We start from the raw sequence: 144179 nt of genomic DNA, 5'->3' as shown, positions 1-144179 counted from the left end.
TGAATTTCTTTGATTAATAAAGTTTACATACTCTTTGCATATATCCCGTCTTGCTTTTGAAATTTATAACTTAACTTTTTGGGATGTAAATTTTTTGGTGCCTTTATGGCTTATATATTTTTTGGACCCTCTTTTGTTGGTCAAATTTTAGCCACAAATGTAACCATAAATTTTGAGGGCGAAAATCTAAAATTTGTTCCACATTTAAGTGTTATAGACCATTCTGAGATACTTTTACAAACTAATAAGGAAAGAGGGCATACTAATAATAATCCATATATAGCGCCATCAAATTCCATAACGCTTTACATGATTTCACAGAAAGGCGGGTGTGCCCTAATGTGGGCCACAATTTGAGACAAAATTTTTGTCTCATTATTTTAGCATGGACTAAGCCAACAGAAGGTGCAAAAGAAAACCGCTTTGAGGCAGAAGACATTCCACCACATTACAGCAAATATTAGTCAGTGCTACTTGGTTTGTACCGTGAGAGGTGCTACTTGGTTTTGTACCGTGAGAGGTGTTGTCAGAGGTGGTGTCACGGATGCCCATGCTGTGTCCCTGGTGCCCGGCTGCAGCTTTACTCCTCGCTCCAGTGGCGGTCCCAATGCTCTTGTGCGTGCATCCCTGCCTCCTAGTGTGTGAATGCCCGGCTTACAAAGATTTAAAGTACCAGGTCTGTCCTCCTTGTTAAATATCCGGTCCCTTCCTGTGTCCCCTATCAGATCTTTGTGCTCTATGCCTCTGAGAAAGCGTTCCCATTCTGCCTGTGTGATTCCCGTTGTGACCTCCTGCTACGTTCCTGATTCCAATCCTTTGCCGCCTGCCCTGATCTTCTGCTACGTCCCCAACTCTGATCCCGTGCTGCCTGTCCTGACTTCATGCCTGTTCACCACCACATTTCTGCTCTGATCCACCACCCCTGATCCTGACAGGTGGATTGAGGCTGTGTTCCCATTTTTGAGTTTTCTATAAAAACAGTTTTGAAAATATAACTGAGATGTGCTACTATGTCTTTCTACTTCATGCAACTCCTGATTTGGACATAAAAAACTATGTAAAAAAACCTGGACGTGGAACGCAGCCTGAAGTTCAACGCTTTAAGTTCAGCAGGTGGCGAGAAGATTTGTAAATTCCATCCACCAGGCTGTCACTTTACATCACCGCAGGTTAGCCACAGCCAATACACATGAGGATGTCATTGTATGGAATACAGAGATGTATACTCATGTTACTGATATGTCAATGCTGATTACAATGGTGGCTTCTAAACCTGACTAGAGAATATTAACAGTATAGTGACATATTGGAGCAATACAGTGACTTGTTAGCTTTTAGCTTTGTGTTGGCTTTCATGTTACAGCCCAAATAAAGCATAATTGGATTGGCAGTAGACAAGAGAGTGTAAATGCATTAAACCCAAAGCTAATAAGAAGCTACTTATTAAAAGAGCTGCTGGTGTCCTCCCAGTGTTCTGTAGTTGTTCCAGAAGATTCTCAGAACGTAACACAAAGTAGCGATCATAGCTACATTCTAACCCTTTTACAGGACTTGCACAAGGCTGTGCGTTTATGATCAACCCAGATCCAGTCCAGGCAGCAATACTCATAATGCAATTTTTTTAGGTGGGTGTATGCATTACAAGATATTATACATATTTAGTTGTTCCACATGGTCTGGGTCGGTCCCAGGTTTTAGTAGGCCCCTGGGCGACAGAGCCTCAGTGGGCTCCTTTGCAGTGAACTCACATGGTGACATTAAAATCTTAGAAACTGAAACAGTCTCCTGTTCTCTAAAATATTCCTTAGTTTATCATCCAAAAAAACTGCCCCATCATGGTTATTTTATATAAAGCCTTTCTCGCCCCCCTATAGATTCATTAGATACAGCTCCCCTCACCCCCATGGATTTCTTATGTACAGCCTTATGTAGGGCCCACAGCAGCTCTGGACCCCAGCACTTGCCCAGCATGCCCAGTGTTGGCGCCGGCCCTGCAGATGGTAAACATAAGCAAAAGGCAAAAACAGAGACAGTTAAAGGACATCTACCACCAGGATGAAAGGCTGTATGCAAATGAGCCTGAGGGGCTCCAGGCTCCATTAACAACTATGAAGCCTGGAGCCCCACAGGCTCATTTGCATATACTCTTTCATTCTGGTGGTAGATGTCCTTTAATAAAATAGTATTATATTTGTTTTTTTTTTGTACCCCAAAAGGGGGGTATTGAGAAGTTCAGCCTTAATGGGTCAGGCCTGGGTGGTTTAACAAAGCATTAGTCTAGAGAGTATGGTCCTTATGCTTTGGGAGTCAGGATGGATGTGATGCATCAATTTTTTTGTAAGAAAGCAATGTGTTCAAGGACCTTCTTCGGGCAAGGAAACCCCCTAAAAGTTGAACCTGTCCAGCAAAAATGTAATCCACATATAGCTCTGTCAATGGAAAAATGAAACTAATTGGTTGTAAAGATGTCAAATTCGTGACACCATATCAATTCCAAAGCATAGAACCTAATTTATGCACATGTGGTTCTTATCTCTGTATAGCGTTGTATGTCATATTCTGCAGAAGCATCTGATAATAATGGGGAGAGCAATGTGCTAAGTCTCCCCCCCCCCAGTTCAGTTTTGACTCTGATGGAAATAGTCTGTTTAACCTGCAGTTTTCTAGTTCATGTCCCCCCATGTGAGGCCCTCACACCACATTGTCATTACACATTTCTGCCGTATGTTAATGACTTTTCGGGGCTGAGCTGTAGTTGTGACTTCACAGTTGTCACACAATTTCCAAGGCAAATATTACATCTTGCTGTCTTCTGTTAAACACGCTCCTGGCACAGAACACGTTTGTTTTTACTTTGTTCCACGCTGAGGGTCCGAGTGCAAAATTCTGCGGCTGTGAAGATAAAGAATGACGGGTCATAAGCCACTAAGGACTAGAATAAAGGAAATAAATGCATAGCAGTAAATCAGAAGAGCTGTTTAGAGAAGTCTGTAGGCATTCAGGAACTAAGTGCTAGGTCGGAAAACTTTCTCCCAGTTTCCTAATTTAGAATATATGTTCAGTGTGAGTATAAGTATGTACAACGCAGGGAGGAGAGACAAATGGCTGCTCGGACATCGGACAACCCGACTGATTCGGACAAACCGTGCAATTTAAAAAGCAAATTGTGTTGCAAGATCAGCATTCAGATGCACTGGGAAGAAGAAGGTGAACTCCGGCGGACCTGGGTGGGGAAGCGACACATGCAGGAAATTGGACGCATGATTTTAGTGAATCGCGGTAGACCCGAAACCTCGTCGGACAACGCACAGCGGGCATCACGACGGGATGGGTAAGTAAATGTGCCCCGCGGTCTTCATGAATCTGGAGCCCCCTGCACTGGAATTGTTTCTTAGTGCACCTTTAACATGGGGTGTGCGACACTATTCGGACACTGCTTGATAAATTGGGTGCATGGTCCCACTGTGCACCGTAACGCCCATTTCAGAGCAGAATTTTGTGTCCCGTTGGGTATAGTGCAGCTGTGACACTTTGTAAATACATATGCAAGCAGTTTGCACCGAAAAGAAATGAAAATGCAAATGAAATGTCCTTTAAAGAATTCCCTCTTTTGTGTCAGATCTTGCTGTCTACCGAAAAAAAAATCTCCCCCATAGTCATGTGAAAATGAGTCATATTTGTCTGAGATGAATCACTTTTAGAGGTTGCAGGGGGGTGGACATTTCAGATGGCCCACCTTTGGTTCTGTAATACCTAAAAACATGCTTTTGATGTCATATTAAAGATAGGAATCTCCTCTTTCAGATTACAAATTTGTGGATCTGTTATCAATAGAACTCGAGATACAGGCAGTTAAAGACATAGAAGGAAATCCGAGCTGCAGACAAGAATCTAGGATGATATTCTTATCTTTAATATGACACTAAAAACATGTTTCTACGTCCAATAGAACAGAACATATGACACTACCCCTGCAGCCTCTAAACTTGACTCATCTTTAGCAAATTTTACATGACTTTGGAGAAGATTTTTATAGTTGAAGGGATGGGACATAAAAGAGGAAATTCTAGAAAGGAGGGGAGTGTAATGGGGTCAAATCTGGTGGCAAGTTACATCTGCAGTGGGATGAATTGCGATTGCAGAAATCCATGATCCTGATGGCAAAACCTTTTAATTTCAGATGTATGGAATTGATTGTTATTTCCTGCAACAGATTTGTCATGTGTGAATTCACACATCAAATGACTCATTTTGCACATTACAATTTGAGCTGCCATAAGGTGTCTTAACATCATATCATATCCAATGTAGAAGAGGATAAAGAAAAGAAGTAGGAAGCACAGAAATGTTATTCATTGACAACTATGGATGTCGTTCTTTATGTAATAACCTTGTGTATTGGCTTGGTTCAGTACCCCCAAAAAACGAATTCTTAAAGATAAACTATAAAGATATTAGTCAACTATTAAAAAATTGTGTAAAAAAAATCTATTTACACAGTATTTGACACATAATAAAGAACAATTAAAGCCTGCAAATCTTTACAAATAAATATATGCATAAATACATATATCAGTATATAGCAATGGAAAATGAGTAAACGTATCTTGAAATTGCTTATATATAGTATATATCATTGACATTGCGCCATTGTGTTATTCCTTAAAGGGGTTTTTCTCATCCTCCTGCGTGATCTACCCTTTGCAATATATCTACAAAGAATAAAGTCATAACAACTAAGAAGTTAAAGGGGTTGTCCTGGAGTAGAAAACCATGGCTGCTTTCTTCCAAAAACAGCTCCACACCTGTGTTGATATTGCGGCTCGGCTGTATAGTAATGAATGGAGCTTAGGCTAAAAACTAATGACTGTCATCAATCAATCCGTAAAATCGGGCCAGGGCCCAGTCTGTGGTACATGGGCAGACCGTGGTCATGTGTTTTGGCCATAATTGCAATACCATGGTCACGAGAGGAAAAAAAAACAGCAATGTCTTTAAAATCCTGGACAACCCCTTTAATTGCCATCAATAGAACATTTTTATCCCTTGATATTAATTCAAGTTCTAATATTGAAACATACAGACACTTTGGGGCTTATTTGGCCGATCGCACTTTCGTTGGACTGTTCACGGTTTTTGGGATTTGCGCAGCTGTGATATTAATTTTAACTTGATATTTTTGTGTGGTCATTTCTACCACCTAAGTATTGCCTTACCTCACTGATTCATTTTTTGTTGTGTGTGTATTCACATAGAGGCAGATTTATCAAGCAAGTCAGAGTATTCTTAGTTTCCCATGGCATCCAATCACAGCTCTCCTTTAAAATATTCATGGTAAAATGAAAGCTGAGCTGTAATTGGCTTCCATGGGTAACTAAGAATATTCTGACTTGTAGACAGCTTGATAAATCTGCCCTATTAGGCTCCTTCTTGTGCAGTAGTGAAGCAATATCATGGTAAAAACCTGCAATTTTGTGTACCCGCTGTACCTTTTCAAGAAAAGCTTCACAAATTGCATAACAATTGTACGTTTATATATATTCATGCATTAAACAGAAGCGTAGTCAAGGCTAAGTCAAGGCTAAAGTACTTATTAGGTTTGGAGAAACATCATGCTCTGGCAATTCTCTCTTAAATGAACATTTTCAGAAATGATTGACCCCTCCGCTCCACCCTTTTCCCTTAATTAAGCAAATTAAATACTGCTTAGCAACAGGTTTTATTAGTTATCCAAGGAACAAGCAGTGATCACAAACAGCTGTTATTTTAAGCCTCCGTGTAGAAATGTGTCAGCTGACTGTATAGATGACATAACCACTAGCTCAAAGCTGATGAAGTTGGCTGTTACTTTACTCAATTCGCCTTTTTCACACATTCTGCTCAAAAAGTCGCATTTTTGGTGGGGTAACTCAGCTATAGATAAGATCCATCACATAAGGCATGTACATGATAACTGTATTACTAGCCGATATTGCTTCGTGTGCAGCTTCACTTCCTTTTAAAACACTTGAGTTCCCCCTGCAAATTAAGTTAGCCAATTTGTAGATTGTGAGGGGTTTTTAAGGCACCTTTCTCCATAGGTTGGTGCCTTAGCAAAGGGGTTCCTAGTGTCTCAGTCCCAGTTATGTGTGTTCTCAAAAAGTTTGTTTTTATACTTTTATTCGGACACTTGCTGGTACAGGCAGTCTCCGGATTACATGCAATATAGGTTCTATAGGTTTGTCCCTAAGTTGAATTTGTATGTAAGTCGAAACTGTATATTTTATAATTTTTTTTGTGTCAGTGATTTTCAAAATTTTGTTGTCATTGGGACAAGGATTATCAATAAAACTTAATTACAGATACCTTACAGCCGATCATTGCTTTTTGCTTTTGCTTTTCAAAGCTCATGTAACCATGTTTTTGGTCATGTGTAAGTCAGGTGTCCTTAAAGAGAACCCGTCATGCAAAATAACCCCCCTAAACTAAATATATTTTCATAAACTGCCATTAGAGAGCATTGCCTCTATCCCTTCATTGTCCCTTTACATGCCTGTAAACCTAAGCAATGAGGTCCTAAAGCTGTATGCAAATGACCTGTGAAATGTCCAATGAAGCATTAGCATATTCAAGCTGTCCGCTCTATTCATGAGTGGGAGGCACAGCCACACCCCCAGTGCTTGACTGACAGCCTGTATAATGATGTGAGGCTGTATAATGATGTGCTTCCTGCTGCTAGTGGCCACACCCCCTGCAGCCTGTGTGTGCATGTGTGTTTGTGTATAGGAGAGATACAGCAGCTCCAGGCAGCCATGTTACAGCAGAACATGTCAGATTCATGTGTAGCTGATGTCTGTGTCTCTCACCTGTATATTAGGAGGATGCAGCATGTCAGCAGATGCAGCACACACTAGCAATGCTTTACTATACATTACACACAGACCTGAGCAGGGGGAGGAGAGGGGAGGGGGAACAGGGGTGACATCACTGCCTCTGACCATGTGACCAGCCTCATTTACATAATAAAGAAAAGATGATTTTACAATGATTAATGTATGAAATAACTAGATAAAGGCTGGGATGGGATCCTTGTGAGCTGCTCCAACAGGTAGAGGTGACAGGACTAGTGACACAGACCTGATGACAGGTGTCCTTTAAAGGGTTTTTTTTTATACAATTTTCCAATCTACTTCCTGTATCAATTCCTCACAGTTTTCTAGATCTCTGCTTGCTGTGATTCCATAGAAAGCTTCTATGTTTACTTCTAGTGGAGAGAAATCTGACTCTGGTCACACATGTGCACGGCTAGTTATAACCCACAGCTCTTATTACTCACTGTGATATAACGAGCCGTGCACCTGTGTGACCATGGTCAGATGTCTGTCCACTGGAAGTAAACATAGAAGCTTCCTATAGAATCACAGCAAGCAGAGATCTAGAAAACCGTGAGGAATTGAAGTACACTGTAAATTTGTATAACTTTTCATTATTCAAACAATATCAATTATGTGCTGAAATTTGACAACCCATTTAAGTAGGAGACCTTGTTGGATTCCTCCCTCTTAAACTCTTTACAGAAACATTTCCACCACCTGTACGAGAAAACATCCCCAGATGTCCGCGGGGCCGTATGCAAGCGTATCTTGAGTGTTGTGGTTCATATTTCACTAAACTGAGACTAATTCTGAGGTAGTGTCAAAGTCCAGATCATTGTATGGGGGTTAAAGAGAACCTCTCACCAGGTTTTACCCCACTAAAATACTAACTAGAATATGAAATGTAATTTCTAGAATTCTCTCTTTAATGTGAAAACTTACCTGTTTTCCTTGGAAAAACCTCCCCCAAAGTGAAACAATTATGACTCCTCTTATTCCATTTTCACGTGAGTCAACTGAAGCGGTTGCTGGGGTAGTTTAACTTCAGAAGGCTGTATCTTTAGTACTGTAGCACCTAGAAAGTCTTTCTGTGTCATATAAAAGATAAGAATGTCATCTTTCAGATCATGATTACGTTTCTGTGAGCTACAGGACTGGCTTGCATTTCCAACTATTTAGCTCTCTGTATCTGTATCTGCAGCTTACAAAGCCACAGGCCTGATTTGATCTGAAAGATCTTTGTGGGAGATTTATCAGTGCTTCTACGCCAGTTTTTTGCAATTATTCTTGTGACTACACCACTTCCATGCCAGGCATAGAGGGGGGTCACGGCCACCAGCAGAGTGGGCTGACATGGCGTTCCTGCCCCATGTCTGCGCACTTGCTAAAGCTTGTGAACATTCGCCGATGAATGTTTGCAGGTTTTTACACAAAAATTCTGGACAACTCCTTTAACTGCACTGGCAGCCGAGGAGGAGGTCTAAGCCTCTTGATGTCTCCACCGTGACGGATGGGGCCTTTATCATGCGTCGTCGTATGGAGCGCTGGCTTAAATAAATGTCCCCCTTTATCTTTATATAAACAGTATAACACATCATGTTTCTATGTACTGTAGAACACAAGATAGGGTGTCTGAAGTGACACTACTCTTGCAGCCAATAAACTTGACTCATCTAATATGAAAATGAGGTGAAAAAAGTCATGTTTGTCTTACTTTAGGGGAGATATTCCATAGGTAAATGTGTAAGATTTCACATAGAAGAGGGAATCCTAGAAAGGACATTTTATACCCTACCTGAGGGGACTAGTAGTTTAGTGGGGTAAAACCTGGTGACAGGTTAAATGATGAAAACCAAGAGACTCCCTTTGCACCACCGTTGGGAGTATCCCCAAGACATAGCATCAACAGATTTTATGCATATAGTATACAAAAATGTAGTCTCCATCTTTAGCAATCTGGTTAGTGTCGAACTGATGTTACATGTTAGTCTCACCTTAGATGTAACGGAGAAGCCTAGAATAAAGGCTATCTTATGGAATTCAAGACATCCAATTTATGATAGCCCAAAGTTATGTTTATGCCCCTTATTCCTCAATGGTGATAGTCAGGGGGGAAAGAGAGGATGACTGACCTGATCTAATCCTAAAGGGTGTCCAAGCCAAATACTATTGATCGACAGAATCCAGAATTATAGATTTGTGTATAAGTAAGAAATATACCACATAGGACACCTTGTAAATATATGAAATCATATTCTATCTATAATTTTGTGTAGTTATTATTACATTGGTTCAGGCATCTGGACTACTTGCCAGGGGCGACACAGCTGTTCTGCGCTAATATCATTTTTTTTTTTTTTCAGATATGACCCAAAGGTTGATGTTTGAGGGAATTCTAGGCCCGTGACCCATTTCTTTCTGCTTCATAAAATCTACAACTCTGCCGAAAAAGTACATTTTCCACACATCCTCTGACTCAGCTGTAGGGGTTTAGAAGAAGGAGAAATTGGACCCAAAAGCTTAAAGGGGTTGTCCAAGACTAACTAAAAATAAACAGGTGGCCAGGGGTGGGCTGCATAAAAAAATTAACTAGTACTTACCTCGGTGGGTACTCCCGGTGTCCTGCACCACGCTCTCTCTGTGCCATGCCCCGTTTGTCTACAAGGGCTTGGAAGCTCCGCTCTGACCAGTTTCGAGCCGGCCGGGCATGGCAATATGCCTATATATGGCCGATATAAGGTGTCAGTAAATGTAATGATTACTGGCTCAGTTTTCTAGATCTCTGCTTGCCGCTATCTAACAGGAAGCTTTATTGTTTACTTCCTGTGGATCAAAAAAATGGTCCATGGTCATGTGATGTCACACAGGTGCACGGCTCAGAGCTGTGCACCTGTGTGACATCACATAACCAGGGATATAATGAGCCAGGCACCTGTGTGACATCACATGACTAGGGATATAACGAGCTGTGCACTTGTTTGACATCACATAACCAGGGACATAACGAGCCGTGCACCTGTATGACCTCACATGAAAAGGGATGAGCCATACACCTGTGAGACATCACATGACCAGGAATATAACAAGCCATGCACCTGTGTGACATCACATGACTAGAGACCGTTTTTTAAACACAGGAAGTAAACAATGAAGCTTCTCGTGGAATGTCCTAGTGTTTTCCTGCAAAGTCCAAATCCCACTACAAGGGGCTACAGGATGAAAACTACCGGACCACATAGATGATGCCCTCAGCAGAAGTCCAAAGTTAAATGAGTTTAGCTTAATGTGTTTAACACACTGAATACACAGCATCTGTATTACCCTGGTGAAATAAAACCCTAATTTTAAATAGGCTATGATTTGATGTATTTGGTTATGCTCAGATTATTAGAATTCTGTTGCCTTTAGATAATTTTCTCTTTCCCCTGAATGAATATTAACATGTTCTGTGCTATTTTTCTGCTTCATGTACCTTGATACATCACTGAGCACTCAGATCTTCCATTGAAGACAATTAATAACCAAATGAAAGCCCTGAACTAGGAAGAGCCCTTTAGTAATTCACAGCAGAATGTCCTCCTCACTCTGTCCTTCACTACAAGTAGATTTCCCCAGGCCAGTATTCTCTAATTTATACTGAATATTCCCATGTGACACAATATCAAAGGCTTTGGTACAGTCAAGCTGTTTCCTAGGATTCCTATCTTAAGAATCTGCTTACAGAATAAACATGTAACACCCAGGCTACATCCTTGTAGTGGGAGCACCACTTTATATACAATGTCTGATTGCATATATCTACAGTATATATAGGGTCTCATTGGAGTAGTAGTTGATCTTCTGGGGCTTATGTGTAAATCCAAATGTACCCTACAATGTACTAACAAGATGCAATGACATGGAAACAAGGCTGTCTACAGGTGGGCGTCTATTCCTTTTGGTAAAGACTTACTAGTTTGGCAATTATTCCATATCACTTGACATTTAAAGGAAATCTACCACCAGGATAAAGGATTGTAAACCAAGCACACTGACATACTGGATCTGGGGGACGCTGTGGATGTTGTATATCTGGACTTCTCAAAGGCATTTGACACCGTGCCACATAAAAGGTTGGTATATAAAACGAGACTGCTGGGAATAGGAGAAAATCTGTGTATTTGGGTAAGTAATTGGCTTAGTGATAGAAAACAGAGGGTGGTCATTAATGGCACATTCTCAGATTGGGTTGATGTTACCAATGGAGTGCCACAGGGGTCAGTATTGGGGCCACTTCTTTTTAATATTTTTATTAATGACATTGTAGTGGGTTTACACAGTGAAGTTTAAATATTTGCAGATGATACTAAGCTGTGTAAAGTAATAAATACTGAGGTCGATAGTTTAGCATTACAGAGGGATTTGTGGAAGCTTGAGGGATGGGCAGAGAAATGGTTGATGAGGTTTAATGTAGATAAATGTAAAGTTATGCACTTGGGCCATGGAAACAAAAAGTATAATTATGTTTTAAACGGTCAATTACTTAGTAAAACTGAAGCTGAAAAGGACTTGGGGGTATTGGTGGATGGTAAACTTAATTTTAGTGACCAGAGCCAGGCGGCTGCTGCTAAAGCAAATAAAATAATGGGATGAATCAAGAGAGGAATAGATTCTCATGATAAGGACATAGTTTTGCCCTTATACAAATCCCTGGTCAGACCACACATGGAATATTGTGGACAGTTTTGGGCACCAGTGTATAAAAAGGATATAGTAGAGCTGGAACGGGTGCAGAGGAGAGCAACCAGGATTATTAGGGGAATGGGGGGATTAGAATAAACTGACAGATTACAAAATTTGGGATTATTCAGTTTAGAAAAAAGACGACTGAGGGGAGACCTCATTACAATGTACAAATACCTGAACGGGCAGTACAAGGATCTCTCCAAAGATCTATTTATACCTCGGCCTGTGACCAGGACAAGGGGGCATCCTCTACGCCTAGAGGAGAGGCGATTCTACCATCACCATAGACAAAGGTTCTTTACTGTAAGAGCAGTGAGACTGTGGAACTCTCTGCCGCAGGAGGATGTTATGGCGGACTCTATGTACATGTTCAAGAGAGGCCTGGATGACTTTCTGGAGAGAAAAAATATCACGGGTTATGGGGATAAAACATTTATTTAATTCTTAAAGGTTGGACTTGATGGACTTGCGTCTCCTTCCAGCCTTATATACTATGATACTATGATACTATGATACTGGTGTGTGCCCCCTTTGGCAGGATCTGTTCTTCTTTTAGCTATGTATGCCCTTGTTTTTTTTTTTACAAAAAAGGCTTTCCTTATGCAAATGAGCCTGGGGGGCTCTATGGAGCCTAGAACCCCTCAGGATCATTTGCGAAAAACATTTTTGAAAACAACAGCATAAGAAGCTAAAAGAAAAGCAGATCCTGTCTGCGGGAGCACACACCTGCATGTCAGCGTGCTTGGTTTACCCCTCAACGATGCGTGACATATAGCTATGTCACACGTCAGCTGCGGGTATTGGGAGACGGCCCACGTGCTGAGCCTCTTCATACCCGGAAAGTGTTTGCTGCATATAGTAGCAAACACCCACCGGTAACACCGACAATCGGTGCTAGCACCGATTGCAAGTGTTAACCCTACGATTGCTGCCAGAAAGGCGCCATATTTGCTTTGATCGGTACTCGCCATGCTGTTAACGAGGAGCAACGATCTGTGTCCATGACAGCCTTGGGTCTTTGTAAGATTTCTGGCCATTTGTTACAATGTGCCTGTGGCCAATTGTAATAAATGAGTAGTAAAATACACTGTATGGTAGTATATGGTAGGATCAATCAGATAACCAATCAGGGTTAAAGTGAAGTAGGAGGTCTGAAAAATAGTAAAAAATGAATGAATTAATTAAAAAAACCCTAAAAATTCAAATCCCCCCCCTTTCCCTAGAACTGATATAAACAAACAGTAAAAACCATAAACATATTGGGGGGGGGGATTTACTAATTCTGGCGCAAGCACGACTGTCGGCATTGGAGATCAGTCTCCGGAAAGCACAGCCCAATGTTTTAAAGTGCCCCCCATTGGGTATCACCACTTCCCAAAATGTCCGATCTATCAAAATATAATAACGGTTATTCTCCGCATTTAACACTGTAGGGGAAAATAGCACCCAAAGTTGCAAATTCCACTTTTTGGCCATTTTACCAGATATAAAAAATGTAATAAATAGTGATCAAAAGGTCGTACACTCCACAAAATGGCAGCATTGAAAACGTCACCTCAAGTCACAAAAAATGACACCACGCACAGCTCCGTACACCAAAGTATGAAAAAGTTATTAGCGCCAGAAGATGGCAAAATATAATTTTTGTAAATTCATGAAAACATTATAAAACTTATATTAATTTGGTATCCCCATGATCCCCGTGATCGTACTGACCCAAAGTATAAAGTAGACATGTCATTTGGGGCGGACAGTGAAAGCCATAGAATCCAAGCCCATAAGAACATGCTGCAAATGTGTTTTTTCACCAATTTCAATGCATTTGGAATTTTTTTCCTGCTTCCCAGTACACGGCATGGAATATTAAATACCGTCACTATAAAGTGCAATTTCTTACACAGAAAACAAGCTGTCACACAGCTCTTTAAATGGAAAAATAAGAAATTTATAGTCGTTAAGGAGTTAACAATCCTTGATCCTATTTCTAGATGTCCTTTAAGCTTCTTTTTTTCCATCAATACCTTCTACAAACTATAAAAATGGTATTTTCCGGTCACCATAACTGTATGGGGTCTTGTTTTTTTGGGGACAAGATGTAGTTTCTATCACAATTAACACAATTTTTGGTTTCATATATTCTACTGTTGAACTTTTATAAACCCTTTATGTGCAGTATGTTTAAAAAGGAATATATAAAGTTAAACATATAAATATCATTTGTGTGATGAATGACTAAAAAATGTCAGTATAGGCATTGTTTTTGCTTTATTTTTATTTTGGGATAAATACTCTTATGGATTTTTAGCCTGGGTTGGTATGTGTGTGAAATTACTAAATTTGTGTGCTTTACATTTTTTTTCTTAAGGAACTCTACCATAGGGAATCTACTTTTAGAAAGATTTCCCATGGTAGATTCCTCATCCGGGCATCAGCTGCATCCCGTTTTTTACTGATCCTTGAATAAAGCTGCTACCAAAATAAAGTTTAAATGTCAAATATACAAATTAATTTCTACTGGGGGTGTGGAGTAGCTTGAGACAGTTTCAGGAGCGAAGGTTTGGCCATCCCTCCAGTAGCCACTATAGACCTGCCTCTACGCACTACGGGCTGTTCTTCTTTCATGCTCTATCTTTTCCCAAGTGTGCGGCCGTGCGCTGCTATTTTCCTATGAAGGGGGCCATGTGAATGCCCCCTTAGATTCTACACACCTACATGGTGACCTTAATTGGCAGTCTCAGTAAGGAGAACCAGGGGTGTAACTTGAGGGGGTGCAGAGGTTGTGGACGCACCTGGGCCCAAGAGGTTAAGGGGGCCCTTAAGGTGTCACTTTCCCATATGAGAAGACCATTACTATAAACCATACATTATAGTCGGGGGGCTTTGCACTGGGGCCCATCAGCTTCTAGTTACACCACTGAGGAGAACTCTTACTTCCTGACCCTAGTACAGACTGCACTGTATGAAGAATAATTTGCCCTAGTATCTTATCTTGTATCCAGGCTAGAGGCAGCCGGACAGGGTTTCCTAGAGCCGCCTTACTATTGTACAATAATCTCCTCTTTTTGTTCTAATATCGTAATCACTTCCATAAATCATCATTACAGTCACACATAGAAAGATTCAATAGATCTCAAAAACTCCTTCTGGGTGTGTTATTTTTTGTTAACAATTTCATTAAAATGTATCCTAAAACAAGCTACTTAGATACATGATACCATTTTTTTTAATGTTTCTAAATACTTTCTTACATAAAACGTATATATGTATGTTCACTACCTATATAAGCTTCTATTTTGTACGTGCTATAAAGTTGCGCTGACTGATTTCTCGCTGGGATAATGTATTGTCTTACTTTATTACCATCAAGCAAGCGCCCTAATCCTCCCGCCTGTACCATTAAGCACTGGCACACACGGTGACACAGCTCCAGCCAGTGACAAGAAATCAATTCCTTCAGGAAGATGAGTTGACTACTTGCATGAAATACATCCCTGACTGTCTAGGAGTGTCAGTAGTTGTCATTTGTCAGTAAATGGTCAGACCTTTCCTATAGGTAGTATACACAAGATAAAAGTGTGTCTGTATCTTATCATATATTTAAGGAAATCTTTCTCTAAGAATGTGCCGCTTTATCTAAGGGCAACATTAGCTAGTGAAAAACACAATGGGGCTTATTTACTAAGGGTCCACAGATACACTTTCGTCGATCTTCCCAACATTTTTTTCAGGTTTTGGCGGCTGTGACTGATATTTAACAGGGGATTGTGTCGCACGCGATAAATTTTTTGGCGCAGCTGCTCTGGCTTTCATGCAACAGAAATCAGGGGATGATCCGACTGATTCGAACCGAGCGCGGGATTTAACTTTTAAATTGTGTTGCAAGACAATGCACTTACATGCACCAGGAAGAAGATGGTGAAACTGTTGGACCTGAGTGGGGAAGCGACGCATGCAGGATATCGGGCGCACAATCTTAGTGAATCGCGGCCGAGTGCACGATCGCCGGACAATGCACTTTCCTTGAGCTCCTCCGGACGGGTAAGTAAATGAGCCCCAATGTGGCAGATTTACCCAAGATCCTTAGGAGGCCCATAAGGTGACTTTTCACTATATTTAAGAGACAAACTATGAATAATATAATCAAGTTATGATAGATTTTGCTTTGGGGCCCAAATTACTCCTTCCTTGTACATGCAGTTGGATCTCACATTGTTCTATGACAGCCATGGGAGTCTCAGAGAGGCTTACTTCTGTCATATCAAAATATCATTACTCTCCAATGATGCCCTGGGGGCAGGGGGGGGACTATCCCAGGCAAAATGGCAGCTAACAAATACCTCCTGCAGGCGGATTTGCTTGAGCCACTTAAAAGGTTAAGGAAATCTACTATTTGTTTTTATGCATTGTGAACCAAACATACCTTGAGAATGCTGTAGCGACACTGATGCATAAACATATCTTGTTTAATACCTGATCCAAGTGGTTTTGGTAAAAAAAATGATAAAATTCAGGACATTGGGAAAGCTGGGTTTAGTCCAGACAGGACTAATCAACCGGAGCTGGATGACTCATATACAGCAACAGGGGGATGGTGCAGCTATTGATTACTTCTGCCTGCCAGGGACAACACAGAGAATACATATTCTCAGTTTATGCTGGGCAGGACAGGGCTGGAGCACTGCATAATTAGGGTGAGAGGAGAAGCTCCTGGGCAGCCACAGGAGAGACAGAGTCTCATTATCATAATTTTATAACAGCAAAAAACAGCAAAACCCCTCAATTCAGAGATTAAACAAGATATGTTTCATGCATCAGTGTCGCTACAGCATTCTCAAGGTATGTTTGGTTCACAATGCATGAAAACAACTGGCAGATTTCCTTTAAAGGAAACCTAACACTTGAAGTGGTAGGTGTAAGAAGGAAATACCGAGCACCAGCTCAGGGTGAGCTGGTGCCGGAGGTTATCTTTGTTAATGTTTTAAACCGCTGTATCGCGGTTTAACACACTTTTTAAACTTTATAGCCGAAGCTGCTTCGGCGCACCAAGCGCGCGACCGTGTGCGCGGCTACATATGAAGTGAAGGAGAGACCAGTGTATGGTGCGCAGAGTGCGTACCTCCGTGCGCCAAGCAGCTTCGGCTATAAAGTTTAAAAAGTGTTTTAAAACACTAACAAAGATAACCTCCGGCACCAGCTCACCCTGAGCTGGTGCTCGGTATATCCTTCTTACACCTACCACTTCAAGTGTTAGGTTTCCTTTAAATCGGTACTGGATGTAAACAGCGGGTGTCTGTTGTATAGTGCAGCAAGCACCCGCTTTGTGTGGAGACAGCTCAGCCTGTGAGGGTTTTCCACATGACTAACGTATTAAGCCTTTGGAAAGGGACTCGTATGCTGGTCTGATCCCATGGACTGAAAACGTTGAACATGACGCTGGAACTGTGAGAACTGTTAGTGTCAGTGCTGCAGTTAGAGCAGCAGACAGGGAGTCATTGCATCATATTTCTGTATAATGCAAGGACTCCCATCCTGTGCAATATCTTCATTCAGTGGGAATGGACCAACATACAGGTCTGTTTCCATGGGCTTAACACACTTGTCTGCATCTGGCCTAAACAAGACTGTGACTTGCTATCCTGTACTATTAAGGTGTTTATGCCGTAGCTTGTGGTCAGATCTGGGGCTGCTCCAAACAATTGTGTTGGTTGCTATATATGGGTAAACAAGTCACATTCAGAGATCTGTTTTCCCACATGACTTTGATTTTAATATTCTGTTAGAACACGGAAAGTAAAAGTCTTGATTATTGGATGATTTTATGAAATTTACATCTCTTTCAAGTCACTGCTTTCATTTTCAGGAATTATAATCGCATTTTGCATTCTAATTTGATTTACGCTAATGAAGGATTTGTGCACAGGTTATAGTAAATGTGATTATGATCTGATCGTGTTACATGCAGATTATGTCACACCATGAAATCTGAGACATAGCTGTATCAACCCAAACTATGTTATTTGTGAAAGCCTGTTATACAGCTTATAATATGTACTGATAATGTAACAAAATATCCACGTAGCCACAATGAAACAATATAACCCCTTCACCAATGTCATTGTCACAGATAGGAATATCTAACAAATATCTAACACAATGGCTGGTCAACAACTACTGGAGAAAATAGGATACAATAGGAAAAGTAACAATGCAGGTTTATTGAAATTGTTCAAAAATAAAATCATTTGTTGCATTTCTATGGTAACAAGAGCATCAGGTAATAAATAAAGTATGAAAAAAGGTATAAAATGCAAGTTGTAAGCCAAGGCAAAAATAAAATTCAATAGAGAAACCTTGAGAGTTGACAAGATGATGAGCTGCTCCGTTATTTAAAGGGGACCTGTCACCAGGTTTTACCCCATTAAACTACCAGACCCCCTCCCCCAGGTAGGGGTTGAAATGTCCTTACTAGAATTCTCTAGATTATGTGAAAACTTAATTGTTTTTAACTATAAATAATCTCCTCCATAGTTATATGCAAATCAACAAAGAGGTGTCATGTTTGCTGAGATGAGTTAAGTTTAGCGCATGCAGGGGGATGGCTATTTAGACGCCACTATCTTTGGTTCTATAGTAGCTAGAACCAAGCTGGTATAATATGAAAGATAAGCATCTCATCTTTCAGATCACATCAGACTTGTGCTTCTGTGATCTACAGAACTGGAGATACAAAAAGTAAAAAAAAAACGATGAAACTGATGAAATCTGAAAAATAACATATGTGTTTTTAAAATGACACCATGGGGGTCATTTACTAAGGGCCTGATTCGCGTTTTCCCGTCGTGTTACCCGAATATTTCCGATTTGCGCCGATTTTCCCTGTATTGCCCCGGGATTTTGGCGCATGCGATCGGATTGTGGCGCATTGGCGCCGGCATGCATGCGATGGAAATCGGGGGCGTGGCTGAGCGTAAACCCGACGGATTCGGAAAAAACGCCGCATTTAAAACAAAAAAAGTGTTGCTTGGGACGCGCTTACCTTCACTTCACTTCACTCGGTGAATTTCAGTGCGTTCCGATGCTTTTCAGCGCAGCAGCGCCACCTGGTGGACGTCGGAGGAACTACCTTAGTGAATCCTGGCCGGACCCGAATCCACCGCAGAGAACGCGCCTCTGGATCGCGAACGGACCGGGTAAGTAAATCTGTCCCCATGTTTCTGGGTGCTATAGAACCAAAGATAGGGGTGACTGAAGTGACACTCCCCCTGCAGCCTCCAAACAGAACTCATCTTATGTAAAATATATCTCTTCACTGCTCATTTTCACATGACATTGAGGAGATTTTTCTTTATAAGTAAGCAAGTGAGATTTCACAAAAAAAAGGGAATTCTAGAAAGGACATTTTATACCCTACCTGAAGGGATTGCTAGTTTAGCGGGGTAAAATCTAGTGACAATGTCCCTTTAGAGGAATTTTGCAACTTCAAGATATTGAAGATGTGCTTTTAGGATAATTATTATTATTTTGGGATCTAACACCTGGCACACCCAGTGATCTGTTCTCAACCTCTGCCAAACAAACACATGATACAGAACTGGAAGCACAGTGCCATTCATTGTGTAGTGGTCAATCATGGATACTGCACCTCAGATCTTAGTCCAAAGACCAGAACAGTCTAACAGTAGTGTTATGTGTTCACTAACAACCATGCACTCTTCTCATTCATCAAAGATATTCTACACTGTAAAATGCAGTGTGTCCTCACTTGTAAATTTACCCCAAAGCTGCTGTATAGTCAAAAATGCTCAATGTTTATTGTAATAGGTGAAACAATGTAACAGAAATTGCATCAACCACTAGTGTAATCCATTGTAATGTGTTATAATTATTATTAAATTATAATATAATAATTCTCAGATGCAGTCGGTTACAAGTGGCTCCGGCCTTTTGATGTATCCGTCGGGTGGCTGTGCCGCGTTTTATTTCTATGCCAGGTAGGACCAGCACTGTTTAGATTGTGAGCCCCAATTTGACAAGCTTTGTTCAGTGCTGCGTAATCTGTGTGCGCTATATAAATAAAGAATTATTATTATTATTACACATAGATGGAATGGTGGAATCTTTATTTTTAAACACTGGAGTTCAGAAAATTGGGTGCAGATTGATTGTTAATAATAGGGTTTGAGACAATTTCTCTTTTGATGGACTATCCCAGTGGTGGCTAGCCTATGACCCTGGTGCCAGAGGTGGCAATCAGAGGCCTCTCTGTGGGCTGACTGCCAGGCATAGAGCTTGCAAGACATGGCATCTTCCTGTAGCCCTAGGCAGTCCAGGTAGTGCCGCACTATACCAAAGTCACCCATCTTGGGCTGTAGGAATAGCGAGGAGGTGTGGACAGGGTTAGTTTGGAGCTTTGTAGAACTTGCTTGAGGCCACGTAGTTCCTTCTGTTCAAAGGGGTAATTTCTTCTTTCAATGGTATTGGGATCCTCGGGACACTGATACTATTACGAGCTGTGGCAGAGCAGGGAGAAAGTTAAATTACTGTTTAGATTGCCATGTTGACACTTTACGAAAAGTTAGTGGGTTTTGTGTCACATTTTGGACATTTTTTTTTTAAACCAAACTTGTTTTTATTGATTTTATAACAAAAAACAGACACATACAATAACGTATCATTATAGTGGGTCAATTATACAATAAAAGGAGACATGTACAAAATCAGCCAGGCATGGCCTGCAGTATCCCCCAATCTTTAACTCCAGCAGAACTCATCATCATCCAAACACATTTTGGACATTTGGACACTCTCTAAAATGTTCACCTTTCTGGATAGATCATGAATCATGAATGTTCTGGATAGATCATGAATATCTGATACTGGGACTGTTTGGGACCGCTGACAGACCCTGTACTATACAGTGAAAGGAGATGGAAACAGATGGCTCTGTTGACTGTTGAGTGGTAGTGTGCAATTTTACAGTAGATTGGATTTGCATTAACTTCAATAGGAGTTGAGCATAACACCGCATACTACTTCACACTGGACAAAGCCATCTGCTTCCAGCTCCATCTACATTATAGTGTTTATACAGCTGATCAAATATTGATGACCTTTTCTGATCAATAATTTGTCCATGTTAATGTGATACATTGTTGCTTCACACTCATCAATTAACAATAGATTGTAGATTATTTTTACTTCTTGTACATCTCCACGTCAGGGCACCCTTACACAAAATGAGAGGAGTACATCTAATGTTTACATTTACTAAAACCATCAAAGACGTCAAATCAAAAGAAATCCTGCGGTTCTTAACCTCTAATACATCTTGGTGTGGATACATTGATGATTGTATATTATTAGTAATTTCTTCCATAGCCAAGTTCTCTATGGAAATGGAGATTATAAAGTCAACAGATGATTGTGTCTTCCTCAACACAATGGATGGATAAAGTTCTCTATTTGTTAGAACACTGGCTGCGGTAAGAAACTCTTTGTATATGAAATAAATCTCCAAGATTTTTTATGAGTAAAGTTCCTTGTCAAATGGATAGAGGAAAAAACTAGAGCAAAAGAAAAGTGGTGTTTGCTTTAGACTTCTGGTGGCAGTCCCCTACTTAAGAACACCCAACTTACATACAACCCCTAGTTACAGACGGAACTCTGGATGTTGGTAATTTACTGTACTTTAGCCCTAAGCTACAATAACAGCTATAACAGTTATCAAATGTGTCTGCAATTAAACTGTGTTGTTAATTTTGGTTCTTATGATAATCCAACATTTTTAAAATTCAATTGTCACAGAGAAAAAAAAAAATTGGCTGGGGTTACAGTTGTAAAATATACAGTTCCGACTTAGATACAAAATCAACTTAAGAACAAACCTACAGAACCGATCTTGTATGTAACCCAGGGACCGTCTGTATCTATGAGAAGGGTGAAAACAAGGCCAAGGTATCTGTCGATGAAAACAATACATAATAAAACTTATTCTATACATAATAAAACAGTATTCATTTATAAAAAATGTAGGAAAATAGTAAGACTCAGTTTAAACGCAAGCAACACAGTATCGTATTTTTGAGGCAGATGGAAATTAGATAAACAGCAAAAACTCCTCTTGTTTTCCCAAAAATAAATTGTATTAAGAAATAATTGTATAAAGAAAGTATAATATTGACTAAAATAATGCAAACCAATTAGTAATAAAAAGGATACAGCGTCAAGTCTAGTGGGACTTAAAGAAAACACTTAAAAAATTTCACAGTTAAAAAAAAAAACATTTCAGTAAACTTTTTAAAAAAAGGAATCAAATCTTTTTTGCTTAATACAAATAACTAGTGGAAACAAACACACATTCATATTGACTCCTACCAAATATATTTTATATTGTACTATTGAAATGAGAAATTCTATATAAAAAATAAACATCTTCTATAGGTATTGTTTATCCAGAATTCAGCCATTCTTAGAATCCCTATGATAAATTCCATGTCATTGATCCCACATGGCGAACACATGTCACAGGCGAGACAATGTCAGGATTGCTATTTTTTCCATGTTACTAAAAAAGGAATAAAAATATCTGACATGACCAAAAATGGTATACAAAACTATAGCTTATGCTAATGCCTGGCCCAAATGTGACTTTACAAGTCACTTGCTTGGAGGCACAGAATCCTGACAGAACTCCTTGGAGACAGTGGGAATACTGAAATACTGATTACCCCACCCAAAAAATTAGAAATTTAGTGATTAAAATCCACAAAATGATTTTTTTTTCAGATTTCAAATCCACAAAGAAGAGCAGATTCCTTGCAAATACCTAAGGCATCATTTTTTAGCCCATGGAAAAAGTCTATAAAAATTCATATGAAATATCATCCACAAAGCCCTGCATAATGTTACGCCTCCCTACCTCTCCGCTCTCATCTTAGTCTATCGCCCAGCCTGTGCTCTTCAATCTGCCAGTGATCTTAGATTATTCCCTTAATTCAAATCTTTCATGCATGTTTCCAGGATTTCTCTAGAGCTGCACCAATTATCTAGAATGCCCTACCCCAAACTATATGACTAATGCCCAACCTTCAAAGCTTCAGAGCTAAACCCCATCTTTTTAGGATGGCCTATCACACCCTAACGACATGAAACTCCAACTCTCTTTAATAACCCATCCTGTGTCCTCCTCCCAGCAGTCCCTTTACCCTGGACTTTGTATATAGGATGGTGGCTGGTGACAGGTTCAAGTGTCACCCCCTCATCTGTTAGACTGTAAGCTCTTGTGTCACCCCCTCATCTGTTAGACTGCAAGCTCTTGTGTCACCCCCTCATCCTCATAGACTGTAAGCTCTTGTGTCACCTCCTCATCCTCATAGACTGTAAGCTCTTGTGTCACCCCCTCATCTGTTAGACTGTAAGCTCTTGTGACACCCCCTCATCCTCATAGACTGTAAGCTCTTGTGTCACCCCCTCACCCTCATAGACTGTAAGCTTTTGTGTCACCCCCTCATCCTCATAGACTGTAAGCTTTTGTGTCACCCCCTCATCCTCATAGAATATAAGCACTTGTGTCACCCCCTTATCCTCATAGACTGTAAACTCTTATGTCACCCCCTTATCCTCATAGACTGTAAGCTCTTGTGTCACCCCCTTATCCTCATGGACTGTAAGCTCTTGTGTCACCCCTTTCTCCTCATAGACTGTAAGCTCTTGTGTCCCCCTCATCCTCACAGACTGTAAGCTCTTGTGTCACCTCCTCATCCTCATAGACTGTAAGCTCTTGTGTCACCCCCTTATCCTCATAGACTGTAAGCTCTTGTGTCACCCCTTATCCTCATGGACTGTAAGCTCTTGTGTCACCCCCTCATCCTCATAGACTCTAAGCTCTTGTGATCAGGGCCCTCACTCCTGTTGTTCCATATGACTATGTTGTAATTTGTAAAGTACTACAGTACAGAATATGATGGTTCTATGTAAATAAAGACTATTATTATTATAATCTCTGGACATGCTCTTCTGTATCATAGTTATATATTAATAATAAACTTTTTCGTCTTCTATAACTTTTGTAATTTTGCTTGTGTATAATTTTATGTAATATAATTCCAACATTTTGCAAAAAATCCCTAGAACGGTTATTCTTTTTTTCTTCCTGTCTTTCAGTGTTGTTACCTATGGGTATGTGCTGAGTGTGATGTGGGGTGGCACATATTTCCATGTGACTGGCAGGGTGGACATTAGGACCCTGAGGAGGTTGTACTCTCTCTGCAGGACTGAGCTAAAACAAACAGCTGAGTGAGAGCAGAGAGAAGGGAGGGAGATAGAGAGAGAGAGTGAGGCAGACAGAGGGATATAGGGGAGAGGGGAGGCAGCAGCAGGAGAGGAGGACATCACTGGGGGTAGATCCACCACCGGCTGGGGGAGAATGTAAAGGAGCTTGTAGCCTCTCACCTCCCCCATTCATACAAATCTCTATCATCCTGCCTGCAGTAAGCATGAGAAGGATCAGGGCTAATGCCATCGCCATCCTGACTGTAGCCTGGATCCTGGGCACCTTCTACTACCTATGGCAGGACAACAAACCCCATCCTGCAACATCCAGCAGATCACCGGGCAAAAGCCGGGCAGCAGTGAGGCAGGAGGGGCACCGGGAGGACAGGACCAGCCCTGGGGCTGTAAGTATCAGCACCTTATCATGTATACCCATCAAGGGGGAGGGGGGTGACGACTGGTCCCTAGGTTTCTCTGAACAAAGATTTCTTTACTGAATCGCTGGAACAGACTCATTCCCTGTAAGGTTTCTAAAACTGTAACATCTTATCCGCTGGAACAGTCAAGCAGATGTGTAGCTTCATCTTTCATATGTGGTACATAAAGTCTCCTCCCCGGTGTAACTTCTCGCTGCATTCCAGGCATCCAGGATTAGAAATCCTTATCCCCAAAACTTATTGCCTGTACTCCTTCCCATATTCTATACGGAATGCCTGATAATGAGTTTGGGGTATTCCCCCGACAATAAATCATCTATGTTCTGTCGATTCTTGCTCTTAAAATAGATTGTCTTCTATTTTTATCCTGAGTTCATTCATTGTAATGACCTGTAAGTATCCCTCCATTGATAACTCGATGGATACAATAAGGAGGACTCGAACCGGTGGCTTTCCAAATGTTGCCAAAATTACAAATCCCAAAATGTACAATAAGAGTTGTAGTCACAGCATGAAGAGAACCACAGGTCCAACACAGGTGACGTAATGTAGTATAGATAGAATTGGCATTACAGCCAGTCCCCGGGTTGCGTACAAGATAGGTTCTGTAAGTTTGTTCTTAAGTTAAATTTGTATGTAAGTCGGAACTGTATATTTTATAATTGTAACTTCAGCCAAAATTTTCTTTGGTCTCTGTAACAATTGGATTTTTAAAATGTTGGATTGTCATAAGAACCAGGATTAACCATAAAGCTTAATTGCAGACACATTTAATAACTGTTATAGCTGATTATTGTAGCATAAGGATAAAGTACAGTAAATTACCAACATCTAGGGGTCCGTTTGTAACTGGGCGTCGTCTGTAAGTCGGGTGTTCTTAAGTCGGGGACCACCTGTAATTTTTGTAGTCGAGGACTGCCTGTAATTTTTGTATTTTTGCTGCTTTTACATGTGTGCATTCTGTAAGTTTTTTTGATATTTATACTGTAAGTAATCCACAAGTGTGATGAAGCATCTAGAAATGTGTGATTCAAGTTAGTAAAAATCTTCTGCTGCTCGTATTGATGCTAGTGGAGGCAAAACAAATTTACACTGTAATATATGGACACTCATTATGCAAATGTCATATTTCTCACCACCATATAGAGAATGAACTTACAACAGTGATGCTATAATGGTAATAAAAAAGCTGTTTAAAGGAGGTGTTCAACCAAAAATCTCTATTACAGATCAATATTGATTAAGGATGCAACTTTTTGTCAATGCTCCGGGACTTTTTTCTTCCTAGAAATCGATAGATCCAACCTATCAGGTAGCACTTCTATTGAATCAATTCCATCCTATTGCAAGGACAGCAGATCAAACTGCACTGAATAGGGTATTTGTATGCTATAGAATACACCATCAATTTTGCTTTGAGAGTCACTGTTAAAGATACATTATACATATTTACAGTGGTATGAGAATACAGGGGCCTGGACTGTACCCATGAGGGTTTAAAAGAGACAGGTCAGTCTCAGTATTATGGCCAGGAGGGACCCATGTGTCCGAATCACAGACGGTTAGCCACAGTGATATCCTTGGTTGCTAACTCCATGTAGTGGATGAGATTTAGAGGGGTAATCTGGGACCTGCACTCTCAGCACTTCCTACCAACCACAGCCACTGTACTACGTCACTGAGACTAAGCTGGACAGAGGCCATGCGATGACTGTATGTGACCTCACTGACCTGTGAAACAGAAGGGGCCCTCACAGGAGTGCCATGACACCTTCCAGCAGTCTATTGGTGGGTTAACCAGGTGTTGGATCCCTACCAATCGGATATTGAACACCTGTCCTAAATTTATAATATATGATATGCAATCGTCCAACAAATGACTAATGTCTGCTCGTCGCTCATAGAAAAAACATCTAACTAAACTTGTTACTGATCATAGGTCCTTGTATAGGGGCCTTACATGTGTCATCCAATAACATAATAAAATATAAAGGATACCTAGTATCTCCCACTTCCCTACTGTTGTGATTCCGTCACTCCCCTTCCCTGTTAGACTGCACTTCATGGGTGTCTCCCAGCACTACAGGAAGTACTAGATGAGGCCAATCACTTGCTCAGGTAGATCACTGCTACTTTCCTTGCTTTTCCTGCAGCGTCGGGAGACACTCCAGAAATCCAGGGTGAGGCCAATCACTGGCTAAGGCAGATCGCTGTGCCAGATACCCATTGGCTTAGCAACCTCTCCTAGTGTTTCCAGTGGAGTCGGGAGACATTCGGGAAGTGTAGGATGAGGTCAATCACTGGCTAAGACAGATCACTGTATCAATCTCTGTTGACTATTGTTTCCTGTGGAGTTAGGTGACATTCAGGAAGTGTAGGTTAAAGTCAATAACTGGCTAAGGCAGATCACTGCTCCAGACACCCTTGGATAGTGTTTCCTGTGGAGTCGGGAGACATACAGGAAGTATAGTTGAGGTCAGTCACTGGCTAAGGCGGATCACTGCTCCAGACACCGTTGGTTAGTGTTTCCTGTGGAGTCGGGAGACATTCAAGAAGTGTAGGGTAAGGCCAATCGCTGGCTAAGGCAGATCACTGCTCCAGATACTGTTGGCTAGTGTTTCCTAAGGAGTCGGGAGACATTCAGGAAGTGTAGGGTGAGGCCAATCACTGGCTAAGGCAGATCACTGCTCCAGACACCGTTGGCTAGAGTTTCCTATGGAGTCGGGAGACATTCAGGAAGTATAGGGTGAGGCCAATCACTGGCTAAGACAGATGACTGGTCCAGACACCGTTGGCTAGTGTTTCCTGTGGAGTCGGAAGACATTCAGGAAGTGTAGGTTGAAGCCAATCCCTGGCTAAGGCGGATCACTGCTCCAGAAACCATTGGCTAGTGTTTCCTGTGGAGTCGGGAGACATTCAGGAAGTGTAGGGTGAGGCCAATCACTGGCTAAGGTGGATCACTACTCCAGACTTCATTGACTAGTGTTTCCTGTGGAGTCTGGAGACATTCAGGAAGTGTAGGGTGAGGCCAATCTCTGGCTAAGGTGGATCACTACTCCAGACTTCATTGACTAGTGTTTCCTGTGGAGTCCGGAGAAACCCCGGAAGTACAAGGCGGCAGTAGAGAGCATTGGAGAAATAGGAAGCGATAAATACCATTTTATTTGGTTACTTCTTCCTTAGAGATCACATTAAATTATATTTTTTATCCAATAGAAAACATCATTGATTTTTTTCTGTTTTTGCTAATTTTTCTGACCTCTAACATGTAGGAGAAACTATTAACCAGAAATAGTATTGTGTTCATGTATTTGGCCTGTCACGCCATTCACTAGCATTTTCAAATGATGGTCGTTACTTTGGTTTGCGTATAATTCCTGAATAATTATCAACCCAAATCTTTAAATTAGGATGCCATTGGATGACGTTTATGTATATGTGGATGGTGGATATGTGTAGGGTTACATCCCTACCACTAGATGCTTTGAGTGTATGGACTGCTTTCTTACGCCTATCACGTAGTAAATCTACACTTTACATGCTAGGAAAGAGAAATCGTGTTACTTGGGAATTGTATCCTCTCCCCATTGGTACAGGTGGCAGGCTTGGGTCATTCTGAAGATGTGTGGGGGTGGATAGTTTTTAATCTCTATGTGTACATGCTGATATTATGTGTTCTGGTATCCATGGCAGCTAGTGTTCAAGAAATGTGATTGTACGTCTCCTGGCTTTTTATGAAATCTGCTGCGGACTTTGTAGCTGAAAGCAGACAGACACTTGGGAACCATGAGAATTACGCTTAACCTGAATTGTCAAGTCTATTTTTCATGGCTGACCCCTGAAACGTTATTAATATATACCCAGGAAATCATATGTGACAAACGTTTCTGTAGGAAGCTTTAGATCCTTCCGTTAATCCTTAGCCGGATCTTATACTATGTTACCTTGTAGCCTGGTCTTTTGATTAAACCTTGACATCTAAAATGTTCCCAGATAAATGGCTTTTTGTCTGTGTAGCACAATGGAAACGGTGACCTGCATGTTCAGGCAGCGGAAAATATATACTATTAGACTGATGTTAAAAAAAGGCCTTAAGATTTGATTGATTTATTGATGCGCTGTGTCGTCATAATGCCCATAGGGTTCATGAACATGCATGAGAAAATTCCAGGAATTACATTGATTCCCCATTTAAATGTGCATATTATTATAACTGGAAGGACATCAATGATTTTGTTTTTCATTAGCAAAATGTTCATTTTCGAGTATTTATAGAATACATGCGGAATACAGCTGGATACAACTGTATTGATCTAGATGTGCTTGACTGTACATAGGATGACTGCTATAAGAACAGCCTTAAGACATACGTAATACTGGATTCACATTGGTTCTGTTATATAGCCTGATTCATGACACAAACCAATTGTGTACCTCTTTGACTTACATATAATGGATCTGTTAGTTTCCTCTTACAAACTGCTTCCTAATTTGAAATCCAAATAACCTGGATGTTCATATGAAGGATTTTGTGTTGCAAAAATTCCATTGTGGAACAGCATCAGCTGGACCGTCAGATTTGTGTGATAGGTTTGCAGCTTGACATGTTGTGATTCCATAGCGAATGTGGCCTCGAGCCAGGGCTGGCGCTAGCATCAGGAATACCTGGGCAAGTGCCAGGGCCCAGAGCTAATGGGGGGCCCATTCAGTTATTTTAGTTTGTTTCTAAATTTTTAATGCTGCTGCATGTGTTTGCTGCAAAGGGGCCCACAGAGGCGTTTTTACCCAGGGCCCAACTGCCTCAAGCTACGTGTAAATTTTAGATTTCATTACTTTATTTTTCTGCAGCACAGATTTCAGATCAATGGCAGAAAAATAACTTCCTGTATAAATGACTGTATGGATTTTACAATGAAATGAATAAGATCCACTTCATAAAAAGGATTTTTGGAAGAATCAGTGGGAAAATCACTCTATGTGAACGTGTCCAATTTGACATGATAAACATTGCTGGAGATTATGCAGAATATGCCCACATCTGTATTGATCTGACTGAACCCTCACTAAATCAAATTATTTAACAATTAATCATTAAATGGCAAGTCATATTTAACAAACTTTTCATAAAAATGAGACCGAAGGGATGAGAGTTGATAGAAAATAAAGATTATAAGGCACATAATGACTGGAAACAGTGTTATTCCTATATACACATAAATACAAAGTCTAAATGGGTTGTCCATAGAAAACTTTAACAGGGTAAATATAAGATCTTAATAGGGTCATCCATATTATGCTTACCGTGATAAACTTCCCCAATGCCTCATGTCATGTGACTCCAACGCATCAGGACTTGGGACTTCCTACAATGTCTGGGTCCTGCTGTAGTGGATGAAGGAGGCCTTGTAATCATTACTGTTTATAACCGCTCTCATATAAGAGGTTGAAGAGGTCTACTGATATCTTTTTACCTGGATAAAGTTTTGTATAAATAGCCACCCCTTATAAAGGGAACCAGGGACCTCATTTTCACTAAAGACAGTTACAGAAGCCCATTACAGCTGCATTGTAAGTATTTATTTTTGCCTTTTCTAAGCATTTGCATTACAATATAATTGTGTGTTAAAAATTACCTTGCACCCTGACAGAATCCTCTGTGTAGTCCTAGGGGTTGGGCTTTGGTTTGGATGCATTTCAAAAAACAACATATGACTTGTCTGTGATGCAGACTCCTCAGCTAATGGTCCCCACCTTTGTGTTCCTGTACAGCTCCTCCCTCCTGCTCCTTTACCGAGCTCACAGCCTGGTGAACTGACATCAGTGGGGGAGGGAGGAGCTGTACGAGAGAACAAAGGTGGGGGGCCAAGCTCAACCCCTAGGACTAAACAGAGGATTCTGATACAATTATATTGTAATGTAAATGCTTAGAGAAAGCAGAAAGACATATTTACACTGCAAGTGTAATTGGCTTCTGTAACCTGTCTTTTGTGAGAATGAGGTCCCTGGTGACAGGTTCCTTTTAAGGCTAGGGATGCAGCTGGACTTTTTGCATGCAATATTTCCCATTGCGATCATGCATGTGACTTTTCTATCTTGGGGAGTAGCCTTCCAGACTAAAAATTTTTTAGACTAATGTGGTGACAGGACCCCAAATGGGACTTCATAGTTTCCAGTCTTCTATGGACCGTTAGTAGCTGAGACCAGATTGCCAGATGAACAATTTTATTTTTTTATTTTTGCTACATCATTTTTTGCGTTTATTCCAGTTTTCAAATTAGTCACACAACTTCTTTAATATGGTGGGGTTTATTTTCAACTTATGTTTTATTGAAATATATTTTTTTACATTAATACAGTAAAGACTAAAGACATACATATCCAAATATAACTAAACAAACACACAGGACCATCAATTGGATGACACAGTCGTGACATTACACAGTAAAGGGTAGAGTCCAAATAATGCAAAAAAAGTATATGAATAATATGGGGGTTTTGATGCTTTTTTGTGTCTTCTCTTGGCAGTAGGCCAAGCTGCATAAAACGATGCATGCTGCAATTTATTCTCAGCGCCATTGCGCAAAAAAACTTTTGTGTGTCTCTCTATGATCATATAGAAGCATTAGATGCAAGGTTATAATGAATCTCAATTTGGTCTGCTTTGATCTTTGCAAATCTCTTATAAGTGGAAAGGTAAGAACATAATAAAAGGGGTTTAAGGTAGAGCACTATCATTATTTAAAGGGATTTTACTGACTAATTACAGCTTTAATCGTTAAACTTAAAGGGGTTTTCCCATGAAAGAAAGTTCTCAAATTTTAATCCCCTGGTGATTTTTATACAATAAAGATCATTTTAACACCTTACTTTACAATTTTACTCAGTTTTAGCTGCTTTTAGTCTTATCACTCACTAGACAGGTCAGTGTAAGATTCCAGAGTGTGGGCGGGGACTCTCTAAGCAGACACTTCACGATTCCTCTAGGGCCGTGAGATACAGTGTGCTGATAATGTGCTTAGATTATCACGGTACAGGTTTATCTACACTTTTATGTAGCTTCTAAACATTCTACTAGTATCTGACACAGCAAGATCAGAGAGGATGAGATCCCTGAAATGAATATAAATCACAATGACACTCTCAGCTCTGCTAATTAACCTAATCAATAAAACACACAGTCAGCCCTGCTGTAAAGACTTTATCTGTCTGTAGCGTGTAAGCCTCTGCACACTGTTACTTGGTGGCAGGAAGTGTCTGTGTATGAACTGGTTTTGTAATGCAGGGGGGGGGAAGGGGCATGAGGCAAAGAGCACTGTAGTGTGCAGACAAGAGAAGCTATACGTGGGAAGAATCCAACCATAGTCAGAAGATTTTTGGTCATATCCAGGGGCAGCCAAGATTTTACACACCAGAGACAAGTTGGAATTATATCTAAGAAATGCTGCTTCGTTAATAACAGTGAATTAGAGAATGTGTTATCTTGTTATTATGAGTATATATAAGAGTCTTGTCTTTGTGGCAATAACCCTTTAAGGACTAACTCATCTTAAAATATAAAATACATATTACATCATGTACTCTGTTTAATGAACTACATACAACAGCAATGAGAACCCCCCATAATAACAACATCTATATTTTTGCCAAGTCTCTTCAGTCGTTGGGCAGTGTGGGTGGATGTATACAGCTGGGTTGTGGGCAGGAACAGCATTGGCGCTGACTTCACTTTCAAAATCATTTGGTTGTTTTCACTTTACATCATCTGTGAACTTTTTTTTGCACATAAATTTCACCCTAATGTATTTGCTTATTAGATGTCTGATAATATGTTTCCATGCAAATGGAGGAGATTTATCAAAAGTGTCTAAGGCAGTGATGGCTAACCTATGGCACGGGTGCCAGAGGTGGCACTCAGAGCCCTTTCTGTGGGCACTCAGGCCATCACCAGAGATGACTCCAGGCATCTTCCTGCAGTCCCAGACAGCCCAGGACTTGCTGTGCACATAGCTATTTTAAAGTGACAGGACTACCTGGGACTATTTTCTGGTGAATATAGGACTACCTGGTGTCCTCTGGGTGATGGTATCAATGGAAACTGACAGAGAAGGGAGTATAAATCACAAATTAAATTTATGTGTTGGCACTTTGCGATACATAAGCGGGTCTTTGTTGTAGTTTGGGCACTCGGCCTCTAAAAGGTTCGCCATCACTGGTCTAAGGTAATAATGTACTAGTTATCAATGGAAACCTATCAGGGCTCAGCTGTATGAACAGATTTCGGAAAATTAAAGTTAAGCTCTGATTGGACAAATCTGTAGTACAGATTGATAAAATGCCTAATTATCTATGCTTTAGACTGTCATTTGTCCTGGGCCTTATGAATATAATAGCCGCTACAAGTCCAGAAATCACTTACCACTTATGGTTATAGAAAAAAGCTTCTTGGGGAATGGAGGATGTGTCCATTCTACCTGCTTTCAATCTAAGGTTTTAGGACCTTCAAAAGTCCTGAAATGGCTACTGTGTATCGAGAACATGAATAGATGTATGAGGATTTCATGGTTAAAGGTCCTTCTCAGTTTACAGTTTGGTGGCCATGGACCCCATAGAAGGCTTGGGACCGATATTGTAATCCCCCTGCAATATAATTCCAGCAATTTTCATCTCTCCAGCCTGAATTGGTAATTTGCAGTTTTTGCAAGTCTGCTGAAAGAAACCTAGATGCTGTGGCTCTCAGAGTGGAAAACAGTATTGGTGGAGCTAAGCAATGGAAAGAAGTTCAACGTTTCTTGTATTAATTTTGTTTTACTATAAATTTATTTTAAAAAGCTTTTTTAAAATATAGTGTCCTTTTAATGAAAAAAAAAACCCAAACCCTTTGATACGGAACAGCACCCATTTATATAGATTGATGACCCTAGTAGCAACCCCCACCTAAGTACTAGTCCCTTCAGGTAGGGTATGAAATGTCCTTTCTAGAATTCCCTTTTTTAATGTGAAATCGCACATGAAAAGTCTCCCCCCAAAGTCTGGCAAATATGACTCTTCTTTTTCACATGAGATGAGTCAAGTTTAGTGGTTGGTTGCAGCGGGAGTGTCCCATCAGGCTTATGACTTTGTGAACTACAGAACCAGAGATACGGGCAGCTAAAGACATAGTTGGAAATACAAGCTGCAGATAAAGATCTGTTTTCCACCTATTTTAATTGCCTGTGTGTCCAGTTCTGTAGCTCACAGAACCATACGCCTCATGTGATCTGAAAGATGGAATTCTTATCTTTAATATGATACCAGGAGCATGTTTCTTGGTACTGTAAACTCATCTCATGTGAAAATGAGGTGAGAAGAGTCATATTTGCCCGACTTTGTGGATGAATTTTTTTTATAGGTTTATGGGGTAAAACCTGGTGACAGGCTCCCTTCAAATACCATGTAAAAAACAATGAATGCCCTAAACCTATTACAAATTGGCCACTTTTTCACTAATGGATCTGAGCTGCAATAGGAAACACAACCCAATGGATAGGAGTGGAGCTGTTTCTATGTTTCTATAAGAAAGGATCCATCATTGTCTAATCTTGGATAACCCCTTAAAATAGTTTAAATTCCCCCTCCCCAATTGAAAACTAAATTTGTAAAACATCACTGTTGGACATGTTCTTTCATTTGTCCCTTTACCTGTGATATGTTGTTCTGTAGGTTTGCTTAGGATCTGCAGACATAAAATTATAGATTTGTTTTATCCAAGTTCTTACATTTGCAGATCTGTGCAATAAAAATGTTCTAGAAATGTAAATATCCTTAAATTTTGTCTAGAAGTGCATTTTTTTTGTAAAGGGACAAATCAGCTCCTGTTGTGACTACGCCGGGGTATACACATGACTCTGGTGTATATTTCTTGTGACATCCTGCTGATATAAGCAGAAGAATTAGAATAATGTAAATGGTTGGAAGAAGCTGTTTTGTTATTTCCCACATTCTGCAGTATTACAATGTATATACATCATGACAGCAGCCATTGTATATTGTAAAGGGAAATATCGGAAATGCTCTACATAGCTTGACATAACAGAAGCAGGCCATGTTTGTCTCCGAAATACAAATTTGGACCTTTTCATTGACATTTTCATTCTGAGATGTATTTCGCAGTTCTCTCCATCCCTACTTCTGTAGCAAACAATATGAATCGAATATTTGCTTCTTTCTGTTACTAATACATAAGTGTCAAAATGAATAAAACATGCTTCTGCAAAAGCAACACTTCTGTAGAAATCTGAGACTTATGAAGATAAAGCATTTGGACCCCCTGACTGCTGTGGGTTCCAGGTTACTACTCTGTAACAAAGGGTTGTTAGAAGTTGGAGTGTAATAATGTGAAAAAATAAAGAGAAAATTAAATAGGATCAGAGCAGGTAACTAGAAAGTAAGGGGCAAATTTTGTAGGACCCCACCACACAGAATGATAATCCAGCCCAGGGTGCACAGTGAGTTCTGTGCACCTGTGACTTGGGGCCCCCTCTCCTCATTGGGGCCCCCTGAACACAGTCAAACTAACTTCCCCCCTGATGGCATCCCGGCTAGTATTTATGGTTAGAGAATGTACACCAAAAGAAAAAAGGCGTAAGAAATTATGGTTTGCCTATGTGGGACTGAGGCAGTCCCTGTTCTACTGTATTGTACCTAGCATGGGCCCTGAGCAAGGATTTACTGAAGAATCAGACTCAAGCTAGTTGCTGTCTGCTTTCAGTCCTTTAGGTCCTGAAAGAGCTCTTGTATACATGTGTGCCTAGAGCACACACAATAGAAAACCAGCTCACCCACACCCACAGGTCCAACTTCGCACAGATCATCACAATACAGGCATATAGTCCAATATAGAAAACCTATACAACCCAGCCAGTTGCGCAGACACTGTGACATTTATTGTTCACAAATGTCCATGACCAAAGTTTATATCCATCAGACCAACACGTTCTGGGTGGAAAGACTTCCCTTAGTTATGGCTGCGGGTGGTTTGTCCAAGCAAAACGCGTCGATCTGATGGATGTAAACTTTGAACATGCACGTTTGTTAACAATTAAAGCCACAGTGTCTGCTCAACTCTCTGGATTGTGTATATTTTCTTCCTAAAGATATTATGGTTGGTGGTTCCACTTTTTATTATCTCAAACTTGCCGGTTTGGTATAGGTGCCCATGGACCCCCCGGGGCTCCTGGACAGACTTCCCTTATTATGATTGTTAAAAATATGTCATATATCTTTCTTAATACTTTTATAGTCCTTTGATGGGTATTCCCATACTGCTTTACCCTTAATGTAACTTTCAGAGATCAACAGGGCCCTATCCACCAATTCTACGAGACCAGTTGTTAAAAAAAAAGGGAGCCATCTGCATCCTTCATCCCACCATGTGCATTAGCACAAGTTTCAATATAGAGTAATGTATGTCCCTTTCCGTTCCCTTTGGGGACATATAACGTTTTTATTATTATTCTTCATTCACAATAAACCTTTGCAATATTAGGAAACCTAGAAATAACTTTACATTGAACCCAAGAAATAGCAAATGCGTCCCCGATTAAATTGTACCATTGAGCCAATGTTTGGAATACAATATATCATGTTAAGAAATGATTCAAAATCATAGACTCAGTCACAGCAATGCCATTTATATCCATCTTCACGTTATATATATATAATTACAATATTATATGACAGTATAATACAGCAGGAATAATAGCCATGCGGCAGGAAACCTCTTATGTGAATGGATTGTCCATAAATTAGTCATAACGCCTTTCACCGTGTATTTGGAAGCACAATGGAGTTATACTAGGCAGGGTGCAATCCCAAGGTAATGCACCATCGTATATAACCTGTACAATCAAAACCAATACTGCTCTTCCGTATCATTTATTTATGCCATTTTACTAACAATTTTGGTTTATTGAATTTAGCATAAAAAACGTACAGATAGATGCGGGGAGGTAATGTATACTTGTTGGCTGCAGCAGTATAAATACTCATCGTGTACATTCCCTGCATATAGATTTACCGTAATAACAATAAGCTACGGCAGTAAATTATTCTATCGCAATGTAACTTTACAATGTTTTCCTCACTTTAGTGTAGAATACTTAGTTATGCTGCAGTCCATTAAGAAGAATAATGTAGGAGTCTTTACAGAGTTTTGAGCTGAGGCATATGGCAGGAAGAAAATCTCCATATGTAAAGCGTTCAATAGGGCGTTTCACAATTCTTTATTTCTGTCTGATGTCATTAGTGGAGTTGCACTACAGGCTGTTTCTCATGGCTGAGAACCCTGCAGGAAACTCAGTTTTGGGGGTTATTTATCATACGCCAGCACCACCTTTTTTGGTGCACCTTTACTAAAGAGCTTGTAACACTATTCTGTCGAGTCGCAGTAATAAATGCGGTGCATGGCTCAAATACGCAGCGGAACGCCACTTAACTGGTTCACGACCGCCCGCCGTGTATTCACAGCGGCGGTCGGCTCCTGCTGCATGGAGAGGGCTCACGGGCTGAGCCCTCTTCTCCATAGCCGGTAAGTCTTTGCTGCATATTGCCAGCACCGATCGCTGCCGGCAGCCTCAAAAAGATAACGGCGTCTTGCCTAGGATCGTCGCTTCCTGTGACGTCATCAGGGAGCGGCGATCCGTTTCCATGGTAGCCTCGGGTCCTCCGAAGATAGCACATTGTAATGAATGAGGAGGAAAATCCCCATATACTGCCATACTGTAGTATGGCAGTATATGATAGGATCGATCAGACAACCTAGGGTTAAAGTACCCTAGGGAGTCTGAAAAATAGTAAAAATAAGAAAAAGTTACCAAGCTGCAGGCTCAGTTTTCTCCTTTTCTCATCTGTCCCATTGCCCGTTATTCCTCCTCTTCTCCTTCCCATCCTTGTTGCCATTATATTAAATGTGTGTCTTGAAAGGGCAAGGGCATTACAGCAAATTAATGTTGTTAAAATTGTTTGCATTACAAAAAGTTATACAATTTTCTAATATATTTTCTGCATCAATTCCTAGCGGTTTTCTAGATCTCTGCTTACTGATCTGCTATAGAAAGCTTCTATGTTTACATCCGGGGGGGCAGAAATCTGACTCTGGTCACACAGGTGCACGGCTCGTTATATCACACGGCTCTGATTACTCTCTGTGATATAACGAGCCGCGCACCTGTGTGACCATGGTCAGATTTCTGTCCACTGGTAGTGAACATATAAGCTTTCTATAGAATGACAGCAAGCAGAGATCTAAAAAAAAACGCTAGGAATTGATACAGGAAGTATATTGGAAAATTGTATAACTTTTTATAATAAAAATATTAACATTAATTTGAGGAAATGGGAATACCTAGTCTGCATATATCTTATAATCTATTTCATATATATATATATATATATATAACTCTGCACTATATGCACTTGTTAGAGTCTTATAAATATTAATGTATTTGTAAAGATGAGCTGTAAAGAGACTAAGAATGCAGTAGGAAATTGACATGCAGGCGAAGCTGAGTATTTCCTCTCTGAATCTGCAGTAATGTACTTGGATTTCATTCTTTGTATTGCAAATGGAATAATCTGCGGCAATTCCAGAAGATAATAGGCTTTCTATGCATTGTCAGACCTGCACTATGGCCTGAAATCCGTCAAATGTCGATGTGGTTTTATATTCCTTATCACTCGTATGTATTTGTTCTGGAAAATCCTGCAGGGTCTGAGCAGAATTGTCTTTCCTGGCTTCTGTCATATAACAGAGCTTCTTTTCTGCTACCGTTTACCTCCTCTACCTGACAACTCAATAACTCAACAAGGAAGACACTAAATGGCTCTGAAAAGCTGGTTTAAATCAGATTGTTCACCGCTCCTGACAAGTCAGTTTTAGGCTGGGTTCACACCACGTTTATTGTGTACGGTCAGCATATACGTTGGAAAGGTCCGGATGTATAGGCTGTGCGTATACACTGACATAAAGCGGCGGTTTTACTTACCCGGTCCTGGGCGATCCCTGCTGTGCGTATACACTAACATATAGGACTGATTTTACTTACCCGGTCCTGGGCGATCCCCGCTGTGCGCTGTCCGACGAGAATGAACTTTGCCGCGATTCACAAAGATCGTGTGTCCGATTTCCTGGAACTGTCCCCGGAGTTCACCTTCTTGTTCCCGGTGCATGTAAGTGCATGTCTTGCGACACAATTTAAAGTTAAATCTCGCGCTCAGTCCGTATCCATCAGATCGTCCGACGGCACGCACCCCCCCCCCGATTTCTGTTGCATGAAAGTTGCCGCTATTGCATGCAACACAATCCCCTTCTAAATAGCTGTCACAGCAGCGCAAATCCCAAAAATTTCTAAAAGCCGATGAAAGACGATTATTTGCTTTTAGTAAATAAGCCCCATAGTGTCACACGTAGGCATAGTTTTTGCCTTCATCTGACCACTATACAGTATGTCATATCTAGCGAAAAAAAGGCAGGATGGAAAGCTGCAGCAAGCTACGTCTTTTCATACTGCTCCCTCCTGCTAGGTGACGTAGGTGCTCAGCGGAGGCAATAGTAGCCTATGGAGAGCGGATGCAGTGTATTGCATCCATCCTCTAGGCTCACTGAACGCATAGGAAGCTCAGCAGGAGGGAGGGACCAAGTGATATCAATGTCCATATAAGGGCAGTGACATCACTGGGGAAACACCCCCGTACATCAGCAGTAGCCAATCACCAACTGCTACGATGTACATTATTCCCCCCACATTTAAGGGAGAGGAGTGGTCCCCGGGGGACTTATCCCACTATATAAGCATACAGTGAGATACGTCTCTGCCATATGTTGTATGGACACGTTGGGATCCTCCTGGTGTGTCCTTACAACATATGGCACAAAACGTGATGTGAACCCAGCCTAAGAGGCTACTTTTTTTCCTCCATGATATAACAATCTTGTACAGTTCCTTTGTAATTTCTTGGAATTGTAACTTGATTGCCTAGTGGGTGTTACCAGTTGGTGATACTATATGTCCATGCACAGTTTGGTTCACTGATAGAACAGTGTCAGAAAATCACAGATATTGCCTGCCCAATAGGTAACACCCATTTGCCAATTTACTCAATTTACTTAATAGAAGAGCTGAAGAGAAACATAGATGTTCATCAACAAGATGAATCACGAGCTTCATTTATTTAGAGGAGAGCTGTGTGAAAGAGAAATATCAATGGTAGAATTCCCAAAGCTCACAAGAAGTTCCCTTTAAACCTTGGGAAGCTTGTAGAGATTTCTGTGATACAAAGTCCTATATCCATCATCTATATTCAAATCCATTTCCTGCCGAAATACAATTTTAAATGCACATTCAGAAGACATTAGGATGTAAACTCATGACTGGGTAATAGGAACAGCTGTCTATATATTTTTTTTTTTTGGAGGGGCAGTTTTTCTTTCTTTTTAATCATCTGCATTCTCATCCCGCTGCAAATAACTAGATTGCATTAGGAAGCTTTGGCAGACAGCATTTTACATAAACTATTTCCACTCTGGTTTCTAGAAAGATCGCTCTATGGAGCATGAAGAATTTAGACTAATTAAAATCTTCTATACAGATGCATTGTAAATGAATCTGACACATACAGAAGAATTTTTTCTTTCTTGATATTTTGAGAGAGGAGGAGCCTGCGACTGTGTTTCATATCTGATGTGCATCATTTTACACCATTTTTATGACGTCAGGTTGGAAATACTTTTGGATTGTTAAGGAAGCATTAAAATTGGAAACTGCAGAAATTTAAAGAAGCCAACATCTGGATGTGTTTTATTGGCCAAAAAGGCAATAAATGTGTACCAGATAGACAGTTTACAAGATGGTAGCCATATAGACAGTTTACAAGATGTGGACCAGATAGACAGTTTACAAGATCTGGACCAGATAGTTTACATGATGGTACCCATATACACAGTTTACAAGATGTGGAATAGATAGGCTGGTTACAAGGTCTGGACCAGATAGTTTACATGATGGTACCCATATACACAGTTTACAAGATGTGGAATAGATAGGCTGGTTACAAGGTCTGGACCAGATAGACAATTTACAAGATGTGGACCAGATAGACAGTTTACAAGATCTGGACTAGATATACAGTTTACAAGATCTGCAGCAAATAGACAGTTTACAAGATGTGGACCAAATAGACACTTGACAAGATCTGGACTAGACAGACAGTTTGCAAGACCTGGACCAAATAGACAGTTTACAAGATCTGGACCAGATAGACAGTTAACCAGATCTTGCCAAGATAGGAACTTTACCAAATGTGCACCAGATAGACGGTTCACCAGATGTGTTTAATGAAATCCTATTTTTAGAAAATTATGTCCAGCAAACAGCGTAACCACAACCAGGTATAATGGACCTGGGCAGGTATGTAAAGGAGTTCCTGGATGCCGCCAGAAGCTGACTTGATCTAGTAATCTTGCTGGACAGGCCAAGGCTGCATAGAGCTTGGTGTGGCTCAATCAATCCTAACATAGCAGCAACCTTAACCACAGTTCACACACACAAAAGACAAAGAAAAAGAACTCCCTGCGGACAAAGAAAGTCTTTGGCACGGATGTTACAATCATATAAAGAGCATCCTCTTCAAGTTGTGTTTTTTTAAATTTTTTTGTTTTTCACATTCAATTTTTGTTAATTTGTATTCTTCATGCTTCATTTCTCATTTGCAATTATCATTATAATAATAATTTACCATAACATTTTATTTAAATAGTAATTAATGGATTCCCTTGTATTGTATATTAACATAATAGGAAATAGATGCCTACAGTTAAATAGACACCAGGCTTCCTTTTACCTGGGGAAAATGCTTTTGTTTGTCTCCACCATTAAAGGGTTGTCGCGGAATCAATACTAGTCACCTATCCCCAGACCAGACTGGGCATCTCCACCAGAGTGGGCAGGGTCAATTTACTGTCAGCGTTGTTACGGAGTGTTGGCTAAGCGTGTACTACAGCTGCATTCAACGTTTATAGGTCGGACAGTAACAGCTTAGTACAGCACTTGGCTATTTTTGGTTATCCTATAGAGATGAATTGAACAGCAGCATGTATCCTTGCCCACCACTATATTTAAGCAGGGGGTATTGGACAGTGTCCTTCTGATTTATGAGGTCCTAAAAGCGAGACCAGTAATCAGTCACATCCTAGATTTAGTTTATTTCTCACTTTGGGACAACCCAAAGCCCTCTATCCCACTGTCTTGCCAGCTTGCGTTTCCCTGGCACTGCTCGCTCATGGCTTGACTCTTCTACAGCGATTGACTCTTTCCCTGGAATGTATCATTATCACCATTATTTCTTCTGCTGACACCAGTAGCACCCTCTCCAGATATGCAGGGCTATCCCTACCCTAGCTATGCACCCAACTGTACAACCATAGGGAAACAAACCTCCTGGACTCATAAAAGAGGAAGTAGATTTATAAAGTAGAGGCAGTTATGGAATGGCCCACTGTAGCATCAGGGGACCTTCCGGTGGGCCCTGGCTTTAACCCAGTACTGTATCCCAGAAGGCAACTTAATTTGTAGGCTACTATGATCTATTTCCTAGGGGGTCGATGAGCCACTGGAATAATTATTCGAGAGGATGGGCCAATAGAATAATTTTATCTAGTGGGACCCCCAGTCTGACCCCAAGTATAGGGGTGACATATTTACCTTAGAATGTGTAGTCTAAGAAAACAATATTTTTCTTCTATACTCTACCAAAAAAACCTCACATTCTTGATATTTGACTTTTGTTTGCCTTACCAATGATTTCAGAGAACTCGTGTTTCCATGGTTACTTGGAATACAATAATGTACCTAAAGTGGCCTTGACTCTAGTGACCTCCTACAGATTAATAACGGTGGAGAGAACTTGACCATTAAACCTTTTTGTGGACATTTTGTTCTCCATTTAAATACTACGGATGGAAAAATCCCGGTGAAGTAAAATGCAGACGTGGTTGACCTGACCCTGTTATTATGTCTTTAACAATCAGCAATTTGCAATCCTCTGTAAATGCAACTAATGTGCTTAAATTAAGGTTCTGTGTCACAGAATTGCTGCTTAGAAGTGTCTGTGCCCGAGCATTGGCTCATCCTATCTGTATTATCGTTAATTCCATAAACACTTTGATATCTGCAAGATATTCTTGCCATTATTGTAGATATCTGGGGATGTTTGTTTTTTAACTTTAGACTAATTAACATGCCCTTTTGTGAACTGAAACAGATGTGAAACATATGCAAATTAGGTTAGTTAGTGCCCAGTGGGTGGTCCACACCTGAGAAAAGCTCATATACTTTGCCGCATTCCTCCTTTTGGTTTAGATTTAAGGCTTCAGCATTGCCTTGTGTTGTTATGTAAAGAATTAAAACCTCCTTAAAGGAAACCTACCACTTTAAAATTACCCTTCTAACCCACAAATACCTTTAGACAGCTCAGGATGAGCTGATGCAGGAACATATCTTGAATAGAAGCAGAAACCGTTGTATTCGTGGAAAAAGTGTTTTTAGCGGTATTCATATCCACCTTTGGCGCACCACGATCTTGGTGTTCCCTATATGCACGTGACCATTTGTTCTCATAATTCTGTCATGCCGTATAGGCGGTGATGTCACCGAGCTCTCGGGCACACTCGCGCATGGGCACCAACACCTCTTGTTGCGGCTGGCTTCCAGTGCGGCTGCACGAACTACCGCCAAAGCCTTGTGGTATCGCGAGGCTTCGGAGAGATGCAACTTCAGTTATATAAGTAGTGAAAGAGTGTTTCTTTGTTATTATGCCTTTATCCATGGCCAAAAAGGCTTATACTATGTGCACTAGACAGCACTGTTGAGGGAAATAGGAGAAATCAGACCCCTGTTGGACTCCCACAGGTCTGCCTTCCATTGGACAGAATGTAACCCCCTATTCTATGGATAGGGTTTAGCAATTAAAATTTAGATAATCCCTTCTATAGGGAGACTGGGAGACGTTGGGGGGCATTTATTATGGCCTTTCAAATGGAAAAATGGGGATTTTTTTTATTTTTCCTCTCTGCGCCTCTTGCACCTGAATTTATGAAGTTTTGGGGCCATAATAATGGTGTTTTCCGATACTCTCAACTTGTTCTATTTTCAGGCACAAAATGTTAGCGCCGCTCGTGAATCCTCCAGTTTTCTGGCACTTCAATTTTTTGGTGCTTTTTGTGTTGCAAAAATAGCCCAGTTAAAAGCTGATCTAGGGAATTCTAAACCTTTCAGTCCATGCGGCAATTCATTAATCCCTTGTGCCACAAACTTATATCCCACTGAAAAAATATAAAACGGCTCTAGTGCCACCCTGCGCCGAAAATAATTAATGCCCATCTTTGTTCTTGTTCTACTTATGACCAGTAGTAACTTGTCATAAGAAATTGGGGGTTGTTTTTTGCGGGATAGGTTTTTTCTTTATCTGTTTAGTATTGTTTTAGGTACATGTAATTTATTATATATCTCTACATTTTTTTTCCAAATCTATGTTTAGTGCGGTCTAAGGCTCCGTTCACACCTGCGTAAGGCCCCTTCTCCACTGGCGTTTTTCACGCGCGAGTTCTGCGCGTGCATTTGACGCGCAGAACTTGCATTGCACTCTGTCCCATTGTATTCAATGGGTCTTTCTTCATTTGCGTTGTTTTGCACGCGCGTGCTTGCGTTCGTTTGCACGCGCGTCAAAATCGCAGCATGCTCTATTTTTGCGAGTCACGCGCAATTTTCACGCCCCATTCAAGTCTATCGAGATGCATCAAGAACGCATTGCACTCGCAATCATTGCAAGTGCAATGCGAGTGCAATGCGTTTTAAACGTAAGGGTTGCTAGGTGACCAGTATAACAGTATTTCCCCTGCTCGCGAACGATCATTTAATTAAAAAAACACAATGAAGAACAGTGAAGAATAGAATAAAACCAGTGAACACAGTGAAAACAGTGACCACAGGATCATTTAAGAGAAAAACACAGTGCAGAACACAGTGCAGAATAGATTACAGATGTTCGGCACATCTGCTTACTTGTCGGGAGATACGCGCGGAACGGTGCGAACAAAATAGCATGTGAAGAACAATATATATGTGTGTAAAGAACACATTGCAGATGTTTCCATACATCTGCAATGTGTTCTTTACACATATATATTGTTCTTCACATGCTATTTTGTTCGCACCGCTCCTCGCGTATCTCCCGACAAGTAAGCAGATCTGCCGAACATCTGTAATCTATTCTGCACTGTGTTCTGCACTGTGTTTTTCTCTTAAATGATCCTGTGGTCACTGTTTTCACTGTGTTCACTGGTTTTATTCTATTCTTCACATCTGCTAACTTGTCGGGAGATAATATACGCGCGCGGAACAGTGAAGAATAGATCGCAGATGTTTGCAACTTATCAGAAGACATTCTTTTTCAATTAAATAAAACATTTTATTCCCGAACCTTGGTCCCTTTGAAAAAGTCCCATTGACTTAAAAAAACGCGCGTGAAAAACGCACCGAAAACGCAAAAAAACGCGAACAAAAATGAAACAAAAACGCAGCAAAAACGTCAGTTTTTCACGCATTGCACCCTGACGTGAAACGCAACGCTAGTGTGCAAGAGGCCTAACACTATCCAATTTAGGAGAGTGCAACAGAAACTAAAAGCAGAATGTGAACGGAAATTCTTCCGTTCCCCGTTGACTTCAATGTATGGAAGGTTGCCTTCCATTTGGCTTCTGTTATCACCGTAATCATGGAAAAAATACACCATTTTTTCCATTATTTGATAACAGAAAGGGGAATGGAATCTATCATACGCCAATGTGAACTCGGCCTAACTGATATGTTGTCTTTTCCTATAGTGTAGCATATATTGATCTTTTATTTGAAAATTTTTTTTTTACTGAAAATATCATTTATATATGTACTTTTTTTGGCATTTTATTCATATTGTATCAAAATAGATGAAAATATGTTGTTTTATTCGGAGCAATGGTGTGATCTCTCCCATAAAATCTTACTATTCTACAAAAGTATCGCCTGTCAGTGTTATTTTGTAAGGTCCACGGCTGCCATGGAAACTACTCAGCACCCCGTGATTATGTTGCGAGGTGCTGATGGGTAAACAGAGGTAGCTCCCTCCCTCTGTCAAACTGCTTAGATGCTATAGCTTTAATTGACCAGAACTTCTGATGGGTTAAATCTTCCTGCACAAAGTTAGCTTTCTCGTATGAAAACATGAATATAAACTTGGGAAGAAACACCTCGCTCATTAATGCAGCCGCTGGGGTTGTTTGAAGACAAATGTATGGACTTGCACTTTGATGAATCAACTTCTTACCTTTCGTGTCAGCGGGTGGGGATTCTGGAGGATGTTCACTTGCTTTTTGGCTGGTTATTGGAATATACTGAAAATAATAACTATTTTTGAAACTATGGACTTTGAAGCATTAAAGGGAAAATCTGTTTTTATCTTGTGATTCAGCTGCTGGCAGTTATGGAGGTAAATAATTAGGAAACATTAGGATTTATCAGAATGAACCAGGAAAAATGTACACAGCAGCTAGTCTAGTAAAAAAAGTGATGGGATTTTTTAAAAAATTGGAACCTACCGTGCTTCACATTTTTCCTAAAGTATCATTGATTAATTGTCACTCATTCTAGGGTTTCAAATTTTTATGATTGCTTAATTAATCAACTGTTTTACTTAATAACGCATATGACATTTAGTCATAAGATTTAGGGTGAAGACACACATGGCGTTTTTGGGCCGTTTTTGGGCCGTTTTTACTAAGTGCGTTTTCAGATCGTAAAAACGTTTTTAAAAAACTGATGCGTTTTTAACTATCTGAAAACGCACTTAGTAAAAACGGCACAAAAACGGCACAAAAACGCAACGTGTGAACGCGCCCTGAGAGTTTCCAAATATTTAGTCTTCTGTGAACGTCTACACTTAATTTGAGGTAGACGTTCACAGGGATAGGGAATAAATCTCAAGACTTTATCCATTGTCAAAAGGGTAAGATCTATATTACTGGTCCCATTTTAGAGGAATGAAACACATTCTGGGCCCTCTAAGACCATTGGCCCAAGGTGCACCTCCTGCTTGCTTACACCCCTGTGTAATGGAGATACTGCTAGTAGCCATATGTGTCACAGTCCACACTAATGATTGTGCATCTTCTTCCTCACACTTTACTTTTATGCTGATTCTCCAACAATTTATAAAGAACAAATCTGATTGAAAAACGTTTCTGGCCTAATCCTTATCAGCGGCGCTTCAGTAAAAAAGATCACACAAAATAGATCTGATTTCATATGTGCCGCAGAGACAGAAAGCAGGGCTGGGATAATAATCTGCAATGTGTAGAGCTGATGTCCCTGGGGTTTATTGTGCTGGAGCGGCCTGTCAGATATCTGGATTCATTTAACCAATTATGTTTTACATACACAAATCAGATGTGAATTTAGAAAATCAGCATGAGCTCTTTACAAGCTTTTCCCCACCCTCTTCCTCTTATATTTAAACACTGAAAAAAAATCTTTAGATTTTTCCCACCCCCGCTATGGGATCATCCTCATATGGGTTCTCCTAGAACTAAGGCAAGTACATCTGAAAGTGACATTAGTGCAGGATTGTGGGATTCTGACCTTTTGTCAGACAGCACAGTACCCCCAGGGACGACGGGCTGCTAAGGGTCAGGTTTCCCCTCTACTTTTATAGCGTTCAATACGTTTCTCATAGTTTGGGTTCAAACTAAAACATCAAAAACTTAAACACAGACTGAGTTCATATAATCTGATACAGTGTAGCAGTACTACAGGATTAGGATGTCCACACTGAAGGACAGTAATACTATGTAATTAAATCCCATTATAATGGATCCTGCATATTATGTGCTGTGTTATATATGATTCGATCTCCCGGAACCTCATGCGGAAGCCACATGTTAAAGGGACCAATTTAAACACCACTGTATTAACTGCCCCCCTCAGGTAGGGTATAATATGTCAGTTCTAGAATTCCCTCTTTTATATTAGAAACAAATCACCATCAAAGCTTTATGCAAATAAGCTGAAAAGAGTCACTAGTAGAGGCTGGAAAATTAATGTCACTTCAGGTGCCCATATCTTAGTTCTGTAGTACCTAGAAACATGCCTTAGGTTTCATATTAAAGATACATATTTTATCTTTTAAATCACATGAGGCTGGTGAGCTACAGAACCAGAGATTGGGTAACTTAAGACATAGTTGGGTATGCAAGCTGCTGATAAATTTATATATATATTCTGTAGATCACAGAGCCAGTAGCCAGAAACCTAATACTTTGAAAGACAATTGTGCTTTTTTTACTAAGGGTTGCGTGCTGCACTATTGTCGGACTCTGTGCCGTTTTCAGGTTTCGCGCAGCTTTGACGGGTATTTAACAGGGGATTGTGTTGCATGCAATCGGATTGTACGCAGTTGCGCTGGCTTTCATTCGACCGAAATCGGAGGGCGGGGAGTGCGGGTGTTCGGTCCGTCGGATGATCCGACGTGTTTGGACAGAGCGCGGGATTTAACTTTCAAATTGTGTTGTAAGACCAAGCACTTACCTGCACCAGGAAGAAGAAGGTGAACTCCGGCGTACCTCAGCAGGGAAGCGATACATTCAGGATATGGGGCACACGATATTAGTGAATCGTGGCACAACGCATTATCGACGGACAATGCACTTTCGAGGAACTTACTGGACCGGGTAAGTAAATTTGAAATTTGAGATTCTTACCTTTAATATGATACCAAAAGCATGGTTCTATGTTCTAGAAAACCAAATATATGAAAATCTGAAGGGACACTACTTTTTTAGCCTGTAAAAGTGACTCATCTCTGCTCATCTCATAGTATAGTATATAAATACATTTTATACCACAGCTGAAGGGGCTGTTAGTTTAGTGGTGTAAAAGCAGGTGAGAGCTGGTTCCCTTTATTATTACAAAAATTGCCAAGCCTTTTAATTCCGTGGGAATGCCCTACAACCCTATGAATATGGGAGTCTGCCAGCTTTCAGGAGGGATCTGGCCAGTTGAATTTAGTCATGACTGATCCTTTCTCCATGGGAAGATGTGCTGTCTGTCAGCTTCTTACACTTCTAATGGACGGGGAAGGCAGGAGGATAGCTGTTGGCTGTATGAATAAGTGTTAGTAATGTTTTCTAATTGAATGGGAAAGTTTACTTCCAATCTATGGATGATGTAGTACATCATTTGAAATGCCGAACATAATACATACAACTGTGACCATGGACCCTGAGCCTGCAAGGAGAAAAAAACCTCAAGTTATTTGACAAAACTTGCACATATTCTGCTTGTTAAATCTTATCTAACTACTCCCAGAGAAGCCATTTAACGTAAACCATATCTGGGCAAACTGCTTAGTAAGTCTGAACGTATCATCTAGTATAACATGCATAATTCATACACGGTAAAAGGCATCACACTGGCACCTCCATTAGGATTTTGCACTCCAGTTCTCTCCCACCCTGTGGCATGTAACAGGAAAGGGGCCTATGGGAAGCCCGGGTTTTTAATGTGAGGAAAATTACAGGTGTGTCTTACTTTCCATAAGCCGTGCGAGCGGACCGAACAATGTCCTATTCAGGGCAAAGTGAACACTGTATTCAGCAGGAGCGCATGAAAAATGTGTATCCGTCCTGTGTAGATCATAGATGGTTGTATGAACGCTTTATGGTTCCCTTTTAAAACTGAAGGGAATTAAAGTTTCTATATAAGTTTACCTAAAAAAAATATAATACCTGCTGATTAGGGGAACCCTTATTAATGGGGCGACAGTGCTCGTTTCATTTTTTTAAGGAAGCAATGAACCTAAAGTGAATAAGTTCATAGTATCATATTATATAAGGCTGGAAAAAGTCCATCAAGTCCAACCTTTAAGAATTAAATAAATGTTTTTCCCCACAACCCGTGATATTTTTTCTCTCCAGAAAGGCATCCAGGGATCTCTTGAACATGTACATAGAGTCCGCCATAACAACCTCCTGCGGCAGAGAGTTCCATAGTCTCACTGCTCTTACAGTAAAGAACCTTTATCTATGTTGATGATAGAACTACCGCTCCTCTAGGTGTAGAGGATGCCCCCTGTCTATGGTGTTGGTAGAACCTCCTCTCCTCTAGGTGTAGAGGATGCCCCCTGTATATGGTGATGGTAGAACCACCTCTCCTCTAGGTGTAGAGGATGCCCCCTGTCTATGGTGATGGTAGAACTGCCTCTCCTCTAGGTGTAGAGGATGCCCCCTGTCTATGGTGATGGTAGATTCGTCTCTCCTCTAGGTGTAGAGGGTGCCCCCTGTCTATGGTGATGGTAGAACCACCTCTCCTCTAGGTGTAGAGGATGCCCCCTGTCTATGGTGATGATAGAACTGCCTCTCCTCTAGGTGTAGAGGATGTCCCCTGTCTATGGTGATGGTAGAACCGCCTCTCCTCTAGGTGTAGGTGATGCCCCCTGTCTATGGTGATGGTAGAACTGCCTCTCCTCTAGGTGTAGAGGATGCCCCCTGTCTATGGTGATGGTAGAGCCACCTCTCCTCTAGGCGCAGTGGATGCCCCCTTGTCCTGGTCACAGGCCTAGGTATAAAAAGATCTTTGGAGAGATCCTTGCACTGTCCGTTCAGGTATTTGTACATTGTAATGAGGTCTCCCCTCAGTCGTCTTTTTTCTAAACTGAATAATCCCAAATTTTGTAATCTGTCAGTGTATTCTAGTTCCCCCATTCCCCTAATAATCCTGGTTGCTCTACTCTGCACCCGTTCCAGCTCTACTATGTCCTTTTTATACACTGGTGCCCAAAACTGTACACAATATTCCATGTGTGGTCTGACCAGGGATTTGCATAAGGGCAAAACTATGTCTATCATGAGAATCTATTTCCATCCACCAATACCCCTAAGTCCTTTTCAGCTCCAGTTTTACCAAGTAACTGACTGTTTAAAACATAATTATACTTTTTCAGTAGATGTGTGTGGTTGCACCTCGAATGTTATTGGTGCAAGGTAGGATTAGGGTTCCCTCCCCAAATACTTTAAAATTAAAGAATAATCCAAGCACTCCTTTGGAATATATAATGCCTTGTAAAGTACTTGTAAATAAACTATTAACTTGGCATTATATATTCCAAAGGAGTGCTTGGATTATTCTTTAATTTTGATATAATTATACTTTTTGTTTCCATGGCCCAAGTGCATAACTTTACATTTATCTACATTAAACCTCATAAACCATTCCTCTGCCCGCTCCTCAAGCTTCCACAAATCCCTCTGTAATGCTAAACTATCGACCTCAGTATTTATTACTTTACACAGCTTAGTATCACCTGCAAATATTGAAAATTGACTGTGTAAACCACTACACGGTCATTAATAAAAATAGTTGAAAAAGTAGTTGTAAAAGTTGTATAGGTAACGCTTATAGAAACAACTGCTTACTGTGTAATCTGAGTATAAGCTGAGGCACCTAATTTTAACACAAAATACTGGGAAAACCTATTGACTCAGCATAGGATGAGAAATGCATTGGTCACAGCCTCCAGCCAGTATATAGATAGACAGTCTTCTCCAGCCAGCCAGCCAGCCCAGCCCCCTGTATATCGCCAGCCTGCCCACCCCTGTCCCCAGTATATACCTATCCAACCAATGCACTCTGGTATATAGCCAGCCAGCCCCTGCCCCCCCCAGTATATAGCCTGCCAGCCCCTGCCCATCCAGTATATAGCCTGCCCTTGTCCCCCAGTATATAGCCAGATAGCCCCTGCAACCCAGTATATAGCCTGCCAGCCCATGCCCCTCAGTATATAGCCAGCGTATGCCTCCCAGTATATAGCCAGTCAGCCCCCACTATATAGGTAGACAGCCCTTGTCCCCGAGTATATAGCCAGCTAGCCCCTTGCCCCCCAGTATATTGCCAGCCAGTTCCCTGCCCCCAGAATATAGCCTGCCAGCCCATGTCCCCAGTATATAGCTTTCCATCCCCTGCCCACTAGTATAAAGCCAGCCCATGCCCATCAGTATAAAGCCTGCCAGCCCCTGCCTCCCAGTATATAGCTAGCCCAATCCCACCAGTATATAGCCTGCAAGCCTCTGCCCCCCAGTATATAGCGAGCCCATGCCGCTCATTATATAGCCTGTCAGGCCCTGTCAGCTAGTATATAGCCAGCCCATGCCCACCAATATATAGCCTGCCAGCCCCTGCCCACTAGTATATAGCCAGCCCATGCTTACCAGTATATAGCTAGCCTCTACCCACTAGTATATAGCCAGCAGCCCTTGCCCCGAGTATATAACCTGCCCCTGCCCACTAGCATATAGCCAGCATATAAAAGAAAAAATTAACACTGTGTTCACCTTTCCAACGCTCCCTGCAGGTCTGCTTTTTGCTTCCAGTGCTCCGGCTCCATCTTTGGGTCCCCTGCAATAGCTGGCATACACACTATGACATCAGTCGCTTGCCGAAGTCGTTGTTGATGCGCCTTCAAGCAGCTGACTTCCTAATGTGGGTGCCGGCATCACGCAGGGACCTAATGACAGAGCCGGAGCACTGGAAGCAAGAAGTGGACCTGCGGGGGTCCTCGGAAAGGTGAGTACAGTGGCTCAAGACTCCACCTCAAATGTCCAAGAATATCTCATCCCAGGAAATCACAGAAACAAGCTATCAGCGACTTGATGGAAAATCTTGAAGGAAGATATGACACTAATTTTCAAAACCTCTTCAGCACAATATTGAGAGACCACTAGTTTGAGCAGCAATATGACATTTATTCATTAGTTGACATTATTTCGGAAATTTGTTCAGTACAATATTGAATGACCTCTAGTTTGAGCAGCGTATACTTCATAAGGTGGCAATGCCAGATGTCCAAAAGCAGAGAGGGGAGAACGGATTTCATTTAAAGAATCAGAAACATACTTCAAAACCGTTCCAAAACGAGTGTTCCCCGGTGTTATGGCAAAATAAACTTTTTTAACCCTCCCACCTACTGTAATCCCAATTGGGACCTTGCTATTGTTACTCTCCCGGCCTTATCTGTTTGTAACAGTGCATTGGTCTGGTTAACATAAGAGATAAGTTAAGTGGATACAGATAGTCTAGGTAGTCTATTGTTATCCTATATAAATGCATAGGTAATTTAAGGAAATTTAATTTATATACCTACACATTTCACTGATATACTTATTTGTTGTTATCTGTCGCTTCTTTTGTTAGATAACACTAAGACAACAGCCTGCACAATATAGTTTGATAGTTATCATGTGGATAGGAGATAAAACCCTCATTGGTTGGGGCCCGGGAACAGGAACAGGAGTGCTTAACAAATTGATGAAGGTTGATCATGTGTCCTGATGCTCCATTTAATACTATGGGGATGTAAGAAGGTGTTTTGCACAATGCTTGGGTATCTCTAGATTTCTCATCACTTTTTTATATCATAGACATATTGGGGCAGATTTATGAAGCTGACTGAAAGTCAGCATATTTCTAGTTGCCCATGACAGCTAATCACAGCTCCTCTTTAAAATATTCATGAGCACTAGTAAAATGAAAGCTGAGCTGTGATTGGTGGCCATGGGTAACTAGAAATATTCTGACTTTCAGACAGATTCATAAATCTGCCCAATTATGGAAACTAAAAGACACAAAGGCTCAGATCTACTGTAAGTAAGGCAAACTGCCCGACGTGCAGGTTTCCTCAGTAATGTGCACGGTGCACATAAGTGAGGAAACGTGCACGTAGGTTTCTGGTGCACCCTGCAAGCACCAATAGCGCTTAAAGGGGTTGTCAGACAATTTTTTAAATTCTGAAGGCGGGCTTGGGAGGGATTTTTTAATAAACAAAGCTGTACTCACCTCTTTCATCACTCCCAGTGTCCCGCCCCCATTTGTTTACAGGGGCACGGAAGCTGCACTGAGTTCAGCCGCCTTGGTTGGCCGGAGTTGAGCCGCCTTGGCTGGCCGGAAGCTGAACCAAGTTTATTGGATACTTTAAACTTTTGTAAAAAATAATAAACTGAAAAGTGGGGCATTATTATTTGGCCCCTTTCATTGCAGCAAACTCACTCCAGAAGTTCAGTCTCTGATCTCTGAATGATCCAATGTTGGCCTAAATGACTGATGATAAATCCACCTGCTCTGTCATAGTCTCAGGGTTCTGCATCATGAAGACCAAGGAACACACCAGGCAGGTCCCTAATACTGTTGTGGGGAATTCTAAAGCTGGATTTGGATACAAAAAGATTTCACAAACTTTAAACATCCCAAGGAGCCGTGTACAAGAGTCATATTGTAATGGAAGGAGCATCAGACCACTGCAAATCTACCAAGACCAGGCCGTCCCTCTAAACTATTATCTTAAACAAGGAGAAGATTGATCAGAGATGCAGCCAAGAGGCCCATAATCCCTTATGGGTAAACTGCAGAGATCTACAGCTGAGGTGGGAAGTTCTGTCCATAGGACAATAATCAATCACTGCACAAATCTGCCCTTTATGGCAGTATGGCAAAAAGAAGGTCATTTCTTTAAGATATCCATAAAAATGTGGATGAAGGTGCTTTGGTCAGATGAAACCAAAATGAACTTTCTGACCACATTGCCAAACGATATGTTTGGCGTAAAAGCAACACAGATCCCCCTGAACACACCATCCCCACTGTCACACATGGTGGTGGCACCTTCCCCATTGTCACACATGGTAGGGGCACCATCCCCACTATCACACAGGGTGGTGGCACCATCCCCATTGTCACACATGGTAGGGGCACCATCCCAACTGTCACACATGGTGGTGTCACCATCCCCATTGTCAGACATGGTGGGGGCACCATCCCCAATGTCACACAAGGTGGTGGCACCATCCCCACTGTCACACATGGTGGGGGCACCATCCCCACTGTCACACATGGTGGGGGCACCATCCCCACTGTCACACATGGTGGTGTCACCGTCCCCACTGTCACACATGGTGGTGGCAGCATCATGGTTTGGGCTTTTCTGCAGCAGAGACAGGGAAGATGGTTAAAATTGATGGGAAGGTGGACAGAGCCAAATACAGGACCATTCTGGAGGAAAACCTGTTGGAGTCTGCAAAAGACCTGAGACTGGGACAGAGATGTATCTTCCAACAAGACAATGATCCAAAACATAAAGCAAAATCTACAATGGAAGGTTCACAAATAAATGTATCCAGGTGTTAGAATGACCAGGTCGCAGTCCAGACCTGAATCCAATCAAGAATCTTTGGAAAGAGATGAAAACTGCTGCTCACAAACGCTTCATCCAACCTCACTGAGCTCCAGCTGCTCTCCAAGGAAGAATGGGCAAGAATTTCAGTCTCTCGATGTGCAAAACTGATAGAGACCTGATACCCCAAGCGACTTCCAGCTGTAATCGCAGCAAAAAGTTGCGCGTTATAAAGTATTAACTTAAGGGGAACGAATAATTTTCCACACCCCAATTTTCAGTTTATTATTTTTTTACAAAAGTTTAAAATATCCAATAAATTCCATTCCACTTCACAATGGGGGTCATTTACTAAAGGCCCGATTCGCGTTTTCCCGACGTGTTACGCGAATATTTCCGATTTGCGCCGGTTGTACCTGAATTGCCCCGGGATTGTGGCGCACGCGATCGGATTGTGGCGCATCGGCGCCGGCATGCGCGCGACGGAAATCGGGGGGCGTGGCCGAACGAAAACCCGACGTATTCGGAAAAACCGCCGCATTTAAAAACCGAAAAAGTGTCGCTTGGGGACCGCTTACCTTCACTTGGTCCGAGGTGGTGAATTCCGGCGCGATGAGATGACTTTCAGCGCAGCAGCGCCACCTGGTGGACGGCGGAAGAACTACATTCATAAATCCCGGCCGGACCCGAATGCAGAGCAGAGAACGCGCCGCTGGATCGCGACTGGACCGGGTAAGTAAATGTGCCCCAATGTGTCCAACAAAACCTGAAATGTGGCAAAAGATAGAAAAGTTCAAGGGGACCGAATACTTTTGCAAGGCTCTGTATACACTCACTGGCCACTTTATTAGGTACACCATGCTAGTAACGGGTTGGACCCCCTTTTGCCTTCAGAACTGCCTCAATTCTTCGTGGCATAGATTCAACAAGGTGCTGGAAGCATTCCTCAGAGATTTTGGTCCATATTGACAAGATGGCATCACACAGTTGCCGCAGATTTGTCGGCTGCACATCTATGATGCGAATCTCCCGTTCCACCACATCCCAAAGATGCTCTATTGGATTGAGATCTGGTGACTGTGGAGGCCATTTGAGTACAGTGAACTCATTGTCATGTTCAAGAAACCAGTCTGAGATGATTCCAGCTTTATGACATGGCGCATTATCCTGCTGAAAGTAGCCATCAGATGTTGGGTACATTGTGGTCATAAAGGGATGGACATGGTCAGCAACAATACTCAGGTAGGCTGTGGCGTTGCAACGATGCTCAAATGGTACCAAGGAGCCCAAAGAGTGCCAAGAAAATATTCCCCACACCATGACACCACCACCACCAGCCTGAACCGTTGATACAAGGCAGGATGGATCCATGCTTTCATGTTGTTGACGCCAAATTCTGACCCTACCATCCGAATGTTGCAGCAGAAATCGAGACTCATCAGACCAGGCAACGTTTTTCCAATCTTCTACTGTCCAATTTCGATGAGCTTGTGCAAATTGTAGCCTCAGTTTCCTGTTCTTAGCTGAAAGGAGTGGCACCTGGTGTGGTCTTCTGCTGCTGTAGCCCATCTGCCTCAAAGTTCAACGTACTGTGCGTTCAGAGATTGTCTTGACCATGTCTACATGCCTAAATGCACTGAGTTGCCGCCATGTGAATGGCTGATTAGAAATTAAGTGTTAACAAGCAGTTGGACAGGTGTACCTAATAAAGTGGCCGGTGAGTGTATATTCATGTATGATTTTAAGTAAGTGTCAATTCATCACTTTTTCGTCATAATTTGAGATGGCCATTCTCCGTTCAGTGAGAATGGATCAATTTGGATCGATTATGCAACGTTCATTTACTTGTAAACGTGGCTGTATCTGGTTGGGAGTACATTGTGCAAGAATTACATGTTACGTCTTACTTCACTTTAGTCACATTTAAGTTTCCTTTGCCAAATCTTTAAATAATTCACCCCTCTTCATAAACAGCTGTTTGGTTATGACTTGGTCCAGTAATATTGGTGTCGTTTGTTATGCAAATCTGCAGTATGTCTCTGCTGGCCTTCCATGGTTAATGTTGGAATCGACCGCTTGTAACACAGCTGTGAGCCCCCCTACCCCACACAGGAACATCTGCTTATAAGAATAGCAGCTCAGCCCACTGTGATATAACCAAGAAACTATTTGGCCAGAAGAGAAATGAGAGATGTGTTTTAATTAGGCTGTGACGGGACAACCATAACTTTTCATATTGTGCAATTTTACACAAATGACACGACCAAGAAAGATCTGAAAGACCCTTCTTAATGTACTGAATGTGCCAGGACAGAGAGAACTCTGCTGTGTGTGCACATTGTGCTCCAGAATGACGCATATTACTCCAATAAATAAAGTGCCAACATTGTCAGCAGTGCTCTATAATAACTTACAGGGCACAATGACAGATATGACTACAAGCAGATACGAGCAGACGTATGTTGGATAAGAGCCTGATCATAAACTTACAACCTGGAAAGGGTATGATACAATAGGGTATTGTATGTGTATGTATTCTATGAACCATACACAGTATATATATATATATATATATATATATAGTAGCAGAAACAGTGGGGCTGGAGGGTAATAGAGAAGGTGGAGAAAGATATGGGACAAAAATAAATTACAGTAGGTTTCTTTGAAAGAGTTTTTTGTATGTTCTCTCTGTGTTTGCATGGGTTTCCTCCGGGTCCTCTGGTTTCCTCCCACACTCCAAAACATACTGGTAGGTTGTTTAGATTGTGAGCCCCATTGGGGACAGGGACCAATTTGACATGCTTTGTTCAGCGCTCCGTAATCTGTGTGCGTTATATAAATAAAGAATTACTAAAGGGTTGGTTTTAAGAGTGGATCTCTTGTATTGGTGATTAGTTTGATGAGTTTAAGCTTAGTTTACTCATTTACATGGATTTATCATACGTGTCTGAGAGCAAAACTGTTCCTGTTGCTCATGGCAATCAATCAGGGCTCAGGTTTCACAGCAGCAGTGTAAAAAATGAAAGCTATCCTCTGATTGGTTGCCATCAGCAACTAGAAGTTTTTTCCTCTCTGCAACTCTGATAAATCTTTTGGTAGTTCTCAGTAGAGAACTACCAAAGCTTTGCCAAATTTGCCAGATTTTTGCTTTGCCAAACTTATTGTAAGATTTGAGTTGAATGCAAATCTATTTGGTCTAAACCATTGTCAGAGAAATTGGCATATAACTTCTTCTAGTCCTCTAAAACACATAGTTTTTTCCTAATTTTATTTTAAAAATTTTCTGTTCACGCTAAAATGACGTGAACAGGAAGCGTATTTTCTTAACCCTGAGGAAGACACATCTAGCAACGGGAGCCGTCTCACCCCCTTCTTGTATGTGTTAACGGGCGTGATGCAAACCATTAAAAGTCGATTTTGATAATTAATGGACATTTTAACGGAGTTGTTACACGTCCATTATTAACATATATACAAGATTCCTGCAAAGCAAATTAGAAAATATTAAACTGTGATTTGATTCCTAAAACCTAGTAAATTTGTACAGAATCGACAAATAGATTTTCTCATCTCTAACCATAACCATACTTTATATGCTGTCCTATGTGACTGGTTAAGACACAGCTATAAACATTTAACCGTAAGATCAAAAAAATCGTAATTTCATTTTTAAGGATGAGCAAATCAATTATGAGGTTTGTAGATTTGTTACATGTTTGATGTTTCTTTGGAAAAATCATTCAAAATGGCGACTAGCTAATACTGTCATTCATCCTAGAGTTTTGGGAGGGGTGTTGGTGAAGGAAAATGTTGACATTTTTGAAAAATTAATGATATGAGATAGGAGCTTTTCATGAAAAATAGGTGTTTTCAAGGACTAGATGGAGTCATATACCAAATTCAAGGCAATTGGCGCAACATTGATTCGGTTTGATTCGATTTGGACCTTAAAGGGGTTGGCCACTTAACCAAAAGTTTAACAGGAAATGTACAGGGGCATAACTAACGATAATAACGGTAGCAGCCATAGCAGCTTCTATGGGGCCTGCAGTGCCAGGGGGCCCCAGCATCCGGAATATTGGATGTGTATGTGTTGCATGTTTGTGTGTATTTGCTTTATATGTGTGTGTATATGTGATGTGATGTATATTTAGTCTATATAGTACTGTATGTATGTGTGTATATGTACTGTGTGTGAGTATACAGATATGTATATTATTTTAAGGGGAAAGGGGGTGCCCATTCAAAAGTCTGCTATGGGACCCAGCCTCTTCTAGTTACACCCCTGGGTGAGTATAATACTCTAATAGGGTCATCCATATTATACTTACCCCGTTGAAGTTCAGGATTCCCTGCCGGAACCATGGATCTCGTGACCCCCTGGGCAGCAGGACACAGAATTTTTTGTGAAGTCCGTGACCTGCTGGCTTCAGGCTGATGGATGGGGCTGTGCAGTCAGATGTAGTCGTGCAGTCAGGGATTGGCAATGATTGGCCAACCACTCTAAGCTACAACAAATGGAATATTGGATGATTTGTTCATCTCTAATCATTACTTATAATTTCCTAATACAATTACTAGGACGTCCGGTGAGGGAAGCAAGGTTGCCAACTATCTTTCGATTTTCACTTCTGCCCACTCTGTGTGACTGCAATGTATTTTGCATACAGCTAGAGCTACACAGTGACTAGCTATGACGCCTGGCACACGGCCAAAAACCATAGGCTATGAAAGCAAATGCAGTCCTGTTTGCAAGTTCATGGCAACCGTGACATAATGGTCCCAAAAATTCCAAACGTTGATTTTTTTTTTTTTTTAGGCAAGCTTTGCTCGGCGATCACATTTACTTTCATTAGCTGCAGTGAAAGCACCAATACCCCGCAGTCCTTGGCCATTCATTTTGCAAATATACATACAGAACTATTAAATGCAAAACTACTGCCAGGCTGTAATTGCCATGATGTGAACAAATGTGTGACCGGCTGTACAAGGGCACTTCACTCATTGTACCATGTGCTGTGTAATTTACTTCCTATTACAGTGAGACACCACTATTTACTAGACCTTATTTTGTTCCTGACTTGCATGGTGGAATATGATTTCTGCCTTTGAATACAAATTATATGTAAAGAGAGGATTGAATCCATTTGCAAATCCTTTTATTACTAGCAATAGGCAAAATTGTCAGACTGATTGCCCGACCTAGTAACTTTAAGTTTTAGACCCAGTGATTTTTCTTTTGCCATCTTAAGTAATAAATCATTTAGTGAATATTTGAATAGCGAAATGGAAAAAAAAGTAATAAAGGTAATAGTAGTACTTTGTAAAAGTACTAAATCTAAGATGAAAGTAGCTGATAATGTATCTTTATTTGACTTTGGCTTATAGGCTTTATTCACATCTTTTTTTTGTATCTGTTTTAAAAATACATCGGGAGAGACATACAATGGGATTTGTTGTCCTGCACCTCCCCCTTGAAAGTGGGAGGAGTGAATATTGGCAGCAGCCAGTGATTGGATACTGTCCATGTTCAGGGTGTTTTCCCCAATGATATCCCTGTCCTTATATGGACATAACATCACTGGGGACCTCCCTCCTGCAGATCAACGTTTACGCTCAGGGGAGGCCAGTAGCGGATGTAATACTTTGCATCTGTCCCCTATTGCCTCCAATGGCCTCTGCTGAGTGTCTACATTGCTCAGCAGAAGGTAGCAGGATGGGAAGATGTATCTCACTGTGCATACAGATGCAAAAAGAATGCCTCTGTCTGTCAGTATAGGAGTTTTCCTGACGTACATACTGACCATATCACAAAAAACATAATGTGAACCTAGTATTAAAGTGTTAATCAGTGGTAAACAAAAGCAAAAAGCCTACACTCCGTAAGCTATTACCCCGTAAGCTATTACCCCGTAAGCTATTACCCCTTTGTCCTACTGCTTTGACTTTACTTGGTTTCATATTGTTCTCAGAAATAGAGATGAAAATAGACCATGGGGGTTGGGGATTTGCAAGGTTAGTACAGGCATTCCTGGGTTACCAACAAGATAGGTTCTGTAGATTTGTTCTTAAGTTGAATTTGTATGTAAATTAGAACAGTTATATTTTGTAAGTGTAACTCCTGACAAAAATTTTATTATCATAGTATGAGTATTTAAGGTTGGAAAAAGACACAGGTCCATCAAGTCAAACCTATAAGATTAAACAAAAGTTTTTTCTCATATACAAAGTATCTGCCATAACAACCTCTTGCGGCAGAGGATTCCATAGTCTTTGTGCTCTTACAGTAAAGAATCCCTGTTTATGGTGATGGTAGAACCACCTCTCCTCAAGTTGTAGAGGATGCCCCCGTCTATGGTGATGGTAGAGCCGCCTCTCCTCTAGGTGTAGAGGATGCCCCCTGTCTATGGTGATGGTAGAATCACCTCTCCTCCAGGTGTAGAGGATGTCCCCTGTCTATGGTGATGGTAGAATCGCCTCTCCTCTAGGTGTAGAGGATGCCCCCTGTCTATGGTGATGGTAGAACCCCTTCTCCTCTAGGTGTAGAGGATGCCCCCTGTCTATGGTGATGGTAGAACCCCTTCTCCTCTAGGTGTATAGGGGATGCCCCCTGTCTATGGCGATAGTAGAATCTCCTCTTCTAGAAGGTTAAGAGGATGCCCCCTGTCTATGGGGATGGTAAAACAACCTCTCCTCTAGGTGTGGAGGATGCCCCCTGTCTATGGGGTTGGCAGAACCGCCTCTCCTCTAGGTGTATAGGGGATGCCCTCTGTCTATGGCCATAGTAGAAACTCCTCTTCTAGAAGGTTAAGAGGATGCCCCCTGTCTATGGGGATGGTAGAACCTCCTCTCCTCTAGGTGTAGAGGATGCCCCCTGTCTATGGGGATGGTAAAACAACTTCTCCTCTAGGTGTAGAGGATGCCCCCTGTCTATGGGGATGGTAGAACCTCCTCTCCTCTAGGTGTAGAGGATGCCTCCTGTCTATGGTGATGGTAGAACCTCCTCTCCTCTAGGTGTAGAGGATGCCCCCTGTCTATGGGGATGGTAAAACAACCTCTCCTCTAGGTGTGGAGGATGCCCCCTGTCTTTATTGATGGTAGAACTGCCTCTCCTCTAGGTGTAGAGGATGCCCCCTGTCTATGGTGATAATAGAATCGCCTCTCCTCTAGGTGTAGAGGATGCCCCCTGTCTATGGTGATGATAGAACTACCTCTCCTCTAGGTGTAGAGGACCCTCCTGTCTATGGTGATGGTAGAACTACCTCTCCTCTAGGTGTAGAGGATCCCCCTGTCTATGGTGATGGTAGAACCGCCTCTCCTCTAGGTGTAGAGGATGCCCCCTGTCTATGGTGATGGTAGAATCTCCTCTTCTAGAAGGTTAAGAGGATGCCCCCGGTCTATGGGGATGGTAAAACAACCTCTCCTCTAGGTGTGGAGAATGCCCCCTGTCTATATTGATGGTAGAACTGCCTCTCCTCTAGGTGTAGAGGATGCCCCCTGTCTATGGGGATGGTAGAACCGCCTCTCCTCAAGTTGTAAAGGATGCCCCCTGTCTATAGTGATGGTAGAACTGCCTCTCCTCAAGTTGTAGAGGATGCCCCTGTCTATGGTGATGGTAGAACCGCCTCTCCTCTAGGTGTAGAGGATGCCCTCTGTCTATGGTGATAATAGAATCGCCTCTCCTCTAGGTGTAGAGGATGCCCCCTGTCTATGGTAATGATAGAACTACCTCTCCTCTAGGTGTAGAGGATCCCCCTGTCTATGGTGATGGTAGAACTACCTCTCCTCTAGGTGTAGAGGATCCCCCTGTCTATGGTGATGGTAGAACCGCCTCTCCTCTAGGTGTAGAGGATGCCCCCTGTCTATGGTGATGGTAGAATCTCCTCTTCTAGAAGGTTAAGAGGATGCCCCCTGTCTATGGGGATGGTAAAACAACCTCTCCTCTAGGTGTGGAGGATGCCCCCTGTCTATGGGGATGGCAGAAGCTCCTCTACGTGTAGAGGATGCCCCCTGTCTATAGTGATGGTAGAACTGCCTCTCCTCAAGTTGTAGAGGATACCCCTGTCTATGGTGATGGTAGAACCGCCTCTCCTCTAGGTGTAGAGGATGCCCCCTGTCTATGGTGATAATAGAATCGCCTCTCCTCTAGTTGTAGAGGATGCCCCCTGTCTATGGTGATAATAGAATCGCCTCTCCTCTAGGTGTAGAGGATGTCCCCTGTCTATGGTGATGATAGAACTACCTCTCCTCTAGGTGTAAAGGATCCCGCTGTCTATGGTGATGGTAGAACCTCCTCTCCTCTAGGTGTAGAGGATCCCCCTGTCTATGGTGATGGTAGAACCTCCTCTCCTCTAGGTGTAGAGGATGCCCCCTGTCTATGGTGATGGTAGAATCACCTCTCCTCTAGGTGTAGAGGATCCCCCTGTCTATGGTGATGGTAAAACCACCTCTCCTCTAGGTGTAGAGAATGCCCCCTGTCTATGGTGATGGTAGACCCTCTTCTCCTCTAGGTGTAGAGGATGCCCCCTGTCTATGGTGATGGTAGACCCTCTTCTCCTCTAGGTGTAGAGGATGTCGCCTGTCTATGGTGATGGTAGAACCACCTCTTCTCTAGGTGTAGAGGATGCCCCCTGTCTATGGTGATGGTAGAACCTCCTCTCCTCTAGGTGTAGAGGATTCCCCCTGTCTATGGCGATGGTAGAACAGCCTCTCCGCTAGTTGTAGAGGATGTCCCCTGTCTATGGTGATGATAGAACTACCTCTTCTCCAGGTGTAGAGGATGCCCCCTGTCTATGGTGATGGTAGAACCGCCTCTCATCTAGGTGTAGAGGATGCCCCCTGTCTATGGTGATGGTAGAACCACCTCTCCTCTAGGTGTAGAGGATGCACCCTGTCTATGGTGATGGTAGAACCTCCTCTCCTCTAGGTCTAGAGGATGCCCCTTGTCTATGGTGAAGGTAGAACAACCTCTCCTCTAGGTGTAGAGGATGCCCCCTGTCTATGGTGATGGTAGAACTACCTCTCCTCAAGGTGTAGAGGATGCCCTCTGTCTATGGTGATGGTAGAACTGCCTCTCCTCTAGGTGTAGAGGACGCCCCCTGTCTATGATGATGGTAGAACTGCCTCTCCTCTAGGTGTAGAGGATGCCCCCTGTCTATGATGATGGTAAAATCACCTCTCCTCTAGGTGTAGAGGATGCCCACTGTCTATGGCGATGATAGAACTACCTCTTCTCTAGGTGTAGAGAATGCCCCCTGTCTATGGTGATGGTAAAACAACCTTTACTCTAGGTGTAGAGGATGCCCCCTGTCTATGGTGATGTAGAATCACCTCTCCTCTAGGTGTAGAGGATGTCCCCTGTCTATGGTGTTGGTAGATCTGCCTCTCCTCTAGGTGAAGAGGATGCCCCCTGTCTATTGTAATGGTAGAACCTCCTCTCCTCTAGGTGTAGAGGATGCCCCCTGTTGGTTAGGGTAGAGTCCCCTCTCCTCTAGGTGTAGAGGATGCCCCCTGTCTATGGTGATGGTAGAACCACTTCTCCTCTAGGTGTAGAGGATGCCACTTGTCTATGGTGACGGTAGAACTGCCTCTCCTCTAGGTGTATAGGGGATGCCCCCTGTCTATGTTGATGGTAGAATCACCTTCCCTCTAGGCATAGGAGATGTCCCCCCATAGTCCCCCCCCCCCATTCCCCTTATAATCTTGGTTGCTCTCCTCTACACCTATTCCAGTCTATGATTATTATTATGTATTGCCCCTGAGACAACTAGATTTTGCTAATCTTGGGTTATCATAGGAACAAGTGTTAACAATAAAATTTCATTGTAGACACCTTCATTGCAGTTCACTAAATTACCAGCATCCAGAGACCTTCCCAGAGGTCACAGTGGGTAGAAAGGTCCATCTCTAACTAGGGGTCACCTGTAAGTCGGGACTGCCTGTACTTGATTTTTTATTTTTTTATTTTTAAATCTCATTTAATCATGTTTTTGTAAGCTGACAATGCCATAGGCAGTCAGTACGGAACAAACTTTTCTGCCTTTTGTTTCTTCACCTTTTTCATCTGCCAAAAATATTAGAGTGTGGAGAATTGTTTAGGGATTTGTAGACTAAAATATAATCAGAGCACGTTTCATGAAATGGGTTTTGTTCCAGGTGACGTCAGCCTTACAGACAGAGAAAGGGAAGCTGAATGGCTTTGATGAGAAGTTGTATCTATCCTCAAAGTATTTGAAGGCTGGAGAAGATCCGTACCGGCAGCATGCCTTCAACCAGCTGGAAAGTGACAAGCTGAGCAGCGACCGGCCCATTCGGGACACAAGACATTACAGGTAGTATTTGGGGGATAGGTCATCTAGGTTGGATTGTCCTACCCTGGCTGTGTGTCAAACATCTGTGAGGATTATATTCACTGTAAATACTATCCCAGGAAACAGTTGTGGCTTTTGGGGGCTTAAATCTTCAAGACTGTTCAGTACACATAATGCAATTCCATAAGTAGATCAAGATGCCTGCATAGAAGGACATTAGTGAGTTGTTCAGTGAAGAGTAAAGATGTAGTTACTAGTATAAGAAGATATAAATGGTCTTCGGTTTCAATTTTCACTCATAATCTAGGACTTTTTGGTAACTTGTTCTTCCATTTTTGTTGGTCTCCTACCTGCAACAACACAGATCATATTTCTTTGTGGAAGATTTGACCTTCCATTTCCAATTCTCAATGTTACCCAAACAGACATAAAACAGGCACAGCAAAGGGTAGCCCACAGAGGTGAAGTTGGACGCTCAGTTGGTCCAGAATAAGTGCCCAGCTCACTGTGATGAGCAGTGCATAGCACCATAAGGAAGAGGGACAATTATTTTTAACCTAATCTATGCCTTTTCTCCACCCTTTACTTTACGCAAATACCTTTACGCTCACCTTTCCCTGTTCCCCCACAGCAGCTCCTCTCTCATCTCTTCTGCTGTTTGTTGCAGTGAAGCCGGCAGGCAGAGATGACATCATCACATGATGTCGTAGACTGCCGACTCTGCTACATAAGGCAGAACCAGAGGAACAATGATAGTGCAGGGAGCTAATGGCTCTCTGCATTATCACTGTAATAAGCTGTGTCTGCGTCCGGAGGATTTGATGGCACATACCACCTGCCCAGCGGAAACCGGGATTGTCCCTCTGGATCCGGGACCATTGGGAGGTGTGCATAGCACTGTACTACACATGGGAATGGATTGTATAGCTGCTCGAGCACCCTTTTAACACACTAGGTACAATTTTTAGTAAACTTCCCAGTTTATAGGTGCATGTATATATTGGGTAACAGGGATGTCAACCAGTATCTGCCCTTCCAATTCCAATGCTATGGGAGCATGTATCTCTGGCTTACAGATCTAAGGTTAAGTCTATTCAACAGCCAGTCGGCAAAATACAGACATGTCCTGTATAATATAAACAGTAAGTGGTAGGGGCTAGACAGATGAATGTTTCACGAATTTGCCAAAGGGAAAGGGACTTTTGCTGGTAGCTCCAAGGTACCATAGTCCGGCGATAGAAATTGGTACAGACTGAAGTCTTGGAAGTATTGAAGTCTCTTTCTGTAAGAGTGATCCATTGTACAGCCAAAGCAAAATGGAAACTTACTCATAAAAAAAACATGCAGAAAATTTGTCTTTGTGGTCTGGGATTTTAAACCGTTTATGCTGTAAACACAGTTTCATCTAATTCAGGAGCCATCCCTTTCTGTATCCTAATAGTAAAGAGGTGACGATAGATCCTCTTGAATGTAATTATACTAATACATATTACAAATCATTAGCTGTTAATGTTTTCCATTAGTTATAACATTCCTTTATTTCTGTTCCTTACCAGATGCACCTCTGCACATTACGACAATGACCTCCCATCGACTAGTGTTATAATCACTTTTCACAATGAAGCCCGATCTACTCTTCTCCGAACCATAAAAAGGTTGGTAATCTTTCCGGACCATATTCTTTATCTATATATAGCAATGCTCATACACCATTCCTAGATGTTCATCCCGAACATGCAGACCATAGCTATTCCTTCAGACTCCCTCGAAAACATGAATGCTTGGATCAGCCCATCAGCAAGTTTTTGGATTCCTGAATATGGCCTGAATATCTCATGGTTTAACAATATTACAGATAGCTGCGTAATTTCTGGAGATGGATTGTTGATTCTGATTGCCAGAATCTGAAAAGAAGAATCTTCTTCTGGATCACCATGGCAGAATTGTACCTTGAATCTAATGTCCTTTTTTTCATCCGTACAAACTATGGCATAATAAGGCTTTTTTGGAAATGGAGTTTATAAACTGAACAACCTGCTTTAACCTTATTAGATGATGTCCTTTAATTGTAGAATAATTGCGGTCATTGCAACATTGGAAATGTGACAGCTACAGTATAAATGAGCTGCAATCTCTCTGAAATGTTTGACTTGGAATTAAGTTTACATTCCTTTCCCTTGGATTAGCTCATGTCTGCATGGCGAAAAATACCAATTCTATCTCCACCTTATTGGCTTTAAGATAAGGAAAGGCTTATGTGCCAGACATTGCAGAATAACAGTGTGGTCCTTGTTCCATTAATATGGCACATTTAGTGTCAAGTACATTAACCTGAACAGTCTGGCTTTCTTCTAAAAGATCCTTAGCTGTACAGCACATTCTGCTTTGCAGATGTAAACTATTACTAATATGGGCGGATCTTTTTATAGTTAGCACAGAGTTTACATATAAGCATGTTTTCAAGTTCCAGGTATCATTATGTTAAGAATAGAATGTTACCCATGACACCCGTAATATCTGATGGTAAAGGGTTGAAATTCCTCCCCATATCCACTAAAATAATTTTCCCCTGAATCACTGTACCTTAATAACAACCATTTTTCTGATATGCAAATGAACAGACATGAGTCAACTTCTGAAGAGAAGAGTCATGTTTTCTCCTGGGCTGCCAGTGAACCCTGCCTCCACTTTTTGACTGACAGCTCAGTGTTTTTTCATATCTCAACCTGAGCCAAAGTCCTCTTCTTGTCCTACCTCTCACTGCATAGTGTATTTCGCAGTTAGAACAGTAGATCTTCTTACCATTTTATGTACCCTGCAGTGGGCGGGCCTAAGTGGTAGTGGGTGGGGAAACTCTACAGTGGGTGTCGACAGCATAGACAAAGGGAGAAAAAGTTTGGGGAAAATTTTAATAGTGTAAGGAGACATTTAAGTTGGGATGTCTTTCCTGCACTTTTCAACACAGGCACAATGAGGGTGGATGAGTAAGTTTTGTGGGACACAAGTAATTGTGTGCTGTTGCTTGCAGCTCTTCTGGCATTGACTATTTCCATAGAAAGTGACTGCTGGGGCTACACACGAGCAAGAATAGGACCTGCACTATCTTTTGCAGTATGAGCAGTCCTCATGGTTATGTCACGACCAAAGCACATGGCTGTGTACCTAAAATTGTATTTAGGATTGCGGTGCAGGGTCATCCGTATGTGTTCCGTATTTGTATATCTGTTATATATGTATATATGTTGTATATATGTTACTTTCTAACACAATCATGTGACCCTTCAAGTTGTTCGAGCAATACAGTGGTATTACTTGCCAGTCGAATTTGCAAAAACAGCTCAGATGTGGATGACTCAAGCAGTAGTGGATTATAATAAAGGTGGTTTGGTGGTAGCCCGAACCCAAACCACCCACCACATTTTATACTGAGAAGTGCCGAAACCTACAAAATCCTCATAGATCTGTTCCTGCTCTCAATACAGATGTACATAAGAGCCATTTCAAGACTTTTGAAGGTCCTAAAACCACAGATTGAAAGTAGTCAGAAGGGACACATCCTTCATTCCCAAAGAAGCTGATTCCAGTACCAGATGTAGGAAGAGATTTCCAGACTTGAAGGGGCTATAATATTTATAAAGCCCAGAGCCCATGGCCCATGGCCCATGGCAGTCTTATTCGCCCCTGGACACGTTGATCACAAAAAAACACCACAAATCTGTCTCTGCGGCCCGAAAAAAATGCACATTGCTTAGCAGGAGGCATAACTTATTGTATTGTGTATATAATACACTCTTGATCTATCCTCCATCATACAGTACATCATTTATGGGATTTTTTTTCTCTTTCTCTGGCAGTGTTTTAATCCGGAGCCCTCCGAATCTAATACAGGAGATTATTTTGGTGGATGATTACAGCTCAGACCGTGAGTCTTTCTTTATACTGTGTTTGTAATGTTTTCTATTCTGAACCACGCTCCCATAATGATGTATAGTACAGTGTGAGTGAGATGAGCTCATTCTGTTATATGCGTACAGAAGGTGTTATTCCGTATAGCAGATGGGATCTATTTATGGATTTTGTAGACTTGAGGGTTACAATCCTATACAGACTTCAACTGCGTAGATATCCAGGACAGCGACTATTGTTCAGATGAGGAGCACAGTCTGTTACTGTTTGGACACTTGGCAAACCTGCGATGCCCTATTACAAATCCTAGGCCTATATTAGCATTCCTCTGATCATGCTGTGAGGATGACGTGAAGCCTCGGCACACTTTCCATGGGTCTTTTCTCTACGCTTTCTCCTCCAGTAATCCTATATTCTTCTGGATCCAAGATAAATGGCCACTTTTGTTACTCGCTGGGCTGTAATAGCTTAATAGCTCATGCTTTATTAGGTTCTCAGCCATCAAGTTCGCTAGAAAAGGTGACAGCTTGCTATAATACAGGGTGATACACTATATGGCCATAAGTATGGAGACACTTATTACAGAGTTTAGGTTTTATGGCCATGTCCATTGCAAAAAGGTGCATAAAATCAGGCACACAGTTTCATAGTCTCATAGTCATACTGAGAGCTCAGTGACATTAAAGGAAATCTACCATTTTCTTTTATGCATTATGATCTAAACATACCTCGAGAATGCTGTAGCTACACTGAAGCAGAAACATATCTTGTTTAATCCCTGAACTGAGTGCTTTAGCTGAAAAAACAATTATAAAATTATTATAATGAGGCTCTGTCGATCCTGTGGCTGTCCGGATGCGCTCCTCTCACCCTAATTTTGCACTGCTTCAGAGAATGCTGTATTGTTGTCCCTGTTGTCTGAAATAAAAATTGTTGTCCCTGACAGGCTGAAGTAATCAATCGCTGCACCATCCCCCAGCTGCTGTGTATGAGTCATCCAGCTCAGGTTGATTACTCCTGTCTGGACAGTTCAGGAAGCTCGTGTAATGTGTTTATGTACTACAGGCAGTCTGCATACAGCTTTCCCAAGGTCCTGAATTTTATAATTGTTTTTTGAACAAAACTACTTGCATCAGGGACTAAACAAGATATTTTTCTGCATCAGTAGAGCAAAAGCATTCACATGATATGTTTGGTTCACAATGCATAAAAACAAATGGTAGATATTCTTTAAACATAGTCTTGAAGTTATTGAAAAAAACAGGCCTGCTTTTTTCCTGTTTTGAGCTAGATATAGTATTGTAGACCACCTTCATTCAAGTGGGACTGACACTTCCTATGGAAAAGGGAGGCATTGTTTGGGGGGGAAATGCAGCAAAAATATATTAGGTAGCCCTGGTTTGTGAACACTTGATGTATATATTGTATATTAATTGGGGTCTAATGATAGTCCTCATCAGTGGGCTGCTGTTTGTGTACAGATCACCTTTGAGGCCAGTGACTGGCCTCAGCGGTGACCTGAACACAAATGAAATATCACTTCTTCCATTTCAGCAAGCCCTTAAAATGGACTGATCTGCCCGAGCTGTGAAAAAGGTTTAGTGTTAGGTTTATGTATTTTTATTTCAGACACTTTCCAGACCTTATCTAATTTTCTTCTGGACAATCCCTTTGAGGCTTTAAAACTGATTGATCTCCCCTTATTGAAATAACTCATAGACTCCATTGACTAGATAGGAAAAATGACTCCCCTAGAAGACACAGAATTATTATTTCAGTCAGTAAAACCAGATCAGACTTTGTGCTTGTGACCGTCTGCCAGAAACTACTTTAATATTTAGTCATATATCAAGTTGTAAAGCTAAAAAGTCAAATGACAAAAACGTAAGATATGTGTATTACAGGAAGAGAAGTAATATCCTCCTTTCCATTTATTGTCTGAAGATTGACTTTCTAAGGAAATGAGATTTTCTTTAGTTAATTTCCAATTCATCTGAATGCTACTACTTCATTGGGTTCAGACAGAAGAAGGGACTTTGCATTTTAGATGATACCTCAGTGGCTAATACCCTAGACCCCAGCATATCTTTAAATCAAAAACTTTACAAATCAAAGATAGTCCATATGAGTCATACAATGTAGAAGTACAGAAGAATAATGTGTAAGGTGGATTCCCTTGTCAATCCATCAACTCTGCGAGGAACCCGATCCTCTCTCATTTGTATATATAAAAGGTATAGCCTGATTTATTCACTCTTCTTTTTTATATATAAACTCATATTAATGGACCTGGGGCAGAGGAGCTACACATGAGGACACTAGGGGGCAAGCAGTGTGAGCCGTATCCTATGAGAATTCGGGGGAGACGCCTATGCACTTTAAAGGGAATCTACCCCCGGATGAAGGAATGTACACCAAGATTCTTATGCCCTGGTTTTTTACAAAATAAGGCATAATGGACATCTACCACCAGGATGAAGGATTGTACACCATGTACACTGACATACTGGTGTGTGATCCCCTCTGTCAGGATCTGCTCTTCATTTTAGCTTCTTATGCCCTTGTTTTTCAAAATAAGGCTTAAAGAACATCTACCACAAGGATGAAGGGTTGTAAACCAAGCACACTGATATACTGGTGTGTGCCCACTCTGGTAGCACATGCTCTTCTTTTAGCTTCTTATCCCCTGGTTTTTACAAAAAAAAGGATTTTAAAATTATGCATATGAGCTAGGTTTGAATGGAGCCTGGAGCCCCTCAGGCTGATTTGCATAATTTGTAAAGCCTTTTATTCTTAAAAACAAGGCCATAAGAAGCTTAAGGAAAAGTGGATCCTGCCAGAGAGGGCACACACCAGCAAGTGTGCTTGGTTTACAATCCTTAATCCTGGTGGTAGATGCCTTTAAAAAATTATGTAAATGAGTCTGAGGGGCTGCGGGCTCTATATCTGTTAATTGAGCCTGAAACACCTCAGGATAATTTGTAAATTTTAAAGCCTTGTTTGGTAAAAATCAGGGCATAAGAAGCTGAAGGAAGAGCAGATCATGTCAGAAGGGGCACACAGCATGTGCTTGGTTTACAAACCTTCATCCTGGTGGTAGATTTCCTTTAAGCTGTTCTTCACGGATCCTCCATGCAGTAGCAAGCTAATAGTTTTATAATAATTCCCTATTAGCTCTGGAAACCAATATCAATCTCTACCATATGATCAGTCTTTGCAATAGATAAACATAATGAATGCTATAGAGTTATAGCAAATTAAGATGATTTATTAAGTTGACGATGACATCTAAAGCAAAGGTAGAATTTAGTGTTTTTGTTAATTTGCACCTTTAAAAATGTAAAAAGAGATAAATGGAATTGACTTCTTCATCATTAATATTAATAATATATCATCCCGCAACGTTTAGTGTTAGGAAGATGGCATCTATTAGTAGCTGCGCGGTGCCCAGATCTGTTTGCAGACAGGTTGTGCATTAGATGTAGCTGTAATTGAGTGCGGTTTCTGCGTGAATGGGTCTGATGAGGAGAGATGAAGGCGCTCGCTCTGTGAAGTGGTTTCCATCGGAGCAGATGAGCATGAGTGCACTTTAGCTGAGAGGATTAGTGCTGTCAGTCTGATTAATACGATAATAAGTGAAAGCAGATTCTTCCTATAGAAACACACTTGGGAGTTTATAATTACGATTCACCTAAAAAAAAACCTATGTGCCAATTATTTGTTTCTTGTCTTCTTTCACAGCCGATGACTGCCAGCTCCTGACAAAGATACCCAAGGTTAAATGCCTGAGAAATAACCGGAGAGAAGGTGCGATATAAAAAGCATTGTAAAGTATGATATTTATAGAGAGTTCAATCACTGTCTCCTGAATAGATTTGGAAAATTGAGAGGAACGCTCCAATTTTTTTTTATCCGTTTCAACATGGACAATTTTTTATAAGAGTAAATAGTCACCTTTGGGTAAAAGTGTGGATCAACCATTTACAGGCTCTGACTAGCCCACCAGTGTGCCGGTGTATCCACCAGTGGACCAGGACACTTGTGCCCTGTTAGAGGTTATCTTCTTAAGGATTCACTAAAACTTATTAAAGTTGTCCCTCAAGTACATCACCATGGTCCGCTATTTGCAGTTGCTCTACCAGGCTGTTGGAAAGGAAGGAATTGCGTAACATATTGTACTTTGTATTGGTGGTATATAATATTCTGTGCCGTGTACTGGGAAGCGGGAAAAAGTTCCAACTGCAGTGAAATCAATGAAAAACTCCAATGGTGAAAGTTTCTTTTGTGCACTGCTTTAATTTTGCGTCCAAAATTACAACCCACTTTATTTTCTAGGTCGGTAAGATCATGTGGATACCAAATTTATATAAGTTTTATTAGGTTTACCCATATTCTGAACAACAAGAAAAAAGGGGCAAATGAATCCGCTCACTCACGTGTATGTTCCCAGCTTCTTTGTAAGCCAACTTCGTGCAGCTCCCGGTGCCCGGAATCAGGCTGTGCTGTCGGCCAGCCAAGATGAACTTGTAAATGAAGAGAAAGTTGGTACTCTGGCAATCAGAAACTCTTCAAAAAAAATCCAAAAATTCTTTATTCCATAGTATTTAAAAATGCAGGGTCACATATTGCACATCCATATCCACTATATCTACGCGTTTCAGACTATATAATTTAGTTCTTAGTCATGATCTCTATGTGGTTACCAACATACCACTAACATATGTTAGTATGTGACCCTGCATTTTTTAAATACTATGGAATAAAGAATTTTTGGATTTTATCAAGAGTTTGTGAGTGCCGGAGCATCAACTTTCTCTCCATTTACCCATATTTTCCTGCTAATAACTTTTTTATATTTTGGCATACGGAATGGTGTAAGGTCTCGTTTTATTGCGGGTTGTGATGATATTTTCATTTTTACCTTTTTCAGGCTATACAGCCTTTCAATCACTTTTTATTAAAATTTTTACGAGTTACAAAACTTTAGGGGCCATCACCGATAGCTAGCTGGTGTTTCAGATGGGTGTTTGCTGCATAATGCAGAAAACACCAGTGGGGCAGATTTACTTATCCGGTCCAGACGTGATCCAGCGGCGTGTTCACCGACACTGATTCGGGTTCTGCCGGGATTCACTAAGGTCGTGTGCCCGATGTCCACTAGGTGTCGCTGCTGCGCTGAAGTCCGCTGGTATTCACCTGCTTGTATGTGAGTGATATTCTTGCAACACAATTTTTTTTAAAATGCTGCGGTTTTTCCGAATCCGTCAGGTTTTCCGACGGCCACGCCCCCCGATTTCTGTCGCGTGAAAGCCGGCGCCGATGCGCCAAAATCCCTGGGCAATTCACCACAAATCAGAAAAATTTGGGAAGCCCGGCGGAAAAACGCGATTCGGACCCTTAGTAAATGTGCCCCAGAATTTTTGAAGGGAGCTCAGAATGTGAGCCCTCTTTGAACATCCTTAATGGCACAGTGACATACAATTACTGGTACTGGCTGCTTCTAGTGAATAAACAGATTGCATTCAACTTCACAGCAAGTGTAAATTAAAGTGTAGGTGCAATGGGGCACATATATTAAAGGACATCTACCACCAGGATGAAGGATGGAATGCAAAGGAGCCTCAGGGGTTTCAGGCTGCATTAACACCTAGAGTCCCTCAGGCTCATTTGCATACCATCCTTCATCCTGGTGGTAGTTGCCCTGTAATGGTTTTGCACCTGTTTCTTGAGGAATCATAGGGTTTTTTCTTTTGCGTCTTCTCACTTTACAGAGTGTCAGTGCTGATGCTTCTCCTGCACTTCTAGTTTCCTGACACATTTTTGGCACAATTTTTGCTGCATTATTCGACCCACAAAAGAAAGTCTACCATCTTCCAAACCAGTAATAACAATACATGCGGCACACACAGATCTTTTCTAGACTTCTTTCTGAATTGGACTAATCATGTGCAAATATGAATGGTTTTACTTTGTTATAATTGCTCCAATCTTCAAGATTGCATTTTAATAGAATATTTGTTCCGTGTTCATTAACTCAGTGTTCTGTGAAAATATGTTCTAATATAGTTTGCATGTGTGAAAGTGCAATGCTGTAGAAACTGCGTGAACAAATTACATCCGATCACATATTAGAGGCTTGAACATATGCACATCCTAGCAAAGTGCTAATAACTTGACACTTTTGACATGGCCTGACATGTTTTCCAGTGTATTTTGTGAAATCTCCCAATATTAGCTTGTTGGCATGTTATGTTGGGTCTGTGTTTCTGAAACTTTTGCCAACATTTCCCGGCCTTCTGGTCTTGTGAGTGTGGGCAGCATGTTAAAGTATTTACATTGCAGGATTATGGTTTCTCAGTGGTTTAACTATGAGAGGTTAAAGGTTAAGTGGATTACTAATTCTAAACAAGTGGCTCTACAAAGTGACCATGTAGTTGATGTCTGTAGGGTTTATTTTATGAATCTTAAGCCTCCTATAAATTATAGAGTTTGGTGGGTTCAGATGTGTAAGGCAAGTGGGGATCAGAACTTCCAATCCTATTAAGTAGTACAGATATAACCTTTAATTCTATGAAAAAGAGCCATATTACAGCTACGTGCATGAACCCTAATACTTATACATCCATTTATTACAATATAGACTTATCAGACTGTCATCACTGCAGGGTTAGGATGAGGAAATCTTGACTTTTCATGTGTTTCCTTTTAGGTCTGATCCGCTCTCGGGTTCGGGGAGCTGAAGCTGCTACTGCTGGAATTCTCACTTTTTTGGACAGCCACTGTGAGGTCAACAATGAGTGGCTTCAGCCTCTGCTTCAGAGAGTAAAGGAGGTGAGTTTTGTCAAGGTCTCTCCTCCCATTTTCTAAATAATCATAAATGGTGTTGTTCAGGATTTGTACAATGATAGACCTATCGGTGATGTCACATCAGTGGCGGTCCACCTCCCAGAACTTGCTCTAATCCCTCCCACCAATTAAGCAAGCTCTGTGTCCTCTTCAGTCTTATCATGTTCATGGGTTACATGGTCTATTTACATATACTGTACATGCAGTCCCTAGGTTACATACAAGATAGGTTCATTAGGTTTGTTCTTAAATTGAATTTGTATGTAAGTTGGAACTGGAATATTTTGTAATTGTAGCTCCAGGCAAAAAAAAAATTTTGTCCCGGTGACAATAGGATTTTCAAAATTTTGTGCTGTCATGGAAACAAGGATTATCAATAAAGCTTCATTACAGACACCTTACAGCTGATCATTTTAGTCTGGGACTATAGTAACATCCAGAGAGCTTCACCAGAGGTCACAGTGGGCAGAGAGGGACGTATGTAACTAGGGGTCATCTGTAAGTCGAGTGTCCTTAACTCAGGGACCACCTGTGCAAAATTCAACATTGTGCTTGCTATTAAATCAAGATGTCCTCAGCCCTCTCTAAAGACACCACCACCTATAATAGCTCATGATTAGGTTTTCCTCTACTATCCTGAGGCAGGGGGTCATGTGTGGTGCTTGCATTGTGTTTACAATCACATTGCAAATGCCAGGAGGAGGGGCTTGGCCCGATTGCATAAGGTTTTCCATGCCTACGATCAGTAACTATCACCCGGTGTTTTGCATTGTTTAAATAGTGGTGGTTACCGATTGTATGCGATCATCCGAACCCTGAACTAGGGTATTTGCATTGCGTTTGTAAATGCAATGCATTTGCCATGTGAGGTCGTACTCTAAGGATAGGATGTCATTATCTAAGTCTCAGAAAATCCATTAAACTGTCATATTATCAAATATCTGATGTGATCTTTTTCTCTCCAAATATCTGATGTGTTTTGACTAAACTGCACTTATTTTTATACTATTTAGGATCACACCCGTGTCGTTAGCCCAATCATTGATGTCATTAGTTTGGATAATTTCGCTTATCTGGCAGCTTCTGCAGATCTCAGGGGAGGTGAGTAAGATTTCTATTTCTATAATACTTTGTACAGTGATGTCTCCGTTTAAAATACTATGTGATTTTTTTTTTCTTTTTGGCCCCCACCTTTGGTGCTACTGACGCTGCTTTAGACTCATTTAATACAGCAGCACACTTTAAAAACATTTTTTTTTTATTAAAGGGGTTGTCCAGAAATAAAATAAATAATATATTGCTTTGGGACTGTAAAAAAATAAACCTCTTATACTTACCTCTCTTCAGATTTACCATCACCCATGGTGTCGCCTGTCACTGCTGAGGCCTGCGGTGCCGTCATGACCCGCCTGCTACAGCCTGAAACTTAATAATAATAAATAATAATAATTCTTTATTTATATAGCGCACACAGATTACGCAGCGCTTCACAAAGCATGTCAAAGCATGCCTGTCCCCATGGGCTCACAATCTAAACAACCTAACAGTATATTTTATTTTTTGGAGTGTGGGAGGAAACCAGAGTACCCGGAGGAAACCCACGCAAACAAGGAGAGAACATACAAACTCTTTGCAGATGTTTACCTGGGTGGGATTTGAACCCAGGACCCCAGCACTGCAAGGCAGAAGTGCTACCCACTCAGCCACCATGCTTCTACTTTAGCAGGTGTATGACTGTTGTTGGGGCAGCACTGCTGACCTCTGTATACAAACAGAGACCAGCAGTGAAGGGAGTTGCCACAGGTTGACAATTTCACACTGTAAAAAACATAAACCTCTTAAACTTACCTCTCTTCAGATTCCCTATTACCCGCTGTTCCGCCTGTAACTGCTGAGCCTCTGTGTGTATACAGAGGCCAGCGGTGCTGTCATGATCACAGCTGCCCGCTTGCTACAGCCTGAAACCTCTGCTGTAGCAGGTGCACGGCTGTTGTTGGGACAGCATTGCCGACCTGTGTATACAAACAGAGACCAGCAGTGAAGGGTGTTGCCACAGGCTGACAATTTGACAATTTCAGTTTCTCCAGCTTGCCCTTCATGTTTTCTGTCATATACCAAGTGGTGAATCCAAAATGAGAATTTATCTCTGCATAAGATAACTGTTTCTCTATATATATCCTCAATTTTCTGAAGAATGACTTAGTTCTTATGTCTTCTCTCCTTATTGCCTCTAATCTATCTATCTAAAGGTAATGAGCAATTTGAGTATTATTGCAGACGGTTCCAGCCAATGATTATCGTATTTTCCGGACTATAAGGCGCACTTAAAAGCCTTGGATTTCCTTGGAAATCCAAAGTGCGCCTTATAGTCCGGTGCGCCCTATATGAGGGCAGCGGACCCTACCTACATAGGTCCCCACTACCGGAGACAGCAGATCTCCAGTGGGAACTGCAGACCACGCGGCACGAACAACTTCTGCCGCGTGGTCTGCAGTTCCCGCTGGAGATCTGCTGTCTCCGGTAGCGGGGACCTATGTAAGTATGTTATTCTCCACCTCCCCCTCACCTTCCCCGCTCACCTTCCCCGCGTTCCGCGTCTCTTCTCGGCGTCGCGTCCCGTCGGGTCTCTGCTCCGCCCCCGGACCTCCGTCACGCCCCCGACCCTGCGCCTTATAGTCCGATGCGACATTGACATTGGGGTAAATGGTATCATCGTACATTGTTAGTAAGAATGTTTGAATGTTCTTCCAGAAGCCTGAATTGTTGAGCAGGACCATATGGAATGGTGTACATTTGTGCTGTGTACTGAGCATTTGGGGCTTTGAGTTATTCTATCTGGTTGCAATATGGATGCATAAATAGCACAGGAGCTTCAAGTGGGTCTCACGCCATGATGCACTCAATATCCATCATTTAACAAATTCCCTTGCTCTGATGTGTCCTGTATTCTGAGGGTTCTTTCCCAATTTCAGTTGGGGATAGTCGTCCAAACCCCTACATCCAAATATTTGGTATAATTCTGAAATAAGCTTTTAAAAGTTACAGTTTTTTAGTAGCTAATCAAAGGTTTGTTGTCATTTGGCCACCAGGTTGGAAAAGTATGTCATAATGAATGATTTTAGTTGTATATAGGTATTTTTTCTAGGTGGTAAGTTTTAAAGTTTTCTAGCTAAAGTTTTAAAGCATGGTTCAGTTGGATGTATTAGTTGGCTAAGTGTTTTGATGTCACAATTATTCTCTGGCTCAAATAGTCTTCTAGTGGTGCATGCCGGAAACTCTGGATAACTCCAGAGGGGTAAGTATTTCAACACTAAGATCCCTATGTCTTTTATATGGGTTGATCTCCTTGCTCTAACTGGCATCTTTGCAACTACTATGTATATTCCTGGACAGCCCCTTTAAATTTCACAAGATGGGACCTAATCCCAACCTTGATAGTACATAGATGCTTCCTGTAAAATGCAGCCTTATTACAGCCTCTTACATACAACCTACACTAATGTGAAGAGCTTATTAAGATCTGAGAAATTGCTGCAGTGAAATCACTGTAGGTAAAACTGAAGCTTCTTTTTCCAAAAGTGGATTTTAATTACCGCTCTTTTATCGTATTTTCATTAGGTTTTGACTGGAGTCTTCACTTCAAGTGGGAACAAATTCCCATAGAACAAAAGATGTCCCGTACAGACCCAACCTCCTCAATACGGTGAGATTTACCTTCTTAAAAGATTAAAAAAGAGAGATCGTATTAAAGAGGTTGTAGCAACTTTACAAGTTATACCATTATCAACAGGATAGGGCACTCCAAGGTTATCAGTGAAGGTCCAACAGATGGGACCTCACCAGTAATGAGAACGCCCTCCCCACCTCCAGCAATCTAGAAAATGGGGTCATGTTCTTACTAATTGATGGAGCAGTAAGTCAGCCATGCATGCCCCTATACTATGGGAGTGTCAGAAATTACCAAGCACAGCATTCAGCTATCTCTGTAACTCCTATGTGCCAGAGATAGTAGAGCGATATGCTCAGCAATATCCCACTCCCCCATATAATTAAATGGAGCAGCAGGACAGCTGTTGGTCCAGCCACTCCACCCATTAGTGAGAACAGGATCCCCATTCTAAGGATTGCTGGGAGTCCTGTTTCTGTGATCGATGGCAGGTCCCAGCTATAGGACCCTCTCCATTCATCTTGTTATCCCCTGTCCTGTAGATAAGGATTAACGCGCAAAGTTGGTACAACCTGCCGCATATACTGCATTCTTGACTTGCACTTTATACAATTCTGTAGCTTAGAAATGAATGGGGCTTTAGTGGGCCAGATGTTGGTTCATCAAGAAAATGTGAATGGAGAATAACTTTTATATTGTACTGAATTTGTAAAGATGAAGACTTTCTCATAACAATTGCCTTTGCATTTGGTTTCTTTTTTTCTTCTTTTAGGACCCCTGTAATCGCTGGTGGTATATTTGTGATTGACAAGTCGTGGTTTAACCAGCTGGGGAAGTACGATACACAGATGGACATCTGGGGAGGAGAAAACTTTGGTAAGGTTTTTTGCATTTTTCGTTATTACAGTATGTAGTTTGCTATGTGTCTACTGAAGGGAATAAATTCTATAGAAAGAACTGCGACAGTAGGTGTGAAGTTGCTTGGCAGCGTAAGCGAATTTGTGCAGCTGGGTATTTGTTACAGAGTCACAGTAGTGTAGGCGTAAAAGGATCATTGCTGAAGTCAGGCTTGTAATAAAGTGTCATAAGTGATTTATTTTTATCGTGAGACATTTTCTTACATTAAGAGACCAAACAAGAGACATTTTAGGAGCTCGACTGCACGATTCGGCCCTAATGAGATTCTTTACTAGGCATTTCATCAAATGAAGGCAAAAAAGAATAGATCACATTGTATTCCTCAGTGAATAGAAAGATGACTCGTTTATTATGTGACAAATGTCTTCTTATACTAAAAAAGTCTGAGCAAAATCAACTTGTAACATAATCTGCAAAGTGGCATGAATAAAGTTGCAGGTTGGCGCTTTTGTTTTTAAAGAATAAGTCAAAGGCTGAATATTGCATCAATGGGGCTCATTTACTAAGGGTCCGAATCACGCACTTTCGGCTGGTTTCCCGACGATTTCCAATTTGCGCCGAATTGCCCCGGGATTTTGGCACACGCGATTGGATTTTGGCGCATCGGTGCCGGCTTTCACGCGACAGAAATCGGGCAGCGTGGCCGTCAGACAACCCGACAGGTTCAGAAAAACTGCAGAATTTAAAAAAGAATTTGTGTTGCAAGATCAGCACTTACATGCACCAGGACGAAGAAGGTGAACTCCGGCGGACCTCGCTGCAGCAGCGACACCTGGTGGATATCGGGAGCTTAGCGAATCCGGGCAGATCCGAATCAGCGCCGCAGGATTGCGACTGGACCGGGTAAGTAAATGTGCCCCACTGGGTTTACCACACAGGCATAGACAAGGGGTATCACTACAGTAACACTAGGACAATTTGGTCGAACTTTGAAAAGGTGGCAAGGAAAGTAAATGATATCTCATGATATGATGTAGATTAGGAACTGTGCTAAATCTTCTTAGGTGGATTGACTTGTCAAGTGGCATGACCAAAACGAAGTCTGGAATACCTCAATCATCTAGAAATATCTTTGTCACTAGCTTTTGCTCCACAAAACTATTAGCAGCCTCAGCTGGAGTATAAAACATTATTTCTAACATCCCCTCTTTTATGTTTAATCTCAACCATTTGCCTAAGAAACTTGCAATAGCAAATAAGCCAAGAAGAGTCACTTTTTTCCTGAGATGAGTCACTTATAGACTAAAAGGTGAGCATCACTTCAGTTGCCCCTATAAAAAAAGGAAGTTATAACACATAAAAACTCACCCTCATTTAATCCTCCCCCCACCCACAATTTTCTTTTACGATACTGCCTATCTTCACATTCACAGCTGAAGTTGGTCACCACTCTAACCAGTGATTGGCTGAGCCACAACTATTACATACTGTATTTCATGAATGACACCAGGACGTATAGCTCAGCAGGAAGTGTTAGAACTGAATAGGTGAAGATGATGAATATTTATATCTGGTAGGACCTCTTTCCCAGCTTAGTTCAATGAATGTGTAGTTGGAAGCCTCCTTAAAGGGGCTTTGTCACCAGATTTTCCATGTTAAAATTCTCGACCCCCAGATACGGTATGAAATGTCCTTTATAGAGTTTCCTCTTTTTTTGTGAAATCTTACTTGTTTAACAATAAAAATGGAATCCGAAGTTGTATATGATAATGAGCGGAGAAGCCATATTTTATCTGAGATGAACCACTTTTAGGGGCTTGAGGAGGTATGTCACTTCAAACACCATTATCTTCAGCTTTTTAGTACCTATAAACATAGTGTAATCTTTATCTCAACTTTCAAATTATATCAGACTTGTGGTTGTGGGAGTTATAGATCCGGAAATACAAACAGTTAAAGGGGTTGTTCACTTTCAGTAAATAATTGATATTATTTGTATAATGAAAAGTTATACAATTTTTCAATATACTTTCTGTATCAATTCCTCATGGTGTGTCCATCACATGACCATGGACAGATTTCTGTAGAACGGCAGCAAGCAGAGATCTAGAAAACAGTGAGGAATTGATACAGAAAGTGTATTGGAAAAGTGTATAACTTTTCCTTACACAAACACTATCCATTGTTTGCTGAAAGTGGACAACCCCTTTAAAGACATAGCTGAAAATGCAAGCTGCAGATAAAGATACAGCTCCCACTTATTTCTTGTACTGCCCATTTCCCTGGTTCTGTAACTCACAGAAACATAAGTCTGATGCTATCTGAAAGATGAAATTTTTATCTTTAAAGGCAACCTGTCACCAAGGACCTCATTTTCACTAAAGACAGGTTACAGAATCCCATTACAGCTGCATTGTAAATACGTCCTTCTGCTTTCTCTTACAATATAAATGTGTGTTGTATATCTTGCATCCTGAGAGAATCCTCTGTGTATTCCCAGGGTTTGGGCTTTGGTTTGGATGCATTTAAAAAAACAACACGTGACTTGTCTGTGCTGCTCACTCCTCAGCTTTCAGCCCCCACCTTTGTGCTTTGTACAGCTCCTTCCTCCTGTTCCTTCACAGAGGTCACAGCCTGGTGAGCTGACATTAGTGGGGGAGGGAGGAGCTGTACACGGGCACAAAGGTGGGGGTTGAGAGCTGAGGAGTAAGCAGCACAGACAAGTCACGTGTTGTTTTTTGAAATGCACCCAAATCAAAGCCCAGCCCCTAGGACTAAACAGAGGATTCTGTCAGGATGCAAGATATATAACACACAATTATATTGTAAGAGAAGGCAGAAGGGCGTATTTGCACTGCAGCTGTAATGGGCTTTTGCAACCTGTCTTTAGTGAAAATGAGGTCCCTGGTGACAGGTTCCCTTTAAGAAAGAAAATATGGGCTGCCAGCACTGTAGGTAGAGTAGCATAGTTAGAATCCTGAGTTCTTGTGTTGTAGATGATCAAGTAGCTTTTTGCCTTATGTTTATGCATAAAAAGGAAACATATTATATAAACCTAATAAATTAGTTTGATAGCCCAAAATGCAATGAACATGAAGTCATCTGCTGTTTCATTGCTGGCTGTTTTCTGGGCGCACTCTGCGTTGGTCGCTCTCGTGACTATAACAGACGATCAGTAAGTGATCATTTGCATGTATTTGTCATCTCCTGCCGTACCGGGCACCGATGAGTAATGACTAAAGTTGCAGTGGTGTAAAAAGTAAACTCTGTACAGAATTTGCCAGTTTGGACCCATTTATCTATCGCACCATAAAATAAGGATGAATCATTCTTCCAGCTATTTATCTGCCTGAGTCTCCCCATAAATCTTATGATTTGCAGCGAGTGTGTGGGTGAAGCCGCTGCCTCCTGTGTCTGTCTGTGATTTTTATGAGACTTTATTAACTTGGCAAAAAAAAGATAGATTTGAAGCTCCATATATTGCGAGATAGTAAATGCAGCACAGTTTACATAGATGAGAGGCTATAAAATCCGACTGTCAGTTAACCCATTATGTGCCAGGGGGTCTGCTCTTTACAAAGCACATTTTAATAAAACGTGTCCTTGGTGCTCATGGAAACCAGAGTTTATATATTTTATATTCTGTGCTAGAAAAATGTAATCTGTAGATGAAGTCAACCTCGGATGTCAGGGCCGCTCTTGACGTGTCTGTGCCGGTTATTCCCAACCTTTTTACATTGAACAATATTCCATTCTCGATGAGCACCTCTTACCATGGAGAGCTATATTATTATAATTTTTGCATAAAATGTTGTTTATCCTGACTCTTCCACTTACCGTATATGAGATTTATTAGCTGTTGTAAATATATGTATATTTCCATGCATTACAAAGATAATGGGGCACATTTACTTTCCCCTCCCCGGAGTTCACCGAAAGTGCATTGTCTGACGAGAATGCACTGTGCCGCAATTCACTGAGATTGTGCACCCAATACCCTGCATGTGTCGCTTCCCCGCTCAGGTCTGCCGGAGTTCACCTTCTTCTTCCTGGTGCATGTAAGTGCATTGTCTTGCGACACAATTTGAAAGCTAAATCCCGCGGTCAGTCCGAATCACAAAAAGGGTCACATGCGCCAAAATCTCAGTGCATAGACCTGTTAAATACCTGTCCAAGCCGTGCAATCCCTGAAAAAGTGCAAAGTCCGGACAAAGTGAGCAGCGCAACCCTTAGTAAATGAGCCCCAATGCATTGATTTCATGGTCTGCAGCCACTTAAATGGAAATCTACCATCAAAATCCATCATGATAAACCAGGGACACTAACTCCAGGCACCGTAACTGTGGTAATCTTATATTTGTTATACATCGCCTCCTTCCTTCTAAAATCAACTCAACTTTTAACATTATTCTAATGAGCCAGAAGTGCTCTGCGGGTGTTACTGGGGCCCTTCCATGCTCTGTTTTCCAGACTGTTACATTGTGCAGGAGAACAAACCCTCTCCCTGCCCCCGCAGCACTCCCCCCTCTTTCAGCCTGCTGTACTTCCGCAGAGTGGGAGAGGGGAAGTGCTCCTTCCACACTGTAACAGCCTGTGAATCTGCAGCATGAAGGGGCTCTGGTATAGCCACCCAGAGCCTTTCTGGCTCATTTGCATAATTTTAAAAGTTTATTTGAGAAGGAAGGAGGACATGGATAATAAACATAACACAGTCATGGTGCCTGAATCTATGAGGAATGATCTCTGGTTTATCATGATGGATTTTGATAATGGATTTCCTTTAAAGAGAGGAACTGTTTCTCCAGACACGTTTATCCGAATGCGTGAATGCGTGACCCTTATCAAAGCCTGCTTTGCGATCGAAACAATCCTTGTGAGTTTAACTGTTCCTCTGCTGTGCTGCCGTCCTTTACTATATCATTTGATGCATAATGGACCCTGGATCAGGGCTGAAGAATTGCGAGCACCCTCCACATCTACCTGTATTATTGGTGATTATAAGGGTATGCTGTCTGCAATTTTTATTCTTCGTATGCCATTGCCCAATATCAAAACTATATATACGGTAGTTCTGCTGCCAGTATTAGACTGTATAAGACATTGACAAAAAGAATGTTAGCTCACAAGGTCATATATTGTTTAGGAGTAATAACAGAAGAACAGTGCACCATGATGTCATGATTAGGGAAGATCTAGAATTTTTATATATAACCGTTACAGAAAGTCAGGGGTGACAGGTCTTCGATAAATGTATGGTGGTACAGTTGGCATTTAGCTTTGACATCATTTCTGGGCTAATCTAATGCACCATTGCATTTACCCTGTACCCTGCAGCTTCCATTTACCTATATAGTTGAAAACTTGTAAATCAAAGCTTTAAAAGAACAGATGTATATTTCATACCCAATGTCCTGTCCTTGCAAAATCCCATCTATTATGTATACTCTAAAGGTGTCTCCTGGACTTTAATATTGATGAGATCTATTCTACAGAAAGGTCATCAATATCAAATCAATGGGGGAACAACTCCTGGCAGTGGATTAAGCACTACTTTTTCAGGCACTTTGTGGCCCCTTTAATCATCTGATCGATGGGCTGCCAGGGGTCAGACCCCAACTCATCTGATATTGATGGGATGACCTATCCTAAAGATGGATCCCATCTGATATGGATGGATCATCAATATTTCAAAGACCCTTAAATATCTAGTACATTCTGGTTCTGGTTGAACAAGTTACATTGATATGCACTACAGATGTCCAAGTAGTGATTATTTTCGACTCACATCAGATATTTCCTCTCAAGTTACAACAGTAGGAGCAGATACTGTATATGGTTATCACATTTAGATTATCATACATAGTCAGAGAATATTATACAGTAATATTCAGTATCATTGGAAAATTAACCATTTCGTAGTTTGTACTATGTTGGGGTCTTGTTCTTTTATAAAATTGAAAAAATTCTCAATAAATACAGTTTAAAAAAAAATAAAAATTAACTATTTCATGATTAGTTTTTTAAAAAGGAAATTCCAAATAGACAACCAGTATGGCTGCACCCAGATGGTAATACTACATTTCATGTCCCCATTCTGCATTGCTATTGTGTATTAACTGTACAGTCTGAACTGAACAATTACAATGGATATAACTAATAATCAGAATGTCCAATGTGAACTTCCACAGTCCAAAGGAACCATATCCAACATTTTGAATTCTTATTGACCTGTTGTCTTGCAGAGCTCTCCTTCCGGGTGTGGATGTGCGGAGGTAGCTTAGAAATCGTACCCTGCAGCCGCGTTGGTCATGTGTTTAGAAAGCGACACCCCTATGAATTTCCGGATGGCAATGCCCTGACCTATATCAAGTATGTGCTTCCTCATGGTTTGTGTTTTTTAGTGTGTAGTATGTAAATTTTGTACCGCAGTATAATGTAATATGATTGTCCTGTTTTATAGGATAGGGCAGTGATGGCGAACCTTTTAGAGGTCGAGTGCCCAAACTGCAACCCAAAACCTGCATATTTTTTGCAAAGTGCCAAAACAGCAATTCAAGCAGTAACTTATTGCAATTTTTTTGCTCCGTGCTGTACCATCAGCTCTCAATGGGCCTAAGGGCACCAATATCTTTGTCAGAAGGAGAGGAAATTTGAGTTGTCGCTGGAGCTTCACTTGACAGCCCCCGAAACAGTAGGATTCAGGGGTCGCACAGAAGGGGCTCCAATGATAACCTGACCCTGTCCTTACCACCTCTCTTTTCCTGCAGGTATACCAGGATGCTCCACATTAAAATAATGCTAAACATGGAAAGTGCCAACTGAGAGGGCTCTGAGTGCCACTTCTGGCATCAGTGCCATAGGTTCGCCACTACTGGGATAGGGGATAACAATCTGATGAGGGGGTCCCTGCATTAGAGCACCACTGATCACAAAAACAGTGGAGTAGCAGGTCAAACATGCTTCCTGGTGCTCCACTAGCTATAAGACTGGCCCAAAAGAGGATCCAATTTGGCTATGACCAAGTACCCAACCCAGGAGATACACCAGAAAACAACCTAATTTGGACCCTAGTTGTGTCTTATTACTAATGAATAATGAAGAATCATTTTACCTGGTGGGCCCAGGGGAATTTCATTCTGACATTAGCTACATTGAATGTCTATGGGAACACAGTGGTCGGACAATAACCAGATTGATTCCTGTGTATAGTGATGAACAACTAAACTTGTGCCTGTGGTCTCCAGCCTCTGATTATTTTTCACAGACAAGGTCAAGATAGCACAAAAGCAAACCGAAAGAAGTTGCAACTCACATGACTGGACATCCCCTTTAAGAAAATTCAGATATTACTTTTTTTTTGGAAATTGCAGTCACTTTTATAGTGTTACTATATTACCTATGGATGATATACTTGGCTAGTGCTGTATACGTTAGAATATTCTTACTGTAGAAGACTATTGATCAGCAAAACACAATTGATATAAGTGATGTCACACCTAGAATATAATTGTCAGTGAAACAGATGTCTGTTTTATAAAAACTAGATGGAAAAATCCATAAACGGCGTAATGAAATGTTATTAATGGTTAGATGCTGATGGCAGCGAGGATACTGGCAGATCCAGATGCCAAAATCTGCAAATCCATTTGCTGATCAATTGAATCTGAGTTATGTCTTAGCATAACATGTAAAATCTGCAATGTAATGATGGTCTGTTCCAAGAAATGGCAACAATCGTTTACAAAAGGAAACCACGTCCAGCTTTTTGTTTCCACTTATATAAATAATTTTTTAGATCAGCCATGTATAGATGTGTAGTGCAATGGGGGAGGTGAAATTAAGAGCTGTCTGGTATCAGTTCCTTTCTGTTTAGTATAATGTGAAATGGGATATAAATTGATAAACAACAAGTTAATCTAATACCTTTTGTACAAAACTATGTGTAAATCTGCTACCTTTAGAGAGAACATTATGTAACACTATGTACAACCTTGCTCTATAACATGCTGCCTGCAAATAGGACACTAGGTTATCTGCTCAGCTCCTCTTGCTCTATAAAATGCTGCCTGCAGATAGGACACTATGGGGCAGATTTACTTACCCGGTTCATTTGCGATCCAGCGGCGCGTTCTCTGCGCTGGATTCGGGTCCGGCCGGGATTTATTAAGGTAGTTCCTCCGACGTCCACCAGGTGGTGCTGCTGCACTGAAAAGCATCGGAACACGCTGGAGTTCACCGGCACGGGCTGAGTGAAGGTAATTGCAAGCTCCGCGACAGATTATTTGTTTTAAATGCGGCGGTTTTTCCGAATACGTCAGGTTTTCGTTCGGCCACTCCCCCGATTTCCGTCGCGTGCATGCCGGCGCCGATGCGCCACAATCCGATAGCGTGCACCAAAATCCCGGGGCAATTCAGGGGAAATCGGCGCAGATCGGAAATATTCGGGTAACACGACGGGAAAACGCGAATCGGGCCCTTAGTAAATGACCCCCTATGTGCAATCTGCTTAGCTCCTCTTGCTCTATAACATGCTGCCTACAGATGACACTACGTTCAATTTGCTCAGCTCATCTTGCACTATAACATGTTACCTGTAGATAGGACACTATGTACAAACCACTCAGCTCCTCCTGCTCTATATTACGCTGAATGCAGATGGAACACCATGTACAATCTGTTCAGCTCCTCCTGCTCTATAACATCCTGCTGGCAGATAGGACACTATGTATAATATGTTCTGCTCCTCCTGCTCTATAACATGCTGCCTGCAGGTAGGACACTATGTATAATTTGCTCAGCTCCTCCTGCTCTATAACATGCTGCCTGCAGGTAGGACACTATGTATAATTTGCTCAGCTCCACTTTAACACTTTAACAGCTCCTCTATAACATGCTGAATACAGATCAGACTGCACTTTCCTTATAAAATGTTCCCCAGAAATCATATTTAGTGTAGGCCTTAAAAGAGAAATTCTTCACTTCTTTAAATGTACACTTACCCCATCCACAAGCCCCACAACAACCATATTCTAATGTATTATTTTAATCTGGAGTTGCTTACTTTTTATTGCCTGTCTGTACCAAATAACAAGGTATACATTGTATTTTTTTAACCCTTTGATAAATTGCATTTTCTCACCTTTTTAGGAACACCAAACGCACAGCTGAGGTTTGGATGGATGAATATAAGCAGTATTATTACCAGGCTCGGCCTTCTGCTATAGGAAAATCATTTGGAAGGTACGTTTTTTGACTCATAGATAAAATACTTTTTGGATAACCCTTAAAGGGCATGTTTGTTACTTCTGAAATGTCAGCACTCTCATGTTAACATGAAAATGAGATCTTGGGTGTAGGCGTGTAGTGTAGGAGACCAATAGCATATTTAGATTTAAGGAATATATTAGTGGTATGAATATTATATGCTTACACTGTGTTCTCTGGGTGACCAGCTGTTTGATAGAGGCGGATCACTTTGTTAGGATTTTATTTACCTTGCAAGACCATCTCCGTTTTAAGGAATCAAACAAAGCAAAAGCTCCCCCCATTTTAAAGGGAACCTGTCATCAGACATTGACCTAATAAACCACCACCAGCCTGTTGAGCAGCTTCTAAATCCTGTTCCTTTCAAGGCCTGGTGTGGTGGCATCATCCAGAAAATCAACTTTGAAGTGAGATGTGATTTGGTTTTATGAAGTCAAGGAGGTGGAGAGTTTAACACTGAAGTTAAGCTTTCCCTGCCCCCTTCACTGTAATTATGGTCCTGCATTCAGGGACATCATCGATCAGATCTCCTGAAGTCTGGCACATGTTATCAATAACATGGGTGGAGGCGTTCAGAGACAGGAAGAGCTTGACTTTAGCTTGATCTCCCCGCCTCCCTGACTTGAGTTAATTAACATCTCACTTGAAAGTTGATTTTGTGGATGATGCCACCACATTGGTCCATGAAAGAAATATCTAGAAGCTGTTAAGCTGCTTGACAAAATACTGGTAGTGGTTTAATAGGCCCATTTCTGATGACAGGTTCCCTTTAGGCAAATGTAGGCAACAGGCATAGATCATGAATGCACTGTATACCCCTTCAATTGCCACATCTATGGACCGATTATATAGTAGTTGCCCACCAGCAACATATAAAATAATAGAGTTCCTTTAAGTATCAGTTTTGCCTGGGGCAACAAAACCCTTCTCTAACACACCACAACTTGGCAAAGCAGGGGGCAACAAACTTACTCCTCTACCAATTGGAGTGGATTTGTTAATTAGACAGGCTTGGGGCATTTGCCAAAGGCAGCCAGTGCTGACATGCAAGTCTTCTATAGCATTGAATTCTGCCCAATATACTTTGTGCACACCTAACTCCTGCATTATTTCAAAATAATGGGGCAGATTTACTTACCTGGTGCTGTCGCTATCCCGTGGTGCGTTGTCCAACGAGGATTCGGGTCCGGCGCGATTCACTAACATCGTGTGCCTGAGTTCCTGTATCTGTCGCTTCTGCGCCGAGGTCCGCCGGAGTTCACCTGCTTCTTCCCAGTGTTTGTAAGTGCGCATCTTGCGACACAATTCTAATTGTTAAATCCTGCGCGTTGTCCGAATCCGTCGGGTTGTCCGAAGGCACGCACTCTGATTTCTGTCGCATTCAAGGCAGTGCCGATTCGCCAAAATCCCAATTGGGCGCAAAACGGCGGGTAACCCGACGAATATGCGTCTGACGGACCCTTAGTAAATGAGCCCCAATGTTTTGAAAGATACATTTTTACCACCTCTACCAACTAAATAGGCAAAAAATGCGGCCGCTATTAGGCCCTGGTCTGATGTTTGTACTTCTGTGTGACATTCATTGATGCACTTTTATGTAGCCACCACTAGGGGTGACTCAGTGGGAAATGCTAGATTTTTTTTACAGCTTCCAATGAATTTATAAAAAGCTGTATTAATCCCTTTGTACTGAGCACCCCCTTGTGGTGGCTGCAGGAAAATGGGTTTTTTTTCACCAAAAGTTGTGGGAGCTTTATCACTGCATTCATACCAGATGCAAGGTGTTGTGGTTTCTAGAGGTGATACAAGGTATTCTTTAATCTGGAAAAATCTAACACTCTACATTGACCATCAATATTGTCTCCTTCTCTTTGTAGTGTGTCTGACAGACTGGAGCTAAGAAAGAAGCTGAGCTGTAAAACATTCCAGTGGTATCTCCAGAATGTCTACCCCGAACTGAAGTAAGTAAATAGCACGGGACCAGGACATACTGGGGGGGTGCCTGGTTTTAATGATGATTTGCACTGCAATTTTATATTGCGGCACACGCCCTAAATGTATTTTGTGCACTGTATTATGAACTAATGAGCATCAGAGATGACACTCCGCATTCATGAAGGGGGTTTAGAAATTGGTAGACTTGCTCAGGTCCGATTCTAGCCTTTTTGCTGCCTGAGGAGAAAATTTAAAATGGGAAAATTTAGGATATACACAGCCTCTCCCCCTTAGGATATACACAGACTCTCTCGCTTGGGATATAGACTGCCTCTCCCCCTTAAAATATACACAGCCTCTCCTCCTCTTTAATATATACACAGCCTCCCTTCTTAGGCTATACACAGCCTCCCCCCGTTAGGATATATTCAGCCTCTCCCCCTTAGGATATATACAGCCTCCCCCCTTAGAATATACACAGCCTCTCCCCATTAGGATATACACAGCCTCTCCCCCTTAGGATATACACAGCCTCTCCCCCTTAGAATATACACAGCCTCTCCCCCTTAGGATAAACACAGCCTCTCCCCCTTAGGATATACACAGACTCTCCCAAAGTATCATATAGGACCCCCCAAAAAATAATAAACCTGGTACCTCCAGAACCCGGCGATCTCCTGCAGATCCTCGTCCTCTTCTTCTGGCGCCAGCAGCCATGCTGTCTGTAGGGACTCAGGCCGGTGTGCATGATGACCTTAAAGGTGCCGATGTAATTAATTTTTCAGGTAGTAGGGGCTTGCCAGCATTTGGCAAGTTCGTATTACCGGCAGCAATCCAGCGCCTCATACAAGGGTCCGCAATCTGCCGCCTGAGGCAAGGACTTCATTCCATCTCATGGCAGATGCGGCCAGGGACTTAATATTTGAGAAAAAAAAACTAAAAATACAAGATAAGTGATTGAAGAGCTGCACCCAAATTGAGCGGAAAAAAAAAGTTGTGAGTGTTGAAAAAGAAGCGAAATTGTGGCACAGACGTATAATTGATTAGATTACGTTAGATTAACTTTATTTATCCCAGAAAGGGTTATTGTTGCACTGCAGTTTACAAGAAAGAAAAAACAAGAATGTAATTTACCTATTATTATAATAATACAAACAAAATTAAAAACCAACAATAAAACATCCCATCAATAAACACTTCATATAATAAATATGACGCACAAGGTGTAGGAACAAAAAAGAAAACGTGTCAGTCAATAAATTTGCATAAAGCCAATAAAAAATGCCCCCCTCTGTGTGCAGGGTTATTATGTCATGTACCATCAAGCCCTGTATGTAGAAAGGAATAAGGAATCATTACTTCTATGGGAGAATATCTTGTTGTAGACTCCATGCCCTGCATTACAGTCTCCATGAAGACAAAGGGACAAATTTATCAAGCTATCTCAAAGTCAGAATATTTCTAGTTGCCCATGGCAACCAATCACAGCTCCCCTTTAAAATATTCATGAGCACTGGTAAAATGAAAGCTGAGCTGTGATTGGTTGCCATGGGCAACTAGAAATATTCTGACATTCAGACAGCTTGATAAATCTGAGCCAAAGACTCTGATTTACCCTTTTTCCACCAAGAATGTTCTGTTAACATCTAAGTTTAGGCCATTTAGTCCAGTGGAAAGCGGCGTGGTTTTGTCGTGCTCAATGTCAACCAAAAGGTGGAGTCAACCACAAGCAATGGGGGTCATTTACTAAGGGCCCGATTTGCGTTTTCCCGACGTGTTACCCGAATATTTCCGACTTGCGACGATTTGCCCCGGGATTTTGGCGCACGCGATCGGATTTTGGCGCATCAGTGCTGGTATGCACGCAACGGAAATCAGGGGCGTGCCCGAACGAAAACCCGACGGATTCGGAAAAACCGCCGCATTTAAAAAAAAATAATGTGTTGCGAGCCAGCGGCCCATTCTCTGCGGTGGATTTGGGTCTTCCGGCGATTCACTAAGGTAGTTCCTCCGCCGTCCACCAGATGTCGCTGCTGCGCTGAAGTCCACCGAGGCCCGCTGGAGTGCCCTGAAATTCACCGGCCTATACCTGGTGAAGGTAAGTGCAAATTTCGCGACACATTTTTTTTTTAAATGCGGCGGTTTTTCCGAATCCGTCGCGTTTTCGTTCGGCCGTGCCCCCCAATATAGGGAAAATCGGAAATATTCGGGTAACACGTCGGGAAACCGCGAATCGGGCCCTTAGTAAATGACCCCTAATGTGTCTGGTGGGAGACACAATCCCATGGAGAACAATCGGATAATTTCTGGAATCAGTTCCCCTCTGGAATTTCGCTACCATGTTGCATGAAATATGAATGGATAATCTGATGTATGGGAACCCAAGTATTGATGGGTGCAGTAGAAATCTAAGCATACTTTCATATTCTGCTGTATACTATAATACAGATATTAAAGGGAATATAATTTGTTTTAATTTCACAAATACATGGGATTAAACATATTATTTTCCACTAGGATCCCTGAGAAGGAAGTGATCACAGGAATAATAAAGCAGGGAGGAAACTGTTTGGAGTCTCAGGGACCAGACACCGCAGGGAATACTCTGGCTGGGGTCGGCAGCTGCAAGGGGACTGCAAGCACTGCTCCAGCTACACAGGTAAGAGAAGTGGGTGCTGGTGAGGGTGCCACTTCAGTGTCTGCAAAGAAAGTCGTATTCATGCCTTGGCTGCTTCTATTCCAGGAGTGGGTGCTCACTGACACGTTAATCCGACAGCAAGATAAATGCCTGTCCATCACATCATTTTCTACCGGAGCCTTGGTCATGCTTGAACCTTGCAACCAAAAAGACAGCAGACAGGTAACTATGGCTATAACATTAGTGTACAACATGGCAATAACCTCATAATGAGATGTGACAGCATATTAATGCTTGTGGATCATTGATGTAATGCTCCAGAAAGATCATAACTGATATGGGAGGGATTCGAAGTAAAAATTCCATCATTTCCATCAATAACCTTACGCTAATTGGTTTGAATGGGATTTGTCCCATTGAGTTCTACCCTTAGGACAACCTCTTGCACTATTAAGACGTATGCTAGTAGGAGGAGGCGGTTCACCTATATTGGCTATGCTCCTGACCTTTCTTTAGAGACACCTTGGATGTGATGGCTACAGGTACAGAATGGTGGCATATCCACAGTGATTTACCGTCACAACACAGTAAATGGATCTAATTTAAACAAAAAAAATCCATATATACGGTGTGTATATATATATATATATATATATATATATATATTTATTTCCTAATTCCTAATTCCTGCAGCAGTATGTCCTGCACATGAATGCATACAGCCGGGTGTATGAGGGAGGAGGGTTGAGCACTCCTTACCCCTCCTCTCTCCATTGAAAGCCGAGAGGTCGGCACCATAATACAACAAATTATAGGACTTGTCCAATATTTTCTATGCAGCCCACTGGCTCTATAACTGAGAAGTGAGACCGCTTACTGCACCATAACCAGGAGCCATAGACATCTATAGGGCCGTGATGTGGTCATATCAATGTCCCCCATACATTCGTCAGCATGGGGCCTTAATGCTGCAGATTCTCCAGTGAAATCTAACAGTACGATTCAACTCCATAAGGTAACTATAAGGTCATGTAGGCCCCTTGTACATTTATGAATTTAGTCATAAATTCCAAATTCAGCAGCCTGAACCCAATTTATCTGGACAGTGTGTATCATGTCAGTTCAACTGTACTGGGTTTGGGTTGTAAAAGAGTCACTAAACCTTTGAACTATTTTTTTTAATTTCAAAAATAGGTAGAGCAGGTGATAATAGTAAGCTTTGTACAGGCGGTCCTCTTTGTAAGAACACCTGACTTACAGACGACCTGTAGTTACAAGCGGCCCTCTGGTAATTAGTAATTTACTGTACTTTAGCCTTAGGCTACAATAATCAGCTGTAACAGGTATCACAGGCGTCTGTAATGAAGTTTTATTGTTACTCCTGGTTCTTATGACAACCCAACATTTTTTTAAATCCAATTGTCACAGAGACCAAAAAAAAAATTTGTTTTGGAGGTACAATTATAAAATATTTAGTTTCGACTTACATACAAATTCAACTTAAGAACAAACCTACAGAACCTATCTTGTACGTAACCCGGGGACTGCCTGGAATATACTTCATTAAGTAAAACACTTGTCTGTCCCTTGTTTCTCCTCTTTCTCCTGTAGTGAGCAGTGTATCTGAAAGTATGCCCATCTCCATCCACCAGAAAGATAATGAGGCTAAAGATTAACTCTTTCCATAACTAGAGAATATTTTCCATGATACTTCACCTACTTAACACTCAATCAGGTTCCTTTATCTCTCAGCTGTCAGAAGGCAAAAATATGAATCACACAAACTTCTTAAAGAAGGAGGAAAGGAAGGGGAAAAAGACAGGAGCAAATTTCTTTAAGAAAGTATATTACAAAGTTTACTATTTTCATTGGCACTAATCATCTATTTGTTAAAAGTTTAGCTAAGCTTTAAGTAAGGTGGAACACAGACCAGGCTTGTCCCAACAAAATCACCATCTGCAACTATCCTAATACAGAGACTCCATAATAATAATAATAATATTGCCAATATCAGAACCCGTGTGACAGTCTAGTGGACTTTTATGTATATATATGTATATATATATATATATATATATATATATATATATATATATATATATAATATGCTGCAACTATATATTGTGTTGTGTTTCTATATAGGTTTAAAGAATATCTCTGTGTGATATATATACATTAAGTAAATATATCACACACAGAGATATTCCTTAAACCTATATAGAAACACAACACAATATATAATCACAGCAGGAATAGAGCCTTCTTTTGGAATAAAAAGCTTTAAATCCCCCATACGTAAATGGATTAAACATAATACATATTATCGCCACTAGTCCTAAAGACTTACATGTGTAATGTAGGTAGAACAGTACAGGCAGTCCCCGGGTTACATACAAGATAGGGTCTGGAGATTTGTTCTTAAGTTGAATTTGTATGTAAGTCGAAACTGTATATTTTATAATTGAAGTTCTAGACAATTTTTTTTCTTTTGCCCCAGTGACAATTGGAGTTTCAAAATTTTTGGTGTAATTGGACCAAGAATTATCAATAAAGCTTCATTACAGACACCTTACAGCTGATCACTGCAGTCTGGGACTATAGTAAAGCTTCCAGAGAGCTTCACCAGAGGTCACAGTGGGCAGAGGGGTCCGTCTGTAACTATGGGTTGTCTGTAAGTCGGGTGTCCTTAAGTAGGGGACTGCCTGTATATCGTATTCTAGTGGTACATGCGGGCAGCCAGCATGGGATCATTATTCCGTGTCTAGGGGATTTGGAGCTGTGGATTGAAAATACAGTCCTCCAAATAAAAAGACATCTTGTGAAGCAGCAAATTTTCGGCCTAAAATTAGGTGATGTTAAAAAATAATGAGTCTTAGTTCGAAAAGTCAGTATGTAGCCTTAGGCTGAGATTTTAATTCCTTGAGTATTTCCACTTTATACTCCCCGCTTCCTACAAGGCACAACTTTTTATTTTTCCATTCACAGAGGTGATGGTCCACATTTATTAGTTCATGGTGCTGCAATAAACACACGTTGTTGTTTTTTTAAGGGTTAATGATCTTAATGGAGCTGTCCACTTTAAGCAATTAATTGATAATGCTTGTGTTATATAATTTCTAATATCCGGTACATGGTCATGTGATGTCACACAGGTGCACGGCTCGTTATATCCCTGGTCATGTGATGTAACACAGGTGAACAGCTCGTTATATCCCTGGTAATGTGATGATACACAGGTGCACAGCTCGTTATATCCCTGGTCATGTGATGTCACACAGGTGCACAACTCATTATATTCCTGGTCATGTTATGTCACACAGGTGCACGGCTCGTTATATCCCTGGTCATGTGATGTCACACAGGTGTACGGCTCGTTATATGCCTGGTCATGTGATGTCACACAGGTGCACAACTCTTTATATTCCTGGTCATGTGATGTCACACAGGTGTACGGCTCGTTATATCCCTGGTCATGTGATGTCACACAGGTGTACGGCTCGTTATATACCTGGTCATGTGATGTCACACAGGTGTACGGCTCGTTATATACCTGGTCATGTGATGTCACACAGGTGTACGGCTCGTTATATACCTGGTCATGTGATGTCACACAGGTCCCGTTATATCACATAGAGTACACATGTTATACTGGTAACAATGTTTGTGTGCAAAGCTGTGGTAAGGGGTCATTATTGCAAACATTTTGTCGGGTTTTTATTAGGTCCGTTATTGGTAGGATGTTTGATCACTTTTACTTAATTTTCTTTAACCATTTTACCCCAAATTTTAAATATTGTGCATTGTGGTCATTTTATTAAATTTCTGTGTTCAATTTTTACATTTTTTTTTTAAAGACATTTCTTACCCGTTTTATTTTTTAAAGTCCCTTCTCCCAGGGGTTTGATCACTCATACAGTACTCTGCATACTACACTTCTGTACAAGTCTGCACAACATAACCAGTAAGGTCATCCCACGCACCATGTAGATTCTATATATTACAATTTTATGCTTTAACTCAATAGAACATTTAGTTCTTTCTTTAATTGATATGACAGTGGTCAGTCACGATGAGCAGATGTACGGTTCTGCTTGATAAGTGGCGATTTCTCACCACGCCATACATGATGTCTGTCCAGCAGCAGATTGCCCAGAGACATTTCTGTCAAATGTTGGCAGTTGGCTCTTCTTTGTCTTATTTTCATTCCAAAAGTTCTGATGGTTCTGAAAAAGAACATCCTATGAAATGTCAAACAAGTGCTCCATCTGCCACATTACGTGATCTCATTGATGACAGATGCTTTATTGTCTGGGAAGATGGGCCCGGCACTCAGTATGAGGGACCCAATGACATCTCATCTGACTTTGATGAGGAATAACAACTACTAGCTGTGGTCGTGAAGTTCTTATATCAATGCCAGGCTGGTTCTGTAAAGGTCATGACTTGCTTTCATAAGAGCTTATATCCAGACCCTGAAAAATTGTCTTATATGTGCACCACTGCGAATCCTCATAGATTCACTGGCTGATACCATAAAATGCAAGGATTCACCTGTTATGCAGTAAATTGAGCTGTTTACCTCAGGGCAGCACCACCTGCATGAAGGAGGGTTATAGCATCAACTATTACAAAGCAGGATCTACCCCGCCTCAATCTACCCAGGAGGAAGTGTGTTGGATTTGCACACTTTGCATAGTATCTGACCTGGAAAGAGGGCGCAGAATGGACAATGGAGCGCCAGGTATATTAGTTGTCATTGACTATAGGAGGTTACATTTTTACTTTGGATTGGAGGGTAACTGTAAACATCTAAACCACCTTTGACCCCAGAAGTGAAGATTTTTTTTTTTATAGGTATCAATATATAACCTAAAATTATTTCAGAAAAAGAGTAGTTGGGACCAAAACTTAGCATTGTAGACAAATTTAGTATTAATCTGCTGAATATGCAGGATTTTTTATGGCTTGGAAAATTTCTGACACTCACACAAAAAATGCTATAAAGTGAGCTACGGAAGCCTTACTGGAACACTGTGCAATGTCCTCCCACCTAATGGCTTGGGAGCAACTGGATTCCCCTGGTACCTGAGTGGCTGGCTTTAGCACAGCCTAGTGCTAGACTAGTCACGGGCGCTTGGTCCAGATGGAACAGGCCTCATCCACACTGGGCCGGTCCAGCGAGGGGATGCAAGAAGAGGAGAATGCTGCAATATGATGGAGGTTTCCCCCTGTTGCACTCCTAGTGTATTTGTTATGTAGGAATCCCGGGTAAATAGTAGTGTGGGTGCCGTGATGTTAGTGGCAGTCAGTGATCACACGTGGAGACAAGATGTGGAACATCAAACTTATAGTCTTTCTATTCCAAGACTTCATTGCAGCAACAGTAGCAGGCTGAGGTCATATCTGCCAACATCTGAGGGAGCTGATTGGACGCAGTCTGGTAAAGAAAGTTCACATCCCAGATTCAGGCACTTGGGGTTGGAGAAGATAGAAGCTATTTGGGCAGCAAGGTTAGGGCAGACCCTGTATAGGTACAGGGCTGCAGCAGGCCTGATGGAGAGGGATTACCCTCAGGTGAGAGGCAGCAGCAGGCTGCTGTCTGCAGGCTTTGTGTCCTCTCAGGAGGAGTTCTGGGTGGAGTTCCAGGCATCCACCAATTAGGAACCTCGGGGAAGTATTGACATTAATTAAACAGTTATAATTGGTTAACAATTAAATCCTCCCTTACCAGGCAGATAAGATTCAGCTGAATAACCAGTTATAGACATAGTGATCAGGCTCTATGGACTGGTGCAATATAATATAAGTGATTTATTTTGTAAGGGCCATTACAACTGTATTGACTTTGATTCCGATGTCATGTATTTTGCAGAAATGGAAGTTGAAAGGACACTTCTTTCAGCATCTGAGCAGCGCAATGTGTTTGGATACTCATTCCTCCAGGGTCCTGATTAACCCTTGCCAGTCGGATCTAACCAGCCAGCAGTGGGAGCTTCTGCAAGCAACTTGAATACTTAGAGCCACAATCTTTCATGGACTTGGTCCATGAAGAATGGACACTGGAACATTTTGCGGACCACCCGGTTCTCATAACAAAAAAAGACTCCTTATAGGTGGTTAGACACTGCCAGACCACAAGTGGCACCACATGATGTTGTCATGTTTTTTTTGTTTTTTTTTTTTGTAAGGGGGACTTGCTGCTTTTGGATGTGGCAGATGCAACATGACTGTCTCATTTTCGGTATCATATTTGGTCATTTTGGTCCTTACTCCTATGTTGCTAGCAAGTTTATTTATTCTTTGCACAGCAAGATTTCGTGGAACCCCTGTACAAATGTGATGTTACAATGAAACAATGCCACTCTTCTTAAGGCTACCAGGATATCTCCATCCTTAAGGTTTGACAAGTATTAGGACCATGTTACTTCATGTAGTAAGTGATATGTGTTACAGATCATCGTAATAGCCTGGGATGTAATCCGCCACATCCGCGCATCATAGTCCATATGAAGGAATCAGATAATCGTTCATCACACACGTAGTTCTAAATGTTAGGGGCTCAGACTTGCAACCCTGAGTACTCATCCCTCTAAGACTTAGCTCTGCATGTAATAAACATTTGGGGGATTATAGCGCTGTGTTAATGTCTATATGACCAAGCTGATTGTCCGAAAGGGTTAATATAAGTGTTCCCCATCAATGGAAACTGTATCTAAAAGACAGCAGTATTTTATAATAAGCTAATAATAACTTATTGTAAGCAATTCCTCTGCAGTGTTGATTTTGGGGACTCAATCGGTCCTTGTCCTGGTTGTTATGCAGAAAATCAATGTGCACAGAAATAGCGATTCTCAAGAGAAAAAAAGAAAGATTAGCTAAAGTTTTTTAAATGTCATTGTGTTTGATAAAGATGGCTTTGACATATTCTGTGCACTGATCCCAAGTGTGTGCAGTGTCATAAGTGTGACTTAGGTTTAAGGGACTTAAGTTTGAGGGGCTTTAGCAGGTAACTTCTGTGTTTTGTGTTACTTTGACTGTAAATTCTTTCTGTGCATATTTATATTGTAATCCCCATTAGAATAATGGACTCCATAAGTGGCATTGCTACACGGTGTACATCCTGTGCCATGTATGCTTTCCTTGAACAGCCGTTCGAGGGGGAATACTGCTGTGTGGGGTGTGTGAAAATTGCTCATCTGGAAGCCCAGATTCTGGATCTAAATGAGCAAGTTTCAAGGCTGCGGGCAATTGATAATATGGAACGAAGTTTGCTGCTCCTGGAGCACAAACTCTCTGGGGAAGATGGTTGTGGGGAGGGAAGTATGGAGGTGCAGAGTGAGGGGGCAGCTAGTTGGGTAACATGTAGAGGGAAGAGTTGTAGAGAGTCTAGTCCTGATCTGGTGCACCCCAATAAGTTTGCCAGGCTGGTGGATGAGGGGGATATCAGCTCTGGGGTAGCAATGCTGCAGAAAGACGTGGCCGCTAGTAACCAGGGGAATGTCTGCTCCAGTAAGAAGGGTAATGGGAGCACAGGCAAGGTCAGACAGGTGCTGGTAGTGGGAGATTCCATTATTAGGGGAACACACAGGGCAATCTGTCACAAAGACCGTGCATACCGAACAGTGTGTTGTTTGCCGGGTGCTCGGGTTCGGCATGTTGCGGATCGGGTTGATGGATTACTGGGAGGGGCTGGTGAGGAACCAGCGGTCATGGTCCACATTGGCACTAATGACAAAGTAACAGGTAGGTGGAAGGTCCTTAAAAATGATTTCAGAGATTTAGGCCATAAGCTCAGGGCAAGGACCTCAAAGGTAATTTTCTCCGAAATACTCCCTGTACCACGTGCCACACCAGAAAGGCAGCGGGAGATCAAGGAGGTAAATAAGTGGCTCAAAAGTTGGTGTAGGAAGGAGGGTTTTGGGTTCATGGAGAACTGGGATGACTTTTCTGTGGGCTACAGGCTCTACAGTAGGGATGGGCTGCACCTCAATGGGGAGGGGGCCGCTGTTTTAGGGGAGGAAGGGGGGCTGGAATGAGATTGGGGAATAAGGACAAAAGGAATACGGACAGGGAAAACCATATAAAGTGCATGTACACAAATGCCAGAAGCCTCACAAACAAAATGGAGGAACTGGAACTCTTGATGTTGGAACGGAAATATGATATAGTAGGTATCAGCGAGACATGGCTGGACAGTAGCTATGACTGGGCTGTTACTATAGATGGTTATAGTCTTTTTAGAAAGGATCGTATAAATAAAAAAGGGGGAGGGGTTTGTTTATATGTGAATTCTTGCCTCAAGCCCGTCCTGCGAGATGACATCAGTAACGCAAATGTGGAGTCCCTATGGGTGGAGATAAGAGGAGGGAAAAATAAAAATAAAATATTACTAGGGGTTTGTTATAAGGCTCCAAATATAATGGAGGCAGCAGAGGAAATGCTGATAAGTGAAATGGATGCGGCTTCAAAGCATGGTGAAGTACTTATCATGGGGGACTTCAATTACCCAGATATTGACTGGGGGGCAGAAACATGCAGGTCCTTCAAAGGTAGCAGGTTCTTGTCAACAACAAAAGACAATTACCTGTCGCAACTAGTCCTGGAGCCAACAAGAGGGGGGGCACTGCTGGACCTTATCCTTACCAACAGACCTGATAGGATATCAAAACTACAGGTTGGGGGGAACCTGGGGAATAGTGATCATAATATCATTGATTTTGTATTACGCTTTACTAAGAGCGTTAGTGAAGGGGCAACCAACACTCTAAACTTCAGGAGGGCAAATTTTCAGCAACTAAGGGAAGACCTTAAAGGCATAGACTGGGATAATGCTCTCAAGGACAAAAGCCCCCCCCAAAAATGGGACTTTTTCTCATATATTCTGAAAAAGTCCTGTGAGAAACACATACCTTATGGGAAAAAGCATAAAAGGAACAGGAAAAACCCTATGTGGCTAACTAGTCTTGTAAGGAAAGCAATAAGCGAGAAAGATAAAGCGTTTAAGGTGCTAAAACGTGAAGGTAGCGATGAGGCATTACAGGATTATAGAGAGAAAAATAAATCCTGTAAAAAGCAGATAAAGGCCGCAAAAATAGAGACTGAGAGAAATATTGCCAGGGAGAGCAAAAATAATCCCAAATTATTTTTCAAGTATATAAATGATAAGAAACTAAAAACAGAGAGTGTGGGTCCCCTTAGAAATAACATGGGGGTCATGGTGGAAGGAGACGAGGAAAGGGCCAATCTACTGAATGTCGCCTTCTCAACTGTCTTTACCCAGGAAAATCCCCTGGTGGAAGACACAATGAGGAATAATGTTAATTCTTTTTATAATGTCAACAGTTTAACCCAGGAAGAGGTACGGCGCCGCCTCGCAACCACTAAGATAGATAAATCACCGGGGCCAGATGGCATACACCCCAGGGTTCTGCATGAATTATGTACGGTGATAGACAGACCGTTATTTTTAATATTTGAAGATTCACTGAGGACTGGTTATGTTCCACAGGAATGGCGCATAGCAAATGTGGTACCAATATACAAAAAAGGATCAAATAGCGATCCTGGAAACTACAGACCCGTAAGTCTAACTGCTGTGGTGGGGAAAATATTTGAGGGGTTTATTAGAGATGCTATCCTGGAGTATCTCACTGTGCACAACCTTATAACCCAGCGTCAGCATGGGTTTATGAGAGATCGGTCCTGTCAGACTAATCTGATTGGTTTCTACGAGGAGGTAAGTTCAAGACTGGATCTGGGGGACGCTGTGGATGTTGTATATCTGGACTTCTCAAAGGCATTTGACACCGTGCCACATAAAAGGTTGGTATATAAAATGAGACTGCTGGGAATAGGAGAAAATCTGTGTATCTGGGTAAGTAATTGGCTTAGTGATAGAAAACAGAGGGTGGTCATTAATGGCACATTCTCAGATTGGGTTGATGTTACCAGTGGAGTGCCACAGGGGTCAGTATTGGGGCCACTTCTTTTTAATATTTTTATTAATGACCTTGTAGTGGGTTTACACAGTCAAGTTTCAATATTTGCAGATGATACTAAGCTGTGTAAAGTAATAAATACTGAGGTCGATAGTTTAGCATTACAGAGGGATTTGTGGAAGCTTGAGGGATGGGCAGAGAAATGGTTGATGAGGTTTAATGTAGATAAATGTAAAGTTATGCACTTGGGCCATGGAAACAAAAAGTATAATTATGTTCTAAACGGTCAATTACTTAGTAAAACTGAAGCTGAAAAGGACTTGGGCGTATTGGTGGATGGTAAACTTAATTTTAGTGACCAGAGCCAGGCGGCTGCTGCTAAAGCAAATAAAATAATGGGATGTATCAAGAGAGGAATAGATTCTCATGATAAAGACATAGTTTTGCCCTTATACAAATCCCTGGTCAGACCACACATGGAATATTGTGTACAGTTTTGGGCACCAGTGTATAAAAAGGATATAATAGAGCTGGAACGGGTGCAGAGGAGAGCAACCAGGATTATTAGGGGAATGGGGGGATTAGAATACACTGACAGATTACAAAATTTGGGATTATTCAGTTTAGAAAAAAGACGACTGAGGGGAGACCTCATTACAATGTACAAATACCTGAACGGACAGTACAAGGATCTCTCCAAAGATCTTTTTATACCTAGGCCTGTGACCAGGACAAGGGGGCATCCTCTACGCCTAGAGGAGAGGCGATTTTACCATCACCATAGACAAAGGTTCTTTACTGTAAGAGCAGTGAGACTGTGGAACTCTCTGCCGCAGGAGGTTGTTATGGCCGACTCTATGTACATGTTCAAGAGAGGCCTGGATGACTTTCTGGAGAGAAAAAATATCACGGGTTATGGGGATAAAACATTTATTTAATTCTTGAAGGTTGGACTTGATGGACTTGCGTCTCCTTCCAGCCTTAATACTATGATACTATGATCTTATGTTTTTTAGAAATATATGTTTTAATTCCAGATGGTACCGTATGACATTTACTGTTCTGGGAGCTGATGAAAGTCTCCTAGTGTCCAGTGGTTTCATTGAACAATCTCTAGGATGTGCCACTGAATATGTGAGCGTATCCACATAGGTCTGAGGAAATATTTCAAAGTGTGTCTAACATTTCAAAAAACTTTGTAGAGTATCAGTATTTAGTGTGTTTACACACTTTCTGGTCATAATGTGACTTGAAAATTTTAAAGGGAATCTGTCATCAGGATTTCACATTTTCACCTAATGACATGTTCTGATAGCCCTTTTAATATTAATTCCCAATCTGCTTTTTAAAAGTACCGTATATACTCGAGTATAAGCCGACCCGAGTATAAGCCGAGACCCCTAATTTTACCACCAAAAACTGGGAAAAACTACTGACTCGAGTATAAGCCGAGGGTGGGAAATGCATTGGTCAAACCCCCCCCAGTAGTATACAGCCTGCCAGCCCCCAGTAGTATACAGCCTGCCAGCCCCCAGAAGAATACAGCCTGCCAGCCCCCATGTAGTATAAAGCAGCCCCTAGTAGTATACAGCAGCCCCTAGTAGTATACAGCAGCCCCCTAGTAGTATACAGCAAGCCCCCTAGTAGTATACAGCAAGCCCCCTAGTAGTATACAGCAAGCCCCTAGTAGTATACAGCAGCCCCTAGTAGTATACAGAAGCCCCCAGTAGTATACAGCAGCCCATAGTAGTATACAGCAGCCCCTAGTATTATACAGCCAGCCTGCCCCCACGGCCCTTAAAAAAATAAACTTATATACTCACCCTCTGATGTCAGTGCGGCTCCCCGATGTCGGCACGGCTTCCCGATGTCCCTGATGTCAGTGCGTCCCGTCTTCTTTCTTCTCCGCGGCTTCTCTTCTCTCTTCCGGCATGGACGCGGCCATGTTTTCTTCTAGCATGCGCATACTATGACGCGGCCGCTGCTGACGTCATAGTATGCGTGGCCACTAAGAAGACATGGCCGCCTCCATGCCGGAAGATAGAAGAGAGAAGAGGAGCCGTGGAGAAGAAAGAAGACGGGACGCACTGACATCGGGGACATCGGTAAGCCACGCCGGCATCGGGGAGCCGCGCTGACATCGAAGGGTGAGTATTTAAGTTTATTTTTTTTTAAGTGGGTCATTTTTTTTTGTTAGAGACTCGTGTATAAGCCGAGGGGACGTTTTTCAGCACATTTTTTGTGCTGAAAAACTCGGCTTATACACGAGTATATACGGTATATATAAGTATATATAAAAGTATACATGGCTCCCTGCCAGCAAACTGGACCGAGTTATGGAGGTATCCATTGTAAGGCTGCAAGTCCCTAGAGTCCTCATTTTTTAAATCTTGTTTTTTTGTCAGCATTCTGAACCATTTCAGTGGTTTATAAAAGTTTAATTCACATTACCTGGTTCCCTGCCAGGAGAGTGTGGTGAGTCCCGCAGAGGGTCTGCAGCCTGTGTGTGCCTGTGTCTCCTCATACATTCTTCCCCTCCTCCACACCATCCTCTCCCCCCCCCTGCCTGCTAAATGTACATGAGAGAAAGTGGGGAGGGGGAGGGAGCTGTGTGATTGTGGAGGAGAGGAGACTGATACAGGCACACAGTGAATTAAACTTATATAAAGTATTGAAATGATTCAAAATGCTTAGGCTTATTTTTAGCAGCATAGCATAGGCTACTGAAACCTGTCACCAGCTAAAAATGACATTCCTGGTGACAGGCTTCTGTCTACATTGCTAGCAAGACAGAATTAAGCAGAAATTTCTGAATTTATAGTAAATTTGGAGTGAAAGAGGAGGATGAAAAAAGAGGACATGGAACATTTTCTTGTGGTCACATGTACTACTGATTTAGGAAACATTTGTTATCTTGTACAACCTGTTATTTATGAACTAACTCCCTTTCACAGAGGTAAACGTGGACCCAACAAGCAACCATGTGCGACTAGCAATCTGCGTGTGTGCACATACCATATGATATGCACTACCTGGTCCAGAAAAGTGGACCGAAGGACCAAGCAGACCCTTCATCAAGATCCAAAATGACATCTCCACTGTCAATGCTCTATGCTTTGTATTAGTGTTTCTCTATTATTTATTATTTCGGTGGGTTGATAGTGGCTTTTTCCCCAGTTTTTGCTTGTATTTGGCAAAATATGTCTTCAAGATGGCAACATCATTCATCCGTGATAAAGAAAACCCATTACCTCCTCCCACCAACATGAGGTCAAACTTCCATATATTATATACATTAATACTGGTTCAAAGGTAAAATATGTTATATCTTTTTTTATATTTTTGGTCTTACCAGTGTTAGTAAATATTTGGAAAAATAAACTCAGATTGGAGAGCACCCTTAAAGGGGTTGTACCATGAATGCTTCCTATGAATGCTACCAATTATGATTCCTACTAATTGGAACCTTTGCAAAAACAAATGTTGAGCTCCCCGATGGACGCCCCCCATGCTCGTGCTTTTACTGAACAGTGGGTCTTTGCATGCAACTCCAGGGAGGATGTTTATATTGGGTATGATCAGTAGAGCTTACGGTTCAGCTGGATATATCCAGGGGTGTAGTGATACTTCTACTAGGCTCAATATACAGGCGGTCCCCTACTTAAGAACACCCGACTTACAGAGGACCCCTAATACATTTCCGACTTACACACAAATTCAACTTAAGAACAAATCTACAGAACCTATCCTGACATAACCCAGGGACTACCTGTACTCAGCTATAAGGAGCTGGAAGAGTGACCTGACAAAGCAGCAGACATAGATTTTATCCACTGGGAATGACTGGACATATATTATAGCAATTACCCCTGTGGAGAGTCTGGAGAGGGTAACCCTAGCCATATTTCTCACTGCTCAAACAGGAAAGGGCAACAACACTTGTTACTGTATGCAGGCGCACCACCGATGAGGCGATTTAAGAAAATCACTTCAGGCGGCGCCCCCTTCCCTCCCGCTGGATGATGTTGGGGGCGGCATCTTGGGTTCTAGTGCCTGTAGAAGATAAGTGGCTACTGACTGTGGGGTGAGGAGGGGGAAGAGGGAGACACAGTGAGGGGGTAACTGAAAGAAAAGGGAAGGAGAACATAAGGAGGGCGCACTGAATGAAGAGGAGGGCATGGGGGGCATGAGGGAGCGAACATAAAGGGGGGCTCACTAAATGGGGGGCTTACTGAATGAAAAGGAGTACATGGGGGGCTCTCTGAATGAAGAGGAGGGCATGCAGGAGCAGACATAAAGGGGGTTCACTGAATGAAGGGGGGCACACTGAATAGAAAGCATAACATGGGGGGATCACTCAATGTAGAGGAGAACATGGGGGTAACTAATTATAAAAGGGGGAAAACATGGGTGCTGTGTGAATGAGTAAGGAGGTCTGTGTGAGGAGAGGAGGAAACATGGGGGAGTAACTAATTAAAAAAGGGGAAAAACATGGGGGCTATGTGAGGAGATAGGGAAACATGGAGGGTTGTGTAAGGAGAGGAAATAACATGGGGGCTGTATGAGGAGAGGGAGAAACATGGGGGGTCTGTGTGAGGAGAAGGGGAAACGTGGGGGCTGTGTGAGGAGAGGGGGAAACATGGAGGCTGTGTGAGGAGAGGGGTAAATATGGGATGCTGTGTGAGGAGAGGGGGAAACATGAGGAGTTTTGTGAGGAGAGAGGAAGCTTTGGTAGCAGATGTTTGTAAAGATGAGGTTACATAAATACATTGCCTCCTACTAATTTGCACTAATGATTTAACACCAAATGACAGGAGTTGGGTTCGGTCCCCTGAAATAATAAATATGTTAATTGTCCCCGTGCCCCAGTGCCTGGTCTATTAAAATATGTTACTATCCCATATGGTGAACTTTGTAACAGAGAAAAAAATCTGATGTCACCTTTTCATTGGATAAAAAGTGATCAAAAGGTCGTACAGTACCCAAAATGGTAGCAATATAAAAACGTTAGCTCATCTCGCATAAAATAACACATTACTCACAGAGGTAGAAAAAAGATATGGATTTCAGAATCTGGCAAAACAGCAACTTCTTTTCAACAAATGTAAATTTTGTTTTTAATGTATTAAAATATAACAAACTTGTGACAGTATAGGCGGTCCCCTACTTAAGAACACCTAACTTACAGACGACCACTAGTTACAAATGGACCTTTGGTAATTAGTAATTTACTGTACTTTAGCCCTAGGCTACAATAATCCGCTGTAAGAGTTATCACAGGTGTCTGCAATGAAGCTTTATTGTTAATCCTGGTTCTTACGACATTCCAACATTTTTAAAATTCAATTGTCACAGAGACCAAAAAAAATTTGTCTGGAGTTACAATTATAAAATATACAGTTCCCACTTACATCGTCACTATACCCAGGCCCGGCGCCAGCACCCGGCCAACCCGGGCAAGTGCCGGGGCCCCGGGGTACTGGAGGGGCCCCCGGATCAATTGTACTAGTGTCGCTATAAGACACTGGTACAATTGATCACCATCCGGATCGATCACTTTTCTGCCTCTATGCTGCGCTGGTCGGTAGCGCAGCATAGAGGCAGAATCTAAAACTCACCTGTCCCGGTTCCCACGATGCAGCGCTCCGCAGGGTATGCGACGGCTCTGAAGCCGGCGCACATGATGACGTCATCGGATCACGTGTGCCGGCTTCAGAGCCGGCGCGTACGGGAGGCCCAGGCCGAAGACAGCTTGCAGGCGCTGCTCCGGGGGAACCAGGAAAGGTAAATTCTTTTTTCTTTCCCGGAGGGGGGAGGGGTTCAGTGTGTCTGCAGGGAGAGGGGGGAGGGAGGGGGTCATTGTGTCAGCAGGGGGGGGTTCAGTGTGTCCGGAGGGGGGGGTTCAGTGTGTCCGGAGGGGGGGGGGGGAGTTCAGTGTGTCCGCAGGGGGAGGGAGGGGGTCAGTGTGTCGGCAGGGGGGGTTCACTGTGTCCGGAGGTGGGGGTCAGTGTGTCCGCAGGGGGAGGGGGGGTTCAGTGTGTCTGCAGGGGGAGGGAGGGGTTCAGTGTGTCCGCAGGGGGAGAGGGGGTTCAGTGTGTCCGCAGGGGGGTGAGGGGGTCAGTGTGTCCGCAGGGGAGGGGGGGCAGTGTGGCCACTGGAGGGCGGCCCACGGAGGGGCCCACTAAGGCTCTGTCGCCCAGGGGCCCACTAAAACCTGGAGCCGGCCCTGACTATACCATACACATAAATATATCCCTGCAGTCACTATACTGCACACATAAATATATCCCTGCAGTCACTATACCATACAAATAAATATATACTTGCAGTCACTATACTGCACACATAAATATATCCCTGCAGTCACTATACCTTACAAATAAATATATCCCTGCAGTCACTGTATACTGTACACATAAATATATCCCTGCAGTAAATGTACTATATACATAAATGTATCCATGCAGTCACTATATTATACACATAAATATATCCCTGCAGTCACTATACCATACACATAAGTATATCCCTGCAGTCACTATACCGTATACATAAATATATCCCTGCAGTCGCTACACCCTACACATAAATATATCCCTGCTTGCGTCATGACGTCAGCTGCTTGCTGACATTATAGTGTATGCGCCTCCATCGGCACGCACTATGATGTCAGCAAGCAGCTTACATCATGGTGCGTGCAATAGCACCGCACGTGGGACCCAGAACCGGAGCATCAATGCTCTTATAGGCTGGGCATACCTCAGGGGCTACAGGTTATATATATACTTGGGTGCAGGGGCTGCAGGCTATATACTTGGGGCAGTGGGTATAGGTTATGAACTGGGGGCAGAGTCAATAGGTGTTACTAGTTTTTTTGTGGTAAAAATAGGTACCTTCGCTTATACTTTGCTTGGCCTTTACTCGAGTATATACGGTACATGTTTAGGCCACACTGAAAAATTGTGGGTCCCCTCTGACTTTGTGTCAGAAATTGTGACCCTTCTCTTCTACCCTCATTGTATATACCCTGTTGCTGGTGAATGGAGTGAGACATGATGTCCAAGATGTGCTCAATTGGATGCAGTTGTGGGCAAGGGTCAGACCCACACCTGAGAGCAGCGTGGGTCTCCCATGGAGAAGGAAGTGAGAAGAAAGTTTCTCTGCTCCCCGCCCTGGAGACACTGGAGTATAGATGCCGGGGTGCTTCCTGTCTGCGTAGAGGCCAAGGGGTCAATTTCCAGGTAGGGCCGTCATGGGGGACGCTACTAAAAGAAAGTTGGATCCAAAATGGCCACCATTGTCAACACCCAGCTTGAAAAGTTTAACCCTTCCCATATCTAGTCTTTCTGTATGAGAATTAATCTCTATGTAAAGCAGCCATGATGGATCCCAATATTAGTAGTAGGGGAGAATCTGCAAAGGGACTTTGTGCTCCTCCCATTTACACTGGAAACAGCAATACTTACTAAGCACTTCATCTCTGTCATCCTGTTTAGCAGAAGTGTCCAAAAACTATGAACCCTTTGAGCCAATATTGAAGAACTATCAATATGATGTCTTGGATAAACTCTTTAACCCATTAAGCCGCCATGACACTGAGGAACGTCATGGTGAGCTTCTGTTTCAACCACCATGACGTTCCCTAACGGCATGTGGATTGCACAGAGCCTGTGCGATCCATGCAGGAGGCTGGCTGTATGTGACAATAAAAAGTACAACTTGCCAAATCAACAAAATAACAATATTAACCTCTTAACGCTCAGAGTCCGATATATTGGACGCAGAGCTGATGCTGGCCCAGCTTGAGATCTGAGCCGAACTAGCATCGGGATACACTGGAAGTCAGCTGCAGCCAGTAGCTGACATCCCAGTGTAACACCCGTGGTCAGAGTGGGCTCCAATCGCGGGTGTTTAACCCGTTAAATGCCGTGGTCAGAGCTACGTGCCAGCTGTGCATAGGCTGACACAGCCAATACATCATAACAACCGTAGAATAAAAGTAAATCATTATTGAACCCGCACCATGACCGCCGTTAAGAAGAACTGTTAAAAACCAGCCAAAAATTATGATTTTTACCTATTTAATCCAACAAAAAATGCAATAAGTGATCAAAAAAACATATGTACTTCAGAATGATACTGTTGCAAAGTAAACAAGCCATCAACCAGCTCCATAGTCAAAAAAGTTAAAATGTTATGCCACTTGGAAGACTGCAGTGAACAAATGATAGATTTTTCCCCACATTAGGGTTTTATTTGGCAAATTTAGTAAAATGTAAGAAAAAATATTCATGTCTGGTATCCCCGTAATTGTAATGACTTATAGCATACAGGCGGTCCCCTACTTAAGAACACTCGACTTGCATACGACTCCTAGTTACAAACGGACCTCTGGATATTGGTAATTTATTGTACTTTAGCCTTAGGCTACAACAAACAGCTAGAACAGTTATCAAATGTGTCTGCAACGAAGCTTTAGAGCAGTGGTTCTCAACCTGTGGGTCGGGACCCCAGCGGGGGTCGAATGACCAAAACCGGGGGTCACCTAAAGCCATCGGAGCCGCAATTTTACTGTGTTTTTACTGTGAGTTGCATGGTTTGGGGTCACCACAGCATGAGGAACTGTATTGCGGGGTCACAGCATTAGAAAGGTTGAGAAACACTGCTTTAGAGTTAATATTGATTCTTATGACAACCCAACATTTTTAAAATCCAATTGTCACAGAGACCAAAAAAGTTCTGTCTGGGATTATAATGATAAAATATACCGTTCCGACTTACATACAAATTCAACTTAAGAACAAACCTACAGACCCCATCTTGTATGTAACCCGGGGACTGCCTGTAAAGATATGATTATTAGGCTATACAGAGAACCCCCCCCCCCCAAAAAAAAAAAAACTAAAAAAACTAAAAAATCCAGTACAGAATTGATGCTTTTCTGCTCCTGCCCTCAAAAAAAAAGTGTTTCTAAATTTTCAACAATAGGGGATACTAACCCCAAAATGGTAACACTGGAAAAAGCATCTCATCCTGCAAAAAAAAATTCTGTCACATGGCCCAAATAATGAAAAAAGCGAACATTTTATAGCCTACAAAAGGGACCAATGATGAAACCAAAATCCTGGCAGCTCCAGATCCCTCCTTTCCTTCTGCGCCTCGCTGTGCGCCCATAAAATAAGTAACGGCTACATGTGGGGGTCTCTGAAATCAGGAGAAATTGCATAACAAATTGTATGGTGGGTTTTATCTTTTTATCTTTTGGAAATGTGTAAATTTTAGGGCTAAATGAACGTATAACACAATTTGACCATTCTAAATGTGTGGTGGTAAAAAGCTCAATATAAACCTTGATGAATTCTCTGGGTGGTGTAGTTACCAACATAGGATCATTTATAGGGTGGGGGGGGGGGGGCACTGTTCTTGTAGCCCAGGAACTTTTCAAATGTGTAAATGTCACATGAAAACGTCATCAAAATCTGCCCTCTAAAAGCTCAATGCCTCCTTGCGTTCTGCTGTGGCCCCTAAAGTAGTTTACATTGACATTGCCTTACTTGTAAGAAACTGCACAACATAATCTGAGATGTGTTTTCTCATTTTATCCTGCATAAATGTGTCAATTTCAGGATAAAATAATTGACAAAATTTTAATATTCCAAATAGAACCTCCATTTTGTTTTAATTCTTGTGAGATGCTTAAATGATTAAAGGGGTTATCTGGGTTTGTGAAATAACTTAGGGCCGGACTTGGCTATTTAAAAATAAACGTGTAAATACATACGGCACTGCTGATGTTCCGCACTGCGTTCCGTTTGATCTGTGCCCGTTTGTTCACAGGGGCACAGAAGCTGCGCACAGGGAGTTTCCAGCCGGCGATGTGGCCGGCTCCTCCCATCCATCCCTATCTCTCAGCATTGTAAGCGCTGGGAGATGGTGTCGGATGGGAGGTTCCGGCTGGCTGGAAGCTTCCTGTGCACCCCTGTAAACAAACCGGGACGCAGATCAGACAGACCGCGGCGTGGGACATCAGCATCGCCGGAGGTGGTAAGTACACATTTGTTTTTTAAATAGCCCACCCCAGCCTGGCCCTAAATTATTTTTTAGACCCGGATAACCAGTGGCGTAACTTGACACTGATGGGCCCCAGTGCAAATTCCCATTACAGGCAGTCCCCGGGTTACGTACAAGATAGGTTTCATAGGTTTGTTCTTAAATTAAAATTGTATGTAAGTCAAAACTATTTTATAATAGTAGCTCCAGACAAATTTTTTTTTTTTGCCCCAGTGACAATTGGAGTTTCAAAATTTTTAGTTGTAATGGGACCAAGGATTATTAATAAAGCTTCATTACAGACACATTACAGCTGATCATTGTAGCCTGGGACTATAGTAATGTATCCAGAGAGCTTCACCAGAGGTCACAGTGGGCAGAGGGTCCATCTTTAACTAGGGGTCATCTGTAAGTTGGGTGTCCTTATGAAGGGGACCATCTGTATATCTATTCAACTAAAATATAGCATTAATGTGAACTACAACACATCATGAAAAAAAAAATAAAGGTCTGAAAATAAAATTGGTAAGATAAAGCGTTCCGAAGTTATAACTGCATTGCGACACAGGAAGATTATAAAAATTGGGCTTAAACCTTCAAATTTTTCCAGGAGTTCCATAACAATAATTTCACACTTCATAGTAGAGTTGTACCGATACCAGAATTTTGAGTGCGCAATACCTGGAAAAGTATTGCAATACTCGATACCGATTATTTAAACCCTTACCGATGCGCACTGTAATAGTATGACGCAGGTTGGGGTGCGAAGCATGGAGAGGATTCACGGGCTGAGCCTTCTCTATAACCGGTAAGTCTTACCGGTAACAACCGTGCTCAGAGCATTCCCATCAATCGCCACAGGAAAAGCTGCCAGCTGCATAAAAAAATGGTAGCACTGAAAACTTCATCAAAAGTTTCACAAAAAGACACCACTCTCAGCTGCGTACACCAATGGCAGCACCCTAATCCCCCCCCCCCCCCCATGCTGCAGCATCGGGTGCCAATAGCAGGGGAAGGCAGTTTGGACTGCTCTCTTCAGCAGGGGAGCTCACATGAAGGTGAACCACTTCCTGCTCAGCTCCTGTTGTGAAAGCTTCCCTTTAGCCCTAATCGCTCCATCACCACAGCGTCAGGGCAGCACTGTATGAGCCGGTGTGTGCTTAAGCACACAGGTCAGGGCGGTGCAGGAACATAAGTTAGTTACTTCAAGAACCACAGTGCTCATCTCACCAATTACTCCTTTGCACGCGCTCACACACAGGGCACTGCTTTCCTTCTGATTGGTGGAGTGGTGATCACAGAGTATCCCATGTCAACAAATCCTGGTATTGAACCGTTCTGCCTTTCTGAAAACCGAAAAGGTACCAAACTTTCGATGCATCGTAAAACCCTACTTTATAGAGCATCAATTCACCTACACCTATGGTAAATGGAACGTCAGATCAAGCACGTACCCGGCCCGGCACTGCCAATCCCCCCACAATCTGAGACAACAGGGGGATTATAAAAGCCTATTAAGTGTAATATCTCTGCAGAAATAGCAGCTGGTTATGAAACAGGATAACATGTGGTTGGTTTTTTAGGACCCTGGAGAAGAAAACAAAAAAGACAAACGAGACAAACTTTCGAGTCATTTTATTATTTTTGTCTAAAATATTAAATTCAGGGCATGGTGAATCCCGCCAAAAGGGGTACTGAAAAATGTTGCATAACCCAAGCTGGTTCAACTGGACTTTGCAAGGATTGTTAAGGGTACAAGCATACAACCAGTCTCTAGTTGAATTCTGTTGGTCAGCACAATTGAAATTAAATCAGGAAAAAAAAAAAAAAAAGTAAACATACGTATAACATATTCCATATGGATCTAAAAGGTTGTCCCCTATAGCAGAAAAAAAACACAAACCACTATATTACAAAACAAAAACACCCTCTACTGCCCGCAGTACACGACCGCGCTGAGCAGCTTCTTATTTCCCTGCTTGTTGAGCCTGCCGACGGAGGAGGACATAAATCTTTTCCTTGATCCAATCTTTGTTATAGGGCTGATATGTCTGAGTGTCTGCCCGATACCTGGAAGTAAACATTACACGACAATGTAAGAAGCAAAAAAATTTTAAAAACCAAGTTATTACATATCCCTTATCTCGTGTTTAGATGAAATGTTGTTAGAGCAGTCATAGCGATTGCTCATTACAGGCAATGAAACAAACTTAGTGGATGTCTAGGGCCTTAGGATATGTCTAGGAATGACAATGAGGAGGAGTTCTCATTGCACATTTCTCTAAAGATTCATAATAAGAATTTAAGAAATTCCACCATCAAAATCCATCATAAACCAGGGGCACTTAACCACAGTTACGTTGCCTGGATCTATGAGTATCTTCTTAATAAGTATCCATGGCACCCATCCTTCTAAAATAAACTTCTACAATTAAGCCAATAAGCCAGAGGGGCTTTTCCAGAGCTCCTTAGTGTTATCTTGACTGGTTGCTATAATGAGCAGAGCGGGTCTCCCCTCTGCTGCAAGATTACACAGGCAGACAGAGGGGCTCTGGAAGCATTCTCAGAGCTCTTTATGCTAATTAGCATAATTTTAAACATTGATTTTAGAAGGAAGAGGCCATGGATGTCAAATATAAAAGCAGATTACCACAGTCACAGTGCCTGGATCCATGAGTCAGTGTCTCTGGTTTATTCATGCTTTATTTACATTTTTCCTTGAAATTGATGACCCCGGCTAACGAACAGATCAATGTACATCCCTGCTTGTTATTGTAGTGTGGCGACACCTACTTGAATGTAGATGAGCTGCAAGTAGGCTAAATGACCAATTAAGCTCACATTTCAAGCCGACAGTCAGGGGCGTCAGGTGAAGAGCCCCAACTTATCTAATATTATTGATCTACCCTACTGACAAGGAATCAATATTTTAATCAAGTGGTAATCCTTCTTGTAGTGTCTGGGGTGCCCTTTTACCTACTAAATAGACATACAATGTCAATGAAGCTCGAATGTTAAAACGGTAGGTGGTGGGAGACAAGGTGACACAAGTTGTAATACCATTTCCACATAAAGCACAGAATGATGTCATATTAAAGGGATTGGTTGCATAAACAGACCATGTGTACAAGGCTTTCATCAATCTTTTCCACTGACTAACACTAAAAATGTGAAATAAGCATTTGTGTAGTGTCAAGAGGCTGCTGGACAGGTCAGGTTACTTAACCCCCTCTTTGGCGTCCATTACAAGTCCGAGTAGACTACAATGCTAGGTAGTTGGCCCTTCTGAAATCTATTAGTTGTTGCATTTTTCTACACTTGGGTTAAAACAGACTAAACCATAAAAGTGATACCTAGTATAAAACAACTATAGAGTTATTTTAACTCAAGTGGGCTGGGCATGGAAAAAATCATAAGGACTGCAAAGTATAATGGTTTTTTAAGAAGATCTACATAGGGGTTTTAGATTCTGATCAGTGGTGGGATCCATTTTCTGGGATTACCACCTAGAGTGGTCTTGTTCCAAACAACTAATGGAGCATCATAATTAGCATCCCATGATAATTCACATTTGGTTTAATATGTGGAATAAGTGGAAGGCTTGGATATACTTACACAAGGCAGCTAAGGTCTGCTAGGTCGTCAATGAAGTCAAAGAGCTGACTGATGTCATATGTGATGGACGGGCTGTTAGGATTCATTCTCTTCAAATGTTCTTCATACATCTTACACACTCCTGTATAACAAAACAAAGGTTGAAGATTAAATATGTGAAAATGTGGGAGAAATCCTGTCACACAGATCTGTGACTTGCTGTCCCAATAGAGGAAGCTATCCTATTTCAGACAGCTATATCCAAGCTCTCCCATTTCAGACAGCTGAAGTTGGGAGGATTAAAAGCAACCAAAAGTTTAGAAACGCACAAGGCACAACTTGCTTAAGATATCACATTGCTGAAGACATGGCTAGTCTTATCAAATAACATCAATGCAATGAGAAATCGGATTACTAACTGTTGCCAGCACCGAACACGGTAGTTACTGGCAGGTATCAGCTTTGTAATACAGCTGACACCGGCCACATATGGAGAGGGGTCAGCCCGAGAGCCTTCTTCACACTCCCCTTACTGCTGTGCGATGTATATCGTCATACAGCAGAATGGAATTGGTAAAAGCTGCATACAAATGACCTATAACGAGTTGCAGGACTAGAATTTCATAAACTCTGATCCTTACTTCTCATATGTCCAAACATTCTGACGATATTTCTCTGTGTAACGCTGAATATCAAAGAATATAGAAGGACATTGTTGTAAACCTGTAACCCATCCTGAAGAACAGACTTACGAGTTAGATTGTTGGGAGTCTGACACACAGAAATCCAGTGAATCTTTTTGTTCCACTTTTAAAAAAAATCACTCAATTTGGGTGTCAGTGTCATAGCATAAATAATATCCCAAATAATAAGGACCTAAATAGAGTATTCTTTAGCAACAGTCTATCTTTGGCCACATGTTTGCAGATATTGGCAAGACCATTTATCCTCTCGGAATTTGCACCTACGACGCTGATGAATTTTGGTAGATCAAAAGTGTGTCAGCACCAGCTTCACAGTAAGGCTGCTTTCACAAGATAGTGTGCCCACGCGGCTACAATCCGGCGGGCACAATTTGGGCATGCTGAAGAGGAGGAGGAGAGAGTGCTGCTTGCCCCTTCCTTCCATAGAGAATAGTACCGTACGACCGTGCTCGCAGCCAAAAGATAGAGCAGGCTCTATCTTTTTTGAGGCCATGGCTCGGTTCATTAAGCACACATTGTACTCATGGTAACGACCTAGGGCACCTTAGACAACTATGCAGCCACACATTTGCGCTGTATATATGCCCCCCCCCCCTCCCGTACATTCATGTGAATGTAGCCCAATGCAAATATATAATTTTAAGGCCACCGCTTACCCTCCATACATTCATTGACAGATTCATAATCCGCATAGGTTCTTCCTTCAGGCCTCTTTGTAGGCTGGACCAGTAAGATTGTGTGAGACTGGAGAAGAGAACGATAAACAACTGGTCATTAAATCTGCATCACCAACCTGCCTATGTAGAAAACACCTTTGCTATCCAATATGCAAGAAAATACTATAGACCAAAGGGTTTTTTTATGTGTTCCCTCAATAGAGAGCTACAACATGGTACAAAATATCACTGTACCAAAAATTGAAGTATGACATAAAATGACAAAAATAAAAGGCAAAGGAAATGAAAGATACTATGGGATAACGTCAGCACCACACCTCATCATGATTTTTGACAGTATTGCCACTCATCTATATAGAAATGAATGGAGATTAGTTGCAATACTGCACACTACCCATGGTCAGGAGAGGAGCTCTTTTTGGAAAGCAACCATGTTTTTTTCTACCTCTGGACAACCCCTTCAGGAAGTTATACAGAAGTTGGGGACATGTAGTCTTGTCTTATCAGTAAGGGGAGCAGCAGATGGACCACCAACATTCTGGGGATAGGGTATGAACATCTGTGGATAGGAAAACACCCTTAAAGTTGGGTTGTATAAGCAACAGTTGTCACTGTATACCTATATGGTAGCATCAAACATACAACAGATGTAGAAAAATAGTGTAGATGATCCATGACAGTGCTTAAAGAGGACCTGTTTACGTAAACTCTACCCCATCTTTAGCAATGATAAACTGTTAGCTTTATCGGAACACTGAGGCGTCGTACAACAGGAACGCCGGACTGAGCTTACAGCGGTCTGGCGTATTCATGAGAGGGCGGGACTAGTAGGCCGCATGAAGTCTGGCAGTCTCCACCTGCCTATAGCATGGGAGGAACGGTCTTGGGAACGGTTTAATGAATACGCCGGACCGCTGTTAGTTAGTCCATATCAAAGTAAAATGTGACTTAATTGGGATCATAATTTGGAAATCAACCGTTGCAATGGCTGCCCCTGAGCTGTGGTAATGTTGCACCATAAACCAGAGAAATTCAGCTGGTTTCTTACGTGGAACGACTGCAGGATTATATCAGGGTTAAATCCCGTGACCACTACACGGGAAGCATTTTTATAAATGAAGTTACTACTAGAGATAACTTCCTGATCAGTGGGGGTCTCAATGATTGGACCCCCATTCCAGTGATCTGTCCCATGTACCTCCCGTCGCACCACCAAGATGGCCTGAGCAGCCAGTAGCAAATGTGCGGGCTTCCCCATTCATCTATGGCACTTATGGAGATTCCCATGCACCCTACTTGAGGGGTGCGACAGAGGGTACATTTTTCCGCTGTTCTAGTGATCTGTGGGGGTCTCATCACTGAGACCCCACTGATCAGCAAGTTAGGCCCTATCTTGTGGATAGCCTTGCTTCATAGGGAAACCCCATTAAGCAGTGTATATGGGCCTTCGAACTACAAACACAGGCAAATTACATCTTAATGCTGCTTTGTCAAAGGGGTCTAAAGCCCAGAACCAGCATCAAAGAGCTCAGGACTTGTGACGGTAATGCAGATCACGTTACACAGGCGCATACTGCGGTCTGAATACGGGCCAAGTAAGGGCCGCAGCAGCTTCCCATAGAGGGCGCTGTGACTGGAGCACATGTGCACATTATACCGGAGCAGCAGTATATAACGTGTGCAGTGTACACAGAGCACGATGCATATGCGATGTCCCGCCTCAGCCCGGCCACATGCCCCGCAGCCCTGGTGTGTACAGAGGCCGCATAGAACATACAGAGAATACAACGCGCAGCCCCTATACACGAGCCCGTACACCGCCTCGTACTTACCATCCTCAGGTTCTGCACGAAACACAAACCAACCGTAGATCTGCCCGGAAGCACTAACACCAACTTCCGCCCACAACGAGCTCGAGCGCAGTTAAACCAACCGGAAGTGATCGAGCAAGGGAACCGGAAGTGACGACGCGTGCGTTTTCGTGCGTCATCTCGCTAAACCTCGCGTCTTTCAAGAAAAGTCTACTGTATTCATGTATAGCGCGTGTATGTTCTCTGAGTTATAGTCGGTGACGAGGAAAAGGGCGCGGAGAGCGGAAAGATTGAAGACACATAGCATGGCTATAACTGTACTTACCACTAGAGGGAGCCCGCTACATCAGCAGGGATCTGCAGCAGCTCCCCCTAGTGGTAGACAAGAGTATTTAATCAACATTTGTCATCTTTGTTCTTAAAGAGGACCTTTCAGCACCTCACACGTGTATAGATTATCATACAATCCTGTAGGGGTTGTTACACAGATTCAGGGGCACTTTGAATTTTCCTTCTAACCCCCACGGTTGCGGAGATAACATTCCCAGTGTTTGACCATTGTAATCTGTGTTTGGTCAGAGAGGAGGAGCTGGAGGCATGTGTTATGCTAATCTTCTCTCATACTGTCCTATCGGCGGCAGGCAATGTCAGAGTAGTTATTATGAATATTGAGCTGTGAGTTTTTTCTATGTTCATCTAATAGCTGTGTTCACACACATTGGGGCAGATTTACTTACCCGGTCCAGTCGCGATCCAGCGGCGGGTTCTCTGTCGAGTATTCAGGTCTGCCGGGATTCACTAAGGTAGTGCGCCCGATGTCCACCAGGTGCCCGATGTCCACCATTTTTTAAAAAAAATTCTGCGGTTTTTCCGAATCCGTCGGGTTTTCTGACGACCAAGCCCCCCCCCCCCCCCTGATTTCTGTTGCGTGCATGCCGGCGCCACAATCCGATCGCGTGCGCCAAAACCCCGGGGGAATTCAGTGCAAATCGGTAATTTTCAGGAAACCTGCCGAAACATAGCAATTCAGGCCCTTAGTAAATGACCCCCATTCTGCTAATATTCTCTTGACATTGTGTTAACATAATCACAATGTTTTGTCAGTTTTGCTTTCGGTTGCATTTACGCGGCGTTTGCGTTGTGCATACACTGCGCTTGCACCACAGTTACACTTATGCGGCGTTTGCAACACAGTTACTTTTACGTGGCATTTGAATTACGTTTACTTTTACACAACGTTTGTGTAACATTTAGGGCGCGTTCACACGTTGCGTTTTGGTTGCGTTTTCATTGCGTTTGAAACGCATATACAACAGCTGATGAGAGGTCATTTGACTAATTACATTACCGTTTACGTTTGTAAACGCAATGTTAACACATGCTTTAACAAAACATCGCGTTTACGATGCGTTTTGTAAACGGAAATGTTAACAGTGATGTAATTAGGCAAATCACCTCTCCTCAGCTGTTGTATATGCGTTTCAAACGCAATGAAAACGCAGGTCAAAACGCAACGCGTGAACGCGCCCTTAGGCTTACACAGCGTTTATGCGCCGCTTGCGTCAAGTTTGCGCTTATGCGGCACTTGCTTCATGGATACGCTTACGTGGTGTTTGCTTCACGCTTACGCAGCATTTGTATCACGTTTATGCGCCATTTGCATCACGTTTACGAGGCGCTTGCGTCACATTTACGTTTACACGCCGCTTGCATCACGTTTGCGCTTATGTGGCGCTTGTGTCACATTTGCGCTTATGTGCCATTTGCGTCATGGCTTACACAGCTTTTGCGTCACGTTTACGGAGCATTTGCATCACGTTTAGAGGCCGTTTGAACCACGTTTATGAGGCGTTTGCATCACATTTACACTTACACGCCGCTTGCGTCACGTTTGCGCTTATGCGGCCTTTGCGCTTATGTGCCGTTTGCGTCATGGATACGCTCACGCTGCGTTTGCGTCACGGTTACATTTATGCAGCATTTGCGTCATGATTATGCTTACGCGGCGTTTGCGGCACGCCTACACTTATTCCGCATTTGCATCACGTTTACACTTACTAGCCGTTTGTGTCACGTTTACTCTTATGTGGCGTTTACTTTTACACGTTTGTGTCAGGTTTGTGCTTACGCAGCGGTTGTGTCAAGTTTAGACTTATGCAGCATTTGCATCACGCATCATTTAACCCGTTCACGACCCGTGACGTAATAGCACGTCACGGGTCGGCCGCGGGTGCATGGAGAGGGCTCACGCGCTGAGCCCTCTCCATAGCTGGTAAGTCTTTGCTGCATAATGCAGCAAAGGCTTACCGGTAACATCCGCGATCGGTGCTAGCACCGATCGCGGGTGTTTTCACCTTGATCGCCGCCGGCAAAGCTGCCGGCGGCTTCAAAAGGATGGCGGCGCGTGGGCGCCACCATCTTTTCGAGGATCGCCGCTCCCCGTGACGTCATCGGGGAGCGACGATCCGTCGCCATGGTAACCTCGGGTATCACGAAGACCTGAGGCTACTTCGGGTGCTATCAGCACATTGTAATGTATGAGGAGTAAAATCCCCATATACTGCCATACTGTAGTATGGCAGTATATGGTAGGATCGATCAGACACCCTAGGGTTAAAGTACCCAAGGGAGTCTGAAAAGTACTAAAAATAAAAATAAAAAAAAAGTTAAAAAAAAAAAATTATAATAAAAAACCCTAAAAACTCAAATCACCCCCCTTTCCCTAGAACTGATATATATATATATATAAATAAACAGTAAAAATCATAAACACATTAGGTATCGCCGCGTCTGAAAATGCCCGATCTATCAAAATATGATAACGGTTTTTCACTGCGTTTAATCCCGTAACGGAAAATCGTGCCCAAAGTCGAAAATGGCACTTTTTTTGTCATTTAAAAAAATGTAAAAATTCTATAAAAAGTGATCACAAGATCGAACAGTCCTAAAATTGATAACATTGTAAACGTCATCAAAATCCGCAAAAAACGACACCACCCACAGCTCAGTACACCAAAGTATAAAAAAGTTATTAGCGCCAGAAGATGGCAAAATCCCCCAAAAATTTTTTTGTACAGGAGGTTTTAATTTTTTTAAATGTATGAAAACATTATAAAACCTATACAAATTTGGTATCCCCGTAATCGCACAGACCCAAAGAATAAAGTAGACATGTCATTTGGGGCGCACAGTGAAATCCGTAAGATCCAAGCCCACAAGAAGACGGCACAAATGCGTTTTTTTACCAATTTCACTGCATTTGGAATTTTTTTTCCGCTTCCTAGTACACGGCATGGAATATTAAATACCATCTCTATGAAGTACAATTTGTTACACAGAAAATAAGCCGTCACACAGCTCTGTACATGGAAAAATAAAAAAGTTAGGGATTTTTGATCATGGGGAGTAAAAAATGAAAATGAAAAAACAAAAAAGGGCCAGGTCCTGAAAGGGTTAAGGCAGACCCCCCTCCCACTTGCGTTTTTGATGCGCTTATTATGCAATGAAAACGCCATGTAGGAAGGCGCCCTCATTGATCAGCTCTGGGATAATTAACCAGACCTGGTACAACCCTTCTATTTCAAAAGCAAAAGTGCATCCTATACACTCAAAAATATATTTAGTTTGTTTTGATATTCCTGTTTTAGCTTAATGAATAGGTATTTTTGTGCCATAATGAAGCTGGTTGTAACTATTTATCATATAATGCACTATTGCACTAAGGTTTGGAATTAGAAATAAGTATATGCAGGGGAGTAACTAGGAGAGGCTGGGCTCAATATAGCAGACTTCTGCGCTTCCCCTTACAAATATACATATTTCTATGCTCACACATGTCTACACAATCACACACACATTTATGCACTCGTATATACATACTCATACAGTGGGTACGGAAAGTATTCAGACTCCTTAAAATACTTCACTCTTCATTGCAGCCAATTGGTAAAATCGAAAACTTTTTTTTTTTTGCTCATTAATGTGCACTCTGCCCCCATCTTGACAGAAAGAAAACAGAAATATAGATGTTTTTCATAATTTATTAAACAAGAAAAATTGGAATATCACATGGTCATAAGTATTCAGACCCTTTGCTCAGTATTTGGTAGAAGCAGCTTTGGAGCTGGTGCAGCCAGGAGTCTTCTTGCGAATGATGGAACAAGTTTTCACCCCTGGATTTGGAGATCCTCTGCGTCTCCCTTGCAGATCCTCTCCAGTTCCCCCAGGTTGGATGGTGAATGTTGGTGGAAGACATTTTCCAGTCTCTCCAGAGATGCTCAATTGGGTTTAGGTCCGGGCTCCAGGAATGGTCACAAGGTTCTGAAGCCTCTGCTTTATTATTTTAGCTGTGTGCTTAGGGTCCTTGTCTTGTTGGAAGATGAACCTTCGGCCTAGTCTGAGGGTGCGTTCACACGTTACGCTTTGGTTGCGACCAGTCGTTCTGTCCCTGCCCCCCATAGCATGATGCTGCCCCCACCAGATGTCACTGCTGGGATTGTATTTGGTAGGTGCAGGGAGCAGGGCCTGGTTCTCTCCACACATAGCGCCAAATTAACCCCAGAAAGTTTAATCTTCCTTGCATCATGCCAGAGAATCTTTCTCATAGACAGAGATACATTTCTCCTATCTACCTGTTGCATCTCTGAAGTTCAGCAGTGATTTTGAGGTTCTTCTTTCTCACCTAGGCTCTTCTCCCACGATTGCTTAGTGTGGCTGGACAGCCAGGTCGAGGAAGAGTTGGTGTTGTCCCAAATTTCCTTTCATTTAAGGATTATGGAGGCCACTGTGCTCTGAGAAACCTTGAGTGCTGCAGAAATTCTTTTGTAACCTTTGGCAGATCTGTTCCTTGCCACAATTCCGTGTCTGAGCTCCTTGGGCAGTTCCTTAGACCTCATGATTCTCATGTGCTCTGACATGCACTGGGAAGTCTTATATAGATAGGTTTAATCAGTTTAATTAAGCACAGCTGGACTCCAACGAAGGAGTAGAACCATTTCAGGGCGTTGTCACACTTTGCATTCATGGACCTTTCTTGGTGCGTTTTTTAAAATGTTTTTGTATGTTTACCATGTGTTTGGCTGCTTTGAATCTGTTTTTTTTTTAATTTCTAGAAGTGTTAGCAGCTGTGAAACGGATTCAAACAATCTAAACGCATGGTAGACATGCAAAAACGCATGCGTTTTCAGTATGTTTAAAAGCACACCTGGAAACGGTCCAATAATGCACCATGTGACATCAGCCTCAAAGAAGATGAGAAGGAAAAGGACACCATGTGAGTTAAATATGAGTGACACAGCAAAGGGTCTGAATGCTTATTAGCATGTAATATTGCAGTTTTTCTTGTTTAAAGGAAATCTACCTGTCAGTACCTGTCCAGCAACCGCGCAACCACAACCAGGCTGTGCGCTAGCTGTCAGACTAGGTAAGTGGTGGTGAGCTCACCCTGTGGAGTCCCTGCAGGCTAAGGCCCTGCCTAAAGCAGATAAACCGCCCTGATAAGGGCGAACCCTCTATCAGGAACCTAACTGATGGTCCCTGAGTGACCCTACAAGATGACAGGATAACTTACTTCATCTGGCAGCTGCTGGATGGTGGAGCGGACAGGTAACCGGGATACAGATATAGGTCAGTGTTCACACTGGTAACAGAAACAGACACAAGACAGACAGGAAGGTGGGGTCACACTAGGAGATAAGCGATACTGAGAGACAAGCAAAAGATACAGACAGACAAGCGGAGTCAAACAAACCGGGTCAAAACCAAGATGGCGGCAAATGTACAGAATCGTATAGCAAATAGAATGGTCAGTAGGCAAAGCAGAAGTCAGTACACAGAATAGCAAGAAACGTAAGAGCACTAGAAACACAGGTGACTGAATAACCAGCACCCAATGCAGGGCAAAATATAAGGCAGTAATGGACACTACCTCCAGCACTGACTGGCTCAGCCGTCCATCACTCAAACCACAGCTGCAGGCAAAACAATTACAGAGACACAACCAGCATTCCCAGGATCAGAAATGGAGCTGTCAATCACAGGCAGCTCTGGGCGTGGTTTTTCAGCAAAAAGCCTGAAACCTGATCCATTCAGTACAATTTGCAAGTTCTGACACTACCATTTGTTTTTATGCATTGTGAACCATACATACCTTGAGAATGCTGCATCTACACTGATGCAGCAACATATCTTGTTTAATCCCTGATCTGAGTGGTTTTGCTCAAAAAACATTTATAAGATTCAGAACTTTGGAAAAAGCTGGGTGCAGACTTTCTTCCGCACATAAAAGAGCTGCCTGAACTGTCCAAACAGGACTAATTAACCTGGATGACTCATACACAGGACCTGAGGGATGGTGCAGCGATCGATTACTTCTGCCTGTCGGGGACAATACAGTGATGACGTATTCTCGGCTTATGCTGGACAGGACAAGGCTGGAGTAGTGCATAATTAGGGTAAAAGGTAAAAGGAGAGCGCTGCGGCGACAGCCTCATTATCATAATTTAAGTAAAAAAAATTTTTAAGCAAAACCACTCAGTTCAGGGATTAAACCAGATGTTTCTGCATCAGTGTAGCTACAGCATTCTCAAGGTATGTTTGGTTCATAATGCATAAAAGCAAATGGTAGCAAAAACATTTTTTTTCTAGATTGGGTACAGAGTGAGCAAAGAAAAAGATCTTACAAATTGGCTGCAGTGAAATATTTAAAGGGGTCTGAATACTTTCCATACTCACTGTATACACTCATAAATGCAGTGTAAACACACAGTATGTACATATCCATAAATTATACACATGCAGTATATACAAATCATGGCTGGGCCCCCTGGCACTGTTGCTCAGTAGTAGCTACTATGACTGCTATGGCCCTGTAGTAACTTCCCTGAGTACATGTCTCCAAATGTATTTTTTCCACTGGACAGTTTGGGGTGATGTTGTATCCAGTACAGTAGGATACACGGCAGCCTTTTCTTGGAGGTATCCACCAGGGGCTTTCAAATTGCTCACAAATTAAGATGAAATCATATGTCAGATTTTTTAATCTAATTTTGACAGCTCTGCGTTACATTCTTGAAACAAGTGCTTATTGCCATCCATTGTTTTTTACGTACTCAGTGGGTGAATTTCATGCAGTGCATGAATCAGACTGGTACATGCTGCATTTTTCCCTGAGGACACGTTCACACATTGGGGGACATTTACTATGGTGTTTCCGCCAGTTTTGTGGCGCTTTCACCACATGTTCTGCTCTCCTACCTATTTATTAGCTGTCGGGGACAGAAAAAATGACTTTTTCCGTCTGCTCCGACTCTTCTCCGAAAAGGGGCGTGGCTTTGGCGGAGTGGAAACTCAGACACAATTACTATGTGTCGCAGCCCTTTTTGGGCGGTGTAAACTGACGGAAAGTAGACCAAAAGAAAACTGGTCTAGCAGGGACTGTTGGACACATTTCTGGTGCTCGGGACAGATTTTGTCCCAGGGACAGAAAATAGTCTCGGCGCCAGAAATGTCTCTGCACAGCTCTACAATATTAAATGTGTGTCTTCTTACCGAGAGCAGGTCGGTAACAAAGCCAATGCAGACACTGACACTGTAAGTAAATGTCCCCCATTGTCTTTTGGTTGCAGTTTCATTGCGTTTTGAGACGCATTACAACAGCTGCCTAATTACATTACTGTTTACAATTGTTAACACAATATTTACAATTATTAACATCATGTTTACGAAACATTTTGTAAACACAAATGTTAACTGTAATTTAATTAGGCAAATCACCTCTCCTCAGCTGCTGTATTGTGTTTCAAACACAATGAAAACACAGGCAAAAATGCAATGTGTGAACGCGCCCTAAAGGTGCCAAATGTACCATAGTTATCAAGCTGTTGGCATGGCTTTGCCATTGCATTACATAGCAGATTTGCAGATTTTTAGGTTGCACTCAAAACGCAATGGATCCGCTGACAAAATTTGTAAACACAGTTTTAGTGGTATGTTACGGCACCCGCAATATGTGGAAACCTGTTTTTGGGCCGTTTTTAAGCAGTCTGTTAAAAAACGTATCCGTTTTTGACTCATTTTAATTAAGATAATTGGTAAAACCGGTCAAAAAACGTGTTGTTTCTTTTAAAACGCATGGGTTTTTTTAATGGACTGCTTAAAAATGGCCCAAAAACGGGTTCAAAACGCCACGTGTGCCGACAACAGACAACTCGCTTGACCCAATGCGTCCTCCTGTCCGAGTGCTGCTTCATGTAGGCCAGGAGAAAGTAGTTTGTGGGCACACTAAGTGCATCAATGAAGTTCTAGCGTGGGTCACGCGTGGTGTAATTGCATGAGTTTTTGAAACGTGGCGCTAGCGGAACGCGTGAACGCGCCCTCAAGGGGTACGCAGTAACGCATGCGTTTTCAAATGCATCACAACAGCTGAGAAGTGGAGATTTGCCAAATTACATTGCTGTCAACATTGCATTTACAAAACACATGCGTTTTGGAAACCCAATGTTGACAGAAATGTACTTAGGCAAATCTCCTCTTCTCAGCTGTTGTGATGCATTTGAAAACGCATGCGTTACTGCGTACCCATTGAGGGCGCGTTCACGCGTTCCGCTAGCGCCGCGTTCATAACGCGACGCTAGCGCACAGGGGGCAGAGTTTGGGGCGATCCCATATGCGTTTCCAGAGAAACGCATGCGATCGGGTTATTAATCGCATGAGTTTCCCGGGAAACGCATATGCGATCGGCCCGAACCCCGGCCACTGTGCGCTAGCGTCGCGTTATGAACGCGACGATAGCGGAACGTTTGAACGCGCCCTGACACATTTTTCTGCAGTTTTCACTTAAAAAATATACTTCATTTCACATGTTGTGCTTTGTATACTTGTGTATATATGTACATTATATTATCACACTCTCTGTATAGGTCATATATATACATCATGCTGGGCTTCTTTATATGATATAAAAGTGTATTGTCACAATATCGGTATAATCTCACGGTGCAGGGCTGTATATACATAAAAACTGGTGACGTCAGCAACCATGTGACCCGGAAGTAGTCTGTGTAGTGACACCATGGCAGCTAGAGGCCCGGAGAAAGCAAGATGGCGGCGTGTGGATGTGTTACCCGCTGAGGCCTACAGTCAGCACCTGTGACCGGACTTTCTCGCCAGATACACTGCGGGATCTCGCCTCCTGCTCCTCCGTGAGCCGCTATACAGGTGAGGCGCCCCATATAGACGGGTCCCGGCCGCTGCAGGCACAGCCGGGGAGGTGCTCCGCCTGCCATCATTATCATTACTGTGCTATTATAGGATTAGTCAGCCTACAGTCCACCCTGTCACCTGTAAGCACCCGATCTCCTGCTCATAACCATGTGTAATGGGGGATGTGCTGTATAGTGTAGCTATTCCTCCTGACTCCTCAGGACATGCATACTCGGCTCAGACTAATAAAAATTTATATATTGCATGAGAACAGAGAACCCATCTGATGATGACCTTTGACCCTCTACATCCATATCAGTCTGAACTGGTTCCTATGCAGGTTGCAGATTATCAAAGGGGGACGTTCTACATGTGCATGTTATTCCCTATTCTCAACTAAATATGTTGGGGTCCCACCGGTCACTATAATGGGGGTTCCTGCTACTCTGTACATTCACCATGGCTCTGCCCAAGTTGGCCAAGTAAAGCGCTACCATAGAGAATGATGGGGCGACCAGTAGCTACAATCATTAGGGATCCTGGAAAGCTGGGGGGCAATGTATATGTGAGCTGTAATGTCAGCCACTAGGGTAGTGATGGTGACACTTTTAGATGCTGAATTCCCAAACTACAGCCAAAAATCCACTTATGTATCACACAGTGCCAACACGGCAATTTAATCAGGCACTTATTGCTTTGTGCACAGCTTTCAATTGTATTGGCATCTTGAGGACACCAATATAGTTGAAATTTGGATGAAGATTGTTTCAGGGTCCACTTGAACAGGAAGAATTGAAGAGCAGTATCTCCAATGATAATTCAGTCCAGTGCACAGCTCCTTGCTCTTATTGGAAGTATTGCTTTAAAATAGGACTGAATGTGGCACATCCTGTGCCCCCCAGGGCTGCAGGAGGAGGCCTTGAGTCAAACTCTGTGATGAGGTGATGGTCTGGGTTCCCACAGAGATAAGTGCCACCTGTGCTGTAGCTTTGCCACCACTGCACTAGGGGGTGTCACTCTACTAAAATACACACTTCTGTATTTATCAGTTCTTGTTTCCTTTTTCTTCATTTATAGGTGTAATTGTTTCAAAAATGCCTTCTATCGTTGATCTGTAACAGGCTTTGCATAAAACTGTGTGTTTGCCTCCAAATTCACAGCAATTTACAGTTTCAAAAATTTTGCAACTAATCTGTCATATGTGAACACGACATGACAAATGTTCTCGGAGGTGCCATTTAGCTTTTCCAGAATCCTGAATGACTTGTAATAAAGTACTGATGTGCAGCTCACCTCAGTGCCATTGGTGTTAGTCTGCAGGTATCAGGAATATAGGGAAAATCTTTTGTAATTGTATTTATTTCTGGTATGATGGGGTAGAAATTATGGGGTGTCTGTAATATGCTTGGAAATACTGTTACTTTGTGTAAATATAATATGTTTAGTTTAAAGTGCATCTACCACCAGGATAAAGTACTGTATGCAAATTAGCCTGAGGGGCTCCATTACCAACTATGGAGCCTGGAGGTCCTCAGGCTCATTTGCATACAGTCCTTCATCCTGTGGCTATTTTTTTCGTCTAAAAACAGTGCCACACCTGACCATGTTTTGGGTCGGTATTGAAGCTTGGATGCAATACCATACACTACCTATTGACAGGTGTGGCACTGTTTTGGGAAGAAATTTGCTTTGTTTTTACTTTAAAGGGAGTTTGTCAGGAAGGAACACAATAACGGCTGTCGCACACAGCCCCTGTGCCACCCGTGTGAACACACAGTGTAGTGGACAGAAGTCACTTCATTATATAGAAATATAATGCAAGGATGTTCCTCTGATGGCCGAACTGTAATAGATAATACAGTTCCGGCGCGGGGAGTACATGATGTAACCCCGGTGCACTCGCTGGCTTGGTGGACAGTTATGTGGTACGTCTTGCTTTACAGGTTATCTCCAGCCTCTGCGTTTTGTAAACTGTAAATGACTTGTCCTGTATACAGTAAATATCTCCAGTGACAAGTATAGGAGATGCTCCTGTGTTAGTAATAGTGTATAGTTTCTCCCTCATGTCCTGTCTTATAAAGTAACACTTTTTGCTTCTTGTATTACAGTGTGGAGCCTGAATCCTGGTAGCAGTCATGGATGACTTCAGCTCTATCAGCCTGTTGTCGCTGGCTATGCTGGTGGGCTGTTACGTGTCTGGAATAATCCCGCTAGCTGTTAACTTTTCAGAGGTATGGAGCAGGCATTTCTGTAAATCCCTTTTCTCCTGTATGGCACTTGGTGAACTCATTATCAATTGATCATGTTCCATGTGGTTGGTTTTCCATTGCAAAAAAACCCCCTACTACCCCATGATAACCAATCATACACATGACACTGTAGCGCTGCATCTGTTTGCTTGGTGTCTAAAGTTAAATTGAATTCAAAACTCTGCGTTTAAGAGGCAACAAGTTTGACTTAAGGCAATCCCATGGAGTTTTTGTTCCTGCTTTGATGTAGTTTTTTGAGCTTAATATAGGAAAAGTTTAATTCCTTCATTCATGTTTTCCATTCCTTGTTATCCTACTCCTTACTATGACTTGGTGTAGATCACCCCCATGATAGTTTCAGATTTATCTGAATGGGTTGGACAAAAATTAGAATGTTTATCAGAATAACAATACCCTAATGGATGTGGTCTCCAGGTTACATACAAGATAGGTTCTTTAGGTTTGTACTTAAAGGGTTTTTTTTAATAAAAAAAATATATGTGGCCGGGAGCGGGCTGACTAAAATAATAAAGCTGTACTTACCTCCCGGTGCCCTACGGTATCCAGCGCTGCTGTCGCTCCGGTCCGGGCACCATGTAAACAAACATGGCCGCCGGAGCAGCGCTGCATTCAGCTTCCGGCCGGACACGACAACCTTCCGGCCCCCATACACAATGCTGTGTATAGGGACGGATAGGCGTACCCGGCCAAGGCCGGCCGGAAGCTGGATATGGGAGGGCACCGGATGGTAAGTACATCTTTATTATTTTAGTCAGCCTGCTCCCGGCCACATATATATATTTTTTTTTTAAACTCGGACAAGCCCTTTAAGGTGAATTTGTATGCAAGTCAAAACTGGTTTATTTTATAATTGTAGCTCCAGATAAAAAGCGGGCAGAGGGGTAACCTGTAAGTCGGGTGTCCTTAAGTCAGGGACTACCTGTATAATTGCCCATATTGTACTTACTTGCTAAGCTTCCCCCTTCTGCCCGTGGGAGCTGTAGGTTTCATGATCCGCCTTTTGCTTCTTTTAGGACTTAATGTGATGTCCCATGTCCTGTGACATATCGTGATCACATTTGGTAGTCCCTTGTTTCCAGAGGTAGACATTACTATCAGGTGATGTTACCCTTTTAGTGTGCTGCACTTATACTAGCAACAATTGTCAGTCGTGCCCAACCTTTTCATTATATAATTCTCTATTTTAGTGATGCTTTGGAGTGGAGCTGCAGAGTGCTATTGATCCTTGTACTGTCCGGCCATGTCCTATAGACAGCTGTAGTAGCTATAGTTTGTAGGTTGTAGCCCAGAGGGTGACCATGTGCTTCAGGCTTTAGCCACATTATACTATAGACCTGTTCTGCAGCTTCCTGCATTGCTGCCGGTTTTACGTAGACCATGCAAAAGAGAAGAAGTTCAGCAATGAGCGTGTTAGGTTTTGATTTGCCTGTTAGCAGAAGTTTCCATAGACTAAACCAATTTATTCCCATCGCAGATTATTAAATAGCATAAGAATTTTTTTTTTCCTCTGTTGAAAAAAATGGTGGTCTTGCCAGTAAGCGGGTCAGATAATAAAGCAGGACTAGTGGTGATACTGCCGTAGGGTTTCTATAGAATAGAGTAAGGCTATACTCGCACATTGGCAGGAAACAGATTTTACGATTTTATTTTTGGAGAACCAGACAGGTAGAAAAAAAAACATGTTTTCCTATTTGGATGGTCTTTTTGGACTCTAGTGATTGGCTTTTGACCCCCAGCGATTCCTACCTGTTCAATCTGTATGTGACTGCTGAGCCAATCCCTGGACGCATCGGTCACGTGTGTATGAATGACACGTGATCATTGATGTACGCAGCAGGCACCTACAGAATGAACGTCACCCTTGCACTTATGGAAACGGGCGCATTGGAGAACGAGAACTGCCATAGGAGACCTTCTCTAACAACTTACCATTAGCTCCAATGAAATTCTGAAGGCTGATTGGATGGCTAGATGTCCCCTCTACAAAAAATCTCATGTAATACCCGAAGTGTGAACTGTCCCCCCAGCAGCAGAGCTTGTATCTCCTTGTAGCCTTCTGTTGAGTTGCAGTGACACTGTACTTTATGTATTTCACCGGGCAATGAGCCACTGGCTGCCAGTCTATCTTCTTACCTGCAGTTCTGATGAAATACTACACTCCTTTAAAGCAATCTTGTGGGATAATAAGCTGGAGCACCTCACTCAGAGAGACGGGATCGGAGGTCCCAGTACAAATCATGTCCTAATGTAAAGATTCAGCAAAATGGAACCTGCTGACCGTCGCAGGAAAATGAGTGACCCTCTGTAAAGACCTGGATTGCTTTATTGGTTACTAATAATATAAGGAATCGCACACAATCCTAGAGAAACATAATCCATCCACTGACAAACAAGTAGTTGTACGTTTTTGTAACTTTTTTTTGAGTAATCACCCAGGGTGCTAGGAGAAAAAGTAAGTGACCCCTTTAATTAAAAAAAAAATGTATACAGGCGGTCCCTACTTAAGAACACCTGACTTAGACGACCCCTAGTTACAAACGGACCTCTGGATATTGGTAATTTACTGTACTTTAGTCCTAGGCTACATTAAAGAGCTGAAACAGTTATCACAGGTGTCTGTAATGAAGCTTTAGTGTTAATATTGATTCTTATGACAACCCAACATTTTTAAAATCCAATTGTCACAGAGACCAAAAAAGTTCTGGCTGGGATTACACTGATAAAATATACAGTTCCGACTTGCATACAAATTCAACTTAAGAACAAACCTACAGACCCTATCTTGAATGTAACCCCGGGACTACATGTATGCTGTTTGCAGTGATCACTTCTATCAAGTTGTCCTTTTTATTGCAAATCTATACTTTTAAGGTAGCATCTTTATCTGGTCGCAGGTCACCAGATAACACCAGTGGCCACCACCTTGGAGCCCATTGGAATGGTTCATTGTGCCAGTGCTATACTAGCCCCACAGTGGTTTCCAGTGCATGATGTTACCCCTATGTAAGAATACTGTAGATTCATCTCGTGTCCTTTTTGATTTTTAGGAACGTTTAAAGTTGGTGACGGTTCTGGGTGCCGGTCTTCTATGTGGCACTGCACTAGCGGTCATTGTTCCTGAAGGTGTCCATGCTCTCTATGAAGAAGTACTAGAAGGTAGGAGACAAGCCGCAGCTTTTCTTCTGCTATGACTGGGGACAGTCCTTCTGATAAGATGCCTGTGATATACAACAACACTTGTATAGCAGGTTACAAAACTAAACCTGAAGTTTAATCCATTTGTTCTTTTAGCAAAACACCATGAACTGGAAAGCCCGAAAGTAAAAGAAGCGGAGACCGGAGCTGAAGTGTCATCAGTCCATGAGCATCACCACGATCACTCTAGTCTACACGCTTACATCGGGGTCTCCCTAGTGCTGGGCTTTGTCTTCATGTTGCTGGTGGATCAGATTGGCAGCTCTCACATGCACTCTACAGATGGTAAGTGCTGCGTGGATGGGCAAAGATATTGCAGGTCTGTTTTCTGAGCATTTGACTGATTTAATTACTTTCTTAGACCCTGAGGCAGCCCGTGCAGCCAGCTCTAAGATCACCACCACTCTGGGACTTGTAGTGCATGCCGCAGGTTAGAAGACTTTTAATGGGACATAATATAAACCAATGTTTAGGAGACACCTTGATGTGCAAATATACTGTATGTATTTATTTTCATAGCTGATGGAGTTGCTCTGGGCGCTGCGGCATCTACATCACAGACCAGCGTGCAGCTTATTGTATTTGTGGCCATCATGCTACATAAGGTAAACGTCATTCTCCTATTGACTTGAGTATAACCCGAGGGTGGTCACAGCCTCCCAGTATATGGCCTGGCCAGCCCCCAGTATATGGTCTGACCAGCCCCCAGTATATGGTCTGGCCAGCCCCCTGCCCCCAGTATATGGCCTGGCCAGCTCCCTGCCCCCAGTATATGGCCTGCCCCAGTATATGGCCTGGCCAGCCCCCTGCCCCCAATATATGGCCTGGCCAGCCCCCTGCCCCGCCTGGCAAAAAAACATTCTGTACTCACCTTTCCGACACCCCTGCAGGTCCTTTTCTGTCATCAGCTCCATCTTCGGCTCCCCGCGCGGTCCCGTCGCATACACTGTGATGTCAACAGTTTGCTAGCATCATAGTGTGTGCCAATGGCGGCGCACACACTATGATGTCAGCAAGTGCCCGACGTCATAGTGTCTGCAACGGGACCGTTCATGGAGCCGGAGCTGAAGGCAGAAGAGGACCTGCGGGGGACGTCGGAAAAGTGAGTACAGAATGTTTTTTCATTGACTCGAGTATAAGTCGAGTTAGGGGTTTTCAGCACATGCTGAAAAACTTGGCTGATACTCAAGTATATATGGTAATCTGTTGCAGTTCTGCATCCAGTGTTTACTTTCCAACATATTTTGCTTCAGTGTTAGCCCCCTCTTGAGCTGTCAGTTAGCTTTCCCCGACTATTATTCTTGCAACAGACACTTTCAGAATCTTCGTATTCTACCTTTTCAACTATAACTGTTGTTATATAGGTACATTTTACTATTCCAAAGGGGTAACAATCTCGGGGGGGGGGGGGGGGGGGGGTGTTAATAAGATGAAGATAGTAATGTACACCTGGACACCTAGTAAATGCTTATTGTGGGAAAACTAAAATAATCCTTTATTTCCTCTGTCTATCCTCTTATCTGTTATATACTGTAGACTTTCAATCTATGGGTCTCTCTAATGACCCAAACTCATACCTGTACATTCATCCACATTTGGATCACCTGTAGAGGCAACATCATTAAAGGGAATCCGTCATCAGTAATTGACCTAATAAACCACTACCAGAATATTGTCAAGCAGTGTAACACCTTCTAGTTTTTGTTTCTTTCATGGTTCTGTGTGGTGACATCATCCAGAAAATCATCTTTGAAGTCGGCTGTAAATTGGTTGTATGAAGTCAATTGAACACTGAAGTCAGGGTGGGGAGCACCTGCTCTGTGATTGACATCATGCATCGGACTTCAGGGGATCTGGATAGTGATGTCTTTAGATATAGGACCATCAATTACAATGAAGGAGCTTTCTGAGGAAGAGAGAGCTTGACTTCAGTGTCTCGGAAGTTGGTTGTATGACGTCAAGGAGACCATCTCAATTCAAATTAGATTTTCTGGATGATGCCACCACACTTTGCCATGAAAAAACCATAATCTGGAAGGTGTTTATCTGCTTGACAACATACTGGTAGGGGTTTATTAGGTAAATTTCTGCTGACAGGTTCCCTTTAAGTGATATATTTTTCCGTCAAATAATGTTCTGTCCTGACTTTCTTATAGGCTCCTGCTGCATTTGGATTGGTTTCTTTCCTTATGCATGCAGGTCTGGAGAGGAATCGCATCAGGAAGCATCTACTTGTATTTGCGCTGGCAGCTCCTGTCCTGTCAATGTTAACATACTTGGGATTAAGTAAGGTAAGCCATCTACAGAATACCTTTATAATTCATACTTGTTGTAACTTGCTTCTTATATACAAGTGCTTCTCACAATTTTCAAATGAACTCAAATTTAATCACAAAACTTCACCACATTGGAGGTGGTATATGTGGGTCCATTGCTACCACAGGAGGGTAGATTTATCTCAAACTTGCACAATTTTAACGTTTTTAGTCAATCTTATGCTTGAGGTTGCAAAAAGGCAGAAATTGGGCAGATGTTAAACATACACACATCAGAAGGCATTTAACACTGCACATACACTGCTCTATAAATCCCACTGGAAACCTGCCGGTCTAACACATAGACAACTGCGCAAAATCCTGCCTAATGAGAAATCTCCCCCTATAACTTTATGCAAATGAGCTGAGGCGCTCAACCCTCCGCTAGCCGAGCGCCTCCTGGCTCTGTCGGGAGATTATTTATGCACGCCCCCTCAATGATATTCCCCCATGTCGCTGGCCGCAAGAGCTCCCCCCCCCCCCCCCCCCATAAATCTAGACACCGTGACATAAGGCAGAGGGCTGGATGCCAGGGAATAGGTGGGAGGGGAAGACAGTGTAACAGCCAGTGCAGCTACAGCATGGTGGTGCTCCAGGAACACCCTTCAGAGCCATTCTTTCTCTTTAGCATAGTTATAAAAGTTGATTTTAGATGGAAGGAGGTCATGGATGACAAATATAAGAAGATTACCACCGTCACGGTGCCCGGATCTATGACGCTTTAAGTGTCTCTGGTTTGTCATGATGGATTTTGACGGTATATTTCCTTTAAGACTTGTTCCCATCTTCGTTCCCATAATGGTACTTACAAGAGAGCAGCATGTTGCGCTTTATTATATCCATTTAGCTGACAGATTCTACTATTGTGCGGCCCACCATGCAATGGATCGGCAGTTGTGGGTATTAGGAATGATGGAACCAAACAGAAGTATACGCACAGATGTGAACACGCACTATGTTTTGTGTCTAATAATGTTGAATTGTGTTCCCCTTACAGAGCAGTAAGGAGGCGCTCTCCGAAGTCAATGCTACAGGCGTCGCGATGCTCTTCTCAGCCGGGACATTCCTATATGTGGCCACAGTCCACGTACTCCCAGAAGTTGGTGGAATGGGACACAGCCACAAGCCGGAGTCAGGCCCTGCCAAAGGACTGAGCCGCACAGAAGTATTTGCCTTAGTCATGGGATGTTTAATACCTCTGGTCTTATCTATAGGACATCAACATTAAAGTCCAAGTCTGTGTGTTCCTAAATTAATTACACTGGACAAAAACAAGGACACTAAAGACCGATGTCTGGTAATATGAATAATTGTGTAGGTGGAAAGGACTTTCCTGGAACTGAGATCCTGCTGGGTGCTTTCTCCCGTCTGACAGTTCAGTGACTGCCTGACGTTCACCCTGTATATACGTGGTTTTTGTTTCTAATAATTGATCCATTGGTAATGCATGGGGTACTGTGCATTCAGAAACATTTAAAGACATCAGGAATATGGACAAACTTTTTTTTTCATGTTTGTTGCATTTTACACTCGGCTACTTGTCAGGCTCCTGCTTTACTGATTTGAGGTTGAGTGATCCTCAGAATTATTTCACTGTGTGCGGCTATAATCCAGAACCTGTCCAGACTATCTGCAGAGGTCAAGAGTAGCTGAAGGAAACCTCTACATCTGCTGTAAAAAGCGTATTTAATGATCTAAACCTTTTGGACAAATCAGTTTTGCAGTTGATATGTGGAAACCTAGAGGCAGATATAGAAGATCCTTAAAGGGGTTGTCCATATATTTAAAAAAAAAAAAAAAGCCTATCCTTTGGATCTGATGGGACAGGGGTAGACACGTATTAGCTGTTCTGGCCAGGCAAAAAGTGGAGATTGGTGCTGCTTCTAGTGGTTGGATGCCGTAACTGCAGACATGGCTCCAGTTCACTTCTATAGGAGCCCTGTAATTACTCTGCCTGATTACTACAAAGGGCACCAAGTCATCTTCCTGTAGCTTCATTGTGTTTGCCCTCCATTGTGTTATGGCCAATTGTAGGCCCATCAATGATCACATATAGATGCCCTGTAATGAAGAGACTATTGTAAAAATGTGTGGACCGCCCCTTTAATTGAAGGGCCAATTAAATGTCATTGGACATTTTTGCCTTGTTCACAGTAAATACACCTTGGCAGTGATAACACCTAGTTGTAGGTTTGTTCATACTTTTTACCGGAGAAATATTGGAGGAATGACACAATGTGAAGTTTTATGAGAAAAAATACCCCAGATTTGCAGGGATTTGGTGAAATTGACCTGTCTGTAGAGACAACAGGTTCTCTTTAATTATGAATAATTCAATGATGTAATAAGGTAGGTGGATTGAATGTACACAAGACTAAATCCTCATTTTATCCCCCCCCCACCCCCTCTACTATTACAATTTTAGTAGAAATGATGCCTTGGACATTAGTGTTATACATGAAGTATTCGGATAATGACTTGTCAGTGTTCATGGATGAGCATTGTCCTGCCCAAATTCAGGATCAGTTTTGGGGTCAGTTTATTGACTTTCCCTTTCTAACGCTGCGGTTTGGAGCTCCTTGTCATGTGATCATTGCTGTTTCCAGTGCGTTGGGCTTGGATATCCCAAGACCTTCTCACCTGGGGATGACTTCTCTTTTGGCATTGAAGAAGAGTTGGTTTCATAGCAAGATGGGCCAGTAACCTGTAGCATTGGCTTCCCGGCTGCATAGATGGTGCAGACCGCAGACACATGTTTACCGCTTTCATCACCAGTTTGTATTCTGTGGCTCATTTGCTATGTGTCGCAGCGGCCATTCACCAACTTAGTCCGTTTCCGAAGGTTCCAGGGACAATGGTTTATCCTTCTTTATTTACATATAGCAATGTATTACTGTTCATACGTAGACGCTGTGTCCCGTGATGTGTCGTATCTCAGTCTTTCTGCACATGTCTCACTTTATCGGATGCGGACTGAGATTTGGAAAATGAAAAGGGTGAGAATTCCTCAAAAATCCTTGACTGTTCTCTGCCTGCGTTATCACTCTGGATTTTATTGACTTAATTAATGTGCAATATTGACTGGCTGTATCCAGTGCTTGCCGCTCGAGGCCCGAGGAAGGAAGTGAACTCCACTCCAGAAGGACAAATGTGCATTGAAAGCTTCAAAATATCCCCCTTGGTTCGGAGTCCCTGGCTATTTCTGAACAGAAACTCCCCATTTTTTTTTTTTTTTTTTTTTTTAATGTACATCAAATCATTCCAACTTAAACTGCCTTATTTGTAGTGTTTTCTTTTTCAATTGAATTGTGAATAGAAAATTGATTTTTAATGATACATTTTATGTATAATGTTCTTTTACTTGATTAAATGTTAAATCATCAAAATAAGCGTCTCACAGAATAGTTTTTCATCATATGTAATAATAAGTAAATATATATACAGGCAGTCCCCGGGTTACATACAAGATAGGGTCTGTAGGTTTGTTCTTAAGTTGAATTTGTATGTAAGTCGGAACTGTATATTTTATCATTGTAATCCCAGCCAGAACTTTTTTGGTCTCTGTTACAATTGGATTTTAAAAATGTTGGGTTGTCATAAGAATCAGGATTAACACTAAAGCTTCATTACAGACACCTGTGATAACTGTTACAGCTGATTATTGTAGCCTAGGACTAAAGTACAATAAATTACCAATATCCAGAGGTCCGTTTGTAACTAGGGGTCTTATGTAAGTTGAGCGTTCTTAAAGGGATATTCTCGTCTCGGCATTCACATTCAGTTTCATTAACCGTCCATATATAAACATTTCTTCAATTGGATGTTATTAAAAAAAATGTTTCTGTGTGAAGATAATTTCCCATAAACATAGCCATGTTGTCCCTTAGAAACGAGATAGCTTCCTCGGTTACGACCACGTCACATTTAGGCAGCAGTGGCCAGACATGTACTATTGAGCCCTGCCTGACCACCTGGATTCAGCGATCATTACTACAGGACGGCTGTGGGACATGTAGTAATTCCCAGATATTTCATATACAAAACCTTTTTGTTTATTTGTGCAATCCCTTCAGCAGAGGTGGCCGTATCCGAGGAAGCTATCTCGTTTCTAAGGGACCAAATCACTACATCTATGGAAAATTATCTTCACACAGGAATATTTTTTTTAATAACATCTAATTGAAGAAATGTTTATTAATGGCAGATTAATCAAACTGAATGTGAATGCCCAGACGAGAATACCCCTTTAAGTAGGGGACCGCCTGTATACATAATTCTTTATATAGGACACACAGATTACGCATCGGTGCACGGAGCTTGCCAAATCGGTCCCTGTCCCCAATGGGGCTCACAATCTAATCAACCTACCAGTATGTTTTTGGGAGGAAACTGGAGGACCTGGAGGAAACCCACACAAACATATATAGATAGATAGATTTTTATTAGTTTAGATCCTGGCTGATATAATAATTTATTCATCTATAGATCTACTATTAAAATCCATCATGATAAACCAGGGACCAGGCATGTAACAAGGAGAGGCAGACTTCTGAATTGATATACGCAAACATTAATACACAGATCTCTCCCAGTAGCTGCTGACCATAAGGGAGAAGTACCTGACAGGAACTAGAGGTGAGAGATCCTGTCATTCTGCTGTCCCCTCCCTTTCCCTTGACTTTTCTTCTCCGTGCTGCTGCTTCACAGGCTGTTCCTCTCTGCTCCTTCAGCACTTCGCCCACCCCCCTCCCTCTTAATAATGTAATCTCAGTGGCAGGGGAAGTGCTCCTGCACACTGTAACAGCCTGTGAAGCTGAGCCACCGATAGACTCTTGTATAACCCCACCACCACCAACCAGTCTCCTTTTGGGTCTTTAGAATAATTTTAAAAGTTTTAATTTTAGAAGAATACCATAGTCATAGTGCTTGGTCCTAGTGGACCTGTGGTTTATCATCCAAAATCAACCTGTTTCACAATATTCTACGGCTGCTATTTATTGCACATGTGCCAAACCTATACGCTGTGAAGCCAGGGTGTACTATGATGGCTTTATTGAATCACATCATGGCAAGAGCTCTGGATCAAGGTATGTATAAATAAAAAAAATGTATAAAAACGGATGACATGAGGAATACACACAGGGGAAATGCTGTCAAAACTCTGTACTAAAAAAAAAAAAAAAAACTGCATGACTTTGCCAAATTTGACTGTAAGAAATGAGTTCAGTTCAGCTGCCTATTGCACAAACACAAGGAGTGACCAAAGCAACTAGTACAACTAGTCTCTATTGAGTTGAGCTAAAGCTGGCAACTAGAGTTCCAGTAGAACCAGGGGAGAGTAAAATTATTTCAACATGTCAGATACTATTTAATTCTATTCTCAATTTATATTGTATTGAAATGTCACATGGAATGACAGGTATACTTTACTTCTCTCCTGTAGAAATAAACTTTCTTTTGTTGCTCTTTAGAAAACAAATCGAAACTTTTCAGGGTTAATTGAATAATTCATATAAATGGATGAAGTGAAGTCGGCAGTAGTGTAAAGTGCTTCTAGGATGCTCCCTACAATCTGAGATCTGCTTAAGAGCGGCAAGGACTCCAGTGTCTGCATTAGTCCGGGCTCTCCAGAGCAGCGCAGCTTATACTGAACACAACACAAATCTCACAACTGTGTAATTCAGTCTGCACGGAAGGAGACATCATATCTCCTACAGATTTGCTTTACTTCCATTAAATGTGATGTGTCCTAGTCCCATTGATGTTTCAATATACAATGCATTCCCAAAGTCTTCCAAATGTATTAACTTTTATACAAATTTCTGCAGCACTGAAAGCTCTAACTTCTTAAAGAACTTTTTCTGGAACTGTACAACTCATTAAACTTAAAGGGGTATTCTCATCTGGGCATACACATATCTGCCACATGTACACTCACCGGCCACTTTATTAGGTACACCATGCTAGTAACGGGTTAGACCGCCTTTTGCCTTCAGTACTGCCTCAATTCTTCGTGGCATAGATTCAACAAGGTGCTGGAAGCATTCCTCAGAGATTTTGGTCCATATTGACATGATGGCATCACACAGTTGCCGCAGATTTGTCGGCTGCACATCCATGATGCGAATCTCCCGTTCCACCACATCCCAAAGATGCTCTATTGGATTGAGATCTGGTGACTGTGGAGGCCATTTGAGTACAGTGACCTCATTGTCATGTTCAAGAAACCAGTCTGAGATGATTCCAGCTTTATGACATGGCGCATTATCCTGCTGAAAGTAGCCATCAGATGTTGGGTACATTGTGGTCATAAAGGGATGGACATGGTCAGCAACAATACTCAGGTAGGCTGTGGCGTTGCAACAATGTTTGTCATGATTAAGAGCGGAGTCTCCGCTCGAAACGCGTAGACATTAAGACGCAATAATGCATTGG

The 144179-nt window shown here is 42.0% G+C and overlaps 3 protein-coding genes across 3 annotated transcripts; 2 read left to right on the top strand and 1 right to left on the bottom strand.

The window, feature by feature from the left end:
- Positions 1-23861: 23861 nt before the first annotated feature.
- GALNT16 (polypeptide N-acetylgalactosaminyltransferase 16) lies at positions 23862-100637 on the top strand. Its single transcript, XM_072115488.1, has 15 exons — positions 23862-24253; positions 64721-64896; positions 66432-66530; positions 68730-68797; positions 72523-72588; positions 75491-75612; positions 76641-76728; positions 79246-79330; positions 80067-80170; positions 86395-86521; positions 89300-89392; positions 91294-91377; positions 93869-94010; positions 94095-94211; positions 99862-100637. Exons 1-15 carry the CDS (start codon positions 24074-24076, stop codon positions 99997-99999), a joined length of 1689 nt encoding a protein of 562 aa, XP_071971589.1. The 5' UTR covers positions 23862-24073; the 3' UTR covers positions 100000-100637.
- A 14960-nt stretch (positions 100638-115597) lies between these two features.
- On the bottom strand, positions 115598-120943 carry ERH (ERH mRNA splicing and mitosis factor). Its single transcript, XM_072115487.1, has 4 exons — positions 120785-120943; positions 118932-119019; positions 117593-117713; positions 115598-116047 (listed from the first exon to the last, which is right to left on the bottom strand). The coding sequence occupies exons 1-4, from the start codon at positions 120785-120787 to the stop codon at positions 115945-115947; spliced, it is 315 nt and encodes a 104-aa protein (XP_071971588.1). The 5' UTR covers positions 120788-120943; the 3' UTR covers positions 115598-115944.
- An 8848-nt stretch (positions 120944-129791) lies between these two features.
- On the top strand, positions 129792-139594 carry SLC39A9 (solute carrier family 39 member 9). Its single transcript, XM_072115486.1, has 8 exons — positions 129792-129979; positions 132073-132195; positions 135282-135390; positions 135526-135714; positions 135791-135859; positions 135949-136034; positions 137586-137720; positions 138742-139594. The coding sequence occupies exons 2-8, from the start codon at positions 132100-132102 to the stop codon at positions 138970-138972; spliced, it is 915 nt and encodes a 304-aa protein (XP_071971587.1). The 5' UTR covers positions 129792-129979; positions 132073-132099; the 3' UTR covers positions 138973-139594.
- Positions 139595-144179: the final 4585 nt, after the last annotated feature.

Source organism: Engystomops pustulosus, chromosome 7 (assembly GCF_040894005.1).
Source record: "Engystomops pustulosus chromosome 7, aEngPut4.maternal, whole genome shotgun sequence".
Taxonomy (NCBI): domain Eukaryota; kingdom Metazoa; phylum Chordata; class Amphibia; order Anura; family Leptodactylidae; genus Engystomops; species Engystomops pustulosus.
The sequence above is the reverse complement of the archived record's forward strand: the minus strand, read 5'-3'. Positions and strand labels throughout refer to the sequence as shown.

Excerpts from the sequence above, each read along its gene's own strand:
- GALNT16 (XM_072115488.1), top strand. The coding sequence starts at position 24,074 with ATGAGAAGGATCAGGGCTAATGCCATCGCCATCCTGACTGTAGCCTGG. Across the intron at positions 66,531-68,729 it reads CTTCTCCGAACCATAAAAAG|TGTTTTAATCCGGAGCCCTC; the intron begins GTTGGTAATCTT and ends TTTCTCTGGCAG. Across the intron at positions 76,729-79,245 it reads TTCTGCAGATCTCAGGGGAG|GTTTTGACTGGAGTCTTCAC; the intron begins GTGAGTAAGATT and ends TATTTTCATTAG.
- SLC39A9 (XM_072115486.1), top strand. The coding sequence starts at position 132,100 with ATGGATGACTTCAGCTCTATCAGCCTGTTGTCGCTGGCTATGCTGGTG. Across the intron at positions 135,391-135,525 it reads CTATGAAGAAGTACTAGAAG|CAAAACACCATGAACTGGAA; the intron begins GTAGGAGACAAG and ends TTGTTCTTTTAG. Across the intron at positions 135,715-135,790 it reads TCACATGCACTCTACAGATG|ACCCTGAGGCAGCCCGTGCA; the intron begins GTAAGTGCTGCG and ends TTACTTTCTTAG.
- ERH (XM_072115487.1), bottom strand. Across the intron at positions 117,714-118,931 it reads TGTCAATGAATGTATGGAGG|GAGTGTGTAAGATGTATGAA; the intron begins GTAAGCGGTGGC and ends TTTGTTATACAG. Across the intron at positions 116,048-117,592 it reads GCAGACCTTAGCTGCCTTGT|GTATCGGGCAGACACTCAGA; the intron begins GTAAGTATATCC and ends GTTTACTTCCAG.